At 37.0% G+C, this 119,990-nt stretch overlaps 5 protein-coding genes across 10 annotated transcripts; 3 read left to right on the top strand and 2 right to left on the bottom strand.

Moving 5' to 3' along the window:
* Positions 1–1,690: 1,690 nt before the first annotated feature.
* On the bottom strand, positions 1,691–5,710 carry LOC307138879 (tumor necrosis factor receptor superfamily member 14-like). Its single transcript, XM_079837555.1, has 5 exons — positions 5,661–5,710; positions 4,024–4,106; positions 3,720–3,822; positions 3,504–3,629; positions 1,691–3,371 (listed from the first exon to the last, which is right to left on the bottom strand). Exons 2-5 carry the CDS (start codon positions 4,099–4,101, stop codon positions 3,217–3,219), a joined length of 462 nt encoding a protein of 153 aa, XP_079693681.1. The 5' UTR covers positions 4,102–4,106; positions 5,661–5,710; the 3' UTR covers positions 1,691–3,216.
* Positions 5,711–13,402: 7,692 nt separating this feature from the next.
* Positions 13,403–35,800, top strand: ccdc106a (coiled-coil domain containing 106a). Of its 3 annotated transcripts, none has more exons than XM_079837533.1 (9): positions 13,403–13,569; positions 14,042–14,120; positions 14,227–14,328; positions 19,433–19,618; positions 21,362–21,412; positions 23,248–23,478; positions 26,846–27,055; positions 27,149–27,452; positions 30,348–35,800. In XM_079837533.1, the coding sequence occupies exons 2-9, from the start codon at positions 14,066–14,068 to the stop codon at positions 30,370–30,372; spliced, it is 1,164 nt and encodes a 387-aa protein (XP_079693659.1). In that variant the 5' UTR covers positions 13,403–13,569; positions 14,042–14,065; the 3' UTR covers positions 30,373–35,800. The 3 variants fall into 3 exon arrangements, with proteins under 3 accessions (XP_079693659.1, XP_079693660.1, XP_079693661.1); XM_079837534.1 differs by having other exon boundaries at positions 13,437–13,573; XM_079837535.1 differs by having other exon boundaries at positions 13,454–13,559.
* Positions 35,801–35,940: 140 nt separating this feature from the next.
* arhgef5 (Rho guanine nucleotide exchange factor (GEF) 5) lies at positions 35,941–56,226 on the bottom strand. Of its 2 annotated transcripts, none has more exons than XM_079837452.1 (15): positions 55,596–56,226; positions 51,903–54,683; positions 50,128–50,176; positions 48,997–49,037; positions 47,116–47,474; positions 43,530–43,690; positions 42,867–43,019; positions 42,627–42,756; positions 42,419–42,493; positions 42,206–42,295; positions 41,951–42,099; positions 41,704–41,847; positions 39,545–39,615; positions 39,152–39,256; positions 35,941–36,887 (listed from the first exon to the last, which is right to left on the bottom strand). In XM_079837452.1, the coding sequence occupies exons 2-15, from the start codon at positions 54,529–54,531 to the stop codon at positions 36,751–36,753; spliced, it is 4,293 nt and encodes a 1,430-aa protein (XP_079693578.1). In that variant the 5' UTR covers positions 54,532–54,683; positions 55,596–56,226; the 3' UTR covers positions 35,941–36,750. The 2 variants fall into 2 exon arrangements, with proteins under 2 accessions (XP_079693578.1, XP_079693577.1); XM_079837451.1 differs by having other exon boundaries at positions 51,489–54,683.
* Positions 56,227–59,781: 3,555 nt separating this feature from the next.
* Positions 59,782–68,538, top strand: m6pr (mannose-6-phosphate receptor (cation dependent)). The gene is made up of 7 exons (XM_079837541.1): positions 59,782–60,096; positions 60,792–60,960; positions 61,067–61,227; positions 61,518–61,624; positions 66,456–66,586; positions 66,694–66,820; positions 66,910–68,538. The coding sequence occupies exons 2-7, from the start codon at positions 60,812–60,814 to the stop codon at positions 67,033–67,035; spliced, it is 801 nt and encodes a 266-aa protein (XP_079693667.1). The 5' UTR covers positions 59,782–60,096; positions 60,792–60,811; the 3' UTR covers positions 67,036–68,538.
* Positions 68,539–72,717: 4,179 nt separating this feature from the next.
* casp2 (caspase 2, apoptosis-related cysteine peptidase) lies at positions 72,718–118,185 on the top strand. 3 transcript variants are annotated; one of them, XM_079837527.1, is made up of 12 exons: positions 72,734–72,956; positions 73,149–73,286; positions 74,920–75,081; positions 95,409–95,558; positions 96,456–96,531; positions 99,063–99,154; positions 99,253–99,432; positions 99,513–99,641; positions 99,831–99,921; positions 108,917–109,111; positions 109,239–109,348; positions 115,663–118,185. In XM_079837527.1, the coding sequence occupies exons 3-12, from the start codon at positions 74,929–74,931 to the stop codon at positions 115,795–115,797; spliced, it is 1,311 nt and encodes a 436-aa protein (XP_079693653.1). In that variant the 5' UTR covers positions 72,734–72,956; positions 73,149–73,286; positions 74,920–74,928; the 3' UTR covers positions 115,798–118,185. The 3 variants fall into 3 exon arrangements, with proteins under 3 accessions (XP_079693652.1, XP_079693653.1, XP_079693654.1); XM_079837528.1 differs by having other exon boundaries at positions 108,917–109,105; XM_079837526.1 differs by having other exon boundaries at positions 72,718–73,286.
* Positions 118,186–119,990: the final 1,805 nt, after the last annotated feature.

Here is a 119,990-nt window from a genome sequence, read left to right on the forward strand (position 1 = left end):
GATCTTTAAAAAGAAAAAAAATATCTGTTCTAGTAGGAACAAATTACATTTTGCTAAGATTTTAACATGTAAACAAGTAGGCCTACTCTGAATTTATTGATTTGAATTTATTTTATTTTACACCAATATAGGCTTTATCTTAATGCAAAGTGAAGTTAACCACTATAGCTAATAAAATATATATTTTAGGTGAGAAGAAATGCTTGGGGGGGGGGGACATGTTGAACCACTAAATAATTGAGCACTGCTTTCCACAAAAAAGAAAAAAAGTAGGCTATATACTGGACGATTATCATTCTACTTACCTTTTATCACGGAAATGATGTTCGTTTGCAAAACTGGCAAGGACGACTCTCATTTAGATGATAAACATTTTGGTCGTTTGTGTTTTTCCGGGTTTTTCCACCTGCTCCAAAATAGCTTCGACGTCACACAGGTGATGTCACATGACAAGCTCTCTCTCTCTGGCGCTTTTTCAGCTAGGATTTTAAATGGGTTTCAGTATTCAGTTTCATGATTATTTTAGCTTATTTTAATAGCGTTTTAAATGAATTAAATGAAAGGTTTTAAATAGAAATCTATCTATCTATCTATCTAAACACACATGGTTTACAACTATTTAGTTGCCATATCAACATAGATAGGATTGTGCCAAATTTTTAAATTCTTTGGAAGATATCACTGAACATAAACATAGCAAAAGTAGACCTACATTTCTTAAGTTAATTTTTCATCTCTGTTTTTTGTGTTTGAGACAAATCTAATATTATTATAATCGTATACCTGTTATGATGATCTAACCACCAGCAGAAGACACGAGCCAGGTTTAAATCCCAACTGCGCAGATGGGGCAATGTCCCTATTCTATTCTATTCTATTCTATTCTATTCTATTCTATTCTATTCTATTCTATTCTATTCTATTCTATTCTATTCTATTCTATTCTATTCTATTCTATTCTATTCTATTCTATTATGAATTATATTAAACCACGAGAAAAGGGCCAATAAAGACAGAGAGTCAATGTTCAGAAATTAATAATTAGGTTATTATCATGTTTTGAACTGATGTATAGCTGTATTGTGCGATGTTTGTTGTCCAACTATGGGGCATGTTGTCACATTTCACTTCCATTCTTTCGGGTTAGATCAAGAAAAAAGTATAGGCCTGTTAATGAAACAAAAACCACATAATTGTACTCGACGTGGGAAATGAATGTGGGAAAAAAGAAATACTCTGAGTCTGAACCACAAGGTTGTCTACACAAACTGAGAACGTCAAAAGGTTGTGTTATTGCGGTTTGTATTGTTTACGTCATTCATTCATTGTTTAGTCCGCTTCCCAATCCCGCCATAAACCCTTAGCGGATGTGACGCTATTTGGGGTGTTTTACGTGGTTTCATTCCATGTAAACACCATTCATTAGACATTTCCCGAAAATAACACTTCTTCTCAAAACTAAATCAAAACCACTAATTCTAGGAAACGAAACAGACAAAACGTACACACCTTCACTCATTCAAAGGTGTGTGAATCTCAAGTCTTACTTTCCTTTTTAGGCTCTAGTTTAATTTAGGCTATATAATATGAACACAAATAGGCTATAAATTAAGTAAACAATATTAATTATACAATATTAAAAATGATCCTTGTAAAGCCTGGCATGAAATAAAGCATAAAAACATTTTTCGAAATTAAACAGTTTATTGAAAAATAGTTTGAATATGTGTTTCATGTTTTACATCAGGCATACAACAGTCCATAAAGCATTTGTTTTTATTCAGAGGCCCAAACTGAGCAAAAATATGAAATAATACAGTTGTTATTTGAGGCCAAACATGTTGAAATTCTGATCACTTGTAAATTATATCAGTTCTATATCTCTCAATAATGTCTTAAGATGATCTTCAAATGCTTAGTTTTATGATCAAAGCTTTGTAAGGGCAAAACACACAATACAATGCAATACAAGATTGAGAGATGCACAAATAAACATTCCCCAAATATCTTTTGTACCATTTCAAATATAAATTTTTCGCCAGTTTTCTAAAAATAAATAATACACTACTACTGATAATATAAAAAATAATGTAGGCCTACACTGTAAAACAATTTTTTTTAAATGACTGTAAAACTAACTACAGTAGTTGTAAGCATGTACTGTGATAAAATAGGCTACATCATTGTACTTTTTTATTTTTATTTTACTCCTTCACATCAACAGCTTTATTCAGGTTTCATCTTTTACATTTCATGGCTGAACTTCAATAAAATATAGGCCAATTACCAGCATATTAACCATATTTAATCAATGACCAATATACAGCACAGCTTTAATGGGAAATTGCTCAAATTACATTAGAATAATACACACAACAATTTATAAAAGTGTATTTTAACGTATAACTACTAATTAAACGTACTCCTAGGACTTTCATCTACACTGATATTTGGGGTCCTGACTTTGCTTAGGGCACCCAAAATGGTAGGCTAAACACGCACCTGTGGACCTTGAAAGTGTTTTACATTGCCGTCTATGGAGAGGTCTGAGAGAATACAGGAATAATACTACAGTAACATACTGTAACCTACGCAGATTCTACAGTATGAATAGTTGAGAATACAGGAATAATACTACAGTAACATACTGTAACATACTGTAACCTCAGATTCTACAGTATGAATAGTTGAGAATACAGGAATAATACTACAGTAACATACTGTAACCTACGCAGATTCTACAGTAGTAATTGTTGAGAATACAGGAATAATACTACAGTAACATACTGTAACCTACGCAGATTCTACAGTAGTAATTGTTGAGAATACAGGAATAATACTACGGTAACATACTGTAACCTACGCAGATTCTACAGTATTAATTTTTGAGAATACAGGAATGATACTACAGCAACATACTGTAACCTACGCAGATTCTACAGTAGTAATTGTTGAGAATACAGTATATTACTGTAGAAGAAAAAAAAACCTAATACAGTCAAGTAAACCTAATTCAGTCTAAATGTTCAACTTTTGATATATCCTGAAACAATATAAAATATATCGATATGTAGCCTACTTTATAAAAACCATTACAGATTTCATAGCGCTTTTGTCAGAGGCGATTTTACTGTTCATGCCGGACAGTGGTTGGAGGTAGACCTGTGAAATTCAGAAATACTTAAGGCTAACATTCTCACAATGCCTGGCTTTGAGTCACAGAATTAGTCCTATATTTAAGGGCACACAATCCCATGACAATCCCATGAAATGCGGAAAATTCCCATCTAAGAACCTTAAACGGTATCCAGGCTGACATCCACAAACTGTGTTATTTTGGTATGTACATGGTGAATTCACCACTGCATGACCTGTCAGAGAAGCAATCAAAGAAAAAGAGTGAATATCTAATCAAAACCAACACAGCAAGATATGGAGATATGTCATTTGACCATCATAAGTTCATTACAGAAGCCAGGAAAAGAAAACTGTTAAACACTTACGCTTGTTGCATTTCTGGCATCTGAAGCAGTTTGGGAAATAGTTCATGTTTTCTTGGTATGTCCCGTCTGAACATTTCTTACATTGAGATGGCATGCCGCTAGAGCATTTCCTTATCAACTTATACCCTGAAGAAAAACACATGGCAGATGAAGAGATTGAACAGTGGATGTCTCTGAGAACTTTATGTTTGACTGTATTGATTCAGTATACTGTACCTGGAGCACATTTGTCACAGCAGAGCCCATCACTCCAGTATTCATTTACAGAACAATTCCTTTTGTTGGTGACACTGCGCTGTCCCGTCACAACGGCTGCGATCTGTTGTAAAAGGGTTAACACTTCAGGAAGCTGAACTTTCATGTTGCTTAACTGGATGATATCATCACATTGACCTTTGAAATACTTCACATCTTTCAAATACCACTGTGGTTAATAACGGAATCTTTATTTATATAACGGTTGCACATATTTGTGAAATTTGTCAGTGCATGCAGAATTCAGTTTCTTTCAGTGACTCACCGATAATATCAAAATACATGGCAGGAGTTTCCTCATATGTTGTCCTTGGATGTGCCTTGTTATAATGTGTGCGATCATAACTTCTGGGAAAAGAAGATTAGATTTAATATTAGGCTACATATTTCAGAAGATAACTGGATGACTGAAATTCGGAAAGAATAAAGACCTGTGAAATTATATATTTTAATTGAACTGTAATATACAAAATAGCCTAAACGTATACAATCGGAATCATGTATATTTTTTACATTAAATCTTTACCATGCATGCATGTTAAACCATAAGATATAAATGTATTTTCATCCATTGTTATATATAATTAAAGGGTTGGTTCACCCAAAAATGAAAATTCTGTCATTAATTACTCGCCCTCATGTGGTTCTTAACCCATAAAAATGAAGATATTTTGATGAAATCAGAGAGCTCTCTGACCCCTCAGCAATGTAATTAATACTTTCAAGGTCCAGAAAAGTAGTAAAAACATTATTAAAATACTTAATGTGACTCCAGTTGTTCAACCTTGATGTTATGAAGCGACGGGAATACTTTTTGTGTGCAAAAAACAAACAAAAATAACGACTTTATTCAACCATTTCTTCACGTCTGTGTCAGTCTCCTACGCTGTTGACGTAGTAAATACAGTACAGCACTGTCAGATGCCAGATAGCTTACCATTGGCCGATGCTGTTCACGTGAGCACCGCCACGCATTTGCTGACCAACGTAAACTGCGTAGGAGACTGACACAGACGTGAATAAAGTCGTTATTTTTGTTTGTTTTTTGCACAAAGGGCCACCAAAATGGTAAACACACCCCTGTGGGCCTTGAAAGTGTAAATGTGTTAATTAAATTGCTGTCTATGTAGAGGTCAGAGAGCTCAGGATTTCATCAAAAATATCTTAATTTGTGTTCTGAAGATGAACGAAGGTCTTACGGGTTTTAAAAAACGACATGAGGGTGAGTAATTCATGAATATTTTTTGGTGAACTAACATTTTAAAGGTCTGTTCAAGGACGATAACTATATATGTCATCCGCCACGATAACTACGATAATGATAACGATATGGTTATGAAAAAAAATGTGTTCTAAATACAAAAGGATAGGAGAGTCCACACCACAACTATAACACTAACAGCACAGAGAAACAATATCACTGGAATCACTTTAAAAACATTTTTTTCTAGCTGATGAAGGATGAAAATCACTGACAGCCAATCAGAATCCATTCTGCTTTAAAGCGCTCGTGCATTTAAAGCGGCAGACGACAAACCTGCTGCGCACTTTGAGTAAACAGACCGTTATCGTACGTTAATGCGGATGCTTATATACTTATCATTATCTTAGTTATCGTTCTTGTTGTTGTGATTGATAACGATAAAGATAGTTCTAAAAAAATCTATAACGAGCTCGAGCATTTAAAGCGGCAGGCAAGCACGCGCTGGTGTGAACGCTTTTTTATCATTATAGTTAATTATCTCTAAATCGTTTATGGTGGAAACGGGCCTTGTTTATCAAGTTACATTTTGTTTGAGATATAGCTGTATATAATTATATCCCAATATAATATTAATATAATTGTAGTAGAATATTGTAGGTCTACTGACTGACTGACTGACAGAAGAGCAGATGACTTACCTCTATCCACCAGGAGAGTTGCTCCTGATTCCACAAAACAGAAAGAATGAATGAATAAATGAATGAATGAAGGTTTTCTTATAAAGAAGAGAGTGATTAGTCATCGTTTTCACTACGTACACGACCACTATGATTGAGCAATAACAAAACAGTTCGTCAGATTTAGTCATCCCTTGTAAGGAACTCAATAAAGAAAGCCCCTTTGATGTGTCTAAGCTCTAGTAATTCTAACATTCAACGAAATAACCTACGCCTAGTTTTTATTTGACTTAAATTGTGTATAAAGGAAAACAGTCATGAGTCACACACACATATATATATATATATAGGCCTATATATATATTTTGTAAACCTTGTGAAACCGTTCAATTGTTAATTTTATCTTGTTAAGACTTTGTGCTCAGCATAATAAAGGCCTAGGCTATGCCTGATGAAATATTAAATATCAATTAAATATCAATCATTACATTAATAATGAATGTAAAAGAATTAATTCTATATGGTTAGCAATGTAACTGGAAATATAAGTTTCTGCTTAGACATGTGGTTTTTACACATTCCCAAAAATGCCATACATTTTCATGTTTCTGAGACATTTCAAGCCAAATGGAATGTACTGTAGCACACAATGTGACTTATTCCAGTAACTGATTGACCATAAAGGGAAGTTAATCTCTCGAGTGATACCACACAACTTCCCTGCTCATAAATGCTGACTAAAGCCAGATATTGGGGTATTGTGGATCACTGGTCTCATCATTTTCATGAAAATGTGAAAATACAGAATTCATTGCTGAGGTCTTCAATGATAACGATGGACGAACAACACGTTTCATCCAGCTGTGGATGGACCTCATAAACACTTTTTCCTTCATCTTACTGTTTAATAACATTATAAACAATTCATATTTCTACTGTATAGCCAGAACATAACTTCTCCCCTGGTGTAACTTAAAAAAAAAAAAAAATTAATCCAACATCAAATGGAGTTTAATTCCTTGCCATAGTTGCCTTTACGGCGACTAAGAGTATTATGGCATGAATTTCAATCTGCTTAAAAAACTAATCAAGGTTTGATTATACCACTGACTTACATTGCTTGGACCAAAGCAAACAGACATTTCTCTCAGAACATCTTTTATGTTACAGAAGAAAGAAAGTCCTACAGTTCTGGAATGACATGAGGGTGAATAAAAGTGGAATTTTTTTTATTTTTGGCTGAAATATCCCATATCAATAGTTATCTCCTTACTCTGAAATAATCAATTATTTCCTTGTTTCTGAACTATGCTTTTAAATAAAACTGAATGATGTCACTGGTTAATGATATCTAACGTATTCAGGGTGAAAACTAAAAGTGAAAGTGACAAGACATTACGTGACAGTCCAGTATTGTAATAGCCTACTTGGAATTTGTCCTCTGAATGAACCCATTCAAGTTAGTGCACACACATTATGAGAATTGAATACACACACACACACACACACACACTGCAAACTGTGGACACACACACCCGGAGCCAGTTGGCAGCAGGGAGCGATTGGGGGTTAGGTGTCTTCAGTCATTTCTGACCTTCATCCACATTTTTCCTGAGTAAAGATGAGTGCCATGAGGAATTCCAAAGTTGTATGACTCATGAATAGGGTAAATTACGGTGACGCATTGCTGCCAAATAAAAAAAATGTAATAAAGACATCTTATGTCGTTAAAACGACATAATTTTCTCATAATAACGAGATCTTATGTCGTTTAAACGACATCATTTTCTCGTAATAACGAGATCTTGTCGTTAAAACGACATATTTTTCTTGTTAAAACGACATATATTTTCTCCTAATAAGGACATGTCTTGTATAGTGATGTGTGTATATATTTCTGTATCCACATTAGATAATTTATTTAGCCCATGCCTTTGTCACACTTGTTTAAAAAGCAGAAAAATAGGCTCATCCGCTGCCTGTATCAGTGGCAGTAACCATAGCACGAAATTGTTGTAATTTAGTGATGTAGCTTATAGTTCTTAACAGCCATGGGTAGCAGGTGCCATGGATCGCTCATGATTAGCGCATAGCTTTAACCTAGTAATGACGGACCCCGGTGCAGCCACAAATATCATAACTATCTATTGGCCTACTGTAATTAAGACATTCAAGAAATGTATTAAAAAGAAAGACGCTTTCAGCCTTACTCAAAGGCCGCGGAAACAGGCCAGTGGGTTCGTTACGCACGTCAATCCATTCTCCACGTTCTTGGTTTGCTTCTTATGTATTAAATATATAGGCAATTCGTTTATGAAACCTTGATCAAAATTAAAATAAAATGTATAGAAAACGAAATTCACTTTAAAGAAATTACTTCTGCAAAACAATCAATAAAAATCTTGTCCGACCCATGTCTCCAGACATATTGCGCGTTTTATAGCCTATAGGCTACTCATGCCGACGAAAGCGCCTGCGAATTCTTTAATGTTTATCATTTTTGCTGGGGTTTTTTACCACTTCGTTATTTTGGCTCGGAATTTCGTTTGTTGGAAATATGAACTGAATTTAGAAATTAAATTTGAAATTAAAAACTTTGCGTTTAATAAACAAAATACATGTTTGAAGCGTTTGGAGTGGAGTTGGCTACATGCAGGGCCGGCGTTTGCTATAGGCGAGCTAGGCGGTTGCCTAGGGCGACAAATGTGTTGGGGGCGCGCGCAGGCGCCCTCTAGTGGCGCCCTTTAACTTACTTCCCATTAAGCATAGAATTAAAACAAGCGAAATAAAACATACTGTTTATTAAACATGATCATCCTTGGGCGCCCCCTCAGCCGCACGTTTAATTACTTAACCTGATTATTAGATTGAATTGATAGTGAGTATTGTCGAGCACAGGCGTTCAGGCGTTAGGAAGTGCAAGTGTTCAGCACTGGCGCGTTCTTCAAAAATGTGGTCTAAACCCTCGAGTGCACAGGGACGGAAAAAGAAAAAGGCAGACGATCAAAAGAAAGCCCAGTATAGAGGTAAGTCTTCTCATCTCAGCCATAAAGCTGTCAAACGAAATAAATTTACTTCGTATTATCGATATTATCAACTAATATTGGACGGCATTGGACGTTTTATTGCTGTCACTAAGCTATCACTAGCTAGCTAGTTATCAACATATTACTACGCATTTCACTGACAATAAGGAAATCCAGACGAGCCAAATTTTAATGCTGCGTCAATTTTGAAGGTGAATAGAAATGCCAGAAACAACTGTTCATCTTTTATTATTTAAGAAAGGGATAGAGCTACAAGAACTTATATATTTTAATTTTTGTAGTGGTAAGTACAGTGTATCCATAATAGCACTTTTGTTTGTAGAGGGTATAGTTAATCCAGTTTATGGGTCATAATTTGTGTATCATTTAAGTCATAATTAGCTTTTTAAGTCTTGGAGTAACTATAGGAGCATTTTTGTTTATATAGTTTTTATAAATACTTAACCCATTTGTGCCCAATTGTTTTCTGAATGGCATTTTCTGCATTTATTTTCCCCAGGTTTTTGTATTTTTTCTTGAAAATCGTATTTGAATCTGTGGCAACTATAGTTGCCGGTGGGCAAATATGTTGTATGCACCCCTTCAATGTCAAATATGTATAAGAGGAGAACATTTAGCATCTAACTCAAAATAACTGCTTTCAACAGATCAATCTTTATTCATAATCAAATTTATTATGTTTGACTAAGTATACTAAAAACTATAGATCTGTTGTAAGATTTGTTTTGTTTGGATGATTCTAGAGACCTTCATGATTACGTTGATATATATATGTCAACTAAAAATACTTATTAGGAACATGAAAATATCCTTTCTTTGGGAGGGTTTGCCTTCGTTGTGCTCCCTGGAAGTAGGAGTAGGAAGTTGGCAGTCTCATGTGACAGGAAGTTAATACTTTTTTTTTTCTTGAATCCTTTATTTGGTTGTATGCTTGTGTGTCATTAAGATATAAAACATGGATAATATCTAGAAAAATACTTACAGAAGGAAAATGACACCTATACACTGGCAACTATTTGCCGGTGGATTTTAACAATTAAGGGGGGGGGGGGCGAAACTCAATCTTGCCTAGGGCAACCAAAGAGCTAGAGCCGGCCCTGGCTACATGCAAAACATAGCCTATTTAGATTCATAGTTAGGCTATATGTTTAAATATTAGCCTATTATATTATTGTTTTAATTTCATATGTTGATGATGAAAAGTGAGCAGCATGAGTAGTGTTACGATCTTTAATATGCCTAGGGAATGTCGTAACATCAATATATTAAACTGCTGCTATGATGTGAAGTAGGCTGGAAGAACACGACAGACCAAAACTTTGCAAGAGAAAATTACTGGATTTATTCACATAAAAGCCGAAGCCACTAGTTCCAGTAATATATATTGGTGAGCTATGTACAATGCAATAATAAATAACAAATTGGGAAGACAAACAAAAAGTGGCGCCAAAGGAAAAAACATAATATAACAAAAATAATCCTTAACCAACCCTAAACCTACTCAAAACAAAATGTGGAAAAGAAACCGAAATCTTCACGCACGCGGCGCTAACTAATCTAACTAAATAACAAAAGTACAAAGGGTGGCGCTCACCACTAACCTAGTGTGTTTAACAGAGACAGACCTACGGGCAGTGTATACCGCGGCATACTGACCTACCGTTCGTCTTCCCGTGATGTAGAACAAACACACTAACACACAGCACACCACTCAGTTCGCTATACAGAGCTCAATACTCAGTTCGCTACACAGAGCTCAATACTCAGTTCGCTACCCAGAGCTCAATACTCAGTTCGCTACACAGAGCTTTACACGCCACAGGAGAGAGAGCATGAATGAACGCGCCATCCTCTTAAAACCAGCTGAACGGCCTCCGATTGGTTCTGGAACGTCGCCTCAATGATGACTGACGTCCCGCTCAGCCAATCACAGCAATCCAATGAGCAGAGATAATGAGCTAGGGACGAAAGAGAAACAAATGACATAATGGCCAACACGTGCAAATTACCCCACGTATACAGATAATGAAAACAAAACACGTGGAACGTAACAAGTAGGCTATAAGACGCATAATATGTCTGGAGACATGGAGTGGGGTCAGACATGCTTTTTATTGAGTGTTGTTTTGCAGAAATCATTTCTTTAAAGTGAATTGTATTTCTATAAATTGTATTATAATTTTGATCACGGTTTCATAAACTAATGGCCTGTATATTTAATACATAAGAAGCAAAATAAGTATGGGGCGCCGTTTGTAAAGCGACTCACGCTGAAAATAACAGCAACATTTTGACACATTTAGCTTCAAACAATGTTTAAAAAACTGGTATGAATTTTTGGCGGTCACTTTTTTAGCACATTTACAACAATATTTGTCAACTTAGAGATATTTTAAATAGTTAAATCTAAATGTTAAATCTAAATGTTAATTGTTAAATCTAAATGTTAAATCTAAATCTAAATCTAAATGTTATATCTAAATGTTAAATCTAAATCTAAATGTTAAATCTAAATCTAAATGTTAAATCTAAATCTAAATGCTAAATCTAAACGTTAAATCTAAATGTTACATCTAAATGTTAAATCTAAATGTTAAAACCGGTTATCTGCATTCTGAATTTGCATATTAGTTAAATATTTAGTTTCACCCGAAACATTTAGATTCAACATTTATATTTAGATTTAACATTTAGATTTAACATTTAGATTTAGATTTAGATTTTGTATTTAGATTTAACATTTAGATTTAACATTTAGATTTTACATTTAGATTTAGAATTTAGATTTAGATTCAACATTTAGATTTAGATTCAACATTTAGATTTAGATTTAACATTTAGATTTAACATTTAGATTTAGATTTAGCATTTAGATTTAACAGATTTAACATTTAGATTTAGATTTAACATTTAGATTTAGATTTAACATTTAGATTTAACTATTTAAAATATCTCTAAGTTGATAAATATTGTTGTAAATGTGCTAAAAAAGTGACCGCCAAAAATTCATACCAGTTTTTTAAACATTGTTTGAAGCTAAATGTGTAAAAATGTTGCTGTTATTTTCAGCGTGAGTCGCTTTACAAACGGCGCCCCATAAATAAGAACGCCGGGAATGGATTGACGTGCGTAACGAACCTGGCCTGTTTCCGCGGCCTTTGAGTAAGGCTGAAAGCGTCTTTCTTTTTAATACATTTCTAGAATATATGTATTACAGTATACCATACAATATATTACAGTAGGCCTATTTTAGATAGTTATGATAGCCTATTTGTGCATCGGGGTCCGTAATTTCTAGGTTAAAGTTATGCCACTGATGCGAACATTAGCGGTCCATGGCACCTGCTACCCATGGCTGTTATGACCTGCAGGCTACATCAATAAATTACAACACTTTCGTGCTGTGGGCATTGCCACTGATACAGGCAGCGGAAGAGCCTATTTTACTCTAAGCTTGCTTCTGCTTTTCAGACATGGAAGTGTGACAAAGGCATGGGCTAGGCCTATATGAATTCTCTAATGTGGATACAGGCATATTTTGTAGACATCACTGTACAACACATGTCCTTATTCGGAGAAAATATATGTCATTTTAACAAGAAAAATATGTTGTTTTAACGACATAAGATCTCGTTATTACGACATAATTTAGTGAAAAAAATAATATGTATGTGGCAGCATTGCGTCACCGTAGTAAATAGACCCTTTTCACATTTCCGGGTTTTTCAGAGCGGAAGTCGTCATGGTTGGGTGTGAATGAGAGAATACATTATATATATATATATATATATATATATATATATATATATATATATATATATATAAACGCCACAATAGTGATTTCACAACTTTCAAAAAGAGGGAAAAAGTAGAGTGAGATTGATAACGGCAGTCAAAAGAGAAATATGTTAATTTTAATTTTAAATTTAATTTTTTTTTTTTTTTTTGGGAAAAATGAAGGTGACTTGACTTGACTCTAGCCTGAATGGTTTTATCGTGTTCATTTGTTTACCAAGCATGTATCAAAAAAAGAATTTTGGTTTGGAGGACAGAATTATAATACATGGGAAAATTTTAACTCATTTTGTAACTCTTGACAAGCTACCTTGCTCAATTCTGTAAAGTTTGCTAAGTCAGTAAAGATAATAAACTAAGTAAAGATGACAAATGGTAGAAAAGCAACTCACACAGAGCTGGTTTCATCGCATCATCTGTCTACATTTGGGCTTGACTCAGGCTTTAGTTGCCAAGCTCAGTTACCACGGCAATGGCAAAATACTATCAAATGATGACTAAACCATGACAGAACGCATCACCTGAAGCAGTTGTGTGTGGTGTGCAAACATCCTAACAAATATTGAATTTATGCAGTTTATGCATAAAACATAATCTTTGTGAAAAAAATATCTTGAACGAATAATTCTGTATAAGACATGTAGTAACTAACTGTGCATTGCACGGACGCACCCTGCAGGAATTGCAGAGTTTCCCACTCGTAATTACGAATTTGTGGTGACGTTCTCGTGAGCGACGTGATATTTCCGACGTGAAGCCAGATGGGATCAACTAACGTTAATCACTTTTGCGGTTTCGCCCAGATTTTTAATCAGTTATATATACCTACTATTACTTTACTACATATATTACTACTGTCCATTTTGTGACTTAAACAAAAAAACTTAAAGGCTTTTATTTTGAACGTGCAGATTTTAAGGTGCCGTAATAGTGTCTTCCTTCCCGTTGTTTTTTTAGTGCTGCTGCTGAGGGAAATTTACTTGTTATTGTTAGCAAGCTGGTTCCTTCACAAACACACAGACAAATGATAGTGCACTGAGACACGCTTCAAATACGTGACAGCGAAGCACGTCCACGAGTGAGCAACGGTTTGTACGTGTTTGTATCATCACGTGACAGAAATACTGCGCTTAATTGTTAGATTCTGTCTGAAACCGTGTAATGATTAGCCAGTTTGCTAATGCAGTTCAACAAATGGAGAAGTATGCATCCTTCACTACACTAGCCACGATTAGTATTTTTAATTTTAAGAAGAATGCAGCCCATGTCATAACCTGTCTTATTGTTATAATGTTTTGATTGTGTATCGTTTGTGTTAAAGTGAATGGTAACATTAGTGGACTGACAGTCAGTTTGGCTATTTTACTTTGTTGCGTGCGTGTTTAAGAGAGAGAAGACACAGATGCTCGTTATGTATTTCATGTATCGTTACCTCATGTATGTTGTATGTGATGTAGTCGCATGCGCATCTGCATTCGACGCTATGCAGGGGAAATGAAAGAGGAAATAAAGTAGATGTCATGAGTATTTTGGGTTGACGCTCTCTGTGTCTCAACTCAGACCATAGATTAAACAGACGGAAATATGAATGATGCGGATTCAGCCACGAGGAAGCACGCGAGTTCCCGAGAGTTACAGAGTGAGTGCACGCACTTTAATCGCAGGTGGTATTTATTTACTTGTGAGCTGTGAATTATTACCCAGAAGAATAATGTCCTTTGTGTTTTTTTATCATCATTATTCAGCACCCAAGAATGAGGATGCTTATGAAATCTCCATTCCCTTTGAAGAGAACAACTTTGAGCAGCAGGGAGGCTTTTACAACCAAAATGACCAGAACTTTGATGGTAAGTTCAGTTGATTATCACTTCTTTTTTGTTGTAAGTTGTGTCCCAAATGACGCCCTACAGACTATGCACTTGTCCTAACTGTTCACACTAAGTATGATAACTTACCAATTTTAAAATAATGATACTGGCACAGAGAAAGAGAGGCTGCTTGCTGCAGATCAAATGAGTGGAGCTTATGTCTAGCTCCTCCTTGCTAGATGTCAAGCAAGGAGGATCAAATATAATTTTGGGCCTAATGGGTGGAGCTATAATATCCAACCACACCCTAAAGCCCAATTTATACTTCTGCGTCAAGTGTACGCTGTAGCTACGTCGTAGGCTGTGCGTTGCACGCGTAGCCTACGACGTACCCTGACGTTACCTCTGCAAAAATGTAACAACTCATCAATTCTACGTGGACCGCAAGCGCTGTGATTGGTCTGCCAGAATCTCTCCCTCAGGTCGATAAATAAAATCTGCGATAGGCATAGGTGGACAAAGTACACAACTCTATTACTTGAGTAAAAGTAAAAGTACTACTGGTCAAATATTACTCCGTTACAAGTGAAAGTTCTAAAAACTGATTTTTACTTAAGTTAAAGTACAGAAGTATTTGTTTTTAAAAGTACTTAAGTATTAAAAGTAAATTTCATTTTTTATGTCAATGCATTATTTTATTATTGTTGCATTGTTGTATAAATGCACATTATGCCATCATGTTGGTTTAAGCCAGTCAGTGATGCTCCATCCGACATGCTAGCATACGACTACCTTAAACTCATTTCTTTACATTTAGAGTGTCCGTATAGAGTGTTGTAACTTTAAGTATTGAAATTTTCAATTTCTTGTATAAAAGTTACAAAGCTCTTTACAAAGCTGCTGTCACTTTACGGCTGAATGCATGGACCCTATACTCTGATACGCATCCGATATTCTCCCAACTGTTTACTCTTCTCTTTCTCCCAGACATCTACATTTTTGAAAATTTTATGAGACATGCATTAAAGTGTATGCCAACTAAACTAATCTTTTGAGAAAACTGAAACATACATTTTAAGTATAGCCATGGGTGCACACACTGTGCCGAGGAACCGTCGTCTTCCATTTTGCCATAAACTGATCAGTGTTTAAAAAATGTTGGCAAACTTCACATGAACCCTACAAGAGTGATTACTGATAGGCTGTCTGCAAAAAAAATAAAAATAAATAAAAACCTTTTAAAGAAGACAAAAATCATCCACTGACTTTTAAAGCTGCTACAGAAACGACTTTCGACTTTGAGGATCTTGATAGAAATGTAGTGGAGTAAAAAGTAGGATATTTGTCTTTCAAATGTAGTGAAGTTAAAGTAAAAGTATCCCTAAAAAATAATACTCCAGTAAAGTACAGATACTCAAAAAGTGTACTTAAGTACAGTACTCAAGTAAATGTACTTAGTTACTGTCCACCTCTGGCGATAGGGGTGTGTGTGTGTCCAGAAATGGGATGATAGTTTCATCCTTACATCTACTATATAACAAGATTTTGTAGTCCAGAGATTCTTTGTTCGTGAATAAATACGTAGATCCGCTGTGTATAGTTTATTTATTTTTTCATTAAAACCAAAGATGTTAATCAGTGATTGTATATCAAGAACAGGGACACATCACAATGGGTGCATTTCGTTTTGTGATTTCAACGGAACGAATAGTCTCCGTAACAGCAATCGATTGAAGCTTTTATCTGTGCACGAGTCACCGATACAGCGGCCACGAGCACTCTGCATGATTTCAAAAACGCATTCCAGCACCAGACCTCTTATTTAACTCTACTAATCATTTGTATTAGATACAACAACTCAAGCTACAAGAAAAGCCGCCATCGCTGCTGCTACTCTGACAATGTACACAAACAAGCTGCTTCTTCTTTGTTTTTTGTCTTGATACTGTGGGTTACACCATCAACATGCCTGTGGACACTGCCTACTAGCGGTCTGTATGTGTAATTGCACATTGACGCGAACAACAACGCAGAAGTATAATTGAAAACCAACGCGTAACTTGCGGCGTAGAGGATACAGTGTAGGTCCGACACAGAAGTATAAATCAGCCTTAATGGTGCGTTCACCCTAGACGCGATTGAAGCAAATACATTTTGCTATTTGCACGTAGTTGGACGCTTGAACATTTTGAGTTTACTCGCTTCATTGGTGCGTGAAATTTGCTTCATTCGCGTGTGACATACGCTTCACAACAGACGCGAATTCGCGTCATGGAGGGGCTTCTGCCAGCCGGCTCGTCTTGTTGCGAAATGGCTGACATGGATTGTTTTAAAATACGGCGAATAAGCTCAATTTGACGGCTTTAACTAGCTTGTAGTCTCAATAGCCTTTGTTTAGCTCAAATTGAGTAAAGAGCGTTTTTTACAACTTACCAGATTGTCCGACCTCCTCACTCACTTTCTTCCAGGCAAGATCCTTTTTATCCGTTTCTATAAAGTACGAAGATGTATCGTACAGCTTCGGGTATCCACATATGATTTTGTCCTCATTGTTGTCACTACTAGAGCAAGCTCCTGATTGGTTAACGTGGACGCGAATATCCGCCAAAGTTCAGATTTTTCAACTCACGCGAATCACGCACCAAACGCACAATTCGCGCTGTGTCATTCGTAGGGGTGTACATGTATTTGTACCGAACTGTTTCAGTACAGGGCTCTCGGTTCGGTGCACGTGTGCGGTTCCGATTGCAATCTTTAACAGTTCACAGTCGGCTTGTTTTAAGCGCGGAACACATTTCAATCCTAGTTCCCACTCGAACATATGAAGTATTCAGTCCATTTTATCACGAAATTCAAACGATAAATGCCGTTTTGACGCTCTTTAATGTGACGACTGATCGACTAGCTGTAGAGGCACGTCAATTCAAGCGGCCGCGGCGCGCGTGAGTGAGTGAACGCGATCATCTCTTCCAGAACAATAAACATGAATTAATATCTTAAGGTATGTTGAGGATAACACTTACTGAAACGTAACATATGTCGTGTAATCACTCAATCAGTGTTTCAATCGCGGAAAGACGTCAAACAGGTTGTAAACAATGTCACGCATCATCATTTACCTCAGAGTCAGAAGTCATTCAGTGTCCACAGCTGTTAGTTCACTAGAGAAATCCACTCTTTCACTAAATATATGCACTATATTATTTATATATATTTATATTAATTCTACTTAACCTGTTAGTGATGTCTTGATTATTTAATGCTATGTTTAGATAAACCATTTTTTTAAAACTGCTGTACTGAACCCGTACCGAACCGTTACTTCAAAACCGATGTACGTACTGAACCGTCAGTTTTGTGTACCGTTACACCCCTAGTCATTCGTGCGGAATTACTTGTTTTTCCGTGTCACTCGCGCAAATTAAAACATTGCGTGATGATGAGTGTTTTCGTTGCCTAGAAATCTAGACGGACCCTAGCGGCAGAACATTTATTTTGCCGCGAGTGTAGTCTAGCAACTCTCGGTAGACCTGAAAGCTGGAAAAACCAAACTCTGGTCAGGCCAAGCACAGCGTGTGTAGAGTCGGTGGGCGGGCTTAACATAATGACGGCACGTCACGGCAGAGTTGCGGAGGTTCTGCGTGCTACTCGTAAACAAAGAAGCTGACGAACATCGGTCTTTTGAATCGGCTTTGGCCGCAACTCTGGAAGACTGAGTTAAGCTTTTCTTTGAGAAAAGAACAAAGAACGGCACTGAAGTCATTCTTAAGAAACGAAGATATGTTCGGAGTTTTGCCGACCGGATACGGCGAAAGTCTATCAACTAACGTTAGCTCGGCTTCACCTTCTTCTTTGCTTTGGTTGGTTGTGGCGCTCATGGCGCTATCCAATTGCGTGCAGAGGGAATTTGAAAGACAACCGTTTATCCCGCCCCTCGGATTGAGCCCTGCCAATGGGGAGTTTCCAGACCCAACATCTTGATATAGTAATGTAAAACTCATAGCTAGAATCAAGTAACAGATGCATATTTTCATCACTTACTAGGTAGTCCAACTTCCTTGCTTACTTTTCTCCAAGCTATCTTCTTTTTTGTCCAGTCTCCGTTTGAATAAGAAGTTGTCATACATTTCGGGGTGGCTACAGATGGCTACAATAATGCCCTCCTCCATTTTCTGATACAACCGCACGTGTCAATAAGCTCTTCGCTGATTGGCTTGCGTGACAAAGCGTCTAGCAAATTTCCCGCTCAAGTTGACATTTTCAACGTACACGGAAGATGCGATTGAGGCGAATTTTGCGTCTATTCTATTATAGTTATCGTCATTGGTGTGTTAGGGCCTTTACTAACCCTAATGTCGTTCCAAACCAATAAAGGCCCTTTCACACCAAGAGCTATACCTATAACAAACCAATGGACAATAACGTTCTGTCTATCATCACGCTGCAATTGTGTCTGTTGCTGGATTATGATTGGCTGTCAATTTTGAAAAAAATCATTCATCAGTTGAAAAAAAACATCCTGAAAGTGATTCCAACAATATTGTTTCTCTTTGCCATTATCCTTATAGCTGTTGTTTGAGCTTCCCTATTCTCACAGAATTAGAACAATTATTAAAACTTTATTGTTGTTGTTATCATTATAGTTATCATCCTTGGTGTGAACGGTCCTTAAGACTTTAGTTCTTCGGAACACAAATTAAGATATTTGTAAAATTCTCTCATTGATTTTTAATTTTGAATGTCATTGATTCTGGCACATGAAGCGCAGTTGAGCTTCTGTGTTTTCCATATTTGATGTGCTCTATGTATGTGCTTTTATCAATGTTTATATGAATATCTGCTCATTTTATAACACAATTGTGTCTCTTCTGCAGACTTTGATTAAATTCCTATGGATTACTTTCATGTGTTTACTTTATGGTGTATGAAAGTTTTGGTTGCATGGACTTTCAATGGATGGGCAAAAATGATGAGAGAATATTACAAATATCTTCATTTGTGTTCCGAAAATGAACATAAGTCTTAAATGTTTGATACAACATGAGGGTGAGTAAATTATGATAGAATTTTAATTTTTAGGTGAACTAACCCCTTTAGTGATGTATGTCAACGTGTGATAATATCTGCTTATGTTGTGATACAGGTAGTGATCCGCCAGCACCGAGCAACTCGTACCTGTTAATCACTAACTTACGGACACAACTGCAGATCTCACTGGAGAAAAATTCATGGTTGCAGAAGCGCATTGAGGACCTGGAGGAGGAGCGGGACTTCCTGCGCTGCCAGCTCGATCGGTTCATCTTCTCAACCAAGAGTCAGGAAATCAACGGTGAGGAGAGGAGAGACAGAAGCTGTGTCCCAATTCAGAGGCTGCATCCTTCAAAGGATGTGGACTTCAAAAGCCATGCCTTCAAAGCCTCTTAAAGGTTGAAACCGAGCATTTTTACATGGGACAGTCTAGCCTACGGAGGATTGTTGTTTTCACCTAGCAACTTTGACAGCTGTTGTTGACGAGCGGCAGTAATGTTTGTAGTGGCCTTTTTTTGAAAGTTATATTCAACTGACTGAAAAAAACAGGGTTCACAACCTGTCTAAATATGTTCACTGTGGTCTATTTATTTACATAAATTATGTACAAATATATCAAATCGCATCTTAGTAATATATGTCAACATTTAAACCACTTAAAAAAAATTATATTTTTAAATTTGTATCATTAGATATTTAAATAAGTTGAAGCCCAATTTAAATGTGTAATTCTGCAATTTATCATCACTGGCGTGCAATGAATTCTGGTGTAGGCTAGGCCGTGAAGGATCCAAATAAAGGACACGTTTCGAGACCACATTTGAAGGAGCCTTCGAATTGGTACAGACTTCTGCCTTCGAACGCAACCTCTGAAGGATGCAGCCTCTGAGTTGGGACTCAGCTAGAGCGTGGCTAACACTGCGCTAATAGAGGATATGTAGGATACACATCAACAATGAACTAAAAACTGAAAAGTTTTTCTTTTGCGTGATTCGCATACAGACAACAACGTTGTCAAAACGATCCTCGTTCACATGGATCCGTGAAAATGACTAAAAACACTGTATTACGCTGACAGGTGTCACTTTGTAGAGAAAAGACTACTTACTTGCCTATAGACTGAACACATATTGCACATTCCCATGATGTCACCGTTTTCACAAATTCCCGTTTTTGTAGTTTACACGAAGACAATAATGGTATCGTTTTTAAAAACGTGCACTTTTTTTAATTCAAAAGTTTGCGTTTTCAGGCCCCCAAAAAGCCGTTGTCGTATAAATGAGCGGCCAAACGCATAAAATGTTTTATATTTTTAGTTGTAAACGGCCCCTTTAAGCCTCAATAATTTTTTGGGAGTGGAATGGGGTCAAAGATCATTTGCGAAATAGTGGAATGTTTCTAAGAACAGTTATGTTTCCCATAAACTCTTTAATTTGCATAGTTTTATTAGTTATACATACATACATGCTTTTGTTTAGTGAAAAAGAGGGGATTGAATTTGTCTGGCTATCACCAGACCAAGCTCAATTTAAGATTGAACATCAGTCTGGGGAGTCTGCTATGTATTTTCTACTGCATAAGAGGCGTGATCAACGAGCATAATTTAAATGACTCTGTACGCAATTGGATAGTCCTTCAACCAATCAGACCACAATAGGTGTGATCAACGGGCAACCACCCATCGCTTCTCTGTCCATCATCATGTTAAACCCGCCAATAGCGCGCCAGGTGGATAATACAAATAAAAAATCAAATCTGTACTGAATAAATCTTATATGGGCAAATTCAGTAAACAATCCAATCCAATTCAGCTATTTAAATCGCACTTCCTTTCTATGCAAATGAAGCGTATTATGGACTGTGCTGTTATCATTCATGGAAAGAAAGTGATAAACAGTTGTATTTAATAAGGATGCTCCTGTACACTTTCTTGTGATCATGGCTGCAGTAAATCGTCATATGATGCAGAAGTCGGTAAATCTGTATTATTGATACAGATTTAGGGGACTTAAAGTTTAAAACTGAATTTCTTTTTTCTCTGCAGGTAATGATTCCAGGAGTTTTTCTTGGAGAAGGAGAAGAGAAAATGATCGGGGTAAAGTTTTATTTTGGTATTTGTATAATATTATTGTTTTTTTATATATATTTAGAATTAGAGTTTATTTTTCATTTTTAAAATGTATTTTTTAATTTGTTAGATTTTTTGTAATTATGTGCTTTTGTCTTTATTTTTAATATTACTATTTGTTACCACATTTCTAATTGTTGTTTAGTTTGTTTTTCCATCGTGTGTGTGTGTGTGTGTGTGTGTGTGTGTGTGTGTGTGTGTGTGTGTGTGTGTGTGTATATACAGGGAGTGCAGAATTATTAGGCACGTTGATTTTCTGATCATATTTTTTTTTCCAGGCACATTTGACCAATTCCAAACCACAGTAATCCTAATAACTACTATTGATTTAGTATTTAATAATGTATAAGTGATATATAATTGTTCATGAAGGCTGGAAATGAAAATCACCTTATATTCAGGTGTGCAGAATTATTAGGCATGTTTTCTTTTACAGATAAATTGAGCCAAAAAAGAGATTTAACTCAGACTGAAAAGTCAAAAAGTATGAAATGCCCATGAGAAGGATGCAATACTAGACATTGCAGTTAAGGCGTGACCATTGGACAGTGAAATGCTCGTTGGGTCAGCAGGGTCAGACAAAAAACAGGTGGTGAAGAAAAGACACCTGTTAACCGCAAAATAATTAAGGTGAAGAATTAAGGGTGAAACCATCAGGAACCCTTTAGTCTCCAGCGCCACCATTTTCCAAAGCTGCAACCTACCTGGAGTCTCCAGAAGTGCAAGGTGTCAGGATCTCAGAGACTTCAGTTAGGTAAAGAATCCTAAAAAATGACCCCCACTAGATAAGAATCACAAGCTGAAGTGTTGTAAAATACATGAAGAAGGTTTTTTTTATAGGCTTTATGGACAGATAGGTTGAGAGTGACTCTTGAAGGACCAGCACCACATCCTCTAGTACCACTGTTTGAAGAATTCATCTTCCAGAATCTGGCAGTACGTTTTGGGAGTTCATTTTTAGTCCATCTCTGCAAAACGGACTTCAGGATGGACTAAAATGAACTCCCAAAACGTACTGCCAGATTCTGGAAGATGAATGTGGGTTCTAAAGGGTTCCTGATGGTTTCACCCTTAATTCTTCACCTTAATTCTTAATTCTTTTGCAGTTAACAGGTGTCTTTTCTTCACCACCTGTTTTTGTCTGACCCTGCTGACCCAACGAGCATTTCACTGTCCAATGGTCACGCCTTAACTGCAATGTCTAGTATTGCATTAGTATTGCATCCTTCTCATGGGCATTTAATAATTTTTGACTTTTCAGTCTGAGTTAAATCTCTTTTTTGGCTCAATTTATCTGTATTTCCAGCCTTCATGAACAATTATATATCACTTATACATTATTAAATACTAAATTAATAGTAGTTATTAGGATTACTGTGGTTTGGAATTGGTCAAATGTGCCTGGAAAAATATGATCAGAAAATATGATCAGAAAATCAACGTGCCTAATAATTCTGCACTCCCTGTATGTATGTATATATATATATATATATATATATATATATATATATAAACACACGCGTGCACACACATATACATATATAATATATGTATGTGTGTGTATATGTAGATTTAATTTTAGTTTCAGCTTTATTTTAGTCATTAAATGTTTTTATGGTTTTGGTTTTAGTCAATAGTAGTAAGTTTTGAATCATGAATAAACCCTTACTTCAACATCATACTTTAATAATTACAAGATGTTCCTTTTTCCTTCTGGTCAAAGTCTGATCTGGGTACGATAAGTGCACAGTGTGTTTATTGTAGTATAAGATCAGAATCAACTATAATCATTAACGTTTCAGATCAACATGCAGAGAGCCAGCGGTCAGCAAATCGTCAGTCATTCCATCAGAGGTCAACCCAACAGACTTCATCCAATTCCAAGGCCCTGGGCTCTGTTCCCGGTCCAGTCAGTGCTCAGATAAATTCCATGTTTGGACCCCCCCACCCCCAGCCTCTCTTACAGGGCCACGGTGGCGGCAGCACCAGCAGCAGCTGCAGTAGCAACAACAGGTCCCTCAATGAGCTACAAGGTGTGTCTGAAATGTCTTCTTTTTTTTTTTACGTGTTTTAGGGCTGGGCGATATGGCCAAAAGATCATATCTCTGTATATTTTTTTTTGATTGAATGCCGATATACGGTATATATCTCAGTGTTTTTCTATTTGGATAGAACAAATCTGTTTATTTAAAAAAAATTAAAAATTCACATCCTGCCCAATGATGTCCAGCAAACGATGTTTATATTGAAGGCTATGAAAACAAATATAGTGAATGTAACCTATATATATTAATGTTGGCTATATATATTATGTGAAAAAAAGGGTTTAAAATCACATTGCATTCTAACACTGTAAAATTACAATCTAAAAACAAAAAATAACGATTTTATTTTTAAATTCACTAAACTAAAAGTTTTAATAAAAACAGAAGCACAGATTAATTATATTAGCCTACATAGCCTTGATTACCCCATTATAATAGTCACTTTCATAATAATACACCTTTCCTGTAGATTTACAATTCTACATCTGGAATATTTATTGTCCAACAAATATTTTAGGTATATGTATATTTTAGTCAGAATTATTGCGCTCCTATTCTTTTGCACTCTGTCTTTTTGACACTTGTTTGTGGAAGTCTGAATTTTAGCAAGATTCGCTTGCATTGTCCTCTCCTGACAGCAAAAAAATATTTGCATCACTTTCTTTGAACATTTACTGCTCAGGAATATACCAGTGAAATGTAAGTTATTCAATTCAAATTTATTTGTATAGCGCTTTTCACAATACACATTGTTTCAAAGCAGCTTTACAGTAAGTGCATTTCATAAATGCACATTGAAAAATGTTAGAAAGAGAATGTTAAAGAAAAATGTTAGAATAAGTTAATCAATCATGTATTATTTTAGGCCATAACAACGCTGGTGTTGAGTCGTCTCTTCACAGGCGTCGAGTCGTCTCATCACAGGTGTTGGGGCATCTGAAGTCTCCATGAGAGGCTGGATACAAACTGGAGCTAACTAGAGTCCCGAGATAACAACAGAGAAGCAGATGGGAAATAATTAGCATAGCTGCTGTTCAGAATATTAATGCTTTTGATCCGATTTAACTGTAGTATAAAACGTATTTATAATGTGAATGCTTGGCTAAAGAGATGCGTCTTTAATCTAGTTTTAAACTTGGACAGCGAGTCTGAACCTCGAACAATATCAGGAAGACTATTCCAGAGTTAAGGAGCTAAATGGGAAAATGCCCTCCCTCCTTTAGTGGACTTGGATATCCTAGGAATGACCAGAAGCCTCGAGTTTAGTGATCTTAAAGAGCGTGATGGATTGTAGGGCGATAGAAGATCCGTTAAATAAAAGTTATGCACTGAGGAAAACACCTAATCTCAAACGCATTAAACGGTATCTGTCAGCACATGTATCTGTCAAAGCATCTGATGGGGTAAGCCGCTTTAAACTATACGTGTTATGCCAAGTTCACACTGCCCGATTTTAACTAGCTAACAGGTTTTGCGAAATCGCCTACAAATTCCGGAAATCATAGGCAAAACGGTGCTCGTACACGTGAGTGACAATCATGCAGTGTGAATGATCAAAGACGCGATCAGAGAGAATCGCAGATGAGATATTTGGTATGCTAAGTATCTGGACCTGTCAGCGATTCAAAATCCTGCTGTGTGAAATGTGTTCTGAGACTGACCTACAGCCAATGAGAGAGCAAGATACAGGGCAGCGGGAGGTTCGGGGAGGAGTTCTAGACCAGAATATCAGTATTTGAATAGATGTATTTACAATTCTATCAAACAGAAATAAAGCACAAACATTTGTACAGTAGCACATTGAAAAATTATTTATTTACCTCAAACTCTCTTTGCAAAACACAATCCTTGCTCCCTGTGTCTCCCCAACCATTTCCTCTGCCATAATCTTTTATTTTTCTCCTTTTTGCTGCAAATCAGCGCACAAACAATTTGGATCGCAATTTTCTGCACTGCAGTCTATATTTTGAATAACAATTCCAGTCTTGCACGAGAACTCCAGTCTGACACTCGTGTGATCTTGCGTTGTTTCCTTCTCACTTCTCACGTGTGTTTTGTTGTGAGCTGTCTGCGATTCTTCCTCTTGTACAGTCATGCACCATATCTTACTTGTTATTTTAAGGCCCTTAATATATTATAAAGCATGTCATGTTTAGGAGAAATTGTATTATGCACCTTCCCAGCAGCAGCTCACGGTCCTCCGCTATTTTTCAGATGCGCTTACTGTATATCGATATAAACGGTATTGCCTCATTCCATATCGTTTATAAAAAAATACATTGATATATCGTACTTGATATACTGCCCAACCCTAACTTTTTTTGCTCTAAATCGTTGTTGTGGTTGAAATATTTATGCTTACAATTAAGAAAAAAGCATATTTACAGTTTATTTAGTTTTTTATTTTATTTCAGCAATCAACATTCTGCATAATTTCCCTGGATCTAATGTATTGTTGTAGATAATGTGTAGTGGTTCACCGACGCGTGTCTTAACATCAGTGATGATGAATTTATGTGTCAGGTGATCAAATCTTTTGATGTACAAATCTTTTGATGTAAAGACTCATGCTTAAAGAGCCTGAAATGAGCCTAAATTTGTTTTCCACATAAATATACATTTTATATGAATATATTTTTAAAACTAACATTAAACAAAAATAAAAAAAATTAAATTGAAGGAAAGTGAAGAAAATAGTGAATGCTACTTTGGCATTCTTCAATTCATAATATTTAATAATTTACATGAGATTAATATTTTTCTAAAATGTTGCAAATATTTATTTTTAAAAATTAATCTGTTTCTAAACTTTTGACTGGTAGTCTATGTATATCATATAATTGCAAAATTTAACATGATATTAACTCAAAATGTATATTCTGTCAAGTGTGCGTGGTTATTATCGGGCTTTGTTGTTAATATATGACATTTTACATTACTGTTCAAAAATTGAGGTCTGTAACATTTTTTTTTTTTTGGAAAGAAGCTCATTAAGTCTGCAATTATTTTTATTATTTATTTATCAAAATACTGTAATCATTTTACAATTAACAATAATGATTTTCACATTTTTATATTTTAAAATGTAATTTATGCCTGTGATGCAAAGCTGAATTTTCAGCATCATTACTTAGTGTCACATAATCCTTCAGAAATCATTCTAATATGCTGATTTTCTGCTCAAGAAAAATTTCAGAATTATTTGATGAATAGAGTTGAAAAGAACATAATTTATTTTAAATTAAAAAGTTTTAACATTATAAAGATCTTAACTGTCACTATCAATTTAATTTAAGATAAATTACGACGCTTGACTCAACTACATTTACTTTTTTTCCATTTACTGCTGCTGCAGAATCCCTCTCTCTTCTGGGAGATGAAGAAGAGGATGACTATCTCGAGGATAGCTACCTGGAGGAAGAGGAAATGATGTCAGGAGAGGATGTGATCACAGACAACATGTCAATTCGGAATATCGGCGCAGCTGGAAGACCCTCCGGCAGTCATCCAGCTCTGAAGAGGAGGAGGGTTTTCAGAATCGCCAGAGGGAGAGAAAGACAGAGAGGTGAGCGTTCAAAGTGAGGAAACATGACAGGCAAGTGATTTTTCTCTTTCTGAAGCCTTGTTCCTCTTGCTCTCCTTTTTGCCATTGTTCCAGTGAAAGACGCAGCAGGTGTATTGTTCCGCTATAAAAAGATCCTGGTGACATACCAGAGGCTAAAGAATATGTCCAAGGCCTTCCAGATCCATGGTGTAGATCGTAATACGGTGGCCTCGACCACACCCATTGCTGAGCTTCTGCTGGTGGCTCCAGAGAAGGTGGCTGAGGTGGGCGAGTTTGACCCGTCTAAAGAAAAGCTTCTGGACTACGCCCGGCGCTGTTACATCGCCCTCGACCCACAGACTCTCAGCAAAGTGCAAGCTCTGAAGAAGAACAACCTCCTCTTACCCATCTCATACAGGTATTAATACATGCAGGTGCTTGGCAATCATAAGCCCCTTTCACACAGTAATCCTGGTAAATTACAGTAAAATTACCTGAACGACTTTTCCGGGAAATACACACAAGTAACAGCATTCTTTTTACCGGCAAGATACCATTCACACATTACTAAAATTCCAGGAAACTCTGGGATCTCATAATTACATGCAACTAACCCTAAACCAGGGGTCTCAAACTCATTTTACCTGGGGGCCGCTGGAGGTAGACTCTGGGTCAGGCTGGGCCGCATCAAGTATTACACATAAAAACTGATCCAATCTTCTCAATCTTTATTATTAACAGGTCTTCAACATGAATGTTTTTTCTGAACATGAACTGTTCCTCTGAATTTGAACTAAATCTAGCCTATAGAAATTAAATCATGTAATATGAAATGATGAATGATTTAAATTTTATTTTTAATAATAGACTAATTCACAGCAAGGCCGTAACCAGGTCAAACAGAACAGTGAGCGAAACTCTAGGGTTAATTCTAGTTGGGAAATAATCTTTTTGGGACTATTTGTAAACAATATTTGCATAAATTTGCATCAAATTATTAGTCCCAATATTCTTCGCATGAGTGAGTGAATAAATGCATAAATCCGCGAAAAGTTTTCGAAGTCCGTAGTGGTCTGGTGGTAGAATTTTTGTCAACCGTGTCAAAGGCTCCGGGTTCTAATCCGCTCTCATATAGTTTTTCTTCATTAAAGTCAAAGATGTTCATCAATGATTGTATAATAAGACCATGGACACGTTTGCATTTTGTTTTGTGATTTCACCAGAAAGAATAGAGTCTCTCTCAGCAACGGCATTAATCGAAAGATTGACGAGCTCGTCTGTGTGTGAAGACTGAGCAGTGTACATGCGCCAAAAGAGACCGTAAACCCTGCATACTTTGTCAAAATGATTGAGATGGCCAATCAAATCATTGACGAGTGCTGTCAGACCACATTCGTTTCAACTGTCTGATCAGCTTCGTTCTTCTGTTCCTGTCAATCACGCGGTGTCAACCAATTATACTGCACGAGAGAGGGGCAAGCCAACTCTCTCTCTCTCTCTCTCTCTCTCTCTCTCTCTCTCACACACACACACACACACACACTCACACACACACAAACACACACAAAGGAGGTAGCAAGCGCTGCACACGCAACGACTCAGCAAAAAGGTGCTTTTCAGAGCAACGCGCGGGCCGCACTAACACTAAACTTTGAAGTCAAGAAGGGGGCCACAAAATATCTTCCTGCAGGCCGCAAGTGGCCCGCGGGCAGTGAGTTTGAGACCCCTGCCCTGAACCAAACCCTAATTATATACTAAGTACATGTTTTTAATTACTATTACTCAGTACTTAAATGTATAGTTACACTGTAACAGTGAGTGTAACCTGTTTTTTTTTCTTTTTTTACTTCTGAGTGACAGACATAAGGGGACAAATCACACAGAACTCAGCTCTTAAAAACACGAGACATAATAGTTACTATAGTACTACGCAGTAGTAACTGCAGAGTCATAGTGCTGATGAATGGAAATGAAGGCAGGGTCTCGAAAGCGAGATGCAGCGCTACAGTCAGACGTCCATCTAGTGCGTTTCTGACCTCATATGTGCTCATACCGGTAATCTTGTTCTTTCTTTATAAACGGCATTATACTGGTAATTTATTGGCAATATAATATTACAACTTCTCATACCTGGAAATTGGCAGAACTGATTTACTGGTATTTTTGAATAGTTCCTGTTCACACATGATCTTTTCAAGGTAATTTACCAGTAAAGACTGTATGTGTGAAAGAGGCTATTGTAAAACTTAAAATGTCCTTTTTACTAATTTCCTCTCTTCTAGAAGACATTCATTGTACGTAATTAACTAAGTAGTTAAAATTTAATTGCTTCTGGCCAAGGCCCGTGGCAATAAACCAAGAACTGTTCTCATGTTTTTTCTCTCTAGATAAATTAAAAATAGTATACTAAAATGTAACAATTATTGTGTATAATGGTGTATCAGTGTTGCTATTTATTTAGTGTTTTTTAAAGACTACATTTGCTGTCCTTCAATGGTAATCACGTAGTTAATCTTAATGTAAATAATGGAAATTTGGGAAATGAAAATCCAAAATGTAAAAATCCAGCATTGTTTAAATATCCAAAATGAACAGATACTGATAAAGAGAAAAACCTCTTTGATAATGAAATATTATTAGTATATCATATCATATTTTTTCCACTGTTTGCTGACTTTTTCCCCACTGTTACTAATACTGCCCTCTGATTTTTATATAGCTTTATGAAAGATTTATTGTTATCAGTTGGTCTCGTTCAGGAAACATGAGCAGAATAAATTTGTGTAAATCATTCATGTAACCATTCTTACATAAACTGTTACATTTTAAATTTTATGTGACAATTTAGGTAAGAACAAATTTATAAATGATCCAGAAATACACATTCTTAAAGGGATAGTTCACCCAAAAAAAAAAATTCTGTCATCATTTACTCACCATCAAGTTGTTCCAAACCTGTATGAGTTTCTTTGTTCTGATGAACACAAAAGAAGATAGAGTGAAGAATGTTTGTAACCAAGCAGATAGAGCAACTATTGACTACCATAGTAGAAATAAAATACTATGGTAGTCAATAGATGCTCTATCTGCTTTGTTACAAACATTCTTCACTCTATCTTCTTTTGTGTTCAGCAGAACAAAGAAACTCATACAGGTTTGGAACAACTTGAGGGTGAGTAAATGATGACAGAATTTTTCATTTTTGGGTGAACTATCCCTTTAAATATACAAGCGCAAAATCCTGTTTTGACACACACTTTCATAAGCACATAAAAACTGACCATTGGATTGTCTTTTTTTTATGCTCCTTCAGGTTGAAAGGAACGGATAATCGATAATTGGACGAATTAGTGGAGTGATTCTCATCCTGCTGTACAGTGAAACCCCTTCACTGTATTTTAATGTACCACACATCTACCATCTCACCCTCCACATTGTGTTGTTCAGATCCACTGTGCTCTGAACCAAGTCTACTATTGCCTCTGTTTACTCACTCATAGAGATGGATGCTCACAGCTGTGTGTGGGCTGCACACTTATGCCTTCAGCTTTGCTATTTTGGAAGAGAACTTGGTTCTCAAACCCATTTTACCCCATTGTTTCACAATGGACTTCATAGTATCTGTTCGGATTGATTGTTGCTGCGGTTGAAGCTAGGGATGCTAACGATTAATAAACGATTGATTAATTGTTAGAGTACGTAGTTTTGAGGTGCATACGGCTCGTGTGCAAAACACGTGCAGCAGACACGAGGAAAAATGAAGCGAGCGCACCGTAGTTACGTATTCTAAGTGTATTAAAGTCTTCAAGCCATGCAATGTATTAGGAAGGCTAGCCGTTTATTTCGAAACATAATTAACCAAGGGTCCAAAAAAATCCTCCAAACAAGTGATTTTTCTGAACATAAGAACTAGTTGTGTAAACGCCACAATAAAAGTACATAGATTAAACAATATCCTGGTAGATGAGTGATGATCTTACAGCGCTGTTTCAGCTGTGCGCTCCAATTCTGTGGCACACAGTAAATCAAGACCTGTCGATCTGAGCGCTCAAACCAATTCAAGCGTGCTCCAACTGTAAAACAGTGTCCGATCGGTCTTGACACATTGTCCCTACCTACTGTAACCACCCACCTCACCTGAGATCCAGTTTCGATTGGTTAAACTTTCAAATGATGTTGGAAAAGTCCTATAGCTTTAAAGGGTTAGTTCACCTAAAAATGAAAGTTCTGTCATTAATTACTCACCCTAATGTCGTTCCAAACCCATAAAATCTTCGGAACACAAATTAAGATATTTTTGATGAAATCCGAGAGCTCTCTGACCCCTCCATAGACAGCTATTTAATTAACACTTTCAAGATCCAGAAAGGTAGTAAAACATTGTTAAAATAGTCCATGTGACTACAGTGGTTCAACCGTAGTTTTATGAAACGAAGAGAATACTTTTTGTGTGCAAAAACCAAACAATATAACGACTTATTAAACTGGGCGAACTAACCCTTTTAACCAAGCAGCATATCATGTCTCTCCGTGATCTACGCATTGTCTTATGTGGCGCAAATGCATCATGTGTATACTGTTTACACATTCTGCGCTTTTTCATACAAATACTTGCTGCAGTTTGGCCTCTAACTGAAACAAATATACTTGATGTATTCTGCTAGTTGAGGCCTTTTCAACGATATGTGACACAAGTTCTGTTATGTACGATGATTTTACCGATCACATTTTCATTTAAAGCAGTCATTTTTTCATGCTATGAAAATAGAGTACTTCTATAGCCGTGTTTCCACCGCGGGAACTTTCCCCAGGAACTAGGGACTTTGGGGTGGTACTCGGTGTGTTTCGACCGCAGGAACCAGGGTCTAAATAAAGTTCCGGGTAAAGATTTCCCCCTCAAAACGGCCCTGCTCGCGAGGTAGTACTTTTTCAAAGTTCAGGAACTTTCGGGGGTGGGGCTTGGGCGCTGAACATGCTGATTGGTTGAGCTCACGCAGCATTTTATTTCAACCTAAAGGTCTGTTGCGGTGCATGCAGTAAGGATTGTTTATTCAAATCAACAATGGAGTTTAAAAAATACGACCGATGACGAGGTTCAGGATTCAAGTTTATTCGTGGAGGACGAAATCCAGTGGGCTCTGGAAAGTGGCACGCAGTCCTACGTCACGACTAATCTTCACGGTAACGTTACTTTAGACCGCTATGGAAACGCAGACAGCAGCAGGCCTGAGGGAAAAAGAGTTCCTGGGACAAATTGTTCCGAGTAATTTTGGTGGAAACAGGGCTTAATATGTCAGAAGTGACATATTTAAAAAAAAAATCATTTAAAAGCACTTATGCGATGGTCATATTCCCTATATTCACTGTAAAGCCAAGCTTCTAAGCTTTGAAACGACACCTATTTTGTGTTGGTTAAGCAAGTGGTTGTTAAGTGATTACTTGGTAACGCTCCCCGCTTCGGATTTAAGAGGTTATAGGGACAGTTCACCCAAAAATGAAAATTTTGTAATTACTTAGTCACCCTCAAGTTGTTCTAAACCTGTAGGAGTTCCTTTCTTCTGTTGAACACAAAAGAAGATATTTTAAAGAATGTTGGTAACCAGACAGTTAATGGTAGCTGTTGACTTCCATAGTAGGAAAACAATACTATGGAGGTCAATGTGGCTCATCAACTATTTTATTACCAACATTCTTTAAAATATCTTCCTTTGTGTTCAACAGAAGAAAGGAACTCCTACAGGTTTGGAACAACATGAGGGTGAGTAAATGATGACTATTTAACGATTAATCGATTAGTTTGTCATAAACGGTTGATTATAGGAATTCATGTAAATTGACATCCCTAGTTGAAGCTCAAGAAATTCACTTAAGTTACACATCAAACTGAAATGTGCAGTGAAGACATCAGCCCTATGCTGTGCAGCTCTATAGCAGTAGGCCTGTGTGTTGCGCTGAAGTTCTCTGTTGGGTCGTGAGATACTCTCAGTGGTCCCAAATTCCCGTCTTTGTTCTCTGTATCTCATAGCACTTACCTGACAGTCTAAAGGGGACGATCGAAAAGAAAGTATTACCGACTTTTTTACTAAGCAGCGGTGCACACACAGACCCATGCACTCCTCCCGTTTTAACACTGTGCTCCCCTACACAAGCGGCACCTGTATGTTCTCATTAGAACCCTATTGGATTTGATTTGTGGAGTGTTTGTGCATGTGTCTCCCTAAATCAAGCCCTGACTCCTATTAGACGACACTGACTGTTCAGCATGTGAAAAGTTTATATAGTGTAAATCAGTGATAATACATGTTAAAACAGTTGGTAATAGTTCTGGTCTAGTCTAGTAGCGCATAGTGCAGAAGATAATGGTGTGTGAGGAGTTGAGTGAGTGCATGAGTGAGTTCCTGTCTTACCTGGTGCTAAAGTTAGAGTGTGTGTTTGTTGAATTCACTGTGTATGTCAGGATGCATGTTGGGTGTTTGTTAGTATGCAGCGAGCTTGAGATTGGACTATCCATGGCTCCTTTGAGCATGTATTTAAATCTCCAAGTGGCTAATAAAAAAACGGCAAGTTTCTCTTCAAATCACAATCTTCCTCTTGCTTGCCATCAGATAATATTTTCAGGAACACTATAATAAGTTTCAGTTTGTTAACATTAGTTAATACACAAGTTTTCAAACTAAAAATGAAGAATACTTTTTATAGAATTTATTGATGTTAATGTTTTTCATTGTTCATTTTTGTTCATTATACATTAACACGAAATGCTAATAATTAATTCATATATGTGGAAATTAACATTAACCTATTTTGCCCTTTTACAAAGTCTTGATTTTGTTTTTGTGGCCTATTATAATCGGTTTTCATGCTTTAACGTTTAAAAAAACACCTTGTTTTTCACATATTTTACCTTATTGCAGCACCTCTCTTCCTAGTCTGTCAGTAACGCTCTGTTTAGTTCTGGGGGGGGAAACTGTGGATGCGTCTCAATCAGCTCCCTAGTTCAGTAGTCTGGGCACTGATCAGGGAGTCGTCCATTGTAAGGGCTGTCTCACTCGCAAAATCCTTCCAGTGTACTGAAACAAACCAGTGCAACAAACACACAGCATCGATGCCCACTATGGCTGTGTTTAAAATCGCCCCTATTCCCTCATTCACTATTGCCTACTACATTACTCCACTAATATAGTCCACTCCACTTGAAGGAGTGAATGAACACGAGTGAGTGAATTCAGACACTGAGTGCGCTGGATGGGCTGCTGCTTTTGCATAGTTTGTGCTTGCTGTTTAATAATCATTTGAAATGTAGCAAACTGGCAGCTCCAGTAGTAATGAAAATATTTATCTTGAACTCTGTCATGGAAACTAGCATGTGTAAACCTTAATTAAACAACTTAATAATCAAATAAAAAGGACCTGTATGTGGTATGATACTACGTTGTAACAACATTAGACCATCGGTTTAGAAAATGGATGGATGGATGGATGAAACAGCTGCGGCGCCATCTCTTGGCGAGACACGGGAATTCATTTAGTGCATTATGGGTATTCCCTAACTGTTGAGCGTACATCAGTTGTACACTCGTTATTGCGGTGCATTGTGGGCTTGAATGAGTGCACTCAATAACGTCCACTATGGTTTCGGACAACACTATAAATGTTTGTCCCCTCTAATAGTGCCCTATTTAAGGGCATAGGGGGCGATTTCCGACACAGCCTTGGAACTGAACTTCGATGGTTGATGATGACAGTATGAGAACACAAGGACGCAAGATCACTACATAACGCATATTGAGAAACAGCCGTTGCCTACATCATTTGTACACTCTTATTGCGGTGTATTATGGGATCGAATGAGTGCACTCGATAACGTCCACTGTGGTTTCGGACACCTCTCAAATAGTGCCCTATTTAAGGCTATAGGGGGTGATTTCGGACACAGCCAACTCACCACATAATGACGCGATAGATGCTAAAATACAAAACATTTGATTATATTTCAGCAAACATGCATCACTAGGCTGGTAATGAACTTAAACTAGCTAACATTTATAATTTATTAATAATTTACTGATTCAAGACCTAGGGAAGCTAGGGAGCTGATTTGAGACGCTGTGTTTTGACATGGTGACAGCACAATACTAACGCAACTCAAACAGGCCTCGCCCCTTTATTTTGCGTATACGTTGGGCTGGAATTATTTAAATGAGGAATATTGTGATGTGTCTGTTCCCAGAGTAAACCTCAAGACTACAATTGAGGTGTTTCAGGGAGTTATAGAGTGAATAACCCCCTTTGAAATGTGACTTTGTGCTTTACTTCACTGACATGTTTCATGTTCAAACAGCAACATAACACACTAAAGAAAGTTGAAAATGTAAAAAAGCATGATGATAATAAAAAAAAAAATCCATTGTTGGTTCATGAAACCTAATGTTAACAAATTGAACTTAATCGTAAAGTGTTTTGTTCACATTATCTTGTAATTTTAATGTCATTTTACTCTGTAACCTTTGATTACGGGTCAGGGCTCAAGTAGATTTCAGTTTTGCCTCAGGAACCAATCATTTGTGGATATTTCAAGTACAGTTCAGTTGATCGTAAACCCATTTTTCACTGTCATGTTTTTTGTTGTTGTTGTTGTTTTTCTTTCCATGTAGGCAAGTAGCTGTTTATGGTCTGGTCTTTTCTTGTCATACTGAGAGACACATTTATGAAATGAATTCGTATTGATTCTTCGTATTGTAAATGACACTAAAGCATTTGATTTCCTACTGAATCCTGTGCCTCTTTACTCTTTCATTCTGATTATTGCTTCCTAATGGGATCCCATAATTACAAATAAAAATCAAAGTGCACTTGATAAGACTAAAAGTCTCATCTGCTAAACCATGAAATGTTCTTCAGGATTTAGATTATACAATTATACAAAGTTTATTTTAAAGCATATTACAGTTATGTGCCACTGTTTGATCAGGGATGGAATTATTCCCTGAAAACATAATACTTTATATCTTTAAAATTAACCTATATTATGTACATTGTAGGTATTATGTACATTGTTAAAACCTTGGGTGTTCAACCCTATTTTTGGTCTTAAAAAGTAGCCAGTATTCATCATCCTGAATAAAATTAACACAATTTGTCCTTGGAGCACAACAAACTCCTCTTTAAATTGTATTTCCATGAGGCTACAGTCAGACAGAATTGATATTCCACATTGAAAGTGACCATATTTATAAATAGCAGGTGTTTGGTATTCAGAATTTCTCACTGATTCCACTGTCTTGTGTCCAGCTGTCGTTGCTCCTCTGTGAGACAACTCGCTCATAAAGAGGAAAACCGACTGTGGTCCAATTTTCTGTCCAGGAGTGACACCCCACTTCCAAATTATAAGACGGTCTTTACATGATGCTTACATAAACACTGCATAGATAATCATTTGGAGCAGGTACTCAGAAATCGTGAGATATCCAAGGTGCTCTGTAGGTGCAATTCAGCATCTTCCCCGAGCCTTTCTCAGGGTGTGGAGTACCCTGACATGGGTGCGGCCATATCGCCCACATCACCCGTATCAGCTCTAGTACATACACAAAATAAATAGAAACTTCCCACATAAATCCAAAGTTCTTGAAGGTCTTTTTACACAAGACTTTAAAGTAACAAAAAAAATTGTGGTTGAAAAAGTCTGCCTGAGATCCTTGAAGGATGAACATATTGCTTCACATTGCAGCTGTAGCAATTTTCATGGTGTCCAGCAGGTTGCGCAGTCTTGTTTTGTCGCTGACTATTGTCTCCAGGTGAGACTCGGGGGCCCAGCCACGGTGCCTGTCTGAGAGACGGGTTCCTTCCACCCAGCCTGAAGGAAAGGGAGAGAGTTCCATAAATGGAATTTTTGTCAAAACATCCATTTGCAATTCAATAAGTCTGCTTGTAACATAACATTAGCATCATGCATGACATCTCTAATAGGAGGTTGTTTTGGTAGTAGTTCCTAAGAATAGACATATATGCTGAGCCTCAGCGGAGTATTAATTAATGTGCAGTATCCTTTATTTATATAGCGCTTTATACAATACAAGTTTCAAAGCAGCTTCACTTAGGAAAATAAATAACAATCAATGATGTAAACAAATTCTGCTTAAGCAGCTCTACAGAAGACAATCGTAAGTCAGTGTTGGTTCATTTCAATTCAATAACGGCATAAATTCATCAATTATTTGGACGTTTAAGGACCGTTGAAAAGACGTCCCTCTAACACGTCTTGTCATGGTTCAAAAATAGTTCCAAAATGAAAATTGAACGGACGTATCTGAATGCATTTTTATGAAATGTTCTGTGTTACATATTTTTACCGATTTCTGCTGTCCTACCGCGACTATTTTTGGCTAGGGACACAACATTGCAGTCAGACCAATGTTTTCTGGGAAGTATCTCTACAGAACACTGTAGTGTCATCATCCAGCTCAGTTCAGTTCAAGTTTTACACTCAATTACAGTTTTTCTCAATTGTTTACACACAAATTCTGGTACTTGAGACACATTGACCACAACATGTAACTCATTCACCAACTCCCTGAACCAATTCTGCTAAACTACAAGCACAGTTCCTGCTTTACACTCAAATTGCAGTTCTAAAACACACTTTTTTCAAAACACTACACACAATTCTCTGCTTTTGGCACAATTTTCATGCAGAAAATATCTTGTTTTCACAAGGAATTTGTGTGTAGAGTTCTGAGAATATGAGGCATGCTTTCAGAAAATGTGTGTAAACAATTGAGAAAAACTGTAATAGTGTCAGTGCAGTCAAATCCATAATATTGCTGAATAAGTGTATTGAATAAGTGTCTTTTAAACCCCAACTAAGCAAACTAGCAAAGGCGACAATGGCAAGGAACCCAAACTCCAACAGGTGACAGGGCAGGACACCCCATCAGTAGCCTACTACAATTATATAATATACAATGTGTGGGCAAATATGCCCGTTTACATAAACATTCTTTTATCATGACTAAATTTCACTCATAGTTGCCACAGTTTATCACACCTGATGACCCTCTAGGCAAGTGACAAAACGTCTTGATTTATAGCCAAATCCAGTTTCTGAACCGGACATTCTACAACAGGCCATCTTCCAGCAGAGTTTCGCTTCAGGCCTGATTAAACACAGCTGACCTGTCTCTCTTTAAACACACTGGCTGCATCCGAAGTCGCATGTTTCCCTACTATATATTCGGCGAAAAACAGTATGTGTCCAAATTCACAGTACTCATAAAAGAGTAGGCAAAACCGGATGACCTGCTACTTCCGACAAGATTCCGAGGTGTGCATACGATGGACACTTTACTGTCCCATGAGGCCACGGGAGAGAATTTGCGAATGGTAGTGAAGCGACGCAACTGACGCTGGTAGGTCACATGATAATGACAACACGGTGAATGTAGTTAGTATGTCTAGATTACAGTCATACTACACACACTCATACTACAGAGTACTTTTTTAGTGGTTGTGAAGCAATTACTTGTTCAAAATAAGTACCTACTCAAGAAAGTATGCGATTTCAGACACAGCCGCTTAGTTCAGTTCATGGAGCTTACCTAATGAGCTGATTATTAAATAAGGAGGTGTGTTAAATAAGGAGCGATGGGTTCCCAGGACCAAAGCTTTGTTCAAAATCGCCCCCATTCCCTACATTAGTCCACTAATATAGTCCTTTTGAAGGAGTGAATTCGAAGCTGAGTGCTGCAATTCTGTACAGCATCTCCATGACACTAGTTTTCTTAGTGCTATAACCTTGCGGTAAAAGATGAGCTTGTAACCAATTGGTTGTAGGTCAAACCACTTTGACCACAGTGATCCATGACCTATCACCAGTGTACCCTTGAGCAAGAAACTTAACTTTAGGTTGCTCCAGAAGGACTGGCCCTATAACTGTATGGTAATCTAAATGTGGTAATGTTCAATAGGAGTGTTTGCGTATGGTACTGTACTGAGGTAGAAACCAAACTGAGCTGGCCTCAGGTGTAGCGATAGAAAAATAAATTATATTCATGATGCTTTAGAAAGACTTATTAGGGATTTTTGCTTTTATGTGTTCATCTGTTTAGCGTTATAACTCACCATCACTACTTTGCTGGTGAATTAATAGTACGTCAGCTTTCTCTAAACTGAGTTCATCTGGCTGCTGGGCAACAAAGGCTTTGATGCACTGCATTTGTGGAACTTCTGCAAATGGGAAAAGAGAACAATTCAAATGGTTAGCATTAGAATATTTATTTTGAAATTGCAATTTCAGTTGCACTTTATTTTACAGTACATGTGTACTTACCTAAGAAAGTACTGGGTTATATAAGGTAACTACATGGGTTAAGGTTAGGTTTAGGGGTAGGCTCAGGGTTAGTACCTTGTTATCACCCAGGTATTGTAATTACTATAATAAGTATGTACATGGGGAACAGGACTTTAAAATAAAGTGCTACCGCAATTTCTTTTAGAGCAGGAAGTTGCACATACCCTGAACTGCACTGAAGTCAATCTCAGGATAAGGACGTGAGAGTGCTGATATCCAGCGCAATTTATCAGCTCTGAGAGAAGATGTAAAATGAGAGATGGGTACAGATTAGTTTTATGCATCATTCTGCTCAACGAGATTGCAAAACTCTAGCCTGAATTTTTGCTGTGTAATAAAGTTTTCCAAGTGAATTGTCCAATTCTGCTCTCGGATGGCCACTTACCTTTAGAGTTTAGCTCCAACATACCTGCCTGAAGAGCTAGTTCTGGTGTGTTTAATTGAGGGTATGTTTACACGACAACAATGTACTAAAAACTGAAAAGTTTTGGGGTTTTCGGTTACAGACAACATTGGATCCGCGGAAAAGAGCTTTTTTGCGGTAGCTCTATATTTCTATGGCATCGCAGTCGAAGAGTAATTAGCTGGTGAAGTGGATTTACTTATTGTAGAGTTAACGAAAGCTATCATGAGCATTGTAATGGTTGGAGCGGATATCATAACAGATGTCAGTAGACCGGGAAGATTTTAAAACAAGCAGTTCATTCATAAATCCGTAAGATCTTACCTTCATGCTGTGGAAAGACTAAGCGGAATACAGAAAAGGGGCGGGGCTACATTAGGTCTACAGACTGAACACGTAATACAAATGCGTTTTCACAAAGGCTCTAGCCTGGTTTCCATTACAGATTTGCGATATTTTTTTTATGTCGAATAAAAAACTATTGCGAAATTGTTAAAACTATTGATATGCTACTAAAGCATCATTTTTCCCTTTCGTGATGATAAGTCATTCCAAAAATCATGGCAATGGATGTCAGTAGGTTTACGTATAGGCTACCGCAGCCACCGCACTAGCCATTATTTTTAATTGAAGGAAATGTAGGTGTGTTACCCAAGCATTAATGGCAAGGAAAGCCCCTTATACTTGGGAGTGGCCATGTATGAGGTGTTTCTGGGTGTTCTGCTTCTGTTTCAAGGTCCTAATAAATTGTGGCATTTCTTTGTCTCATGTTCTGTACAAACATACTGTGCCTTATTTACTAAATATGACTAAATATTCAACTATATTACCGATCCGCCCGCATTGTCACTATATAATAATTGAAATGAGCTGGATGACATCCCCGTTTTCTCCAGAGTGGCTGTACAGCCAAAATAAATTCAGTTGATTATTTCCCTGTTTAACACTTTGAAGCTAACCTGGCTCCGCCCTCCTATGTACTTCCGCACAATTTTAATTTTCCTTCTGTACTCCTTCTGGGATTGCGATATATTCTCTAGTTTTCTCCGGTCCAGCGAACAGAGGGAGTGGCTGAGAACGATGATGTTGATGTCGTGAGCTAGTTTGAGATCACATGCGTCACGACCAAACGTAAGCGATTGGTTGTGGCAGATCCAGAGTGACTCTGGGCAGATCCAATAGTTTTAAACTTCAACGGAGTACCCGCCTTCAAGGAATTTAACGCTTGTCAATGGAGAGTGGCCAGACTGTCTGTACTAATGAAATGTATGAGAGTCTGGTAGGACCAGGCTACTGTGAAGCTGCTTTGAAACAATCTGCATTGTAAAAAGCTCTATATAAATAAAGGTGACTTGACTTTAAAGAATTATAAATTTTTACGTACGCCATTTGACCTCTAAATGCGGAAAAAAATTAATTTCAGTTTTGCAAAATATAAAAAACAGAAAAATTCGGCACACCACAGCTCCAAAAATATGCACGATTTTTTTATAGTAGACTCACAGACGGGTTACGTTTCGAGCACACAGTCTCTTCGTCAGACGTTTTTTATTATCTTTGCCTGAAAATTGCCTGAAAAACCACCTCATGCGGACGTAAAAACTTTTTTTTTGCAATATATGGAAGATTTGCAAAATTGACGTGTTTCCATTGGGCGTTTACATTTTTTGCACAATTTGAAGGGTAATGGAAACGCAGCTAATAACGGTATCGGTTTCAAAAATCTGCGTTTTTAAAAGTTTGCGTTTTCAGGCCCCCAAAACACCGCTGTCATGTAAAAATGGCTAGAAGGCTAGAGCTAAACTCTGCAAGGTGCAAGGAGCAGGACACACAACGGACACGGCAGCTATTGCATGTCTACAAGACTGAAAGTGCAACTGATTTCTTCTCAAAAATTAACATACATATTGAAATACTTACTGGGTATCTGTCTTCAGAAGCAGGGCTTTTTGCGACATGTGCAGACGGAACAGGTTTTTCTGTAAGGAATGCAGTTTAAACCTGCAGTTCTCAACCCGCAGCTCTGACACAGGAACATGGTCGATAACTGTAAACCTACCCCCTCTGCAAATAGGAAGATAAGCAAAGTTATGCACAGTAAACATTTCATTATTCAAAGCATATGAATGACAATTGAAACATGGGTTTTAATGAAGGTCAAACATACTCTTTCCGCAAAGAGAGCAGGAGATAGTCATTGAAAAGGTGAATATAAGCATTTCTCTCATCTTCCCTATCTCTCAGGGAAAAGTCTCTCAGTTCAGTCACAGGTCCCTCTCGTACCAGTCTGCGGGACTGACTGATCAATGGAAGAGTCTAACAGACACAAATAAAATACAGTCATTATAAATATCAGTATTATTTCGATGGCATACAGTACAAGTGAGGTTGCCAAACATCATGTTTAGCGTGTCATGCTCACCCTACACTCAAAGTCAACTTTGGCATTGAGAGTCACAAGTGACTCAATGTTCTTCATTTGGGAGATACTTTCATTACTCTCCTGGATCATCTGTAAAGAAGCATGGGACAGTGGTGAGAAAGAGAAACTGAGATAACTGATAAGAAATTCCAATGCAAATGCAGTGCGCGTGACATAACTACATTGTTTCAAGTACATAAAAAGAAGTCTCACCTTCTCAAGTAGTTTCATGGCTTTAATGGCCTGTGCTTCATCCTTGGTCTTTGAAGCGGTTCTCTTTACAATATTCTACCGACAAAGATAAGAGATAGAAGAGGGCATCAAATATCATGTTGATATACTATTGGCTTATTTGGACAACATTCCATCATAGATGAAGAATGTGAGAGGCAGATTTAAACAGGACCGATGAAGACATTACCTGCACTAGCAGTTTGAGGCGAGTGATTCTTTGGAACGGCAGAATGAGGAAAGATCGTAAAGGCAGTCTTTGACAAACTGGGTTACGCTCTATCTTTTCCACAATTCTACGGAAGTCATGACTCTCATCCCTATGAGAGATGGTGGAAAGAATCAATTATGTATCACATGTTAAAAACAAACAAAAATAAAAGATGAAAAACACATTTCCACTTCAGATAAGTGCAAACAAATTGCTCACATTAATTTTTGATACGTCTTGTCCTGATATGATTGGTTGGTAAGGTATGGCACATATACATTTCGGAATCGTGGACAGTGTTTGATAATGATGTCGCAGACGGTAAAGTGCAGTATGTCCTTCTCCACTGTTTCTTCCAGGTGAGACAGAAAACTAAATCAAAAGAAGCAAATATTAGTGGCATAATTCAGATTTCAGAGCAGACATTTTAGAAAAGACTCCAGGATGTTGTCAGAGTTCAACTGGAAAACGATTGGCTAGAGAAGAAGATTTCATGCACATCTAGGGAGTCTTAAAGTTTTCAAATGGACAACTGAATTTTTTTTTTTAATCAAAAATAAAATGTTTTGGTCACTCTTTAGTTTAGGGTCCAATTCTCACTATTAACTATGACTTTTGCCTCAATAAACTCCTAATTACTGCTTATTAATAGTTAGTATGGTAGTTGTTAAATTTAGGTATTGGGTAGGATTAGGAATGTAGAATATGGTCATGCAGAATAAGGCATTAATATGTGCTTTATAAGTACTAATAAACAGTCAATACCCTAGTAATATGCATGCTAAACAGCAACTTGTTAATAGTGAGAATTGGACCCTAACTAAAGTGTTACCAATGTTTATCTTCAGTAATTCTGTTATTGTGTAATGACATGATTCTAACCTGTGACTGATGGCTCTAACATCATTTAGCCTGGAGAACAGCCAGTTTTTGTCTTGTGAAGACAGGATAACGTTGAGCTGCTTGGACATGACAAAGTTCTCCACTACGATGTCCAAACTGCGGCAGTATGATGCCTCAGAGGTCACGACCTCAAACCTCACCTGAAACATACAGATTGTTTATGGTTTTGTCCCTTTATGGTTACTAATTTCAAAAATCTATCAAAAACATTTGGTTTTATATCTTATCGACAAAACTTTTCTCACAATTACCTTTTTATTTTTAACTATAAGGGCAGTAACAGAATTCTAAAATGTCCAGATTGTGTATTGTATACAGTGGACACTGGAGGTATGGAAGTAAAATAATGCCAAATGTTTTTAATACAAAAAAGCTTGTTGAATTGCACTACTTGAAAAAATATGTATTGCATTAACCATGCATTTTTATGGAAATTAAACATGGTTGTATATGTAAGATGTGAATATTTCAATTTAAAACATTTCACACACATTTTCCTTATAAAAAAATCAATAATCCATATTCACCTCTCAGATTTCAATTCCAAAATATTAAATATATTCTTTCATTGTTTAAAAAAAAAAAAACTATAATATTCGACAGGCAATTTTTGGTCCATTTTATTTTTAATAATGAAAATGTGTGTGAGATGTTTTGAATTGAAATATTCACATCTTAAATATACAACCATGTTGAATTTCAGCCCATAAAAATGCAAGCCCTGAAAATACAATGCATTACAATGCATGCATGGTTAATGCAATGCATATTTTTAGTAGTGCAATTCAACAAGCTTTTTTGTTTCAAAAACATTTGGCATTATTTTACTTCCATACTTGAGCCAAGCTTAAAAATTAACGAATTCCATATTTGATAAATTATCATAGTTGATTATCTTCTGTAAACAAGTGTTACAACTTCAGTTCCCCCCAGGTTGATTGTTTTAGCTTATGAATTGTTTTGTTGAAAAGCATGCTTCTGCTGTTTTTCTTTCTAAAATATGGCACTTGGTTTGAAATGTTATTATCTAGAACAGGGCTGTCCAAAGTCGGTCCTGGAGGGCCACTGTACTGCAGAGTTTAGCTCCAAGTTGCCTCAACACACCTGCCTAGAAGTTTCTAGTATGCCTAATAAGACCTTGATTAGCTGGTTCAGGTGTGTTTCATTGGGGTTGGAGCTAAACTCTGCAGGACATTGGCCCTCCAGGAGCAGGATTGGACACCCCTGATCTAGAACAATGGCATTCATATATTTTTAAGTATCTGGCACGTTTACACGACAACAATGTATTTAAAGCGGGAACGTTTATTCTTTGTGGTTTTTTTGGCGTACAGATGACAACGTTGTCAAAACGATCCCCGTTCACACGGCTCCTCGAAAACAACTAAAAACGCTGTATTCTGCTGCCAGGCCAGTAGGTGGCGATGTCACTTTGTAGAAACACTATGCGTCTATAGAGAGTATGCGTGTGATGTCATCGTCGGCCGAAGTGACCACGGTTACGCCCGCTGAGTGGCAAAAAGACTGCATTGTGGTTTACACAGCATGAATGTCGCAAAAAAACAGAAAACACATCTAAAATGGGAAAGAGCTTTGAGAGTGACTGTATAAATATATATGACAAGAATTCTAAGTATATTTTTACAGACTGCCGAAAGCTACAGAAAAGAGAACCAAATGGATCACTGCAATTCACAGAAACAACTGAACTCCAGGCAACGAAACGTGGATTTGCAGTTATCATTTTGTACATAAATATGTTGAATTTTGGGGTAAAATCATAACATATATATTGTATTGACAACTCATCAATTAAATATTTAGCAGCTTATTAGGGTCCAAGCACTGATGGTGTGAGGACCCTATTGGAATTGCTCAGCCTATTATTATTCTTCTCCCAAATAAATCGCATTTTTGATGGCCTAAACACGCTCGAAAACTCATGAAACTTTGCACAAGCGTCAGAAGTGGAGAAAATGTACGTCTGATTTGGGTTCCAGAATTAGGTGTGGCAAAATGGCTCGATAGCGCCACCTACAAAATTTCAATTAAGCGCTGTTCAAACTACGTTTCACGTACAAGTATGAAATTTGTAAGACACATGTAACAGCCCAATACCTACAAAAAAGTCTCCTGGTACGAAATCTGAAAACCAACAGGAAGTGAGATATTTTGAATTTTCTTTGCAAAATTGTTGTTCATTAATGAACTCCTCCTAGAGATTTAATCAGATCAACATCATATTTGGTCAGTCTAATCTAAAGGCCTTAGTGATGTTAAATTGTGAAGATCTTGAGTTTTCGCATGAAGGGCGTGTCCGTGGCGGCCTCACAAAATTCGATGTTTCGCCATGAAACAGGAAGCTGTTGTAAGTCAGGGATACAATGTCCGATCTGCCCCAAACTTCACATGTTTTATTAGAGTCCTGACCTGAAGACATCTACATGCCAATATTCAGTTACAGTCATAGCGCCACCTACTGGCAACAGGAAAGGCCATATTTTACACTGTGATTAACTCCTCATTGGGATTTAACCAGAACAACATCATGTTTGGTCAGTCTAATCTAAAGGCCTTGGTGATGTTACATTTTGAACATCTTGAGTTTTCCTTGAAGGGCGTGTCCGTGGCAGCCTCACAAAGTCTGATGTTTCGCCACGACACAGGAAGCTGTTGTAACTCGGACATACAATGTCTGATCTGCCCCAAACTTCACATATTTGATAAGAGTCCTGACCTGAAGACATCTCCATGCCAATATTCAGTTATAGTGAAAGCACCACCTGCTGGCAGAAGGCACATCAAAATGACTTTGCCATATTTCTCTTATATTTACCCACTAAAATGCATGTCGCCCACTATTCGCTGTTTTCCTGAGGCCACCGAGTGGCGGTGCATGTGCGAGGGCCCTTTCATCGCTGCTTGTATTCTACATGAAATTGGATGTTTTTAAACAAACACTGCCAAAAAAGTTTTAGTGCTGGACGATATGAAGCAATCACAGGTAAATTTGCTTTACGTCTTTGCCTGGCGTCGATCGTGCACATATAAATGTCAGGAAACACCATTCCTGGCTGCATTTCAATATCTATGGATCCCTGGATCTTTGGTAAGTTGTAATGGACACTATATTGAGTCCAACCTTTATTTTAAACTGATACTCATTTGTTTTACTCGTGTTTTCGCAGTTTCCGCTATTAGATCCAGTCATGCAGCAGCTCTTTTGCCACTCAGTCCGGATGAGGGGGCGTGTTCAGGCGGGAAAGTGACATCAACGCATACCCTCTATAGACGGAACAAGTAATGCGCATGCGGACGACGTCACCATTTTCACAAATTCGCATTGGAGATGCGTTGGATAACGGTATTGTATTAAAAAACATGCAGTTTGAATCCGTTTTAAAAGTCTGTGTTTTCAGGCCATCAAAACGCTGTTGTCGTGTAAATAAAAGGCCAAAACGCATAAAACGGTGTCATGTAAACGGCCCCTTAGTGTGTCGACATAATTTTTCCGGCAACTGTGTTTTATGCAATGTTAGGCGATACTAAATATTTATAATTCTACCTCCTGCAGACGTCTCCTATCTTCAGGGAGTTCCCCAAAATCTGGGCTGTTCCTCACTCCCGGGAGCTCCTGCCACAGGGTGGGCGAGGAAGCAGAGATGGACAGGCGAGGGGAAGGGGGTCTGTTTATGGATTGCTGAGACACATTAAGACTTTTAAAGGAGTTGGGCAGAGTGTGGGGGTGCAGGAGGACTGGAGGGAGAGGTGGGAGAGGTCTGTGTGATAGTTTAGGGGAATGATTTGGAGAAGAAGATGGACGGATAGCGAGATTATCTCCACTTATCGATAGAGAATCGGTATGAGACAGCAGGATCTCTCTGTTCTGGACCACCTCACTGTATTCCTGATACAACTGAGAGTCTGCAAGAGAAAGAGACAGAGAGATCATCATCTATATGGTTCAAGAGTAGTGGTTATTAGACCCTGATTTTATATTGGATATAAGGTACAAAAATGTTTTACCACACAAAATAAACAAATGTCCTTCAAATCAAGCAATGCCATTTATTAATGTCACCAGGAACTACATTAGCAACCAATACCTCACACCCTGATGAAGGCTTGACGCCGTAACACGTAGGTGTATTTGTCACCTGTTTTTAAATGAATACTGCCATGATATATTAAAGGCTTTTTAATTCTTTCTACATTACCCCAGTGCCTTGGAAATTCTTCAATGTTTTTATTAGCAACCAATAATTTGCACAAAATACATCATGGTTGGCACAAACAAGCCATGTTTATTTGCATTGCAAGTTATCTCGTGTTTAATGTAGAATTTATTTTACCATGGGTAGCTTTGTTCATGGTTTTCGAGGATGAGGGAATGTCATGCAATTTGTCTATGCTAGCATTTGGCTAGCTTTTTACTAAAAAGAACAGCTGAATTTGCACCAAGTCTATTTAATTTGTTTTATCTAACTATTCATAACTTTATGTTTAGTTGCATTTTTTATTATTTGGATTTAGCATTGTTTTTTTCCCCTGCTTTCCACTACCCTCATCAGAACAGACAAATAATAAAATGATATGGCAAATTAATTATAATCATAAAATCATTAGATACAATGAGATGTAAAAAGCAGGGGAATGGCTAAACCAGTTTATCCAGCAGTTGAAAAACATTCATTTAGAGAAAATCACAAGAAGTCAGTAGAGTACAGTAGTTTGCGAACAAGAACACAGCAGGTCAGTAAATCAATATAGCTATAAAAAGATGTACAAGCACAGACATCCACAAAAACATTTTTGTTTTGTAATACTAAGTGAGCTTTTGCAGCTGTTTATCTGCAGTTCCAAGTGATGTGCAAGCACAAACCTGTTCTTTGCCTGAAGGCCTAGCAAAGTAGCATAGTTAAGAATGACTAAACTTTTCCTGCTCTGAACATCTGAACTGTAACCTATGTATTAAGGACCATGTATTTCATAGATTTTGTACATCACAGCCAGTTACAATCATACTAAGTACACTAACGTACAATGAGTATTGAGGGGCATGTGAAATGGTTCTTGTCATTTCAACATAAAAAGGAATTTGTATGACTGGGTATCGTATGCGTCTTTGTAATGTTTTAATGAACTATAAAATAGAACAAATCATCTGCATTCTGAAAAATGCTGCAATTGGGTTTCTTTAAGCAAACATTTAATCCAACCACTGGGTTAAAACAACCCAATTGCTGGGTTTGTCCATTTTCAACCCAACTTGGGTTGTTTTTAACCCAGCATTTTTCAGAGTGCAATTGCTATACGTCCGTCAAACCCAGCAATTTGGTTGTTTTTAACCCAGTATTTTTTAGAGTGTGTTATAGCCATGTACATGGTCATGTAAAGATCAACCATTTGTTGCATAACAAGAAAGAAAAAAAATACAGACACTTACTAAAGTATTTTGAATTCCTCTTTTTTGTCCTCCCAAGCTTCCTGTAAAGACAGACACACAGAGAGAGAGAGAGAGAGAGAGAGAGAGAGAGAGAGAGAGAGAGAGAGAGAGAGAGAGAGAGAGAGAGAGAGAGAGAGAGAGAGAGAGAGAGAGAGAGAGAGAGAGAGATTATAACTGTGATATCATGGTCATTTGTAAGACGGTCTACAAATAGAACACTGTCAGTGGTGATGAACTGAAAGTCTAGAAACATTAACAAGCCAAATCGAATATGAAGATCTATAAATCTATCATTTCCATGTTTTTGTTCTTTGAGATGTTAAAACCACGAACACAAAATTTTCAACTGAAGGATTTTAGCTCCCTAAAAAATCCATTATTGCACATTTTAAATGGGAATCGTTCATAAATTAAGCTGTCTAATATGTACAGACACCTAGCCGTGTGGGTGCAGCATCGGACACTATTGTAGAAATGCCAGCTGTGCTTAATGTATTCCACGAGCAAAGGGTCTGTCCAAACTGAGATGACGTATGTAAAATAAATGCAGCTTTTATTAGGCTATATGACTGGACTGGAGTCTTCATCTCAAAAGTACAAAACATTTAAATAAGGGACAGAATACCGAGTGCCCATTTTAAAGCACAGGCTTGTTGTGCTGTTTTGGAACAGGGGTTCCCAACCACATTCCTGGAGACCCCAACACTGTTTCTTAACATGCCTGATTCAGATCATCAGCTCATTAGTACACACTGTCAGAAAAAAAGGTACATTGCTGTCACTGGGGCGGTACCCTAAGGTACATAACAAAAAAGGTACTAATATGTACCTTTAAGGTATTAATATGTACCTTTAAGGTACTAATATGCACTCTTAAAGTACTGATATGTACCTTTTGAGGTACTAAAATGTACCTTTCAGGGGTGAGTAAGGTACAAAGATGTACCTTTTCACTTTTGTACCTTAGGGTACCGCCCCAGTGACAGCCCTGTACCTTTTTTTCTGAGAGTGCAGACTTCAAGACCTGAAATGGCTCTAGGAACATGGTTGGGAACCCCTATTTTGGAAAACCCCTATTATTATGGAATATGGGACATATACTGTACATGCTGTAAAGTCTGGTTCTCCTACCTTAGATCATGTTCACCCAAGCTGCAACTTAATTCATCCTCTTCTCCATCTATACAACCAAAAACACAGAGATCAACATATAACACAATGCTGTTATTTGGCATTATACTTCTTAATCTTCCCTTAACCAAGATAGAATTAGAATTTAAGCAGCCTAAAAACAAGTAATACATAAACTCAAGCAAGATGGGGAATGTTCTACGTGGCCCTACACATTGTAAAAAGGAAACACTTTCAGATCTTGCTCATAGATGTATACATATAGATGTAAGACCTCTGGGTATGGCGCAATTCAACAGCTCTAATGAAAATGTGGCAATAAACTAAAAATAAAAAAAGAATACAGGAAAAGGTACTGGGGGAGGACTTGTTAGAGAATAAATAGGAATGCTTTAGTTTGTGAAACAAAGGAAATCTGGCAGTTCAAAATGCTGCCTCTTCCAAGAAATGCTGCTGTTTAAGGAGTCTTCAGCGGTCATGACTCCAACCCCAAAAAAATCAATTGTATGTTTCTGCAGCCGTCACATCTGTCATTGGCTAATTATGTCAGGCACAGTCAATATGAATAAAAGACGTGAAGCAAAATGATAGAAATTACCACAGCCTGGGACATTTTGTGATCTCTTTCTTTAAAGTGTCTGGTCACAACCAATCCACTTGAACATAAAACCAAATTTGGTACCCAATTGTGTCAGATTTCATAGAAAATCTGGATGTTCAAGAAAAAAAATGTAGGGGCCATAGTTTTATCCATGCACTTTAGATTAGGGTCCAATTAACTACAACTTTTGCCTCAATAAACCTTATTACTGCTTATTAATAGTTAGTAAGGTAGTTGTTAAGTTTGGGTTTTGTGAATTAAGGGATGTAGAATAAGGCATTAATATGTGCTTTATAAGTAATATCCAAGTAATATGCATGCTAATGAGCAACTAGTTCCTAGTAAGAATGGACCCTAAACTAAAGTTTTACCAAAACATATGGATATGATGCACCTTTTCATATGCCCAATTTACCATATGGTTAACATATCAGTTACTGGTGGAGCAAATTATTACCTGGACTAAAATGTATTATTCTATTCCATGGCTGAGAATTAAAAATAAAGATCTCTCAGTCTCAACTGTCAGTGAAAAGTTCTCAAATCAATTACATGACAGAAAAATAAACTTGACATTTTACCGCCCATATTGACACTTATTTATGGGAAGATGACTCATGGACTTCTGTGTTACACTCTTGCATAAGCACATTTAGTCTTTCTTGACATCACAGCACTGGTATATTAACTTTGATAGAATAGGTTCATCAAGGAGGCCATTGAATGTGCGATTTAGCCTTTACGTCAATCCTCCTCTCACCTGATATGTTGAATATTCTCGTCCTGCGGTCCCTTCCAACTCCATCTCCCTCTTCTTCTTCTTCTTCCTCATCCTCTTCTTTGGTTTTCTCCGCTGTCTTTCGGAACCCTCGCCTCCTTATGCGAGACTCATTCCCAAAATCTTGAAAACTACTAGAGCTTAGAACAACTTTCTTTATACGATCTTTCAACTTAGGAACTTGTTCTTCTACCTTCCTGTCTGCCTCTCCTTCTAAGGAAACTGTGTGCTGGATAGAACTAGGATCCACCCGGTCATGTTCCTCACTCAACTCTCTCTCCATCCCTCCCTGTCTTTCTCCTCCCTCTGTTAGTTCTCCCTCTTCCCTCGGTTTGTCCATTTCTCTCTCACCCCCTGTTTGTGTGTTGGTTTGCATGTCTATGTGTGTAACACTACCTCTCGTATTTTCTGTGTCCGCCGCATTCAGACCCAGGATTTCTTTCACCACGTTCTTGGCCCATCTAAGATGAGGAGAAGTAGAGCATCGCTTTCGTTCCTGGGGTGTGCCCCATGTGTCATCTGAATCAAAATGCTGAACTGTTTCTCCAGTAGCTTCTTTTTCTTCTTCTGGTAATGTGACTTCAATATGAATCTCTGTAGCCCCATGATCATTATCCTTGCATGGCTCTAAAGATTCAGAAGGTTGTGTTGGGAAGAGTTGTGTGTCTTGTTCTGATCCCTCATTGGAAATGATCACTTGGCCTTCCAGTAATGTTGCACCTTCTTTTGCCTGGTCATTTATTCCTGTTCCCTCCCCTTTGTCCTCATTAGGAGAAAGAGTGAGGTCATCCATCGCTCTTTCAATGTCTTGCTCAATGTGTTCAACCTTTTCAAATGCATTTGCAGTGCTCATTTCACCTTGGTCGTCCATGTTATGACATGAATGCTGATTGGCTGCTTCCTCAACAGTAGTATCTACATGTGCATTCTGTTTGGTTTTTGACTTGGGAAGGGTCTGACCAATCACACAAAATACTTTTCGGGGTCCTTTTGGAGCCCTACGATCTGCTCTCTCGTTCGCTGTTTGGTTTTCCAGTTCTTCATCTGTCCTGATCTCTCTGTAGAGAGTAGTTTCTACATTTCCAGAGACCTCATCTGCAACTCCACCTTCCCAGAATTCTTTGCAGTCTTCAAAATCCTCTTCCTCAGCATCATCCCCGCCACTAGAGACTGTCACAAATCCATCATCTGTTGACATCATTCTGTCTTTCTCTGCTTCCGATTCCCCCTCACTTCCTTCATCATTCACCAAGTGGTCGTATCTATTATCCTTTCTGTGTTCCTCTCCGCCTTCCTCTTCCATGTTATCAGCCACATTCTCCCTCTCCATCTGCCACTTTGTTTCCAGGGCTTCTCTGTCACAGACCAAGTTCCCTTCCATGATTTTCTCCTCCCTTTGTACATTCACATCCCTCACGAACTCCCCAGCCTTTTCAAGTTCTCTATACTTGTCCTCAAGGCTCTTTTTCTTCTTTTCTTCCTTTCTATCAAGTTCTTCCTCATTTCCAGTTGTCTTGCTTTCTTTGTATCTTTGGATGTACCTCTCTCTTGCTCTTTCTCTCTGTCTGTACTCCTCTTCTAAATGGGATTCTTTTCTCTCACTTCGAGGTTCCAGCCACATTTTCTGTATCCTCATCTTAGATTTCTTTGTAACTGCTTCCTCAGCAGCAGAGCGTTGACCCTCCTCTTCTTCCCTCAGTGCGCTCTTTACGTCCTGCTTTTCCTCTGTTATTTCTGTCAGTTTCTCTTTATCAATCTCAGAAGTGTTTTCTCGTTCTGTGTCCTCAGGGTTCTCTCTCATTGCCCTCCCTTGTTCATTCTCGATAACACTTCCTGAAATCAGCTCTCCACTACTTTGTCCGTTCTTCTCCATTTTACTTCTCTCTGTCTCTCTTTTCTCTCTCCTCCGCCTCTCCCTCTCTTCAATCTCTCTTTCAGAATACATATCCCTCTCTCTTATCCTTTCTCCATCTCTATACCTTCCTCTCTCAGTTGTGTATGAGTATTCATCTCTGTTCATTCTTTTCTCTTTGGAGTCTCTTGTTTTATCTCTTGGTATATCAATCTCTTTGAGCCGCTCCAACATTTCTCCTTTTGGAATACGATAACCTGTTTCCCGGTATTCTCTTTCTCTTGGCATCACCATGTCTTGCCGTCTCTCTACTTCTCTGTCTCTACGTCTGTCTCTCTCTCTAACTCTGTGTACCCTTCGTTCTGCATCGTTGTCTCCTTCACTCTTGTAGAGTTTGTGTCCACGTTTAGCACCCTCTTCTCTCTTCCTTTCCTTACCCCTGTCTCCATCACTGTCTCCCTCGCTTTTTGTATCTCTTTTCTTAGATCTCTCTCCTTCTTTCGGTCTCTCAGTCCTCCTTTCCCTATCTGAAAAGCTCTCTATCTCTTGTTCCTTGAGTCGAGGATAATTCCTGTCTTCTCTGTCTCTTTGTCTAAGTTTGTCTCTCTCTCTGTCTGTCTCTCTTACCCTCATGCCTGTAAGGTCAATGACCCCTGGATAACTTTCTCTCCTTCGGTCTCTCATTCCAGAGTCAAACTCTTTATCCCGTTCCCTTCGTCTCTCTGGCTCCTCCTTTACGAGCCTTCTCATTTCATTTTTCTTCAACTCCTCCCTGTATCTTGTGTTTTCTCTTTCACTTTGTGTGTCCATTTCTCTGTATCTCCTTCTTTCCCTCTCTCTTTCATTTTCATACAGAATGTCTTTCGGTCTTCCTATGTGATACTCCCTTTTTTGTTCTGAAAGTGGTATCCTTCCATCTCTCTCTCTACTTGGTTTTGTCATTCTTGGAAAAGTGTCCCCTTTTCTCCTTTCATCGTCTCGGTCTACATATTCAGCCTGTTCTGACACAGTTGACTTTCCATTTGCACGTCGATCTCCATCTCTCCGCCTGTCTCTTTCTCTCCGGTCCATCTCTCCATCTCTTCTTCTGGTTGCAGGAAATTTATCCCTCTCCCTAGTCCAATCATGTGAAGCTGGCTCCATTTCTCTGTCTTTGTCTCTTGGTCTGTCCATCTTGGTGGTTCCAAGTCTCTTCACATTGATCACCTTTGCTGATTAGCTGGTGATGGTTTGCATTGATTTGGACTATCTAGTGCACCTTAAGAAGACTCTATTTGCACAATGGCCCAATTAGTTTGACTAGTTTCCATGTCAACATAGAGAACCTATAAGGGATGAAACATGTTTCAGTTACAAGTCAAAAAATAAACCAACCAAAATTCATATTCCAAAGAGGATCACAGACAAACGTATTCTGGGAAATCTTTAAAACTTCTTGTTCCAACATGTCAGATATACATATTGGCAGCATACACAGTTACAATAAACGTGGCCTGTTTTAAGTATGTATTGAGCTGAATATTTAATAATAATTTGGCAGATGCTTATCCAAAGTGACATGCCACCGCATGATTCGCATCATTAATTCAAAGTATACATTTTATCAGATTTTGTATTCCCTAGGAATCGAACCCATGACCTTATTGGCATTTCTTGCACCATATACTACCAGATAGGTTACAACGCAACAGAAATATACAGTTCTTCAAATCAGTCTAATATACTGTTATGATGCATAATAGATGTTGCCAATTATACTAAACTTATACACGCAACTATTTTAACTAATAAGAACTGTCACACTATGAAATATTAATGCAGTTGATATGCCTATTTGTCAGTTCAGCAAAATTCAAACGTACCAGTGCTTTACAAAGAATGCAGTTGAACCAACCACTGCCCTATGCTATTCTTGTAACTTGTTCAGAGGCATTTCAAGTAATTCATGCATATGAAGAGCCAAAGCACTATTAAGAGAGGTTGAAGGAACACAGTTTCAACATAGCTGACTCATGTCAAGATTTAGGGACTTAAATAACGTACAAAAGCTTTAACAAATTCATTCGAAAAATGACTGTGGTGAATAGCATAAACACAGATAAATATTCCAAAGCATGACAAAGGCTATATTTGCCTGAGATGTCGACATGTTTGTTTATACAAGAACTGTTTGTTTTACTAAAGTTACAACGAAAAGGAAATTAGAAAAAGTTTTGGGAATAATGCATAGTACTCACCTGAGAAGTGTCTTGGGGGACGCTTCTCTGTCTCTCTCCCTCTTTTTCTTCGCTTTCCAGACAAAGTGAAGCTAGCAGGAATTGCACAACTCATAGACATTCCACATATCAGTGTTTGCCCATTGAGAGAACCAAAGTCGAGTGAGATAAATGATCTACTGAAAACACTGATTTAATTATCCGGCCTGTCCTACTTAATGTGTTCATGTAATCAAAAATAGTTTTCAACACAGTAAAAAGTTTCTCACAGTGTTCCTCTCTCTCTTTTTCTGTTTCTCTCTCTCGTCCCCTCCTCCCGCCCTTCTCAAATTCCCAAACAAGTTTGAACAGATTGACACTTATCTTCCTCCCCTCCTGTTTCTGTTTTCCTTATACTTTTCCCCTCCAGCACTGTCTTAAAGAGGAGTCCAAAAGTAAACGTCTGTTTAAGCTTAAACACAGCTTTTCTTCACTTCTCATAAAATCAGTAGACTCACAGTGATTGCGTTAGAGCTTGTTCCAGTAATTCAGCCCTTCACTCACCTCACCCTCACTGGCACGGCATGCTTCTGCCTCACAGAAACAGGAAGTGCACAGTCTGCTTCTCTCTTCTATGCTGGGATTGGTGGGGTTGAAGTTGCTGGGTGTGTCTGCTTTCTCAGGTAAAGGCATGGCAAAGAGTGAGAGCGAAGGGGGAGGGGCAGATGAGTAAGAGTGTGTCCATACACCGTAACGTCGTCCGAAGCTTACATAACAAGTAACAGTTCTCAGGGGAAAAAAAGCTATAAAGGAAAGCACAGATGACACATTTGTGCATTAGGAAGGAAACATTGTATAACACATATAGCATTGATGTGCAATTTCTCCTTTCAAAGTATGTTTAATTATGTGTATTTCTGGTATAAACCTTTTAGTTTAAGATGAAATATTGTTGAGTGGTAAGCAATATTGGATGCAGATTTTAAAATGTTAATTACTATCTTTGTAATAAAAAATGCTCAAGTTTAATTGATTATTTTGTTATAAATAGTCAAGTTTCCTCCCATATTTGAACCAAACTGAGCTGTTAGCAAACATGCAAAACTTAATCTAAACAAAACTGATACAAATCAATGAAATGTCCTGGACAAAGGTCAAGAGAAATGATCAATCATCCACAAACATGTTCTGTTAAGGTAAAAAATTACTAATTTGGGAAGACTGCAATAAACTAATCAGAGGCTCCAAAGATAGAGCAAATCCTGACATTCAAAAAGGGGAAAAGTGCAAGTATCACGGCCTTGGTTAGTTTATATCACAAAAACCTCTTGCAGGAGAACATACATATAAAATATAGGCTAAAATACCAAAACACATCTCACAAAAACTAGTGCACTTTAATGACTATTAATAATATTAATACAAAACTTACATAAGAACTGACTGAATTAAAAAGATTGTTGCTTATCTCTTTAAAGAGAAGTCATATGATGAACAGAATTCAAATCTTGCCAAACTCAGCAGTAGACTAAAAAACAGATGGCATTTTTAAAACGTGCAAAATAGGGCCTAAAACGCTGCCTTTGTTTAATATTTTTCAACAAATTAGGTATCTAAATTGTTTAAAACCCTGACTTGTGATATTTTGTAATTATCTAGCAATAACAATGAAATAAACACCTAAATAAAATGTTTATATTTCATAATTATCTATATTATCAAATTATCAAACATATTTCATTGTTCTCACATTCTCATTTGTGTTTCTAATGTTTTATAGATACAGTAATATGTGTAAAACTGTAAAAACTCTTTGTTATGGCTCCTGCATAGATTTTATATGCATAAAGATACATTATTGCCTTTGTGGTTTTCAAATGGTCTGTGGATGTTACCTATACTATACATGTTCAGACAGAGTAATGAAACCCCTGACCAAACTTGGTGTATCCAAACAGTAAATGTTTGTGATGATTTTCTTAATTCATATTTTCTTACCCATATCATTATTTTATGATTTTTATCTTTTATTAATTATATCTTTGAATTCATACTTTATATATTAACCTCCATCATATATTTAAGTAGTTCATCATTTACGTTTATCCTTTATTCTCTTTGATTTATATCCACTTGTATTCATTTAGCATTTCCCAAGAACATGTGTGTTCACTTTTCACATGTTTATATATGTTAAGAGATCTTTGTTACCTGTGGCTTTGTTAGATATTGGGTGCATTTTAATGACTGGTGTTTCCTTTAGAATTTGAAGGTACTAGATGACATGCTTCTCAAGAAATAGTGCTTGTAAGATGTATGATGGTATAAATAAATTCTTGTTTTGCTTTATTTCTTCTAAAGGTGTCAAAACCACAACGCATATCTATTTCCATCCATCTATTCTTGCAGTTCTTGACTAGAGCTGCGTCTGAAAGCTTAAAAATGCTGTAATTGGAGGATGCATGCAACAAGGCATGTCCGAATCCAATGTTAGCTTCACTTCATGTCTCCTAAGATATCTTCATTTAAAGGATTTTTGAAGGCAGCATAGATGTATCCTTCGCTGCCTTTGATATCTCACAATCTTGTGCTTTCCATTCTGTGACAGTTGAGCTAAAAAATAAATAGTCTAAATAAATGCTGACGATACGCAACTATATTTCTTAACGGCCGGGTGAAATTTACCAATTCACAAGATTAACGGAATGCATAGCTGATATAAAAAATTGGATGACTAGTAATTTTCTACTTCTTAATTCTGAAAAAAACAAAGATTCGAATTATTGGACCAAAAAGCTCTGCAAGTAGTAACCTAGAATACCTTTAAATAATAAAATAGAATACCTGCACATTCTTCAGTTTTCCAGCCTCTTTTTCATATTTGAACCCTCTCCATCAATGACTGTATGATTTTAAGATCCATCTTTTCACACTGAGGACAATTGAGGGATTCAAACACAACTACTAAAAAAGGTTTAAACATTCACTGATGCTCCAGAAGGAAACGCAATGCATTAAGAGCCGGGGGGTGAAAACCTATTGAATTTGAAAATCAAGGTAAATTGTACTTAATTTGTCTTCCGGGAAACATGCAAGTATCTTCTGTTGCTTCTGAAAATGATATTTAAACAAAATAATAAATCTTCATCCTGTTCAAAAGTTTTCACCCCCCGGCTCTTAATGCATTATGTTTCCTTCTGGAGCATCAGTGAATGTTTGAACCTTTTTAGTAGTTGTGTTTGAATCCCTCAATTGTCCTCAGTGTGAAAAGATGGATCTTAAAATCATACAGTCATTGCTGGAGAGGGTTCAAATATGAAAAAGAGGCTGGAAAACTGAAGAATGTGCAGGACCTGGAGGATTTTTCTGCAGAACATTGGGCAGTTTAACTGCTCAGGACAAGCAAGGGACTCGTGAACAACCATCACAAAACAAAAAAACAGCCGTGGATCATCCAGGGAACGACACACAGCACTGAGAATCAATGGTTCATAAACTTTTTATCAGGGTTATTTTAATAAATTCAGCTATTTTTTTCGTCTTGTGGACTATATGTAAACATTTTTTATGTAAAATATCTTATTCAGGACAGTACTAATTAAAAAATAACATGCATTCTGTATGATTCCTCTTATTTAGTTAAAATTATTCCCATTTTCACAGATTCTGCAAACGGTTCACATACTTTTTCATGCCACTGTATATTACTGATCCGCCCGCATTGACACTATATGAGAACTGAACTGAGCTGGATGACATCACTGTTTTAAAACAATCTGCATTGTAAAAAGCGCTATATAAATAAAGGTCACTTGACTTGACTAGGCTCTCTGCTACAAGGGCCCTTCACTTCTCTCTGCAAGATTATTATAAACTCCGATCTCAGATCCTTGATCTCAGACGTAGACTTTGAATTTACTTTCATTTATTTCATTGCAATATTGCACTCAGTTGTTAAAAGTTGATTCTTGTTTTCTCAAATTTATTCTCCACTTGTTATTCCTTTATTCTTAATACAATTTTATATTCTTTACTTATTCGTCTGGCTGGAACTTTAGCGGTTTGGTCGTGCAGCTTACTTATAGGATAATATCTAAATAGGACAGCTGACTGAGCTTTATCATGGAAAACTGATCTTGTTTGATGATCAACAAGATCTACAGCACTAAAAGGCAGGACTTACACTTGTTTGAGCAGCACTCAATATCCCATGTTCACGTGGTGCAGCGCATCAGCAGCTTCCGCGTCATGCACAGTCACATGTGGCGCCTGTTTAGTTTCACTTCCGCGTTTGAATAGAAACAATTAAAATCCTTTAAATCATGCCAACGTTTTAACGCTACTATAATCCGAAGTTTGTTTATTCAATGTGTGATTATCGATACTAGCGGATATTTTGACGGAATGCCGTTAAGTGTTGTTTAAAGACATCAAGCTCGACAGTTTTGGAAAGAGAAGAACCCCAGGTTGGGTTTCCACATCTAGTTGACACCTTCCACTTTTCCTTTTTCTACAGTTAACACTGTCATAAGAATTCCAAAAGGTACGTGTGTGTTTATCTTTGTGCATTTATTCAATTTCATACACATTAAAGGTTGCAGCTTATGCTAACAGCAGCTTGTTTATCTGGTTTCCTAACTAAAGTTCTCAATTACCGTTTGCTCACTTGAACTTGGATTCGTGAAGTTTAACTTTTGTTGTTGTCTTTTTGAAACCGTTTTCAGCGATATTACATAAGGATTACATCGTTTCTGGCATTACAACCAGGAATTGTAATAAACATGCACTGTAAAATCAATTTTAGTAACGGGTTCCATCTGTGGTCTTTACAAATATGATGACGTATAATTAAGGACATAACAGTAATGACCTTTCACCTGTGTTCTAAGAGTTTTCTTATTTATTTTACTTGGGAAGTACACATAAGATGTACCCAATTAAAAAAAACGTGTAGCTGAATAAAATGTTATAAAATATGCAAGATGTTCTGAGATACCAAAAGTAATTGGAGTTAACCAAGAAAATGGACACTGTTCGTCTCATTTGTGTCCCTGAGTTCTTTACTAATAATATAATACATTATTCTGCATAATAAAATATACATTACATATTGTGTAATGCTACTGCCACACTGCCCACATTTCCGTCATGGGATTGTATGTACTGTATGCATGCATCCATCAGTCAGTCATTGGATGAATTCACTGACAAGTTTATTTCATGCCCTTTTCCCATCAGGCGTGTCACCTCTGAAAGCCATGTTGCTGACTGTGAGAATAATCACTCCTCTTTTCATACTACTTGCTGGAGTGCAAGCTAAGTTCAACATAGAAAAATGCAAGCTGACTTCACCCAGCGTTTCTGAGCAAAGCGCACTCCGTTTACTGGAGCCTCTCACCAATCAAACGTAAGCCAGCTTTTTTGCAAGTTTGTCTCGCATTCATGTTTGCAAGTTGTGCTGGTCTTGTTAAATTTGGCAACTTACTAACTATCCTCATACTCATTCTGAACAGCTTCACCGCGAAAGGACAGGAGGAGAAGGAACAATATTCATACATTTTTCAGGTGTGTGGAGATGCTGGCGGAGTGAAGGATGCGGGTCTTGTGCAGCAAGACAAAACCGGGAAGCTGGTCCGAATTGGGAACTACAATACAACACGAGCGATTAAAGGAAGTATGTTACATTGCTTGACCTTTAGAAATGAAATATCACACGTGGACTTTCCTGGACCCATTATGGTCTTCAGTATCTGTTTTCAAGTGAATTGCATATTAAATTGATGGTTAATTATGGATTGTGGCTTTTGTTTAGTTTATTTACATAGTAGCAGTTGGCAGGAATGTATTTGCAATGCAACACATGCACGCATCAAATTTGACAAAATTACAGAACTTATTCCAGGTGTCACAGGAAGTCTTGTTAATTCATTTTCTACATTAGTTCTTCTTTTATTCTTGGTGCAGGTGACTGGATTTTGCTCATCTATGAGGAGGGCGAGAAATATGACAGCCACTGTTCAAAAGAGGCAAGAAAAGCCATGATTATGATTTCATGCAGCACAAGTGCTAAGGTATGAACTTTTATGCTTTTTAAATGGTATAGATTGCATGTTGAGATGTATAAAGTGGAACGGCTTGCTAGGATTTGTTGGATTATCTGCACATACAGTCATGTGCAAAATGTTAGTACACCCTATTGAATTCCATGGTTTTCTGTATCAGGACATAATAAATAAAAATAAAAAAACATCTGGTTCTTGGCAGGTCTTAATTTGGAAAATAAAACCTTACTGTTACCATAGGAATTAAGAGGTTAAGTAACGGTCAGGCACTGCTAACAGGCACTACTAATCAAATGCCTTTGCTTAACTGATCACCAGCAAGTGTGATCACATCACAAAGCAGAAGTTTTGGCAGTTTGCTGGTCTGGAGCATTCAGGTGTGTGTTAACACAATACCAAGGAGGAAAGACATCAGCAATGATCTTAGAGAAGCAATTTTACAAGGCCATTTCCAAACTATTTGAAATCCATCATTCTACAATGAGGAAGATTATTCACAAGTGGAAGACATTCAAAACAGACACCAATCTTCCCATGAGTGGACGTCCCAATAATTTCACCCCAAGATCAGACTGTGTAATGCTCAGAGAAATTGCAGACAACCCAAGAACTACACCTCACACTCAACAGGCCTCATTTAATATGTTAAATGTTAAAGTTCATGACAGTACATTTAGAAAAAGATGGGTCAAGTATGGCATTTTTGGAAGGGTTGCCAGGAGAAAGCCTCTTCCCTCTAAAAAAAAACATGGCAGCATGGCTTAGGTTTGAACAATGAACAATGTCCTTTGGACAGACGAGACCAAAGTGGAGATGTTTGGCCATAATGCACAGCCCCAACAGCATATCAGCACCCCTCATACCAAAAGTCAAGCATGCTGTTGGAGGGTTGATGATTTTGGGCTTGTTTTGTAGCCACAGGACCTGGGCACCTCACAGTCATTGAGTCAACCATTAACTCCTCTGTATACCAAAGTATTCTAGAGTCAAATGTGAGACCATCTGTCCGACAACAAAAGCTTGGCTAAAATTGGGTCATGCAACCGGACAATGATCCGAAGATCACCAGCAAATCTACAACAGAATGACAGAAAAAGAAAAGAATGAAGGTGTTGCAATGGCCCAGTTGAAGTCCAGACCTCATCCTGACTGAAATGCTGTGACAAGAGCTGTGCTTAAACATATGCCCACAAACCTCAACAAAATGAAGCAATGTTATAAAGAGTGGACCAGAATTCCTTCAGAATGATGTGAGAGACTGATAAATCATGCTGAAAATGATTACTTCAAGTTATTGCTGCTAAAAGTGGATCTACAGACAATTGAATGATAGGGTGTCCTACCCATGGTTGTTATATCTTGACTTTATTTTTGCTAAATAAATTATAACATAGCGTAATATGTCATGGGTTTTATTTTCCAAATTTTAAGACCTGCCAAAAACTAGATGATTTTTTTTATTATGACCTGTTACAGAAAACCATGGAGTTCAATATGGTGTCCTAACATTTACACATGACTGTATGCTCCTCATTGAATCAAAGTTAAAATTTTGAAACATTTCAGTTGACCAGGACTATCGGGTCAGGTCATTCCGTGTCCAAATAACCACATGGACACGGACCATGTGCGTGCATCACCTATCAATGACATACCCGCATTACCTTCTTTCCGGTTTGTTTTATTTTGTAGAAACCATGGAAACACCAAAGTCGCTTTATGTTATGTGTTTTATTAGACAGGTGAGCAACTGTTTGAATACATCCATCGACAGAAAACTAATCATTGTTATACAGCTCAACACAGTTAGTCTTATTGTTTAAATCTTGTTTTCTTGATTTACCGCGAGTACCATGTTTTACCATGTCTAATATCAATCTAGCTTACTGCAGTGTGCAACCAGTGTCTCATAGTAGCCGCTGAGCGAACAAACAGAGTAACATTATTTATAATATAACTTTCAACACACTCAAATGTATGTAATATGATAAAACAGAGCTGCATTACCCCACATACGCATGAGCGAAAGAAGCATAAGCGGTCGTCTGCAGCATAATAAAAGTGCAGCAAAATCAAGGTGTCATCAAGCTACGCCTTTGTTTTGAATAATATTGTGGCTTTAATAGTGATGAAAGCCAAAATATTAAATGCCATGGATTAATATTTACAGAGTAATCCACTGTTTGGTAGAGTGGGCTCAGCTGAGATTTGGAATTTCTAAAAAATGATTTTAGATGGCAGCATCGTTATTTTATTTTTACAGAGATTGGTAGGTCTGTTTGTAAAGTATGTTGTCTTTGGCCATCTTTGTTGCATTAAATGGCAATAGTGACAGTTCAGAAAAACTTTTGTGTTTAAAGGGGTCATACCAAACAGTTTCCTATAGAGTAGTATTGCATCCTTCATATCTCCGAAAAGTCTTAAATTTTATCTTATTAATAAAAGACAGATACGCTGTACCGATTCTTTCCGAAAACAGCCAAACTCGTGAAGGCTCGCAGTGGGAGGAGCTAAAGAATCTTGAGCACATACACACACACTCCCTGGATAACTTTCGATTCACTATACGTTCGTGTTGTTGAAATTATGTGGACTTACACATGCCGATTGCCAACAAAACAGACATTTGATGCAGTTTCTCTCACCGCCTGCGGTTTTGACTCACTTAACACACTTGCAGAACTCTGCTGCTGCTCCGGAAAAACAAACTGCATCCACTGTTTCCTTAACACTGGGTTATTTGGGAAGCTGAACAAGGTTATCCTTTCCTCACAAGCAGAAACACACTTCTTTAGTGACATTTTTGGTTTTGTGGTCTAAAAATAAAATGACAGCGCTGACGCTTTCGTAACCTGAACGAAGCTCTTTGTTGATGCTCTTGCTCTAGTTCTGGTTGATGTGCACGCGCATAGTGCTCATACAAGGAATTCTGCCCTTTATGACTTCATAAAGGGGCCATACTCAGAAAAAAAAACTTTCCAAAACTTGTTCGAATCCTGAAGGAGTGTATTTGGCACAGAAATACTCTCTTACATCCAACTAGGTTTTTTTTTTTTTCTGGCCATGTTTAGCATGATAATCCAACTCTTTAACAGTGTAAATAAGCCAGAATGCATGAAATTTATATTTCACAGTTTACTATTTGCCCCCAAATAGTTTTGTTATGTGTTTTTGTTGTTTTTATTTTGTTTTGTTTTTACCTTTAACTTATTTGTATTTTATTTTTAGTAATTTTAATACTTCAATATTCTTTTAAGTTTTTTCATCTAATATTTCTGTTTTGTTTAAGCTTATTTCAATTACTTAATTAAAAAAAAAAAGTTTTATTTTAAGCTAACAGCAATAAGACTGACTTACACTACTCAAGGTTTCCATTTCAAACATTTTCTTCAGTATAATGTCAGGACAGTTGTATCACTCTGACATTTTTACTTTATACCCCTTAAATATTTAAATAAATAAAAAATGCATCTATGAATTGCTTTTCAATGTTTTTTAAATATATTATAAGATCTCGACAAGGACAACAATTGAGCATCATTATTGACCCTCATAACATTTGTTGTGCTTCTGTCAAAATGTGACCCACATGACTTTGATATTGTTGCTGAAATTTGTGTAATGCAAAATTATATCAGAGTGTCTATTTACACTAACTCCTCCCACAATTATCTGATTGAGCCAGACAAAATTACAAAACAAATCCTGTTGGTAACTGGAGCAGTGGTGTGGAGAGTAAGGCGGGTAGAGTTAGTTTTTTGACATGACTCTCCTTGTATTCATATGCACTGAATATGGTGTTATTGTATACTGCTTTATAATATACTGCAATACACTGAGGTGTAAATATTACTGCACTATTTGCACAAAGTATAAATCGCATCTAACAACTATTTACACTTAGTGCAAAGGAAATAGCCACTGTCAAATTACATACCTTCAACAGGGTTACTAGCAGGGCTTGACATTTAACACTCGCCATCTGCGATTGGATTTCAGCAGTGGCGTGTAACGCAGTCACTCCTACTAGTCACTTTGGCGGGTTGAATATTATATATACATTTTTCAATTGTAGTCTTTAAAAAGGCATATAAAATAAACGAAGTGCAATGTAGAATTATCAAAAATATAGATTTTTCAATACTGAAATATCTGAAACGCTTCCAATACTCATTTTCCGCAGAATAGATGCATGATACCAGCTGTGCTTTCTCGCTCTCTCATGATCTCTCTGACAGCGATTTGACACACAAACCCGCCTCCACTCACTAACTCATTTCTTTTGCTCCGGATGAATATTGTTGGTGTTACAGGGCTGGAATTTCGGCGTGGGTTTGCACATAATTTTACTCATTCCCGCTGATATTGCACACATAAAGCCACCCTCAGTTCGTTTTTGCTGCTTATTGCGCTTAAACGGTCAAATACACACAAAATAATGTTGGCGAGTATTCATGTAAACATATGTTTTAACACGGTTATGTTTTAAGTGTAAACAGTTGAGAAGGAAAACACATGTGTAATAGTATAATGGATCTGTGCGTCAGGTCTTAAAGTGACAGCAGCCTAATTTACCTGCTGCCGAATTTTAAAAATATTTATATGGCAGTTTTTCCCCATGGTATCGATGTGAAAACTTTGGAAAACCACAAGCCACAGAGGCTGGTGAGCAAAAAAGTTAATGTCAAGCCCTGGCTACTAGCATTAATGCACTGTCATTTTTGGACTAGATAATTATCCCAGGTATGCAAGATAGCATAGCTTTTACCATGGCGATAACCTAATCAACTCAGTAGTTTCCTTATTAATCATTAATTGCTTTGTTTTGTTTTTTTGTTAGATTGACTTTTCAGTGGTTTTGGAGGACAATCAGAAGAATGAGGACTGTTATTACCTGTTTGAGCTGGACACCAATTTACTCTGTCCTGCAACCCCATCCAAACTCAGTGGCGGCTCCATATTCCTTATTGTGTGAGTGCTTCAACATTCTCAGAGGGATCATCATACCATTAGTGGCAATCAAGGAGAAACATTAATGCACAAACTTTACATGTAATGTTCCGGTTTGCTGTTCACAGTGTATTCTCCTGCCTGGCTGTGTATCTTACCGGTGGATTCCTCTATCAGCGACTGGTAGTTGGAGCCAAGGGAGTTGAACAGTTCCCCAACTATGCCTTTTGGTCACAGATCGGCAACTTATCTGCTGTAGGTGTAATCACGTACATACATCTCTGTCTCCTGTTTCAGTCATTCTTTGTCTTTATGAACCAAATACCATTTTATCACCCTAACAGGACGGATGTGATTTCGTCTGCCGATCCCGTGGTAACAGAGAACAACCCCCCACATACAGAGGTGTGGCAACTGAACCTCTTGGGGAGGAGCCAGAGGAAAGAGATGACCATTTACTTCCCATGTGACCAAATCATAACAACCAATTAGAAGAGGTTGGACAGTTATTACGGTTTTGAAACCCAAAGAGAGATGTTCAGTTCAGCAGGCGTGTTCCTAGTTCAGAAGAGCTGCTGTAGTTTTTTTTTTTTTACCTTCCCAATAGCACTTATTCTCTATTTAACCCTTAAACTGTTAATTTGGTGTTTGCTATAGTATTCAGAAATCCAAAGACCCACAGATATATTTGATTATTTGATATTTATGACAAGATATTATCATCAACATGCAACACTGCCCCTGTTTTCAGTCTCTATAGGAAGTAAAAGACATCAGTGCTGCTTGACTGAGTGATATGGTCACCACATAGATGTAGTTGGGTATAAAGTACAAGTATTTATTTTGATTTGAATGGTTAATCAAGTTTTACTTGCAGTATGAACCCATGTTTGATAAAACTTAAATGATGTTTTTTAGCTCATGCTCCGCTAACTCAATCGATTCAATGTTCAAAATGAGTTTTTCTATTTCTGAATTTTCAAAAAAACTGAAATTGATTATTTGAAAGATTATACTCACAAATATGCTTCGCTTTACATTCCAAATTGGCTATTTGTTGTGGAATAATATGTTAGTGTGGAGAAGTTATAAGGATCAGGCCTGTTACAACCTATTAACGATAATTTGCGATCATAAATGTTAATAAGATACATTTGAGGAAAATGCAGCTCTCAGAAGATAAAAATGTGTTCTTGGAGAGAACCATCTGTGGCACATTATCACTGATAACAATGAACAGTTTGGAAATGTGAAAGGAAATGTTGCCATTTCCATTCTTTTCATCTTGTTTTGTTTTTCTGAATTTTGGCTACTTGATATTGCAAATATTAATGTGAGTTTTTTGACTGGGGGATCCATTTCATACGGTAGGAATTACTGTAAATCCTCATTGGAAACCACAGGACAAAATTTCAGATTATGTCATTTTTCTTTTAACGCTTTTGTTAAAGTATTGTGTGTTTGAATGCACTGAAGCTTTAAGCTTGACTTTGTTTTAGTGGAGTAATTTTCTTTATGCCCTTGAGGAGCTGAGATCATAAATGAGTATAAACACTCCTGTTTTTGAGCTATAGATCATAGCATTACAACTATTTACAAAATCAGGAGGAACAGACCTGATGGTTATAAACCCAAGCCATACAAGGTGCTCTACTGTTATGTATCATTGACGTGTTGGTCTGTGTATAAAGGTGAGTTAGAGGATCTTTGAAAAGCACTTCTATAGTATCAGATTAGAAATGCTGGTTTAGTTTATGCTATAATAATTAGAGTCCATATCAATAGCAGAAAGGTATGACACATTTGGCTTGATGTTATTCCAACGTACTTCATCAGATACAGGCCTGTGCAAAGAGGTGACTTCACTGTTGTTGCAACTGCTTTATTATTCTTTACCATTTAAGTGTGAAAATATTCTTTTTTTTTTTTTGCTTTGGAAAATATGAATAAAGTGTTTTGATTACTGAATTGTGTATGCACCTGCGTAGTTCTTCACAGTGTTTACATTTTGCTGGATATTCTATAAATAGAGAACTAGAAAATTATTTCTGGCTTGCACGACTAAAGCTTTACAACTTAACTAATCTTTGACCCTAACAGGTCTTTGACACAAGCTGGATGATTACACATTGTCAAATAATTTCTTCACTTCCTCTATTATTGGCATAAAGTTGAATGATATGGTATATTGAGTTTTTAGTGGCGTATGTGCATGTTGGGTGAAAATGAGTATTATATTACACATACATTTCCTGTGAGACCATTTTAGTGCCTAAAAGAAAAAATGAAAATTCCCCCATGATTTACTCAACTTCAAGTCATCCTGGGTATGTATATAACATTCTTCTTTCAGACGAATACAATCTGAGTTATATTAAAAAATGTCCTGGCTCTTCCAAGCTTTATTTATTTATATTAATAGAAAAACTTTAAAACACATAAAGCAAAATTACAATTGCACATTGAATCATCTTATTCAACCATTCTCTTCACAAAATTAACATTCTTTCACCAAAACCATTTTTAACATTCACAGTAGGCTTATAACCTTACAATTTTATAATTGCATTTGCAGTCCATTCTCAGTCTTAATTATATAGGGATTGTTTTTTAGAAATATCTTCTCAAAAATAGGTACCTTTCTTTCTTCCAGACAGTACATTTCTAAAGCTTTAAAGTACATATTTAGCCTTTTATTAAAATATGACAATAAATCCATGCTTCCTTTTCCTTCTCCTGCCATGTTTCTCCTTACCCAAATAGTATATCTAGCAACAGTTAACAACACATTAACAATATTTTGATTTTCACATTTTTCATTAACACCAAATAGGAAAACACACTTCCATTCTTTTTCATCCTCAATTTCACAATTTTTATCCCCCAAGAAGCCTTTTATTACATTTTAAATTTTTTCTTTAAACGTTTGTAATTCTTTACATAATACAAACGTGCAATATTCCTTCATTTCTTTCATTACACACTTTACACAATGAATCCTCAGCTTTTCCTATTTTGTGTAATTTTGTCCTAGTAAAAATTATATTGTGTCTTATCTTAAAGTCCAGAATTTCCATTTTTACATCCATATACCATTTGGATAGATTTATCCATAATCTCTTTTCATCCAAATCAATAAAAACACTTTTCCAAAACTGATTAGCTATTGGTTCTTTAAACACCATTTTCTTAAACATATATAAAAATCCTTAACAGATTTGAAACATAACTTTTCCATATCTTTAGGTCCTCTTACAAGCACTTGCATTGCGTTACCTTCTTTCTCTTCCTCATTCTTCTCTATTTCCTTTAACCATTCTTTTGGTATCGCCTCTTTTACCTGATCATACTGTTGCTTTAAAGTTTTAACATTAAAATCCTCTTTTGTTTCTTCCACCCCATCAATAATAGCTTGTAATGGTAAAAAACCTTCTATCACTTCATATAGAACATCTCTTACTATTTTAAACCCCGCTTCAATCCAAAATTTAAAATATAATTATTTTCCCTTGTATAAGATGTTTTCATTTAGAAACAGTGGCTGATTTAAAACTTCATCCCTCTTTTCTGGTTTAAAACATACATTGGGTAAAAACTCCTTTCATGCTTCCAAAACTTCTTTATAGAACTCCGGGATCCCTTTTAACATTTCTTGTTTTAATTTCATACACAAAATATTGTTCCCTATTCCCATATTCCCACACTAGTTTAAATAAAAACTCATAGTTTTCTTCCATTCAACCACATTTTCTTCATTAAAAAACTTTTTCACTGTTTTAATTCTGAAACTCTTTTTCTTTAGCTCTTTAGCTCAGGATCTTGCAACCCCAATCCACCATCTCTATTATAGTTTTATAAGCAATTTTTGCTGGTTTAGAATCCCATATAAAATTTAATGCTGCAGTTTTGACCCTTCTGATAATCCATGTAGGCATTGGCACCACGCCTAAAACATACCACATTTTGACAGTATTAAAGCATTAAAAGCCAATACCTTCCCTTTTATTGTTAATTCACTTAATTTCCAATAATTTAGAATCCTTTCCATTTTCCCAACCACCTCTTCCCACAGCAAATCTCTCGCTACTTTCTCATTCTTCCCAATCCAAACCCCTAAAATTTTCAAGTGGTCTTCTTCTTTAAATGAGTAAAAACTTTGCACTTTCCCCTACAATACCTTTTAATCATATTCATCGCTTTTCTTACGTCATTCACATCTCTTAGTATTATAGTCATATCATCTGCATATTGGTAAACTTTCTCTAACTCTCCTAGGCCTTTAATTTCTATTCCCTTAATTCCCTTTTCCTCTTTTACAGCCAACCCCAATGCTTCTGCCACTAAACTACAACAAAGCTGATAGTGGACATCCTTGTCTTATAGACCTTGTTCATTTAAAAGTCTCAGTCACAAAACCATTACATTTAATTTGACTTCTTACATCTTTATATAAGATCTTTATCCAATTTATAAACTTCTCCCCAAAACCATACTGTTTCAAGACCCCAAATAAAAATGGATGCTCCACCCTATCAAAAGCTTTCTCCAGATCCAAGCTAATCACATAACCTCTTTTCTTTTCTGAAATCATTAAACTAACCGCATCTCTTATATTACTAATAGTATCCGTAATATCCCTTCCCCTTATTGCAGATGCTTGATTTTATGTTCGGTAAAATCAACTTCAATCTATTAGCTAAAATTTTTGCTAAAATTTTAAAATCACTATTCAACATTGTTCTTGGCCTATAATTTCTTATATCTTGAATATCTCCTCTTTTTTTTTAATATAAATTAATTTAATCAAACCTATCCCCATAAAATTACTCATTTCATCCCTTTTACAAATTTCATCATAAACTCCCTTTAAAATCGGTATCAATACTCTACTAAAAACCTTATAAAATTAATTTGGTATGCCATCTCTTCCCGAACTCTTCCCATTACTCAATTGCATAATTGCCTCTTCAATTTCCTCTTTTTCTATTTTTTTCTCAGCCAACTTTTTGTCCTCATTATCTACTCTTGTTTTTATTTATCCTTCTAAAAATTCTTTATCTTCTTTATTCAGTCCCTCACTTGTAAGTAATCCTTCATAATAATCTTTGATTTCCTTTAATATAGCTTGTGTTTCTGTCACTGTTTCTCCTCCTTTACTTCTTATCTCTTTGATCATCCCTGATCTTTGTCTACTCTTCTCCATATTAAAAAATAATTGTGTACCCTTTTCTCCTTCTACTAGGCTATATACTTTGCTCTATTTCTTATCATTGCCCCTTTACATTTTCTTTCTTCTATTTCTTTTATTTTTTCCTCCAAATGTATAATTCTTTGTGAATCCTTTCCATCCTTCATTTGCTCTTCTTTCAATACTTCAATTCTTTTTTAGCTTTTTGCATTAAAACACTGTATTCCTTAGAATATTTACTTATTTCAGTCCAAGCTTTATAATGGCAGTGAATGGCTGTTTCTGTTTTGAAGTCCATAAAAGTGCATCTATCAATCATAAAACTGCTCCACACGGCTCCGGGGGGTTAATAAAGGCCTTCTGAAGCGAAACGATGCGTTTGTGTAAGAAAAATATCCATATTTAAAACTTTACAAACTGTAATCTCTAACTTCGTACGCGTTCACAATCACTAGAGAATTGCGTTCCAGCATTCCAACATATTGCTTCATTTCAGAAGGCCTTTATTAACCCCCCGGAGCCGTGTGGAGCACTTTTATGATGGATATAGATACACTTTAATGGACTTCAATACAGAAACAGCCATTCACTGTCATATAAAGCTTGGAAGAGCCAGGGCATTTATATATACTCCGATTGTATTCGTCTGAGAAGAATGTGAAGGTGAAGGTGAGTAAATCATGGGCTAATTTTCATTTTTGTGTGAACTACCCCTTTAATGAAAGTCTTGGAAATATGGAAACTTAAAATGATAAAAACTGCTCAGTGAACAGAAATGTGCAGATGTAGTGCTCCTTTTAAAACATGGATCATAAATCACTAAATTAACTGTATCTCTAACAGTGATGTATGTGTGGTATTACACAAGTTTCAAATTTCAAATAAGTGGATGAAACATCAATATCAGCCCCTTTAGTGGGTGGACGGGGCTGTGATAGGCCTCCTGCTCACGTCAATCATCTTCACACACAATGCCGATTGGCTGCTTCGCTGCATCAGTACCCGCGGAAGTTTGTACAGAGAGAATCGGCGTACTGTCAGTTAAATTTTAAAAATACTTGTCCGTTTTTCAGCACAAACTCTGTCGTTCCGCGTGTAGCCTCGTGAAAGACGACGAGAAACAAGGAGAAAATGAATTTTAAAAGAACGAATTCCGCGTAGAGAACAACAAAGCTCGCATGAAGTGTTAGCACCTGACAGCTAGTGAGTTAGTTAGTATTGTGTAGCTCGTTGTTAATTTAGTTACATTTTTTATCGGTTGCCAACTCCATAAACAGCCTCGAAAAGGAGCAAATATCGATTTCACCTGCAGTTTATCAGCTGTTCTGCTTTCATGCTTTAGTTAGTGTCAAAAGTGTTTCATATTGACAGTTGTGATATTTTTGTTTTGATTAGCATGCTAAGCTAGGCGCAGCGCGAGCTGGCATTCATCAATCTGGATTTACTTCAAATCAGTAACGTTATCATCCTTCATACATCACTCGTGTTGTGTCATATACTCTCATCTTCACACGACGAGGACTAACACAACAGGTAAAGTGAACCAGTAGGCATTATAACTTGGCAGATAATAGCAGAATGCTGTGTGAAGGCATGTAGATCTCTTGACTCTCCTCACCTGTGCATGTGTGAGTATGTGATTCAGTTTAGAATAGTATGGAAGGTTTCTTTCACCCCAAAATCAAAAGTAAAAAACAACAACAACAGCATTTCTTTAATTATATTTTTGACATTGGCATAGGCAATACTATGACATATTTTTTATTTTGAAATCACAATAAGCTAGCACCCCAACAAATACCACCACCATGATCTCCAAATACTTCATAACAATTAAGTAAATTAGTGCATCTTGGTTTCTGATGCATTAATGAAGTAATGTTTCAATGCAGTCTTATTTATGTCCCTTAGAATAAGCTTCTTTTTCCTTATAGTTTTTTCCCCCCTTATAATATATAATATATTATCATATTATATATATGGAATATTTATAAATATAATAATAAATGATCACTTATGTTGTAATATTATTTTATTATTAAATAACTTAACCTCCTGGGTGACACTGCCCTCGTACGAGGACATTATATTTTAGTGAATTTCTCTGACACCATACATGTCACAGTTTTGGATGTCCTGTAAAGAGCACATTCAGGACTTTTCAGAGATTCCATTTGTTTTGAGGTTTCACCAGGACAGCAACTTCCCCTTGGTCTTTAAAAATGACTGAATGATTAAATCTTTCATTGGAATGAAATATTATAATATTTTGTAATTGGCATTTAAATCTGACTCATGACAATCAACGTCTTAGGGAAATGTTATGTAGTTTCTAATCAAAATATGACTTTCTGGATTTTCTTTCTGCATTGGATTGAATGGGAAAACCCAAGTATGGCCATTTTAGCCATATATTGCATAATGTCAAATGGAATAACAATTAATTAATTCCGTTATATCTTTCATAATAGTTGAGAATCATCTTTAAATAAAGTTTGGTCAAAAAAAAAAAATAATACTGAAAATTGATTGGTGAATGAAAAAATAAAATCACATTGTTTTTGCCTATACGTGGCATTTTTAAACAACTGAGTTCCACTTATGAGGACATAGCATAATATATGAATAAAAGGTAACACTTTACAATAAGGTTTCATTTGTTAACATTAGTTAATGTATTAACTATCCATGAGAAAAACATTTGTTACTGTATTTGTTAACGTTAGTTAATGAAAATAAAGCTGTTCATGTTAGTTCACATTAACTAATGTTAACAAATACAACTTTTGATTTTAATAATGTATTAGTAAATGTTGAAATTAACATTAACAAAGATGAATAAATGCTGTAGAAGTGCAGTTCATATTAACTAATGTAGTTAACTAATGAAACCTTATTGTGAAGTGTTACCCAATAAAATATCATTTTTCAAAAAAATTTTTTTTTCCATTTGTGTCAATGTAATGACATGAAAAAATGCTAAATTAAAAAGACTTTGTTTTCCTGAGCTTGGAAGGTTAACATTTTATATGTGCATAATTTAATATTTGTAGATTTGTATTTTTATAACTGTCATTGTTTTACATTAAATGAAAACCTAAGTTAGTTTTATTTAAACTGTTTGTGTTTTGTTACTAATATGTCTGTCATTTCTTTTTTTATTTAGTGGTTCATCATGCTGGGGGAGTGTGGCATGAAAAAATGGGAGAGACTAGCACTCAGGAGGAACTCAGTTACAATGCTGCAGGATTTAGTGGTGGATGATCTTCTGATCCAGTTTCTGCAACAAGATGAAATCCTCACAGACAACATGGCAGAGAACATTATGGTAAGTTTAAAGATTAATATCAGTTATATATTGGATAGATCCACATGGAATCTGCCTTCAACTCAACCACTGCATAAAAATATGTTGTAAATAGAAAATGCTGTTGCAACTGAAATTTGAATTGGAATGCTGTAATCAACACTTTCTGAAGTTTTTAAGATTTTTTAATGTTAAATTTACACTCTCTTAACCAGTTTATTGTTCATTGACTATTATTAGTATGCCATTCATGGGTTTATCGCCCCCAAAAGTGTAAACATTAAACCTCCCAGGCACCATCAAAACATTGAGAGCGGCCGCTCAGATCTGTCAATATCTTTCCAGCTCAGCCTATAGCAATAATTTGGGGCGTGGCTATGGTAGAAGGCAGGGCCTAGAGGTCTACACGGAGGAACCGGGACCCGTACGGGTTTGCGTCTATATTTTAAATGGTCAGCCGGGTCTGGGTTGGGTCCCAATCTATTACTTCACGTCTCGGATCTGTTTAACGTTGTGTGTAATACCCAAGTCGATTGGACACCCGGCCGTGATCATTCAGCACTGTCCGTGTTTTGTAATGTGCAACTTTTACAATTAGAATGAGAAAAGTGTGAGCCACGAAATAAGGTGAAAAAAACACAAGCGTGTCCAGCTGTCAGAAGCAGAGCGGGCTGAGTTAATGCGGGCACACGTGATCATGAGTTTTCCTGTTTCTTTCTGTACAGCAGTAAATGCAAGCAAAGCCTTGCACAGTGCACACTCACATTTAACATATTTCAAATCAGCTACAAAATCTGAGATGAACAGTCACATGAACGTTTTCTATGATGCTCAAATTGCGTTAAAAAGCATTGGCTACATTTTAGGTTGCTTTAGCTAATGCGCATGTGCAGTCTCAAGCGCGCGCACTTCATAATAATCTAATGAATTAACTGTCTTGTTATATCTATATTTCTGGTCAGACTTAGCCTGGGAAAACCCAGACAACTTCCGGCAAATTTAGATTTGCTCTGCAAGTAGTCTGGGAAAGAGCCCATTCAAACCCATTTCTAAGCCCTAGAAATCGAGGCACCAATCAGAAACGTTGAGGCGGGCTTTACACGATGATGACAGCGCAGCGACAGTGAAGCAGATTTTGTACACTGACTACAAAGATGGATGCAGCAGTGGAACATCACTATCAGCCATCGTGGCTGTTTTAAGCGATTTAAACTTTTCCATTCCGTTAAAACCAGAGCAAAGAACAACACTAGAAGCCTTCATATCTAAAAAAGATGTTATCGCTGTCTTACCGACTGGATTCGGCAAAAGTCTGATATACCAGCTTGCTTGTCTTAGTGAGAGCCCTCTGGTAGTGTTAATGTTTCACAAAATATAGTTTTAAGTCCTTTTCAGGCGAGAATGTAGTTGTTTTTAAAGCTCAAATCTGTGGTTTATTTATAAAGAGAGCGCCTTTTTGAAAATTTGATCTGCCGTTTTCGGAGTTGTGAGCTCCAGTGAAGCAGCGGCGCTCAATTGCTCAACCCCACAGAGAGGCGCCTTTCCTCAGCCAGTCCTTCTGCCATCTGCCGCTGGCTCTGATGTGAAGATATAATTTGTCTTGTGTAGATCTAACGGCTGATCTTTGCTCTCATTAATCTATAATTTGTTACCTGACAGATCGTTTTGTCTGAGGGCAAAGTGAAGTTTCATAACTTTATATTTGTAAGCTATTAAACTTTATCGTTGTAGTCTCCTAGCGCTGACTTTCTTTGACTGAATTGCTTTATGTATTGTATAGCTCCTTATGCCTTTTACTTATACTTTTAAAATGGATATTGATCACGCATTAAACTAACATTTAACAAAAAGAGACTGGATTTTGTTTTGTCATATCTCATTGTATTACAGTGATAATCATAGCCTATATTATGCACACATATTACATGTTTTTATTTTTTAATGTAAACGAAAAGAGGCCGGGTTTTTTTAAATATTTCGTTTTGTTATATACATGCATTGAAGATAATATGCATTGCCTTCACTACATTTGTGTGGCTATAATATGTTTAATATGAACTATTACCGTCATCGGGAGTTCATTCTCCGGAGTCAAACTTGGTAAGTCACGGACGCAAGTCAGAAGTTCGCGTACAAAATATGTCATAAAACACCACTGCCTCATTTCATAAAAAAAAACACACATGTGGTTCAGGCAACGCGTAGTTAGGCCTACATTCATTATCTTATATATTTATAATAAAACGAAGTATAAAACACCCTGCCTCTTTTCGTTTACATTTTAAAAATAATTAAACATTAATATGTGGTTTAGGTAAGGTGACCACATTTCTGAAATGTAAACCGGGGACATTTCCTATTTGAGAACACAAGTACATAGACAGTGGTACAGACAAGTACGCATATTGAGAAACGGCCAGAGTCTCATATGTTTCTCCGTCGCTCTGCATACGTCATCTCCCTCATCGCTCTGATTGGTTTTAGGTCTATCCAATTGCGCCCAGAGGCATTTGAGCGACGCCCGTTGGTGACGCCCCTTTGGAAATGATTTGTCTATGAAGCTTTGCCAGACCATAACTCGGTTACTACTGAGAATGGTCTGGTTTTAACCAGGCTAGGTCAGACTCGGCTCAGAGATGAACTTATATAAGTAATGCTACCGTCCGTGGCCATGGCTCTGAATGAGCTATCGTTATTAAATTTCGAAAGGGCAAACAGTTGAATTTATCTTATGTCAGTTGGCTCAAGATACAAAAAAAAGCAAAACTGCAAAAGTTGCATTTGTCATCCGTCACCGTGACAGCGACTTGACTTTTGAAGCTGGAATAATGAGTGGATTAAGCATGCTTGGCAAGAGAGGAATAACATGGATATAACTTTTTTGGCATGGAGGATTGTATGCATCACAGCAAAGGAGAAGACTGCTAACTTTATTTACTTTTTAACAACAATTTGCTGTGGAATATGATAGGGTCCAGTCGGGTCTGTGTCTGCATGGACCCAGCTTTGAAATAATAGATGGGTCCGCGTCGGTTCCATGTATCACATTTACGGGTGTCTTTGGATTCGGGTATACATTTTTGTTTGAATGGGTTTATTATAAGTGAGATGCTTGCATCTCTAGACAGAGTGTTGGTCTGCTAATTTTGCTTACTCATGACACAAAGTGAAAGGGTCGTTTGCAAGGTGCCACTAGTGTGGGCGAAACTACACATTTCAACATTAAGGCCGGCTACACTGGCTGCATGGCGTTTCTGTTGCGTGGCGGCTGCATGGCATTTTCTATGTCTTTGCACATCAGAAACGTGTCTGATGCGCCACTGCTGCTGCTAGGATCACCCTTGTTCGACATATGGGGAGAGAGTTGTGGAAGGCCTATACTTCATGTTAAACATAAATATATAGCCTACTGATACAGCAAAGACAACGTCGGGAAGTAGGCTATTGACGGCAAAATAGGCTACAGAATATTTTTTTTCTGTAATGACAGTTGCAATATTTGAAAATCAATAATTATTATAATTTTTTTTAATAACAATTATATCTATTATGTCAACCTAGAGACTTTCAAACATCAAAATGCCATTTATTAATATGTATTCGTGTCAAAATGACATATAAATATCTTTTCCTATTCGATTTTGCCTGGAAACGCTCCCAACACGCTTGCGTGTCGTGTGAAAATTAGGCGTCGGTTCTATTTCTAGCATGCACGAGTGTACACAAATAAAAGTAGAAACTTAACAGATTATAACACTTGTCTGAATGACGGAGTATTTTGAGTCTATTTCGCACTGATAAGAAAAAAACTTTAAAAAGAAAATTACCCCATGATTTACTCACCCTTAAGCCATCATAGCTGTATTTGACTTTCTTCTTTCTGATGAACACAATCGGAGTTATATTAAAGGGGTCATGAACTGGCTTTTAAAAAAAATGTATACTGTTGTCAACTTATTGCGTTTGCGTGGTTTTTACATTCGAAAACATCATAATGAATAAGTAATAGGCTATTTTCTAACCTGATTTTGAGGCTCTCTCCTGCCCGCTCGGATTTTATGGGCGTGCTGCACTGAAGACTTGGAAGTAAACACCCACGGCTAAGATTGGATAACAGTTTTGCATATTTAATGAGCTTCTCCCCCTGTCAGTGAAAGCGTGTGGCAAACGGCAACCGGAATTAATCACCCAGCCCACATCCAGGGCTCGAAAAATGCCTTTATCAAACAAACACAATGATTCATCTCTCATCCACCCGCAATTGACTGGAATTATATTTTTTTATTAACGTTACTTGGCCCGCCCGATCGATGAATATAACCGCGAACCGTACACACACACGCGCACGCCCTTCAAATATTGAGTCAAGAGTGAACAACGCACATCAAGACAGTAATGAACCAAGAACACCACAAATAAATTATTTTCCAGCCTGTGACAGCGTGCTGAGGTATGTTCTGTTAAACACTTAATTCGTTCATGTAATCTCATCCTGTCTGCAAATCCAGTAGAGCCCGACTGATAAAGGATGTTTTTTTTTTTTTTTTTTACACTTTTTATTTTTGCATTTTTAAATTTTCACAGAGAACAAAATAAAATAACAACTGGTAGGGTACTACAGATACAAGTCTCCCATTTGTTTCATACATTTCAGTGAGTTACATAATAAGTCCATTTCAACCATCGTAGTTTACATTTTTGTGTTTCCAGTCTCAGGTCATAAGTAATTTTTTCCATTGTAAAGATTTCCTCCATGATATTCCTCCATTGGTCCAGTCTCAGAGGCTCACTTTTTAACCAATTCCTCGTTATAACTTTCTTACTTGTTATCAGCATCACTTTGAATAAGTAAATGTCTTCTCTTCTAATAACATCTTTAGTTAACAGGCCTAAATACAGAGTCTGTGGATCATTTGGTATTTTGTAACCCAAAATTTTCTCCATTTCTGTTACAATAGATTGCCAATAGGGGCGGACTCTTGTACATGTCCAAAATACATGGGAATGATTGACATTGACATCCCCGCAGAGTCTCCAACAATGTTGGGGGATTTTTAACTGTTTACTTTTAATGAGGGGTGTAATAAAGTATCTAACCAAATTCTTCCAGCCAAATTCTCTCCATTGTCTGGAGCTAGTAGAAGTGTGTTGCAGAAGACAGATCGAATGCCAATCATTCTCTGACAGTTTAAGTTGCAGTTCTGCTTCCCATCTCTGTTTTATATATAATGAGTCAGATCTATTACAATTTTGCAAACATTTGTACAGCTTGGATACAATTTTTGAAGGTAAATGTCTGTATGCCCCTGCGATCATATCTATTAATTCACTGCCCTCTTGAGAAAGGTGATTTTCAATGTCTGTATTATAAAAATGTCTTAGTTGAAAATACCTAAATAGATCAGAGTTTTCCAGGTCAAATTCCCTTTTTAAGTTTTCAAAAGATTTAAACTTTTTCCCATCTGTTAATGTACACACTGCAGTGATTCCCTTGTCAGTCCATCTTGTAAAAGTTCTGTCCATCTGACCACTTCTGAATTTTAGAGAGTGCAATGGTCAGATCAACAATTTGCATTCCCCCTCCATTTTGTATTTATTCACTACATCCCACCAGATCTTGATTGTTTTATCTACTATAGGATTTGGTTCTGTCGGTTGGGTAGATGCTTTCTCACCCAGTCTCGTTTGTGGTTGACATGCTTCATAGTTAAGCTCAATGTGTTTCCATTTGGAGTAATATTCTGACGAACACCAATAAACTATATATCTCAACTGAGCAGCTAGGAAATATTCTTTAAAATTTGGAAGAGCAAGTCCTCCTCTTTTTTTCTCTAGCTGTAGAGTTTTAAGCTTCACCCTTGGTCTTGCCCCCTTCCAGATAAATCTACTCACTTGTTTATCCCATTTACCAAATTGAGTATTTGGTATACAAATTGGCAGTGAAATGAATAAGTACAATAATCTGGGCAACACATTCATTTTTATCACCTCTATCCTTGAACTTAGATCCATTACTAGTGTTGCCCATTTTGTCAAATCCTTTTGTATAGCTTCATTAATTTTACTATAATTAGCCTCATATAATGTGTTTAGTTCTCTAGTCAGATAAACACCTAAATATTTTATTTTTCCTGAATCCCATTTTAATTTGTATGATCGTCTAATTGAGTCAGCTGGTCCATATTTTATACAAAGGGCTTGGGTCTTTGAAATGTTTAACTTATACCCAGATTTCTTTCCAAAGTCTTTTAGTAACATTAAAAGTTTAGGAAACGTATAATCAGGATTGCTGAGATATACTATGATATCATCTGCAAAGAGACCTATCTTATGTTCATCCTTAGCGACTGTGACTCCTTTAAATTCTTTACTTTGTCTTATACTGAGCCAAAGGCTCTATAAACAAGGCAAATAGGGAAGGACTCAGACAACATCCCTGCCTTGTCCCTCTGAAGAGCTCGAATCTGTCTGTTAAGTCACCATTTATTTTAATTCCAGCCACTGGTTTATCATACAGGGCCTGTATACATTTAATGATAGTTTTATCAAAACCCATTCTTTTCAGAACCGCAAAAAGAAAGTTCCAGCTGACTCTATCAAACGCCTTTTCCGCGTCAAGACTTACTAAGGCTGTAGGGGTGCTCTGCCTATTGACTTCGTGGATTATATGTAATGTGCGCCGGATGTTATCTTGCACTTGGCGACCTTTTATAAATCCCGTCTGGTCCTCATCTATCAGATCTGGGAGGAAGGTTTCCAATCTTCTGGCGATTATAGACGTGAATAATTTGTAGTCAACATTCAAAATGGAGATTGGACGATAGGACTCACATAACTCTTTATTTTTACCTTCCTTTGGTATGACTGTTATCATGGCCTCTTTCCATGAGGGTGGACATATTGCATGTTTGAGTGTCCAATTGAATGAATCCAATAATAGAGGGGCAAGGTCTTCTTTATAAACTTTGTACCATTCGTTAGGGTAGCCGTCGTTCCCTGGGCTTTTATTGCTTTTCAATCTACTGATAGCCTTATCAAGCTCTTTTTTGGTAATGGGTGTATTTAATGATTCATTTTGAATAGTTCCTATGGAGGGGAGATCCAATTCAGCTAAACAATCTTCAATTTCTTTTCTATCTACTTGTTCTGAATGATTATACAGAGTTTTATAATAATTATAAAATATATTTTTGATTTCTTCAGGTTCATATTTTATGTCCTTACTTTCTGGGTCTCTGATTTTGTTAATTGAGTTCCTTAATTGCTGTGATCTTAATCGTTTTGCTAGTATTTTAGTAGCTTTGGAACCTGATTCATAAAATATTTGTTTTGTGAATCTCAGTTTCTTTCCAGTCTCATCATTTGCCATGTCTGATAATTGTTTTCTAATTCCTTTTATAATTTCAGCTAATTTTTCACTCTTATCTGTATGCTGTTGTTTTTCTAGTTTTCTAATGTTTTGTTCTAATTCAGCCTGTAATAGTTTTTTCTTTCTTTTAATGTGAGCTAGCCTTGAAATCAGGTTTCCTCTCATCACTGCTTTAACTGTGTCCCATAATATTGTTGGCTCTATTTGTTCATCCTTATTATTGGCTATACAGTCCTGAATTTCTTTTTTGATTTCTTGCACCGCAGTTTCATTATTAAGAATATTAACATTCATTTTCCATAATGTTGTTTTGTTTGGATTATCAAGATATATGGTTAAGTATATAGCATTGTGATCTGACACATCTGCTATTCCGATTTCACAGTCTATTACCCGGTGTCTATCTTTAGTATTCATCAGAAAATAGTCAATCCTTGAATGTACCTTATGAGCTGCTGAATAATGTGAATAGTCTCTCTCTGATGGATGCAGATCCCTCCAGACATCACACAGGCCTGCGTCTTTTATTAGAATATTAAGATTCTTGGATTTAATGTTTTTATATCTTTTAGTACTTGTTGTGTCTTTAGTATAATTCAAAATTGTATTCCAATCTCCTCCACATATCAAAATCCCTTCACTCATTATTGTTATTTTGTCAAACAATAAGTTAAAGAATGTTTTGTCTTCCTCAGGGGGTGCATACACATTCACTAATGTGACAACAGTATTGTCAATCCTCCCTTTAACAATCACATATCTGCCATACTTATCGGAACAATCCTCAATCATTTCAAAGTTAACAGTGTTCGAAATTAGGGTAATAACTCCTCTCCTTCTGCTATTCTTGTACGAGCTATAAAAGGAATTTATGTAACCAAGTTTTTTAAATTTCTCATGTTCTTCATTTGACATATGAGTTTCTTGTATGAATATCACTTGCATTTTGTCCCTTTTCAATTTCGTTAACACCCTGCTCCTCTTTATCGGGTTGCCCAGGCCGTTTACATTTATTGTCTCAACTTTCAGTTTACATGACCTACTCATGCCCTGAGTATATTAATGCTGTAGACCCCACAAGTGAACAGAAACTAAGAACGAGAACATAAGAGTTTGAAAAATAAAATAAACAAGAACAATAATACAGGGGATACCTGTGGCTCCAACTCAAGGGGAAAAATGTCTCTCCCAACTGGGCCCCGTTGGTAGGCCTAGGGTAGTGTCCTCGGTAAGGGGAGGGCCCTATGTAAGGTTTGGAAACTGCTTCCATCCTAAGTGTCCAACGTTCTAACTCCTTCTCTGGTACCTCTCCTCCAGTCCACTGAATTGCAAAGGCCTTCCTGTGTCAATGGTGCAGACGCTAATAATCAGTCATTTTTTCCCGCTTCTCTGAAACTCCATCAGTTTCTCTTTTGCCCTCTGTGAAGTAGAGCTGTGCTCTCGCCGAGGACGCGCTTCCCGCTGCCATCCCAGGGACCTCTGTAGTCGAGTCTCCATAGCGACTCCTTCCGTAGCCGCTGTCGGCACCTCCACTTCAAAGCCACGCTTCCGCAAGTCCAGCCCAGCTTCATGTGCGCTGCTGTATGTTCCAACGCCACTCTCCCAATGGATTCGTATACTCGTGTAGGGTGTTTGGAAACGTACACCTTTTTCCTTCAGCACTTTCTTAATCTCTTGATATGCCATGCGTTTTTGGACGATCTCAGTTGCATAGTCATGGTCAAAATAAATGTTTCTCCCATTTGACTGAATGCGTCCCTTTTTCCAGGCTTCTTTGAGGACCATCTCTTTAGTAGTGTATTCTTGGAAATTGACTATAATTTGTCTCGGGTTATTATTGGGTCGAGGCTTGGCTGCAAAGACTCGGTGGGCTCGCTGAATTTTCAGATCCAAATCCGCTGGCAGAGGTAACTCGCGCTTCAGGAAATCTGTCACAAATTGCGTTACTGATTTCCCTTCCTCTCCTTCTCCTACCCCGAAAATGCGAATGTTGTTCCTTCGGGATCTGGATTCGAGATCGGTCAATTTGTTTTCAATTCTCCTCTGTCGCTTAATGCTTTCAGTCAGCGCTTCGGTCAAATCCAGTGTCATGTCCTCAACACGACCCACGCGATTCTCAGCTTCTTCCATTATTTCAGTCAAACCTCTCATTTCCTCCGTCAAGTTGTCAAATTTATTACCCATCTCCTGTCTCAAGGTGTTGATGTCCTTTCTCAGTTTGACATTGTCCTCCTTCAGTTCGGATTTAAGCGTTTCTATTGCTTCCAATATAGCGCTCGAAGTTTTGCTAGCTCCGCCCGGGCTCGTGTTAGCGTGCTCGGTTACGTTGCTAGCTTTTGTCGCGGATATTGCTTTGTCTCCTTTGGGCATTTTGCGTCTTTTGGCCTTTAATGTTTTGAACCCCACTCCAATACTTAACTTATTCTAATAATGAATAATATAAAATCGAGTTTTGGTGGGTATTTCTATCAATCTCGGAGAGCGGTCACCAAACACGTCTATCTCGTTACGCCATCACCGGAACCTGATAAAGGATTTTTAAGGCCGATACCGATACAAATATTTGGTAATTTAAAAATCTGATATTCCGATATATCAGCCGATATATATTAAAAAATTAAAAAATAAATAAAATAACAGAAACGCGTAAAAACATTTAAACAAATTTCCCTTACATTAGTTATTTGTAGTTATTCATGATAACTCAGCCTCTCTAAAATAATATGAAAATGCAGTTTAAAAATAAACTTGTTTGTTTTATTGTCACAACAGAACAGAGGAACATATAAATATATTAAAGTTCTGATAAATAAAATGTATAAAAATACAAACTTAAGATCTGAAAATTAAAGTCGTTTGGACGAAAACACAATACAATAACGAAAACAAAACAAAAAAATCAAAGTTACCAGTATTAATAGATGTAGTAAGCTTTATAAATATAACTTTGAGCAAGACTGGAAAAAAATATTCAGTTAAGTTCTAGAAGTTCTGATAAATAACAACAACAGCAAAATATAAACTATATACAGTATAAATATGAGCTACCTTATAATTACAATGTCAACTTGCTTATCCCTTTACATGCACTCTTTAATTCTATCCATCAAGCTACAACAAACCATTTTCAATCATCATTTGCTGCCTGCCTTCTAAAATCTACTACTACTGATGATGCAGTAAATCCATTGATTATGTGACTCGTTAATGCTGCGTCTGAACGAAGTCACGCACTTTCGTTCACTCCTCATGTGCTTAACTTACGATTTACAATGCAGGGACTGGAACTACAAATATACTAGTTATAAATACAGTAATCATTACTTTATTTAGGCAGAATAAGTTTGTTGTGATTTCCAAGGCGCATTAATGTTAGCGGTCTCCCACTGATAGCCATGGCATTAGCTAGCATTGTGGTTAGCGTCTATGATAAGTCATAATTTAGAAATATGAATACTTTTTCAAAATAACGGGCAGGGGAGAGATGATACGTCTCATGCTGTCAAACTGTCAGACTATTAAAGAAATACATCTTATTCAGTCACATTATCCGAGTTAAACTAAAGCCCTATTCGGACGGGATTAGTTTAACATGGGGAGGTGGGGGTAAAGTAATTATTATCAGAGTTTCTCTGTGATTTTAGTCCCGTCCGAATGTGCCATCTCGGTAAGCTTTACGGACAATGTCAGTAAAGATTACGGAGACTTTTACCTTCTGTAAAAAGGTCCGGAAAAATGACCTTGGGTAAAACTAATCCCGTTCGAATAGACCCGCTGTAAAAATGTACGGTAAAATTCCATCAGTTCCTGTTTAAAAGTAGTTTTGGCATGTTTTGCAAGCATGGAAGCGCTTGAAGAAGCACTCGGTTTCGTTGTAGGTGGTAGGACCAGTCCCGCCGCTGGCCGCTTTGATGCCCTAAAGGCCAATTTATACTTCTGCGTCGAGTGCACGCAGAGGGTACGGCGTACCCTACGCATAGACGCGTTGGATACGCCGTACCCTACGCCGTAGCCTGACGCGCACCTCTCCAAAAATGTAACAACGCGTCAATTCTACGCGGACCGCAAGCGCTGTGATTGGTCTGCCAGAACCCTTCCCTCAGGTCAATAAATAAATAAAAAATCTGCGATAGGAGTGTGTGTGTGTCCAGAAATTGGATGATAGTTCCTTATGTCTGCTATAACACAATATTTTGCAGTCTAGCGATTCTTTATGGTAGTAAATAAATACATAGATCCACTGAGTATAGTTTATTTATTTTCTCATTAAAACCAAAGATGTTAATCAGTAATTGTATATCAAGAACAGGGACACATTAGGGTATATTTCGTGAATGAAGTCTCCGCAACAGCAATCGATTGCTGAGCCACCGATACTGAAAACAGCGGCCACGAGCTCCGCATGATTTCACAAACACATTCCAGCGCCAGATCGCCTTATTTAACTTTACTAATCAACTAGAGATGCTTAATTTGTATTAGATACAACAACTCAAGCTGCAAGAAAAGCCGCTCTCTCACTGCTGCTGATATTCCGACATGAATGTACAGATTCTACACAACAAGCTGCCTCTTCTTCGGCTGTTCTCTTGATTACACCAACATGCCGGAGGACACTGCCTACTAGCGTCTGCATGTGTAATTGCACATTGACGCAGACAACAGCGCAGAAGTATAAATGCTCACGACGACGTCGGCTACGCGCGTAGCCTACGGCGTACACTACGGCGTACACTCGACGCAGAAGTATAAATTGGCCTTAAGCGCGATCACTTTATGATGCCCACGGTGACAGCGTTCGCAAATTTTGCAGAGCCGCGGGAGGGTAGAGAGAGCATTTTCTTGTGGTGCTCCCCGGAGCACTTGGTGCCCTACGCGCAGCGTCACTGGGTGGGACAACTCTGTGGAAAACCTCCAGTATTTTCCGCATACAATTTAAAGCAAAAATAAGATCGAAAGCACCTTCTTTTAGCTCTAGGTTTACCAACACAATCCAAACAGAATCGTTAGACTGGACCTAAATGTTTATATATTAGGGTGACCACCATCAAACAAATCAAATGTGGGACGATTACTAAGTTTGTGTGGGACAATGTGGGACATGTTACCAACACTAAAACATAACCTGAAACGGTTGTATAATCTTAAATTCAACATCACTGAGCCCAAAGGCAGCAGGCATCATGCAGATAACTACTTTTGAAACAGTTCTGAACAAGTGCAACTAAAATCCAACTAAATAAATAATGAAACAAATAAAACAACATTAAATTAGTTAATCTTATATATTAATATATATATATATTTTTTGTGTATGTGTGGGGGGGGGGGTGTAGTTTTTATTTATTTATATATATATATATATATATATATATATATATATATATATATATATATATATATATATATATATATATATATATATATATATATATATATATATTTCATTTATATACAGAACTATCGATTCGTTTTCTGACAGGGAACACATGGAACGAATCACCGCTCCACATTTTGATTGACAGCCGTCACAACCTACTAGTGACCGTGTTTACTCCTTTCTTTTCAACCATTGGATATGGTTTAAAAAACGGCTTTTGTATTTGTGTAAGGCGAGATGTTACTTCTGACGAAGCGCTTTTAAATATAGGTGAAAAACGATGCAGCAAAAATAATAAATAAAATGCTTTCTTAAAGGGGCTATATGCGTTTTTCTGAAATTTAAACTCGCGACTGACACCTGTGGCCAAAAAACAGAACTGCTCTTATTTTCTGCTCGCTCTCGCAGCGGTGGTGACGTCCCATCCGCAGACAGCGCGGGAAAAAAACGACCCGCCAGAAAATAGGAAAAATAGGATACAGGCTTATAGGTGCACCCACTGTGAGCGGACAAGGTGTCAGTATGCTCATCAGGAGATGTTTGAGTCATAAATGGTAAAATAAGGCTATTGTTACGTTTATTTTGGGGAAAAAGTTGCATATAGCCCCAAAAGAACGCATGCATGTTTTCTCAATATGATCATTAAAAATCAACAGACTGGTGAAAATGCGGGATATTTTCTCAATATGCGACATGTGGGACAAGGGGTGAAAATGCTGTGCGGTACAACGCAAAGCGGGACAGGTGGTCACCCTAATATATATATATATATATATATATATATACACTTACATATATATATATATATATACACTTACATATATATATATATATATACACTTACATATATATATATATATATACACTTACATATATATATATATATATACACTTACATATATATATATATATACACACACACATATATATATATATATACACACACATATATATATATATATATACACACATATATATATATATATACACACATATATATTGTGTGTTTGCTCACGTGAAAACAGGAAGCAACGCACATGACGACAAGGTTACGGTGGTGCGTAAAGCGAGTTACCCCTCCCACTTCTACTAGTTTTACTGAGATTGGTTATCCCGTGTGAATTGGCCATTAACATTACAGACGTCCTGAGGTAAAATTACTTTACCCCCACCTCCCCATGTTAAACTTATCCCGTCCGAATAGGGCTTTAGTCAGTCAACTGTTACAACCTAGCGTTTCCCAGCTCTCTTGGCTTACATGTAACAGCAAAACTGGACTTGGCAGTAGGGATGCGCGGTATACCGGTACTGGAAAAATACCGGTATATATTTTATTTCAAACGGTACGATATCATGATTTTGCTCATTTCGGTATATGCTGCTGTTCCGAAGTACACCGCTAGGTGGCAGCGCGCTACCCAAACTGACGTGAAACCGGCAAATGTGGCAACAGAACAAGATGAATACAGCAGTTGAATCTCACTCAACACGCACAAAACTCATTAAAAAAAGAGAGGAGTAGACGTGAAACTTGGAATTACTTTGCTTATAAAACTGCTGAAGAACCATCAAACCTTGCCAAGCATCGGCCACTTAATTCCTGACTTGTAAGACATTATGAGATCGACAGGTGAGTGCATAATTCTAACGATCTAATTTAGACATTTTTCTTTTAACACTGATTAACGCACATACATAAGATCGTATAGTTTAAATATAATGAAATCTCCAGCGTTCGTTTCAACCAGTGACGTTACTTTAGACCTAATATCTACACGCATACTATTGCACTATTTACATCCGCGAAAGACATACCCAACTCTGTTTATGTGACTACTCACTAAAGATTTACATTTTTGACATAATTTTGTGTGTATTTGACTGAGGAAAAACAATTTAATTTGGAATGCGCGAGCTCTTTAGGCCTGAGCTCTTTAGGCCTGTGTGTGTGTGTGTGTGTTTGTTGTTGGCATGAGCGCAAAGAAAGCTCTCTCTCAAAGAGCTCTCATCCCATATGTATTACGAAATGCTATAAAATCGCTTGCATGTTAAAATTGGCGAGGTTTAAAAAGACGTGCGCAGTGATTTCCGTCAGCTGTCCCGCAACGGAAGCGAAAGTGTTGAATCTGAGCGTGCAGACTGCTTTGCATGATGTCTTTTGAAGCCAGAAGCAATTTGCTCATTTTGAGAGAATAGAGACGCGCAGTAATGCTGAAATTACTTACAAAAAAGTTTCCAAATGACTGATTGATGTGATAATCTTTGTTTATTAATTTAATAATAAACATTTGCTGTAATTTCCCGCTTCATAAACCCAAAACTTGCGAGAGTGAGTAAAATTATGCGCAATACCCGCATCAAAATTCAGACCCTGTATGGTATCGATTTAATATCGGTACTTCGGTATTAGATTGTGGTACCGTACCGAAGACAAAATTGTGGTATCGAGCCATCCCTACTTGGCAGTTACAAATTTTAGCAGTTACAAATTTTGTCATGTTATTTGAGTTAAGAGAACTGATGGGGATGTTTTTTTAATTGTTATTCAAGCAATGTATGTCTCGTTGCCAACTTACATGCACTTCACGGATGATCACCGTTGTATTGTGAATGCTGCGCTCAGCTGGATCAGCTGGTGTTGCCAACCCGGCACGTTGTAGAGTGCCCTCTGATGGACAAACTATGAAACACCAACACTCAATGTGTTTGAAACGCCAACACTCAATGTGTTCGAGCGGTGTTTCGTCCGTTTTTTGTTTTGTTTTTTTTAAATATTCATTTATCGGCCATCATAAATGCCGATACCGATAGTTTGGAAAAAGCCTAATATCGGCCCGCCGATATATCGGTCGGGCTCTAAAATCCAGTCTCTTGTTTACAAACGAATCCGTGTTTAAATGAACACCTGCAATGTCTTCCCACGTGAGCTGGATATTCATTAAAAATAAAGTTCATCCATGCATTCATAATATTGGAATCCGAATGCTTAATAAAAATCAGAATCCGAAAAGCTTATGTGGTATGTTTACTGCTTAGAAATTCGATGCTGTTTAGCTTTATGCTGCTCTTAGCTGTCATGTTAGGGGCACAAGTCGGTGGGCGGGGCTACAGAATCAGGCGTTGTTCACTACACTCTCACGTCATAGCCAGGCACATTCTGAAATCGATCGTTTGATGGTCCTGGTGTCTATAAAAGCTTTTCTTTGACTAACAAAGAAGTTTTCAGCTCTTAATCTTACAGGATATTCTTATATTACCATGACCTTTTATATATCAAAAGTTCAAGGGGAAGTTGATTACTCAATTCATCACCCCTTTAATAAATATCCTGATGCTTCTAAGCTTAATGGAACTACTATAATGGCAGTGACAGGGTCCACTGAGTTTGAAGCTTAAAAAAAGTACATCCATTCATCATAAACGTAACAAAGGCCTTATAAAGTAAAATATCTAGCTTCCGCCAGACCTCCTTCCGCATTTAACTTGCGTAAAAAGCGTAACTGGCACAATGTATCACTATGTGTTCGTTTTGAACTGCGAGCGAGAGCCGTTACACTTTTTGCGTAAGTTGAATACGGAAGGCGTTCTGGCTTCAGAAAGAAGAAATTCATATACACCTAGGATGGCTTGAGGGTAGGGTTGAAACAATTAGTCAACATTGTTGCCAACATCGACGATAAAAAATTGTCAACAAATATCTTTGTTGTCGAGTAGTCGTTTGATCTCATGTGACCTAATGTAAGGGCATGCAATATCGCTATTTGACTGCTACGGCGCTGTCGCTGTCGAGTGTAATGCAGCCCTTACAAATGTTGCGGTAGAAGAAAACAGCGCGAATGACGGAGTGCAAACAAATCTGAACTAGCAAGATGTGTTCAGATTTGTTTGACTTATTTGATCAGTCTCCATATGCCTGAAGACTTACAAAAGGCGATGTTAGGAAGAATATCATGTCAATTACTTTTTCCTATTGTTAATTAAAAGGTGAATGAGAATCTGTCAGCTCAGTTGTCATGTAAGAGATTAATATTGTCATTTTGTCTGCAATGTCATTTGCAGATTAATATTTTTACCATTCTTTTTGTCCTGAAGTAAATGTCCTCTTTTTCTGTTTCAGTTCTAAGAAAAGCAGTGGGGCCTATTATTGTTTTACAACTTAAGCTCTTAATACTGCTGCCAAGAGATGTTTACATTCAAACATCTATTTTTTATTTAAATTTTGTGTCTGTAATGCAGCTAATTATTGTTTATTATTATTTATTTTTTCAATTGAAAGAGAACAGAATATTTAAACAATGCTTAGAGAGCATTTATGTGTGATTTGAGTTCTGAGAACTTGGCTCAAAGTTAATTAAAACAACCATTTCAAAAGCTGAAGTGATTTTCTTTTTTATATATTATAGTAAGAATATGTATAACTCAATGTTTTAACTAATTGAAAAAACTGAATAATCTTTCAAAATTTACTGATTAGATGTTGATGTCAATGACAATAATCGATGATTAGTCGATTAATGTTCTAATAATCGTTAGATTAATCGATTATTAAAATAATCGTTTGTTGCAGCCCTACTTGAGGGTGAGTAAATCATTGGGTAATTTTTATTTTAAAGTGAAAGAGATGTGTAAAGTAGGTTAACTGTTTGGTCAACATCGTTTTTGCAGATTAATCAGCAACGATAACCGATATTGGTCATATCTGTCATAATTTAAAATACTATTTGCTTCATTAGTAGAGAACAGCCTATGGGCTAGCTTGTGCCAGCGCAAACCCTCTTTTGGCGTTAAAATACTGCCAGGATTTACTTAAGACACGCAGTGAAAAATTAGAGCTGAAAAGGTGTGGATACAGTTATTTTTGCGGCTGACCTTATTGCATATGAATTTGTTGGAGTTTCCCTTTCAGACGCAAAATTTATGGGAGGGGAGAATTGCAAGGTGATTTGCTAAGTTTTACGCTCGTCAATCTACTGGTATTTGCGGCATTATTTACTTGTTTGTCTTAAACCTGACGCTAATTTGCGCTGCTCCTGGTAGATTGTGTTGGTCATTTTGCAAATTTTCTGGCTGTGTCTGTGTTCATTGATTTGCCCGTCGTCAGTAGATCATGTGCAGAACTTTACACTCCCATTGGTGCTTTTATGGGTGAAGGGTGAAAACTTTTGAACAAGATGTCCACATTTTTCTTATTTTGTTTAAATGAAATATTTTTTCATTTAATACTCCTCTCAGAAGCAACAGAAGATTAAGTTTTCACTCCTGGCTCTTAATGCATCATGTTTCCTTCTGGAGCATCAATGACCATTTATTTAGGAATATTTTACATTTCCCTATCAAAATTTAGTTTTTACATGTTACTGTCATTGATAAAAGTTAATTTTATTTTATTTGCATATACATTTATGCTCTGTGCTTTGCTGTTACATTTACAATAAATAAACATGTAATATTATTAGTAACTACAATTATTAATGCAAAACAATTGTAATTTTATGATTAACTTAACTTTGATAAATTTTCCAAGGTGCCACTGCTTTCAAAAGTTAGTCTGGAGCCCTGAAAGGTTTCTATTTACAATGTGTTTTGCAGCGTAGCCAGTCACAGTATAGCCAATCACAGACATGTCTGTTGATCTCTTCAATAGGGTTGGGAATCGAAAATCGATTCCAATTCTAAAATCAGATACTTGTTATAAAATAAAAATTTGTATTCCACTTATCGAATCCTGTGCGCATTTTAATGTGATTTTTAAACCATTTAAGCCAAATATGCGAATACTTAATTGAGTTCTCTTTCTGTCTTCTTGCTAAATGTATTTTAGTTTATTAGTTAGTTGTTCTTTAGGCGGCTGATTTTTGTTCATGGTATTCAGTTGCGATAAGCAGAATCTGAATCAGAATCTCTAAAATTCAAACAATACCCAACAATACTCTTAATGGCCAGAGGTGTTCAAGTTAGTCAGAAGCAGGGCTGCACGGTTTGGGGAAAATATCTAATTGCGTTTTTTTAAATATTATTATTATTTTTTTAAATGAAAAGAGTGTGTATACATGTATAACATTTTGTGCTCATATATTATGACTAATATTAATTTATAAATTATGATTTGATTATTATTACTAAATAAAAATATTTAACAAAATAAGAAATATTACTATTACAATAACATTTTCATTATTAAAAAAATAAATAAATAGATTATTTAAGAATAAATATAACATTTAATATTTATATTTTACAGAAAACCTATTTTACAAAAAACTGCAGGTTACCTGTTAACATGCAGACAGCCTATGACTAAAAATCACTAGAAAAATCTAAGGATTTATTATAAAATATATTATTATAATAAAAATCTGTGCTTTTTTCTCGTGATATCAATTTCTTCATTTTTGTCAGGAGGTATGCAAAATCAGAACAAGTCTACATCTTTAATATGAAATATAAGCCTCTTATGCATCCACTGTGGGAAAAAAACTCCTGTAAAAAGAAGAAAAAGAAAAACATATGGCTTGTCATATACATTTATTTAGAGAGAAGTATTATTTTCCTATTTTTTTACCCAAAATAGGATGGAGTGAGCACTGCTGGGCGCTAAACACACTCATGTTTCATTCATACTCGAAGCCAGAGGGCGCCCTCATGGAAACTCCACATGTGTCTCAGAGAGAAGTAATTATAATGCTATCATATAATATAAAGCTAACACTGTAGCTGAATAAAAATAACTATATAAGATGTTATAAAATAATACATTGTCTGCCTCATTCTGTGATAAGAAGCCACATCAGCTCACAAAAAGGACATTTCAAACACTCGACTGACGTTATGAAGTGAGTTAAAACATATTAAACGTTGTTTAATTTTTTTGTGGTTTTTCACAAACACATTATAAGCAACTCAAACTCGCCCTGCTTTCAGACGGAGCAACATTTACTACTGATCACAGAGGGCATATATCTTCACTATTAAGCTGGGCATATATTTAAGTATATATTTATATACTTTCATAATCGCACAAAAGCCAAAATCGCGATTGCGGTTCGATTTCGATTAATCGTGCAGCCCTAGTCAGTTCAAGTTAATCCACTCATTGCTCATAATGCTGGAGTTATTCAGTGCTGAGTTTTGCACATTCTTCTTATATCAAATGATGTGTAGACACAATGTTAATACTGATTCATTATGCAGCTTCGTTGATTATAACAGAAATTGAGATCTCTTTTCACACTTTATATATAATCTATTCAGAATTTGAATAAAAGTTTTGTTTTTCATACTGCTTGGAAGAACAACGGCCATGTACAGACTGCAAAGTTTTGTAAAACATCCACATACTATACATGTTTTTTAATTGATTTTAATATAGTTAATATATTCAGATTTCAAAAGTTCAATCCATTTTCATGGTTCATTCTCTTTATTATTCATCCAGCACTTAGCCTGTGTTTTGATTCAGTATTAGTTAAAAAAAAAAGTTAATTAATTGGTTATTAGCAGGTACTGCCCAACTTGGTTGAAGGTATCGGCAAAATCCAACCTCTAGTGTAAAGCCTCATAAATAATGCTTTGATTTTTTTTTTTTTTTTATTCTTTCAGGCTCAATCGACGTCCCAGGGCAAGAGTCGCTATTTATTGATGCTTTTGCCCAAACGTGGCCCTCAGGCATTTAGCAGCTTCTGTGATGCTCTTAAGGCGACAGAGCAACATCACCTCTGCAGACTGCTTATGGACTTCACAGAGAAAGACGTAAGTTGGTGCCTCCACTTCAGGATCACACCCAGTTAGACTGACTTGACAGGTTTCTATAAGAACATAATGATTACAGCGATCACATAGTGAGGGACTAGGAAAGACTTCCTCAATGATGACAGCACAAGGTTAACAGATGTGTTGTAGTCAGAGGAAGAAACTTTGTGAATCATTATTCTAAATAATTGTCCCCTAAAGCAGCTATTTACTTGATGATCTGCACTTAATGACAAGAGAATAAAGCATATTCGTTTTTTTTTTATATATATCGCTTTCCAAACACTATCCCTGGTTTCACAGACAAGGCATAAAATAGTCTTAGACTAAAATGCATGTTTGAGCTTTTTTAACTAAAAGCAATTTGCACTGACAGATCTTAAAATATGTCAGTGCTGTTGTTTTGCCTCAAGATGCACACCAGTAATGTTTTTTTTTTTTTTTTTTTTTCTAGGGCACATTTATAAAAGCTAATTGAAGTAAGGCTGAATTCTGGCTTAGTCTAAGCCCTGTCTGTGAAACCGGGCTTATATATAATAAACTATTTTAATCATTTTCTTATCCAAAATACAAAATCTTCCCCAGACAATAAGTGACAGGAAGAGTTGTGGGATCAATCTTATAACCTTAGAGACATAGAAATCGAGCCACCCACAGAGGTCGGAGCTGGTTCAGTGGAATAAAAGAGAGGGAGAGAGAGTAGGATTAAAGGGGAAGTTGCTGTGCAGCAATGTCAATAGTTTACCACACCCAAACTGCAGTGAAGTACAAACTCTCCTTTCCCCTGGAACAATGAGTTATACACTGCCTTGAACTTTCTGTGTGGTGTGTATTCACATATAAAGCATGTAGTTAATGTAGGAGAGTGATTTTGTGTTTTGTTTTTAATCTTTACAGAAAAGCCTTTCAGAGCCCTCATTGTCTCTCCCAACTCAGGAATGTGTGATACCTGTGAAAAGAGCCAGGACTCATGGTGAGCACTTTGGGGTGTTTTTATTTGTGTTTGTGCACAAAAAAAACATGCTGTACACAGACTAAGCTAATGGTGGAATTCATCTAATGTGCACACATGCACTGATAAGCTGAGTTTACAAACAGTCAATGTGACAGTGCTGTTTTATTTTAGTAATATTTATATTAGGGCTGGGTAAAAAATATAGATTTCTCGCCTGCTGCACCCATGGTACAGCAGCAAAGTTCCTTGATTATTACGCAGGAATGAGAGAATATTTCCTAGCCATATCGGCCTAGATTTTCATTTTCCGTCGGTCTTAGTACACAATGTAACTATAGAAGAGCCATAACTACAGATTTAAAAAAAAAAAGTGGCGTGTTCCTTTAAATAATATTTCGTTTTTTATATATATATTAGTGCTGTCAGTTAAACGCGTTATTAACGACGTTAACGCAAACCTATTTTAACGGCGTCAATTTTTTTATCGCGAGATTAACGTTCTTTTTGGTCTAACAAACTTTGTAGTTTTTTCACATGCTGTTGCAGCAACTAGTAACGTTAGAAAAACTACAACACCACTCCGGATGTAGCTAGACCGGAAACAAAACATCAGGCACGCTGCGGCTGCCCACACTTGTTTGGGCCATTAAAAGAGTAGACGTGGATGGCAAGCGTGAGACGCCGAAATGAGAAACGTATTATGCCATGGTTTAACTCAGGGGTCTTCAACTAAAAGTGCTTGTCTTGAGCGCTGCTTTCTGCTCTGATGGTGCGTTCACACCGGACGCGAATGAAGCGTTTTGCGCGAGTGATTTAAGTCAATGCAAAGACGCAAATAGACATTCTGCGGCGCGAATTAAGGCCTGTACACACCGGGACGAATATCGCACGCGCTTATCGCCAGCGTTTTTCGTGACGTTTTTCGGCGCGTCTTGAGTGTTCACACCCAAGCGATTTCCACTGGCGCTGCGCCGAGTGAACGTGCACATTCAGTAGATGCGCTCCCGGTACACAAGGTGGTGCTGTGGCACTTTAAGCTTCTGACACTCGCTTGTCACACAGAAGAAAAGGAGAGACAGTATTTACGTGCTTGCCAAAACCACAGATATATTATGTCTATGGCAAAACCATTCACACACTTGTTGCTAACTGGCAAGCAGCATTAGCAGCCCATCTTCTTCTTTGTCTACTTACTACTTCTTCTTCGTATCAATGTGTGCTCGGCAAGACCGATTTTGTGCTTGAGCGCCACCAAGTCGTGTTTTACTGTCACTTCAGCAGCTCCAGGCACGTGAACAAAAGCGCTGATCTCATTGGTCGGCCAGTTTTTAACGCGCCGCGTCAAAATAAAAAAACGAACCCGAGGCGTTTTTTTTAAATGACGCTTTTACGCCTGGCGTTTTACGCGTCGGTGTGCACACCCACATTGGCACCCATTGTTTAGTCACGAGGCGTTAAACGTCGGCGATAAACGCGCGCGAAAATCGTCCCGGTGTGAACAGGCCTTTAAGCGGCGTGCATGTCGCGTCATTCGCGTCCGGTGTGAACGCACCTGCATGCTTGACAGCGCATCTGGGTCTGAACGTAGTAACAGTGAGCATTGCAACGTTAACTGTTTCATTAGCCTACGTCAAAAGGCTTCGCGGTCCGGATTTGGACCGGAGTCCGCTAGTTGGCGACCCCTGGTTTTACTGCACTATAGGCGGAGTCCTAGTTTACCTTGCATGTGCACTTTGTAATTTTATTTTGTATCACCCTGTTTTGATCCCTTAGAAAGGGCTGTTGAAGGGGCTGTTTGTGCAACAAAGTATTTTTTTTCACCCTTTTATTGATGGACAGTGTTACATTGTGTGAGCGATTATTTGCTCCAAGTGTGAATGACTGCTTCAAGTGAGAATGTTGGTGTGAAATCGAACACTACAGTATGCCAATGTTGTTTTCAATAAAACAAACATTTGAATAAAGCCAGCCGATCCACTTTTCTATGTTGATAAGAGCATTAAAATAAGAAAAAATAATGGGACAAAAAGAAATTAAGGGACATTTAGAATAAATAAAAATGTGCGATTAATTGTGATTAATTGTGAGTTAACTATGGCATTAATGCGATTCATCGCGATTAAATATTTTAATCGTTTGACAGCACTAATATATATATATATATATATATATATATATCCAAAAGTTATCTAGTGCAGCTTTAATTTTAGTTTAAGTTTTAGTCATTTTGTTGTGCTTTTTATTTTATTTTTTTATTTCTGTTTAGTTAAATTTTTATTTTGTAAAATAGTTCATTTTAAGTAGTTTAATAGTACTTTTTTTTTTTTTTTTTGGTTTTTCATGTAATATTTATATTTCAGCTTTATTTCAATGACCGAAAAATATATTCAATAGTTTTAGTTAAAGCTTTTGGAACACCGCTTGGCCAATCAAATTAGAGGACCGGAAACTAACTGAAGCATGTTTAATGCATAAAAGTAAATTATGATATAAACCTAATAATTTTGAGCTGAAATGGGTGATGTGTATGTATTTTTTGTATGTTTTAGAGTCCATGGAGATGTGTTTAGATGCCGACTCTCCCGTGACCACAGCTGTACTTCCCTGCTCACCGGAATTTTACCAGTCCCACAGATCACAGGTATAAGGACACAAACTCTTTTTCTTTCAATTTATTTGCATATATTTTACGCTATTTTAGCTCAGTGTGAACCTCTATGCAAATGTCTTTCCTTCCAGGCTTACCCAATGCGCTCCAGCCCGCGAGGATTGGCCCTGGTGCTGAGTAATGTGAGGTTTGACTCTGCAAACACTGATTTGGACATCCGGAGGGGAGGAGAGGTGGATGAGGAGACGCTGAGGAGACTTCTCACGGAGCTGGATTTTACAGTCAGCCTGCACAAAGACCTAACAGCAGAGGTGAGTTAGACACACTGCAAAGTCAGACTGCCCTGCAAAGCTGCAAAGTGATTTATTATTTTTTTGTGTTTGTTTTTCAGGGAATGCGTGGGCGTCTAGAACAGTTTGCCCAGCGGCAGGAGCATGCAGAGTATGACTGCGCTGTTGTGTGTTTACTCTCTCATGGTGTTGAGGGATCTATCTACGGGACAGACGGACAGTTGTTGGAGGTGCACCTGATTTTAATACCTAATTAAAAACTAACTAATACTTAGTTATACATACAGTTGTACATTTAATATATGTGTTCCCTGTAAAGTAAATTTACTGCCTTGCAAAAGATTCCTTTAGATATCAAACTTTTTTTTTTTAAACTTCAGACAAAGATTCAAACTCTTCAATCTCTCTCTGTCTCTCAGTTGGACTGGGTGTTTGAGGTTTTTGATAACGCCCGCTGCCCTCTGCTCCAGAATAAGCCAAAGATGTTCTTCATTCAGGCTTGTCGAGGAGGTGAGAGTTATTAGTCTTTAACCAGTGATTTTTTTAAAATATATATATATATTTAAATGTACACTACCAGTCAAACATTTGGACGCACTCAGTATTGCTATTGTTAGCTAAAATTAAAACTCATTTTTATTTATTGAAATGAAGCTGAAATAAAATAAAGTAGAAATATTAGATGAAAATCTTATTCTTAAAAAATTTAAAAAATTTAATGTTGATGTACTAAAATGTCAAAATCTAGAACTGAAATAAAAATAATTTAAATCTAAATTTTAAAGATAATTCTCTAATTCTCATTATCTTAACATTTAAACAGGCAACGTGTACCACAGGATACATTTAGTCTCTTGAAGGAGGCACGAGAGAGAATTTTCATCCAGTACTGTTGTCAATATCATAGTTGGGTCTGTTTTAGGGCTGAAACGATTCATCGAGTTACTCGATTAACTCGATTACAAATATTCCTCTAGGCAAAAACTCTGCCTCGAAGCCTTGTTAAATTCCTATGACGTGCACTATACGCGCAGGGATCTGATTCAGACGGACCGCTGTTCAATGTTCAGGAAGCACACCATAGCGCATTGATTTAGTTGGTGTGATGACGGAGAGTAAAGATGTCCATAAACGGCAGAGAATGTCTAAAGTTCGGGATCATTACATTCTTAAAAAAGAAGAGCACAAGGTGCAATTTGTCTACTGCAAAGTAGACCTGGCATTCAACAGCAATACGTCTTCAATGGTAACGTGGCCTAAGCCTATACATTGATGTTCGCTGATTTTAATCTCATACTGTATTTGTAGCGATGTCGTGATGCGGTTTGACTAGATATGATGTTTAGCTTTGATGTTTTTAAGTAGTAAACGTATTCACGTTCAATTGCAAGAGAGTATAGCCTAAAAAAAAGAACCCCTTCACACACACACACACGCATGCACCCTCGTCTCTCACGCGTCAGTCAGACCAATCACGGCAATGCATCACATATGCTTAAACTTTTATGTAGCCACGCAACAATAATTTCAGCATGCGTTCACTGTATACACCGGGACGTAATGTTGTGACGCGATTTTTCGAATGGATGCTTCACCTAAAATGCACCGTGATGCAAGCCAAATGCAGTGTTCTATTGAAAATGAATGTATGTATTTCTGCTGTACCAAACTGCAATGAAGCAACTGGTCTGACTGGGGCGTCACTCTTCCTCACGCACGGCACGATTGCGCGCACACACACACACACACACACACACACACACACACACACACTTGAATGCTTTTATTTGGATCTGAAAGACATTGCAAAGAAGACAAGATCCAAATACTCTGGGAAGAGTTATATTATTACATATTATTTGTTTGTAGCCTAATGGTAAATGCTGCAGGTGTAGAAATCTACATAAAACAGATATTTACTTTGATGTCAGGGCTAGATTACAGCACGAAACCTGTTGTGCATATTAATAAATTAAATTGCTTTTCCTCTTCATTTTCGTTATGCATTATTTTTTTTGGTTGTTTAAAACCACACACAATTTTTTTTTATCTGATTAATTGATCGATTAAGTGCTAGATTAATCGATTACAAAAAGAATCGATAGTAGGGATGTTAACCGATGAACGTTTGACCGATGGTTGACCGTATCAACGTTAACCGATCAAAGTTGTCGGTTGTTGGTAAAAAAAAAAAAAAAAAGTGATCTCTAAATTAGGCTATTATAGACCGTGGACTAAACGCTACTACAGTTAGCCATCTCATTCCAAAATCTTTTTGTGTGAAGTGAAGAAATCCTTCACACTCAATTTTTCATAACTGTTTGTACTTAACAAACCAATAAAAACATTTGGCGCGAGGTCACAGCGTTTGGGTTTGCGCGCTCACAAGGTTTGCGGTTAGAGCCAGGGCAGACGACAGTATGAAGCGTGCAAAGAAAAGTAGTGTGTGGGACCATTTCACCAAAAAGAACGACACAGATGTAAGTTGCAACTTGTGTGATACAGTGCTTAATTAGAAGGCGCACAGTGAGTTAGACCTGCCTTGGCCGGTGCGTCTTTTACGCATTCTGAAGGTGCCTGTTTTATCCATTGGTTTTATCGTGTTGCAGTCTATTAGACAACATTCCGCATAAGATGGGCTTACATTTGGAAATATATTACTAATATATTATTAAATATATTATTATTTAATAATATATTATTAAATATATTATTAATATATTATCTACATTTCAGTGGTGACACATAAGGTGTTGATCATCATCATTCTTTATTATTGTTAGCACTACCTCGAACTAAACGAAACAGCTCTTCGGAGCTGTCATTTTCTTTAATCAGCCGCGGCAATGTTTCAAATGAGCTTCTAACGCTAGACAAATGCCTTTATTTTCAACGCGATCACCTTGTACCCAAACCATTTCGAGACTAAGGAGCCATTTGTCTTCCGATAAAAAACAAGCTCCTCAGCGCCGCGTTTGCGGGACTCATGTTTCGCGCTGTAGGGGATTTTAAAAAAGTGACGTGAGTGGAAGGCAGGCGGCGGCGCCGGGACTGTGTGTGTGAGAGCGGGAGGCAGAGCGGCAGAGAGATGCGACAGAGCTGCGAAATTGCAGGCGCGGCTCGCGGCTGTTATTTCAAATAGCGCAGCATATTTTAAACTAATCGGTTAACCGGTTTCAACCGGCTAATGAGGCTTGGTAGTCGGTCAAGAAAATGTTTAGTTTTCGCCATCCCTAATTGATAGCTGCAGCCCTAGTCTGTTTGGAGTATGTGGATCATGTGACTTTTCTGTGCTCGTTTTGTCAGTTTGACCTAAAGCCAACACACCCACCCATGGTGCTGGACATTCTGATTTTGTAGAAAGTAGGCATCTATTAATCTTACTTTTTTCAGAAAATAATGTAAAACAACTGCTAATATTAATTGTGAGCATTGTCTTAAGATGTTGAAAAAGAAAATTAAGTTATATGTGACTCAGACTTTTCGCATTTTGAAAAGTATGCATCTCCCAGGATACGTTGCCCTATTAGGGTATAAAAAAAGGATTTTCCACAGCATTGACAATGAGTGGTGTCACCACAACTGTCACCCAAGAATATGCAACAATGCAATGACCAGTACAGACAGCTCAGTTTACCTTGAGACTAGGGCTGGGCAATTTAATCGATTCTGCGATATAAATCGATATTTTTTCTCCCAAGAAAGTATCGATGTTTAAGCCGCGAGTATCGATACATCCATAAGTCCCATTCAAATCCCCGTGTTTACCCCCATTTGCGTTGCAGGAAGAGCGATTTGGTCAGCCAGCCGCTAGTACCGCTGTAGAGCAAGTTAACTTACCCGTCCCGTACTACTAACTTTACGCCGACGTCTACCTCTTGTTGTTTACGGAGTCAGAGCGAGGAGATTTAAATAAATGGCGGCGAATATAAATCCAGCGCCTTCATGCTTAAAAGCAGATGTGTGGGAGCACTTTGGGTTTAAAAAGAAGAAGGAAAGCGACGACTTAGACTCAGGGGTCAACAACATGAGTCGCCCGCAAGGACCACACGAGTTGCCCGCGGGTCTGTTCTAAAAATAGCTCACCATAGCGTTCAGCCGCTTCCGTGTTCATTTAAGCACAGGGCTCCAGACCGAAGCCGAATATATACTAGTATCTGTAAATAATAAACTGCAAAATACTATTTAAATATTACTCCTGCATGTTCTGCGTCTGTGTGGATGACGAGCGCCGCGCGCGCACTCGCTCTTGTAGTCTCTGCCGACCGTCACTTCATGAGAATTTACCATTTACCGTTTCATTTGAGAAAACTGGTTGCGTCTCATTCTGCTCCTGGTTCAGTAGTCAGGGCACTGATCAGGACATGAGTCAATGGGCTGATCCCTGATCAGTGCCCTGACTGAACTAGGGAGCTGAATAAGACGCGCACCCACTGTCATATCATCATGAACACAGACACTGGTAATCACGGCAACCCGTCAAAATAAAAGTTCGGTTTAACGTGAAGAGATTGACTACAGATTGTAACCTACAGTACATTAAGCTACGTCTCTATGTAATAATAATACGTCTCTACTAATAATAATAATTATGAAATAAATAATACTAATTATATAATTATTAATGGTTGCTTATTTTTCACTTGATCTTTCATTTATAAACAATGTTTACTTTTAAACAGCATACAGCCTTTACATGTTTATGTATTATTTACTTATGATTATCATCATATATAATAAAACATTTATTTAAAAAAAAAATAGTGGTATTGTACCGACTACTGGAACTACTACTATACTCTTTCAGGTGTAAAACAGTTTGGATAGCTGTTAATATGAGAATTATGATGCATTATTTAAGAGTTTTAAGTATTATATAACATGAGTAGCTCTCTTTGACTTTCTTTTTAAAAAAGTAGCTCTCAAATGAAAAAAAGACCCTTGACTTAGACAAAGCATCGCGGTTGGTTTGCAAGCTGTGTGACACAAACGTGAAATACTCTGGAAATACTACCAAACGTCAGTGTCAAGCTAAAAAAGCTGTCAAAGAAACTGTTCAGAACAGGCCACTTGCTGCAATTTTTAAAACTCCATTGTTAATTGCAATACTGCACTTTATTTACTTTTCAAAGGCTTGTAAGCTACAGTTTGCACTGTTTCAATAAATGGAACTAATTTTCTGAACACATCTTTGATTCATTTTCTCCAGCATTTGCAAGCTGTAGACTCTCTGTCCAGTCAGAGACATATTGTGTAATTGATGATTTTAGTTTTCAGTTCAGTTAATTCAATCCAAGTAAATGAAACACTCACAAGATGTCACCAAAATCACTCTGTCCCCTTTAAATCTTTCAGAAAATGATGTAAGTGTATTGAATTATATCGAATCGTATCGAATCGTATCATTGGCTGAATATCGTGATATATATCGTATCGTGAGATAAGTGTATCGCTACAGCCCTACTTGAGACACCACTCATTGTCAATACTGTGGATAATCCTTTTTTATACCCTAATAGGGCAACGTATCCTGGGAGATACAACTCATAAAATCCAAACTATATCAAATATTTCAAAAATTCCTTTTGAATATGTTTTACTTAAGTCCAGATGATATAAAACATTTGTGATTTATAAAAAAAAAAAATTCCACTCTTGCCTGTTTAAGGGTTAAAAAAAATGTTTGAATACAAATTGGGACGAAGTATGAATATTTTTACAAAACCGAATTTGAAGACTTAAAACCCAAAAATAAATGGACGAGATGGACAGAATAGTCATGGTTTGACTGGTAATGTTTTTTTTTTTTTTTTTTTTTTTATATAAATGTGTATTGAGAAATATATAGCAGTATTCCTCTGACACAAGTGCTGACACAATAATTGAAAAATGACATGTATCTGTCAAGTAATCGTCTGTTTCAGTTGTTGGTGACTGAGGTTAAGATCTACCATTACATGCCTCATGCCAACATTTTATTAGTTTTATTCAGCTGAAACATTTGAATAGATTTGTGTCAGTGTTTTTATCAAACAACCTAGGTGGAGTCAACCAATAAAAATGCTGCAAATGCAAAAACTGCTGTTCAAAAGTTTTTGATCGGTAAGATTTTTTGTTTTTAGAAGCAATCCCTTATGCTCACCAAGGCTGCATTTAGTTAGTTAAAAATACAAAAAATATATATATATTGTGAAATATTATTAAATTGTTAAATAACTGATTTCTATTTGAATATATTTTAAAATGTAATGTATTCCTGTGATGCAAAGCTGAATTTTCAGCATCACTGCTCCAGTCTTCAGTGTCACATGATCCTTCAGAAATCATTCTAATATAATGACTTGCTGCTCAAGAAACACTTATGATTATTATCAATGTTGAAAACAGTTGTGTAAAAATATTTTTAGGATTCTTTGATAAATAGAAAGTTCAGAAGAACAGCATTTATCTGAAATATAAAGCTTTTGCAACATTGTACTACCGTTCAAAAGTTTTGGGTCAGTAAGAATTTATTTATTTTTTGGGGGAAAGAACTTAAAGAAATGATTACATTTATTCAGCAAGGATGTATTACATTTGATCAAAAGTGACGATGAAGACATTTATAATGTTACAAAAGATTCTATTTAAAATAAATGCTGTTATTTTGAACTTTCTATTCATCAAAGAAGCCTAAAAAAAGTTTTGCTCAACTGTTTTTAACATTGATAATAATAATAAATCAGGGTTCCCACTCGTCCTGGAAAACCTGGAAAATTGATGACAAATTTTCCAGTCCTGGAAAACACATGGAAAATTAGAGAAAATGTAAAATGTCCTGGAAAATCTTGTTGTTGTCTGGGAAAATTCTTTAAAAAAAAGTTATTTCTTTAGCTGAGTATAAAGAGTTTATCGCTGGCCCAAACAATTAGCGCTAGTTGTAGAAAGCACATGTTCAGGAATGCTGAGTTTGATACGTGTAAGTAGTATTTTGAAAAATGTTTAGTCTTGTGTTGCCACTTGCAGCTGTTAGCTAACACTATTAACGGCTCAAATGTATGCAGTGAAAGTTAACTCGTAAGCTGCTAACTAATCACATAATTTTGATATTTTGTCACATTTGTGTGTTATAAAGTCAGAATTGCATGATATAAACTCGCAATTCTGACCTTTTCTTCACAATTGACTTTTTTGCGCAGTTTCGAGTTTATATCTTGCAATTCTGACTTCTTTTCTCAGAATTGTGAGATCTAAACTGCAAGTTATAAAGTCCAATTCTGAGGAAAAAAGAATTTGGACAATTTTTGCATTTATATCTCAAATATGTAAACTCGCAATTGCGAGAGTCAGAATAGCGAGATAAAAAGTCACAATTACCTTTTCTTTCTATTCTGTGGTGTAAACAAGCTTCCATAGTCTTAAAGGGGTGGTAAAACACATTGTTTTGAAGGCTTGATTGTGTTTGTGGGGTGCACTGTAACATGTGTTAATGCTTCGTTTTTAAAAAAAAATCATTATTTTTCATATATTTGACATTTATTCTACACTGCTCTGTCCCTCCTTGTAAAACGGTCTGATGCTTTCCGGGTTGTATGAAGCCAGTCCCTCAAAAATACGCAATGGGCTCAGATTGGTTAGCTGGCCCAGTGTGTTGTGATTCGCTAACCGCAGTGTATGTTTGTCGGAAACGTCACGCCCCTTACCTTACCGGTAGACTTTGCTTATTTAGACTTTGATTATAGCCAAATATCTGTCGCAAGAACTATTAACCCAAAACACTAAACACTGGCTTTACTATAGTAGCCAAATCACACACAGAACCATGTTTAGCATGCCTGTAGATACACAATACATAAAAGCTCTACTCAAAGAATCATTTACACTAATGCCAAGTTCGCTGTTGAGATTTTAACGTTAGTGTTTGTAACGATAGGTGTTCGTCGGATAACGTTAAGTATGAATGAGCATTTAACAGACTGGTTTGCAGAACAGTGTTGTCATCTGTTTACTTCCTTGCTACAACCTATTACAGGAAAACACATCGATGAAAAATAAATCAGACTTACAGGTTGTGGCCCGTAAACAGCTTCTGTTTGTGAATCCAGCTTTCAGGTCAAGCCATTGTGCATATCCTGTATTGAACTCGCGAACATTGTGAAAGTTTTCCTCCGTGAAATGTGCTGCGGGAGGGAGCCCCGCGCGCGTCGTGCATTCACACACTGGCAGTGTTTGTCTTATGCAGCTGACGTTGTGCAAATCCGGTGTTGAACTCGCGAACATTGTGAAAGTTTTCCTCCGTGAGATGTGCTGCGGGAGCCCCGCACGTGCCTGTTCCCTTCTGTCTCATACACACGTGCATATAACATGTTGTATGTTAAACGCTCTGCAACGCACCCCTGTCCCTATGAAGGCTGAACAAAGCAAGTACCCCAGACCTGCAATCCGGATGAATATAACAGCGTTTCCTCGGCATCGCGGCAACAACACTCCAGCCTAACTATACCACAACAGCGCCGCGATACAAAATGGCCTCACCCCCCCTTATTTAATATTCTTGGAGGAGGGGTTTATGTAAATATTGAGTCTGGTGATGTCACCAACCCTGGAGGAATGTGTGTAGTCGCCTGCTGGCCGTTTGCTGTAGTTCTTAGAAACTGATTTCTTTAAAAGCAAATATCTCCCTTTGCTTTAAACTTTGAACATTGTAACTTTGCAGATGTTGTTTATGCTCAAGCAGCAACATTACACGCTAGCTTAAGTTAGAATATTGAAATCGTGGTTTACTACCCCTTTAATGTATGATTAAGAGCTCATATTGAAAAATGCTGGATTGTTAAGTAATGGCAATAAACTGTACCGCTTTTAAAGACTTAGAAAGCAATATTTGGCATGATCCTTGTCTTTTATTCCCGCCGTAGTAAAATTGAAAATGTCCTGGAAAAGTACTGGAAAATGGTTGCTGAAAAAGAGTGGGAACCCTGTAAATGTTTCTTGAGCAGCAAATCATCAAATTAGAATGATTTCTGAAGGATCATGTGACACTGAAGACAGGAGTAGTGATGCTGAAAATTTAGCTTTATCATCACAGGAATAAATTACATTTTAAAATATATTACAATAGAAAACAGTTATTTTACATTTTAATAATATTTCACAATATTACAGGTTTATTATTTGTATTTTTAATAAAATAAATGCAGCCTTGGTGAGCATAAGAAACTTCTTCTAAAAACATCTTACCGATCAAAAACTTTTGAATGGCAGTGTACCTCGCGAGCAGGGACTTTTTTGGGGGGAAATATTAACCCGGAACGTCATTTAGACCCTGCAAACCTAGCACCACCCCTAAGTCCCTAGTTTCTGGGGAAAGTTCCTGCGGTGGAAACGCGTTTCTTTATTGTATTTTAACTTGGCCATGAAATCTGAAACTTAAAATCTAAATCTAAAATATTGATGGAAGCTGGCATTAGTGTTAAAAAACTAACAAGCAAGCAGGCAAGCAAACAAACATTTCTTTATATTTCAGAGGAGATGGACAACGGTGTGGACCAGTTGGATGGCCAGGAGCGTACTCAATCTCCAGGCTGTGAACAGAGAGATGCTGGGAGAGAGGAGGAGAGAGACAACAAAGAGAGGGAGGAGAAAGAAAGGGAGACCCTGAGAGTCAAACTGCCCCAGAGATCCGATATGATCTGCGGCTTTGCCACCCTCAAAGGTTTCAGTGTGTACATGTTGTTGTATATTTCTTAATCACACATTAAGTGATTTTTATTTTAATTCTTCATGTCACATCTAGAGGCTGTGCAGATTGCTGACGTGTTGCGATTTGTGTGTGTTTTGTGCTTCAGGCACTGCTGCGATGAGAAACACCAAGAAAGGGTCCTGGTTTATTCAGGAACTCAACACAGCCATCAGACAGAGAGCCAACAACACACACATGTCAGACATACTTGTGCAGGTAAAACGGTTTAGTCCAGTGTCTTTTTTGAGTAGACCGATTTTTCTCTGATCTTTGGTTTTCAAACAGTGTAACCATTTTACATTTTGTACCTTACAGATTGATATTGAATTCAGTTGATATCCATTTAAAGTCAGATTTTAGAGACAAACTACATGCAACATCCTGCAAAGCATGTGAAAAACATATGACACAAAAAAAACTCAAAAGTATTTTTAAATTGTATATAAAGGTTCAAAGACTGTTTCATTTGATACATCAGGCTTTTAGAGAGGCGATATTAAGTGGCATGGCATCTTGCGCACAGAAGCCATTGGCACATCTGGTTGTCATAGGGTTTTTCCTGAATTGAAAATGTTTTGGTGTCCTACCAAAGCCTTATTTAATCAGTTATTGTGATTTATGAGTGATGTAGATGACTGCTGCATTTGTGACAGGGCGCATGTTAACTGAGAGCCCCACGCACTCTATTCGTCTTCAAACTAAGCACTGTCTTAGCTCTTTCTCCCTCACACATAAATCAAAATCACCTGAACTGACACAATAGTAAAAGGTCGGAAGACCGAATCCATGTTCCACCTGGCGCATTCGGGTATTTTTTTTCTCTGAATTACAGCTGGGTGTGAATTGCGCTCAAAAAACCCTTTCATCTTCTCTGACAAGCATTCCACACATGCAGCTGACATAAACCATACTTTCAATAAACTAAATGAAAAAAATAAATCCTATCCAGGGATGAAGTGTCTCATGTTCACACTAGGGATGTGAAGGTGAGGAAATTTTCCCACCGGTTAATCAACGTGTGACAAGTCCGGTAATACCAGTATCACAGGCGTGGGCTTTTAAATCGCTAATTCTAAACCGAAAGTAAAATGCGCACAGCCGCTCAGGCATTCATAACCGAGCGGAGCAAAGTGAGTGTTTTCAGTGAATTCTTATGAAAGTTGGCCGTGCGCATTTTACTTTCGGTTTAGAATAAGCGCCAATTCGGGGGCAGGTTGCTTGAATGGTGGGTTCATAAGTAGTGGTGTGCTGGTTTCAGAATTAGTGATGACGATTATGATGTGAGTCAAATGTGACGGTTCGTAACATAACCGTAGTCGGGGGGGGGGGGGGGGGGGGTGATGATGTTTGTCTGTTATAGGACAACTTAGTTTGAATAAACGAGCAGACACTGATTAGCTACTTGCTATAAGTTTATTTATATACACACAGTAAACAAATCCTTAACAACAAAAAAAACCTTTGCAATGAACATGCTATGTTTTAAATAAATCACACACAGTAAACTAATCCTTTAAAACAAGTAGGCTACTTAAATTCTATAAGAGCTGCATAAAAATGAATGAGTAGCCTAGGCCTAAATTACAAATGATAAAATCTACATACCTTTACCAAAGAAAAAGAAAAAAGTCGAACAACGACTGTTGTGATAATACCTTAATTAAACGAACTAAATACTGGAAACAAAAAAAGTGCAATGACATTTTAAATTTCTAATCTTTTTCGACTTCCAAGTTCCGTGACAGGAACACCATGTTCACTTTACTTGGTTTTAGTGACGATCTGACAGGGGTAGCTATGTTACCCGCAGTGCTAAAAACTCGCTCTGATGCTGTGCTTGTAGCACAAATACACATGTATTTACGTGCCAATTTTGCTAAGAGCGGATAGCGTGTTTCATTGTCTCTCCACCATGCTAGTGGATTAGCCGTAGAGTCAATTGGTTGTTCTTGGAGATAGCGGGTTAACTCCGTGTCAGTGCGCGCTCTGATCGGTAAAGGGGCAGAGATTTCAGACCTCCGTTTATTAAAGGGTTAGTTCACCCAAAAATGAAAATTCTGTCATTAATTACTCACCCTCGTGTCGTTGGACACCCGTAAGACCTCCGTTCATATTCGGAACACAAATGAAGATATTTTAGTTGAAAGCTGATGGCTGAGAAAGGCTTCAGACAGGCCTCCATTGGCATTCAGTACATTGACACTTCCAAGATCCATGAAAGGCACTTAAAACATTGTTACAAAGTCCATCTCACCACAGTGGCTCTACAATAATTTTACGATGCGACAACAATAGTTTTTGTGCGCAAAAAAAAATCAAAATAACACCTTTATCCAACTTGTTCTCGACTTCCGTGTGTGCCTCCACGACGCATGCGCGAGAATATGACGTAGCGCCGGCGTTCGTGAATCCATGAAATACACACTTAAGCCCCATTTTGAGCACTACGCCGAGACCTAAAGCACGATCAATGTAGAATCCAACAGCTTAGACACGCGTGTCTTCCTCTGCTCGTAAACAAATCGCTTCTGGGTCATCTGTCCGAGCGCCGGATCTGCGTCATATTCTCGCGCATGCGTCGTGGAGGCATACACGGAAGTCGAGAACAAGTTGGATAAAGGTGCTATTTTGATTTTTTTTTGCGCACAAAAACTATTGTCGTCGCATCTTAAAATTATTGTAGAGCCACTGTGGTGAGATGGACTTTGTAACGACGTTTTAAGTGCCTTTCATGGATATTGGAAGTGTCAATGTACTGAATGCCAATTGAGGCCTGTCTGAAGCCTTTCTCAGCCATCAGCTTTCAACTAAAATATCTTCATTTGTGTTCCGAATATGAACGGAGGTCTTACGGGTGTCCAACGCCATGAGGGTGAGTAATTAATGACCGAATTTTCATTTTTGGGTGAACTAACCCTTTAAGGAGATCTCCAAGATTTCTCTTCTTGGTAGGGGGTGGTACACAGACCTCCCCCGAATCATCTCCAGCAGTAGCAGCCTCCTAAGCACCACTAACTCTAACACTAAAACTAAAACTAACAGCTGAGGGAACCTATCTAAAAAAATTATAATTTTTTTTTTTATGTTTGTAAAAAATATTTTAATAACACAGTTTTGGCGGTTATAGAGTTCTAATGACGGTGTTTAACTATAACCGTCGGTCTCACGGTTATATACTAACCGTCACACCCCTATTCATAAGCTTATTATTCTTAATGAAAAACACAACAAAACCGTAAAATGACAAACTCCCTTAAATAGGCGCTTTTACATTTTGCTTTGAAACCAAATCTTCCGCGATCATCTTGTCAGTCAGCTCCTCACTCTCGTGATGAATGAAATCTGACTCCTGCTGCTGATCTGTGCTGCGACTCTTGTTTGGCTTCACTCTGTATAAAGCTGACACGTTCAGTTTTTATTTGTCGTGTCTACTATTCAAAAAATCTAAACGACGGTGGGGGGCAGTGCTGCAGTGGGCAAGTGATGTAACCGGCAACACCGACTATCGCAGCTAGCCTAGTTCACACAAATCTTTTGCGATTTTCTGACAGCCGGGATTCGCACACAACGCATCTGCTACTGTCCAACCTAATGACCTAATGATTTTGAACTGATTCATTTTAATAACTGGTTAAAACTAATTATCTGTCCAACACTGAGCTCATGAATCGGTGTATAATCATTTACTCTGAACATCTCTGAAATAAGAACGCAATCTGCTTATCCCATTTAGCAAGAGAGAAGTGGTTAGTAAGTATTAGCCTTAATAATCCACAGTATTTTCAATATATTTATATTGATAATGTGTAGTAAATTACCTAGAAAATCATTTTAGTTAAGACTGGAGTGAGGTGAAACCAGAACAAAGCAAGTTGTTAGCTAAGCTGCTAATTTTATCAATTTGTATATGGTTGAAAATGAGACCCTTTTTTTAATAAACTTTTTAATGCTACTTTTTAATATTGATATGATTATATACCAAAATAATTATATGTAAACAATGAGGAACAAAAGAAACAAACATCACGGTAAGAGATTATACATATTATGAGATATCAAAATAAGATGAGGAAAAATCACAAATAATCCAGTGCATTTATTTTAAATGAATTGTCAGTATTGGGCTCGCAGATCACATGGGTGGTGTACTTTTTAATGTGTGTGTGGATGACCATGTCTGTCAGCCACCACCGAAGACCATTTTTGACCCAGGAAAAACCCTGACTAAAACTTGTGATGTTCCGATGGATTGCGTCATGTGACCGAATAGTCGAATCCCAAAATTGAAAATCGAATACCAACCCACAGAACGAATATTCAAATATTCTGGTCCAGCCCTAGTTATATGCATTTATGTTTATTATTATAAGTTTTCTTTTTTATAATTTGTACAATGTATATAAATACATATTGTAAAAATTGATAACTCAATTTTTTTCATTTGCATAGGATTCAGCTGTGTCATTTGGAATTATAAAATATATTTTTGTTCACCACAACTAAAAAAAGTGAAATGTTCTAATTAAAGTTATACCAACCAGCAGGGCTATTTGCTAATACAAACTGACACTTACCAATCAGGTATTTTATATAATTGCAAACTAGCATGAGAGAAAATGCCACAAACCATTATAAAGTGACATTCCGGAATGCACCAACCATTCAGAAGTGTGCTGGACCTTGACACTGGCTCTTCACAATGCAGAGTAATGTAGGTCTGTAGGTACTATATTAAACTGTATATTATTATGTGGCTAAAGCAAGCCAAACACTTTAACAAAACATTTAGGTATCTCCAGAAGGAATGCATGTTCACACTGTTAAATAAATTGTTTTATTTCTTATTACATAATTCCATAAAATTAATTGTGAAATAATATTAAAGCCATAGATGAGAACCACTAACAACATATTCAATTATAGGCCTCTCTATATTTACAGATTAATATCAGATTCTGTTTGCTTGTTTTTGCTACCATCTAACACCACCTGTGGATCTTCCTCAACTGTCATAAGTTTTGGTTTATCTTGCACTGGCCAGTGATACACTTACTTATACTGACACCTACTGGCAGCACGCAGCATCATGCAAAAATAAAACTTTACAGTAATGGATGCAACTGTTAATGTGTGGTATTTATTTGTGTGATCAACAACATGCAGTAACATTCTTAGGCCTATAACAGAACATTCAGTGGCACATGCCCCTTAAATACAGATGTGCCACAAACTGACTATATGTTTGAAAAATTGTACAGATTTTTAAACACTTAAAAACACTGAATAAAGCCGGGTGCACCCTGCGATTTTGGCCACGATTTGGCCCGCTGAGACAAATTTAGCAAATCCTAAAAGATTCCTCTGATCCTAGGCTAAAGTCTGAAGTCTTTGATCGTTAGTTTGACATGTTCAACGGCAGCCGATTAATGACCGCTGAGATCAAATTTTAACTCAGACGAAACTCTGGCGTTTTTAGCACGCCTTGACTATCGTACAGTCTGACATTAATGACTACTTAGATCTTACAGTGTGACATGGCTTACAGTGGGGATCATGTTCGTACAGTCTGACGAGGAACAAACGTAAAGGACTATTATCCACTGTTAATACCACTACTGCACTTTTATGGATCATATTATAAGATGTAGAAGAATATGAAGTTCATTCTTGAGGAGAACAAAAACATCTCAAATGTTATTCAGAGGCCCAAAATAAGCAAAAATATGCAATTTGTTGCAGTTGGCTGATATATTTGTGTCAAAAAGCAATATGGACTTCTGATAGCTTGTAATTATATCAATGAAATCTTTATAACAGTATAGTAAGCTACTGATATTTATAAAATATTAGTTGATACTTGACATCTCCCATTAATGTCTAACTAATTTTATATTTAAATGTTTAATTTTGTGATCCAAGCGCTGTTGTTTTGAAAGTGGGTGCAAAGCATTTAATGGAATGCAGTACAATTATAATTAAATATGTACAAATATATGTTCCTCAAAAGCCTGCACATTTTAATAGGATTTTGGTTGCTCTTTATTTTACAGTATGTGTACTTGCAGTTTACTTGCCTACGAAAATACTGGGTAGTACAAGGTAACTACAGGTTAAAGTTAAGTTTAGGTGTAGATTCAGGGTTAGTACCTCCTTATTACCCAGTTATGGTAATTATTGCAATAGGCACACAGTATATACATAGGGAATAGGACTGTAAAAAATAAAGTTCTACCAGGATTTTTGTAAAAAAAAAATATGCATGGATAATTAAGTAATCCTCAGTTGCTTCACTCCACTAAGTTGTCATCTTGAACTATTACTAACAATAAAAATCAATAAAGATTTCATAGCAAAGAGACGTGTACCACAACCTGAAAGTGGACATTTTTAGAATAATGCTGTACACCAGGTTTTTCAAGCAAAGTTTTGAGCATGTTGATAATTTAGAGGCCTTAGAAATGTGTGCATCAAATATGATAAACTAGGCTTTTTATTGTTAAAACGGATTTTGTTCTCTCTGTTCTCTTTAGGTGAACGGTCGAATTAAAAGCAGAGAAGGATATGCACCTGGTTCAGCCCATCATCGCTGTAAAGAGATGTCCGAGTTCACCAGCTCCCTTTGTAAAGACCTCTACCTCTTCCCCAAGTACTACCCCAACAACTAGATACATGCACACACTCCTCAAGCACGAAGCACACGCAGAACACACTGCCCTTAGTATTGATTTTGATGCAGTAGTGGGAGCTCCATCCATCAACCGCTGTAAGCTCAGTATACAAACATGTAAATCTACTTAGACCTATTCCATCTGTTATCTATTTCACATTCCTCAGCGCAATGTGTGGACATTATCTTCCATGGTTTTGCTAAGATCAGTTTTTAGGTTTTTTTTAATCATAAGAACTTTGTTTTCTAGTGTGCACTTCTCATTCTCCATATATTCTTTCTTTTCTTTGCCTTTTTTTTTTAAATAAATTAAATTAGTTAGGAAAGAGTGAAAATGCCATTTGTGAGTATATGTGAAAACATCCATGATTTATATTAAATTAGGGTTAAAAACAATTTATTTTTTAATTCCAATATTTTTTATTCAACAGCTGTATAAAGTTTGGCCAACTGATTTATAATCAGGGTTTTTTGCATATATTTATTTTTTTCTATTAGTTTTTTCTTTGTACAGCGGTCCCCCCCCCCCTCAGCAGTTCTTGTTCTGTATGTTTTGTAATTGTGAAGCCTTTTTAAAGCCAAACTATGAACTTTTAATTGGTACATTCAGAGCAGCTTAATGACACACCCTCCACATGTCTCTCTCTATTTCACACAAACACGCTTACAGTCGCATGCATAAACATGCATACTAACATTATGCCAGTACCATACTGTACTCCTACTTTCACTGTGGATTTGAGCAAAGCAGATTTGCTCTTCCTTATCTTAGGTTTCTTTAATGCAAAGTTACATACATTGTGTCAACATTAGTTACAGTTATGCTGTATGCACCATGGCAGCTGTTTTTGACCTTTTATTGGGCTTCCTGACTGAAAGTGACACTATTCCACCATTTGTTGGCATATAATAGTTAATAGTCAAACCGTTCATATGATGCATATCAATACACTTGATCGTTCTACAGATACTTCTGTAATTCCAAAACTTCCAGATTGAAGTTGCATTCCAAATGGTGTTTCGACTCGTTTTTCTAAGGGTGCTTGAATGCCAAAAGCAAATGTGTATATATTTTCATATATCTTGTATCTGTATATATTTTTTCATACACCCCTCACTCTTGCACATTCCTTTTCACTTTAAACATTCTTTGTGCCAATGAATGCACATTATGAAGATTGAAAGTATGCAAAAAGACTGAAACAACCTACAGGTGGCGGTAGAGAGCTTTTGCACGTCATCAGCTCACCTCGTCATATAGAGGTTCCAGTGTTTAGACACAGTCTTCCTGTTCTGCACACAACATTATTCCTCCTGGGAAAGCAGATTGTAAATTGAGTGTGCTGTTTTCCCTCTGTGTATGCGTCTTCCTTATCCAGTAGGCATGACCTTTAGGTTAAAGGTCATGACCTTTGACCTTTTGACACTGCCATGGCATCCCTCAATCCGTCTTCTACATTTCACACTCATCACCTTTAGCAGTAGTTATCTCTCAACATGATTATTTTAATTTACTGTGTTTTATTTGATATTCACTGTTTTAGCAGCCAAAATGTTTAATGTAGATTTACACTGTTCATGCTGATATTGCTTTCAATCAACTGTTGCTTCGTTTGGTTTTATCTTGATATTTTAACTGATAAGCTTCTTTTAACTGGGAGATTTATATGGGCATATGTACATTTTAAACAAATATAAAATCCTAAAAAATGAGGGGCTGGTACAGATAAATCATTTATAAAAGATAGCTCTTATAATGGAAATGGTGCCATGATTCAAGTAAAAATTCAAGTATTTAAAAACAAATGACTAGTTATTTGATGAAATATTAGAAGTCATTTTCAGAAGTCATGTAGTTTTTTTAAATAATAAGCAAGTGGAAATAGAAAATGTAATAGTACAGCAGTATTTGTACAATACTGCATACATTCTATTGAGACAAAGCCAGCACATGCATGTTCTCCAAAAACGGTTTGAATGAAAGGAAAATTGGGTTCTTTTTAAACTGCTACTGTAACTGTATTTATAGATAATCCCATGTTTTTCTCAGGCTTTGTTCACCTAGTTTTGAATGTGCATTCAGAATTGTAACAGCATTGTGACTGAGCCCCACAGGTTCTTGTTGTGGTAACGTTTAAAAAAGTTCCCATATGAAAGTGTTAAAACCGACATAAGTACATAGATCCATATTATAAAATCCAGTTTAGTCCCTGACTGTGCCAGATGAGTGCCTAGTAAACTTGATGTTAATGGTTCATTCACTGCCTTTGTCATGTGTACTAACCAGCTATGAAGGGTGCTCAAATCAACTATAGGGAAACTGTCTTTTTTGTATTTTTGTAATGCAAAAGCTGCCATATAATAAATAAATAAAAAATACTGTTCCAAAGACGCTTGATTTGTGTTGTTTCTTTCTGCTGTCATTTGCAGTGTTGGGGAAAGTTACTTTTAAAAGTAATGCATTACAATATTGCGTTACTCCCTAAAAAAATCACTAATTGTGTTACTTAGTATGTTACTTGGTACTACAGCAGAGCTGTCAGTAAATAAATGGGAAAAACCAATTAACTTGAAAAAGGAAGTCAGATATTTTGTCAAATTAAAAGTAATGCGTTACTTGAAAAAAAAGTAATCTGATTACATAGCTCACATAATATAATTAAGTGTGTAAGTGTCATAGCCATGCTGAATGTTATTCTGCATTAGATGTCTCGCACTCCCTCTCCCTCTCTGTTTTTCAGAGTTGTCCTCGGCTTCCGTGGTGATGCATTTTTATCTGCGTGCTCGGGTTTCGCTGTCCTGCCGTGGCTGCAGGAACGGCCGTCATTGTGCCGATCCCATAACACCTACCCACCTGACCTGTTAGCATGACTCAGGGGATCAGATGGTATGTAACGTGTGGAGGATTATTTTAATCACTTTGTTTTTAAGCTTTATTTAGCTGCTTTTCCAGGTATATCCTGACCAGTCAGTTTGGAGGCCCAGTTGTGATATATAAAAAGTGAAAATCTACACAATGTATTTCAGATTGACTTGAAGGCATGAGGGTTGTATATGAGCCAAGGCTTGGTTTTGCTGCACATTTTTGCCATTTAGCTTGTCAGATTCACCTGGATGTCCCCCTAGGGCAGGGATTCATAAATGGGGGTTTGTGAGTTGATGAACAGCTAATAATTAAACCAAATGTAAAATTAAAATTAGTAAATATGGCGGCACAATTGATTGAAATGAAACAAATCGCAGTATAGCTAAGTGTTATTTGCATGTGTCAGAGTGAAATGCGTCACTGTTACATATGTGCAGTGTTTTAGTATAATTGAAATACTATTATAGTGTTTTAAATATTTTGAATTTGTTTTTATTTTTGCATTATACTTTTTCGGTCACACTTTATATTAGGGTCCAATTCTCACTATTAACTATGACTTTTACCTCAATAAATCCCTAATTACTGGGATTAAGGGATGTAGAATATGGTCATGCAGAATAAGGCATATGTATTTATAAGTACTAATAAACAGCCAATATCCTAGTAATATGCATTCTAATATGCAACTAGTTAATGGTGAGAATTGGACCATAAACCTAAAGTGTTACCACTTTTTCTAGTTGTTAGTCATTTTTATTTTGGTTTTAGTCAGTTGTATTAAATTAAACAAAAAAAATGAGAAATAAAATAAGGTTTTTTATTTCTGCCAGCATTTATTTCACATAACAAAAATGTTTTTTTAATGACAGTGTTTCCGCGGGGTCTAAAAAAGTCTAGAATTTCAAAATCTAAATCTTAATTTAAATTTGCTGACGTATTCTGTTCTAGGTCTCAAATAATTTTAAACGGGTCTTAATTTTCCCACGTCCATGTAATGCTACCTCTAATGCTCATTGAAATCATGTAACACTTTAGAACTACAACACCACGGAATAAAAAAACAAAAAAAAACATTGTCTTTCGCTAGTCCAAATATAATTTGCTGTATTTATGACTACAAATGAGACCAACATGCAGCTTATATTGCAGCCAATCAGCTTTCGTGTTATTGGAGTCTCTTTCAGATTGTACCACAGACACATAAAACGCTATTCTTCACCTAATAGTCCTCCAGTTTTTCTGGTAACACTCTACAATAAGGTTTCATTAGTTTACATTATTAGTAAACTATATTAGTTAATATGAAGTAATAATAAACTGCA

Source organism: Gobio gobio (genome assembly GCF_949357685.1).
Source record: "Gobio gobio genome assembly, chromosome: 15".
Classification (NCBI taxonomy): domain Eukaryota; kingdom Metazoa; phylum Chordata; class Actinopteri; order Cypriniformes; family Gobionidae; genus Gobio; species Gobio gobio.

Excerpts from the sequence above, each read along its gene's own strand:
- LOC307138879 (XM_079837555.1), bottom strand. The coding sequence starts at position 4,101 with ATGATCGCACACATTATAACAAGGCACATCCAAGGACAACATATGAGG. Across the intron at positions 3,823-4,023 it reads CATGTATTTTGATATTATCG|ATCGCAGCCGTTGTGACGGG; the intron begins GTGAGTCACTGA and ends CTTTTACAACAG. Across the intron at positions 3,372-3,503 it reads ATGCCAGAAATGCAACAAGC|GTCATGCAGTGGTGAATTCA; the intron begins GTAAGTGTTTAA and ends CTTCTCTGACAG.
- ccdc106a (XM_079837533.1), top strand. The coding sequence starts at position 14,066 with ATGAATGATGCGGATTCAGCCACGAGGAAGCACGCGAGTTCCCGAGAG. Across the intron at positions 14,329-19,432 it reads AAATGACCAGAACTTTGATG|GTAGTGATCCGCCAGCACCG; the intron begins GTAAGTTCAGTT and ends GTTGTGATACAG. Across the intron at positions 27,453-30,347 it reads CTCTTACCCATCTCATACAG|GTTGAAAGGAACGGATAATC; the intron begins GTATTAATACAT and ends ATGCTCCTTCAG.
- arhgef5 (XM_079837451.1), bottom strand. The coding sequence starts at position 54,531 with ATGGACAGACCAAGAGACAAAGACAGAGAAATGGAGCCAGCTTCACAT. Across the intron at positions 43,020-43,529 it reads GTTAGAGCCATCAGTCACAG|TTTTCTGTCTCACCTGGAAG; the intron begins GTTAGAATCATG and ends CTTTTGATTTAG. Across the intron at positions 42,757-42,866 it reads AAGACGTATCAAAAATTAAT|GGATGAGAGTCATGACTTCC; the intron begins GTGAGCAATTTG and ends CATCTCTCATAG.
- m6pr (XM_079837541.1), top strand. The coding sequence starts at position 60,812 with ATGTTGCTGACTGTGAGAATAATCACTCCTCTTTTCATACTACTTGCT. Across the intron at positions 61,228-61,517 it reads AACACGAGCGATTAAAGGAA|GTGACTGGATTTTGCTCATC; the intron begins GTATGTTACATT and ends TTCTTGGTGCAG. Across the intron at positions 61,625-66,455 it reads CATGCAGCACAAGTGCTAAG|ATTGACTTTTCAGTGGTTTT; the intron begins GTATGAACTTTT and ends TTTTTTTGTTAG.
- casp2 (XM_079837526.1), top strand. The coding sequence starts at position 74,929 with ATGCTGGGGGAGTGTGGCATGAAAAAATGGGAGAGACTAGCACTCAGG. Across the intron at positions 95,559-96,455 it reads TGGACTTCACAGAGAAAGAC|AAAAGCCTTTCAGAGCCCTC; the intron begins GTAAGTTGGTGC and ends TAATCTTTACAG. Across the intron at positions 96,532-99,062 it reads GAAAAGAGCCAGGACTCATG|AGTCCATGGAGATGTGTTTA; the intron begins GTGAGCACTTTG and ends TGTATGTTTTAG.